General features: G+C 43.9%; 4 protein-coding genes across 4 annotated transcripts; 2 read left to right on the top strand and 2 right to left on the bottom strand.

Annotated features, from left to right (window-relative positions):
* Positions 1 to 52,071: 52,071 nt before the first annotated feature.
* On the top strand, positions 52,072 to 70,450 carry LOC131284640 (D(2) dopamine receptor). Its single transcript, XM_058313504.1, has 8 exons — positions 52,072 to 53,098; positions 60,179 to 60,403; positions 60,515 to 60,713; positions 61,371 to 61,601; positions 64,324 to 64,397; positions 64,464 to 64,684; positions 69,928 to 70,151; positions 70,264 to 70,450. The coding sequence occupies exons 1-8, from the start codon at positions 52,072 to 52,074 to the stop codon at positions 70,448 to 70,450; spliced, it is 2,388 nt and encodes a 795-aa protein (XP_058169487.1).
* A 15,812-nt stretch (positions 70,451 to 86,262) lies between these two features.
* LOC131284641 (histone acetyltransferase KAT6B-like) lies at positions 86,263 to 89,055 on the bottom strand. The gene has a single exon (XM_058313505.1). The coding sequence runs from the start codon at positions 89,053 to 89,055 to the stop codon at positions 86,263 to 86,265; it is 2,793 nt and encodes a 930-aa protein (XP_058169488.1).
* A 384-nt stretch (positions 89,056 to 89,439) lies between these two features.
* Positions 89,440 to 90,678, top strand: LOC131284643 (protein IWS1 homolog). The gene is made up of 5 exons (XM_058313506.1): positions 89,440 to 89,453; positions 89,554 to 89,914; positions 89,979 to 90,280; positions 90,368 to 90,479; positions 90,556 to 90,678. The coding sequence occupies exons 1-5, from the start codon at positions 89,440 to 89,442 to the stop codon at positions 90,676 to 90,678; spliced, it is 912 nt and encodes a 303-aa protein (XP_058169489.1).
* A 4,796-nt stretch (positions 90,679 to 95,474) lies between these two features.
* LOC131287179 (uncharacterized) lies at positions 95,475 to 114,298 on the bottom strand. The gene is made up of 5 exons (XM_058316205.1): positions 113,863 to 114,298; positions 102,948 to 103,180; positions 102,523 to 102,875; positions 102,070 to 102,240; positions 95,475 to 96,846 (listed from the first exon to the last, which is right to left on the bottom strand). Exons 1-5 carry the CDS (start codon positions 114,296 to 114,298, stop codon positions 95,475 to 95,477), a joined length of 2,565 nt encoding a protein of 854 aa, XP_058172188.1.
* Between the last annotated feature and the right edge of the window lie 7,598 nt (positions 114,299 to 121,896).

Below are 121,896 nucleotides of genomic sequence, written 5' to 3' on the forward strand. Positions count from 1 at the left end.
GTGAGTTAAAGATTTAAATCATCGTTATGTTTGGTCAGTGTGATTCAAATCTCCTAAAAGAGTAGATGTCATCACCAGATTTTTTACCGAGGCGTTGTGAAAGTTTATAAGTAAACATTAAATGGACTTAAAGCATCGTTTACTGATTGAGCACCAAATGGAATCATTTGCACGATACGGAATTCAATTCTAGTGTCGCTTTAAGTATTCATCGTAAAGTTTCTGTAAGCTTAAATCTCACGATTCAAATAAATATTGACTGGCGGAAGAAAGTTGTACGGTACAGAAAAAAAATCCTTTCATTCTGCAGTTTTCAACGAAAGGGAACTTGCATTGCAACGAATCAAACAAAAGTGAGAAAAAAGATTTTGTTTACATACAAGCGCCCGAACTAATCCACCGGGTGAAAGCTGGTGGGGAAAATTATCCCCGCCCGGGTTTGTGCAATAAAAGCGTGTATTTTAACGCTGAACTTGGGCAGAAATAAAAGAACTAATCTCACGCTTTCAAACGAGCCCGTTTGCTCGGTTTTTGATTACGTTTTAGAGTGCCTTTCGGAGCGGATTCTATTAATCTTTTACTTTTATTATTTTTACCAACCCTTGCCAACCGACGCCGGTGATGCACGGCGTGAAAGTGCATTTTCCCACCGAGTGTTGAATGCAAACACGCTGCAACGCTTTGCCTCGGCCATCGCAGCGAATGAGCGGTATTGGCATGGAGTGCAGGATTTATTGCACCCTTCGAGCGATGCGCACGCTCTTTCCGGCGCGTCGGTTGAAATTGTAATAAAACGCGCAATAAATTTGAAAGCATGACGTTTCTAGCGAATATTTCAACGCCCCGCCAGCTTTTCGCCCTGGTCGACGATCAGAACGTGTGTCGTTTAGAGGGTCGTATCGTATAGGTTACCAGGAAGCGTTTGGGTATTTAGGACCCGAAAGCAAATTGTTTTTGTTTTCACTCATTTTTCACTTCTTAATCCCAACCTACAACACCGTGCGCCACACGGAGATTGTAGCCAAGTCTTCCAAGGGTAGTTTGGGGGATTTAATTTAGTTCACGATCATCAAGGCCATTAGAGTTTATTTTATTTTCATTTAGCACGCGGAGTTAATTTTCCGCCCAAGCTTTATGAGCTTCGCGGAGGATGTGCATGGAATCAATATTTACGACGGTGGAAACTATTAGTTGCGGTGTGGTCCACCGGCCGATTGTTTACCCGTCAGTCGATTGCGGTGCCGTGAAATGATGACGACCGTTAATTGCAGTCCACGCGAAACGGGGGCGGACATTTTATGTTGATGCGCCCGCTAGCCGAACCAGACTGCCAGACGGATTCGGTCGAGTTTTATAGCTCTATTAAAGCGTCGTGTGATTCTCACGCCACTTACGGCCGGTCGAGTCAATGAAAATAGAACATTTCATGCGGATCTCTTTTCCCCCAGCTGTTGTACAGAAGTGATCCTGGGAAACGTGATCCCTCTTTGAAGACAGCGTTAAAATAGCTTGGCGCCTCCACTGTCAAAGAATAAGCAACAAATCTTAAACTAAACAAATGCTTATGTATTCATCAATTTGATAAATCACGGGATTTGTCGTAAAATAAATCACTGTAAAAGAATTGCATTCACCATTGCAACCATAATTCATAGAAGTGCGCGTCTTGCTTCAACTTCATAAACTTCAGCTGAGCTAAGTTGAGTTTTTTAGTGTTCATTTTTACTGGTACACTGGGCTTCCAATCGCAATAAGAAATTAAAAAGATGTTTGTTCTTTACATCTTTCATTTCAATCAAAATTTTCCTTTCAAAAAACAATGAAATGTTCCTAATTAGTTATTTTTAAAAATTATGATATTTTACCTATAGTTTAAACTAAACAACAACTTCACAACATAAAATACCACTACAAAATTATTCCCGAAAAAGACCAGTCGACCACTGACTGTGTCTTAAATTAAGTTAAGTTATTAAAAATAAAATTATGATCCATTGGCTTGTACGGACCATCTATACTTACGTTCGTATAGCAGTCGAGGACTTGTTAAATAACTCCATTTTGTTACCATCTTTTCATTATAATTGCTTCGCATTTTATCACAAACAATTAGTATGCGAATGAATTGTTGAGCTGATACAATTATCATACCACGATTTCATTCGTTCAAGTTTTTATGTCTATTATGTCCTTGTTGACAAAACATGCATGCACGAGTTTGTGTGTCATACGAATGCGAATAATATACCAATTTGTCACTTGATTTTATCAATTTTTTGTATCAAATTGAAAATATATTTTCTAGGTAATGTTCCTTTTTTTCAAATTAACAAAAAACCAGCAGTTAGACGTTTGTTCAAACTCGCAGCTAGAAGCATTCATACAGCATATCCCCAAGATAAATATCAAATGTCGTGTCGGTCACCATTCGTATCCATATTCTGCACCGGTCCGACCCAGACGGAGCAATATTTTGATAGGCCCCATTATTGTTTCTGCTCCCTCGAGTAAGCCGGAAAAAAACAAGGGTCGAGAGGGTTTAAAAAACAAATCACCCGGCAGAGCAGATCACACAACCCGAGCCGATGGCGGCGTATCATCATGTGCGCAACCGATGTTTCATCAAAGCGATCGCGTTCGGAATAGTACTCCCCGAAAGGCGGGAAACCGACGCCACGGTCCCGTTTGGCACACCCAGAACCGTGGCATGTTGGGGTAGGATATTTTTGAAACATTACCCTACGCCAACCGCCACCGCCAGGCCGCAACCGGTTGTTGTGGTTAAACCGCGACTTCTGCCTCCGGTTTCTTGCACCAGGGGTTCGCGAAACGCGAAAAAAAAACAAGAAACAGCGGAAGCGCCCGGGCGTAAGCGGCGGCCTTTGGCGCATTGTCGCTCACGGAACGGTGGAGGAAGCGGAGTCTGAGATGGTTGATGAAAGCAAATCGGAGACGAAAATCTCCGACGAGCGGTTCGACAACAAACAAATGACAGCGGAACCATCTCGAGAGAGTCTGTCGAGACATTCGAATGTCGTGTAGCTGTGGTTAGCTCGTTAGGACGGATGCGCGACTCGAGTTCTCCCTCCCCACCCCAAAAGTGTTGCCGAAGACGGGCCGAACCGTTTCAAGACGCGGACGCACTTAATGAACACGCTTCAACACGCCTGCATCCGGCTCCACCGCCAAGTAGTTGAGTAGTCGCCCTTGACTTCGGCTGGCTGGTCGTCTTCTCGTTTCGCTCCGGACAGGCGAAACCGGAAGCCGGAGTGAATTGGCAAAACCGAAGCCCGCTCGGAACACACTGTCAAAGGCCGGTCACATTGTTGTTGTTTGTACGATCTGCTCACTGTCTTCGCTGTGTGTGCTTACCCCAAGCCTCAACTTCCTCGTTCGCTCGTCGGCCCCCTAAACACGCGGGGAGGTTTTGCGGGTTTGCGCTTCTAATTGTTCAACCGTATAGTCGCACCGATCTCGCGCTTAAGTAGTCGAGCACTCGACACGTCGACACTTGATACCGGCCACCGTTACAACACGACCTCGCCTCGCGAAACCCCGCTTCCATGCGGTTTGGCAGCGCACGGGACAGGTTGATTGAACGAATATTTATAAAGTTTGACCACTCGCAAACGCCACGTTGGCTGCTCGTGTTGGGTGGTGGGTGAGTCTTCCGGTGGCGCGCGATCATCGGCCGTACAGTGAACGACGTGCCGCTCAATTGACGCTCGGTAAACATATGACGTCGGTGGAGTCGTTTGGGGCGAAGAAAGTTAGTGAAAAAAAAAACCACACATCCAACGGATTAAGAATAAAACGCAAAAATCTCCTCCCACCGAGGGCTAAACGAAATTGAACGATTGGCGCCCGGCGAGATCGGTCGGTTCGACATTTCACTCCCGGTCGAAGGATAAAAATAATCGATCGAGATGCACCTGCTCCCTGTTGGATTTGAACGGTATGCCACCGTTTGCGGCATTATCGATTGGTTGGAATTAAAGACGATGGCTTCATCCGGATGGTCGGATGGTTGATGTTTGAACCGTCCGATGGGCACGGCCAGGGCATCTCCGTGCCAAAAGTGCATCCATCAGCTGCTCCGACTTTTTCGTTCATAATTCATTCCGATCCCGCACTGGTGATGGGACGCCAAGAGAAACCGAACACCACGGGTAACGGACGGAAAGGGGCCGGTGAAACTGAAACCGAATAAAATATCACACCTGTACGGAATGGGCCGGCTCAGCCGACCGTTTTGGCAGCGCTCCAAGATTACATTCCGAGCCCTTGCTTAACACTTCCGCCTCGGGCGAACCGTGCGGGCGGGATTGGGCCACTCGGTGGAGGGTCGGTGGAAATGGATCTAAAACCACACCGTAAGGTACCTCTCCGATGCTGTTTCACTTGGTGATTTTTTTTTTCCTCCGTCCCGGTCACGCTTAGGAAGATGGTAATCGAGCGTTGACCATGGTGGACGTAACATTTCACCAACGGTCAAGGCGGGCAGGCGGACGGAGTGTTGTGACGGCGGCGAAAGGACAGAACCGTTGTTTTTACAGCAAATGTACCGAAAGTGAACGAGCCCAGCAGGGTGCTCGATTTTGCCGTCTAGTAATGCGAAATGTCGTCGGGAGGTCGGACACGGATCGTTTGATGTGTGTAAAGTCGGCATTTCGTGCGATAGCCGCCATGTGATTTTGATTTTCCGTACGGTATGGATTTAATTTCTCGCCTTATGCTTGGTTCACTCATTTATTTGCTGCGTCATGAAAAAATAATTGTGAAAGAGTTGCATTTAATTTTTCTGCATAATTTAATTATTCTTATGGATGTTTCATCGCAGTGCAGACGAGGACAGTAGAGCTACGATGTATATCAATATGTTTTAGTATAGTAGCTAGAGTTAAATAATAACTATGATTTCATGTATCGTCTTAATGTCAGGTGAAAAAAAGACTTGATATTCATTCAAGTTAAATGGTATCTTTTTAATGGCATCATTATTCTTATCTTCGTTCTACAAATAAGATAAACTAAAAAGAAAAGATAAAAAGAATCTGGTTGAATGCAACTTCAATTGAACTCACAGCGGAGCAAGTTACTGTAAATAAAAACTAAGTTGTAAGTCAAGAACGATGCTCGGAAGTACCGGACAACTTTTCAAAAACCAGACTAACTCCCTTTCTTATTACAGTTCTCTAACAGTAAAATACAATAAGAAACACTAAGAAGGTCAAATCTATGAGAGCATAATAAGAGGTTTAAAAATAGAAATTGGTAACAGATTCAGAAATCGTGTTATACCCACGAGGCAACGTCGTTCCGATTTTATTAAAATGGATCATAAAACAATTTACATGCTTCCCATTTCACTATCCTCTCATCTGAGACGAAACACAACAGTGTTATGTAAAGAATGCTATAAGAAACATTCTGAAAATTCAAAAAGGCAGAAAAACTTCAAACAACCCAAGCCCACTCGCCGTTTTGGCAGATATTTACTTCCTATTATTACAATCTCACAGGGAAAAGAAAGCTTGTTATGCCTTCAGCAAGAATTTATTAAATCGATGGTTTACCATCCTCCAGCTCCTGTTCTACGAAAAACCATCCCCTCTGGGGAGGGCTGAGAGGGCGTGGCAGGTTTAAACACTGGTTGCTTCATTGTGTTATATAACGTAACGGAAGTAACGTTCTCTTTCAATTAAAAGGCAAGCAAAGCACATTGTATCTTACATTGCCTTGTCAAATCACCCCTCAAACTGACACCCTCAGGCATACCCTGGGGAAAGTGAAAAACTGTTTCTGTTTCTTTCGAGCGCTACAAGCCAGTGCCGAGGGACCTTTTGCGGAGAGTTGACGGCATTTTATAAACCACGGGGGCGGAGGCAGAGCATCGGAACTAGCAATTACGCAAACTTTTCCACACACATATCAACCACACGCGGAACGCCAGCTTTTCACCGGCATCGGGTGATTTAGTGGAAGCGTTTCCAACCCCTTTCTTCAAGCGGGTCCGCGGACAAAACGGCCCTTGAAAAATGCTACCATATTACGCCGACGATGGTTTCCCGGTGGCGCTGACCTTCTTCCACCCGTTTCGGACGGCAAGGAAGCAACATCTCAACGTTTACGAGTCTATAAAATTTATCAATGCTGACTGGCAAAGTTCAAACATTGACCGACGGTGGCCCGTGACCCGTGCCCTCAAGCATCAACCCGGTTTGGTGCTGTTTGGAGTCGAGTTTTTCACGGCCCCCGCCGCGAGGGTGCCATGGCGGTGCGGAATGCACCACTGGAGCTAGAGGGGCGAATGAAGAAAAACTCCATCTCAAGCAAACCGGGCCTAAAAATAGCACCAGACATGTTTTCCCGAAAAAACCGAGATGATGCCTCACCCCACGGGGGGAGGGGTTCCGGGCAGTTTGGGGTGGGCTTTTCTGTTTATGTTGCGCGCTTTGTTTTGCTCCGTTTCGCCAGCGCCACCTTTTGGGGGCCGAAATGGGAAAGCAAACGGAGATAGGGGCATCCCGAAACTCACATGAAACCCGATCGGACGGAAGCTGTTGTAAACAAAACAAGACAACAAAAATCCAACCTCCAACCAGCATCCGACGGCTGCGGTATCTTCTTCGTTTTGCTTCTGTATCTAGGTTTGTTGCAGATTAGCGGAGCGGAATACAAACGGCAGTAATGGAGGCGGCAGACTGCAAACCCCCGGCAGTACATTATTTTCTTTTGTTTTGACAGCTTGAAAATTTATAATACTCTTCCCACTGGCGAAAAGGTGGAGGAGGAGGGGGGGAGGGAGGAAAGGGCGCTTGAAGGTGGGACGCAACAGGTGAGAAAATGGACGTCGAGGCGTGAACTGTAGCGCGTCGGGCGAATCATCTTTATTGCAACGACCAGAAAGTATAAACCAAGCGCAAGCGGGAAAGGAAAAAAACCCAAACACAACGATTTGGGTGAAGTGGTCGGGGGACGGTCGGGGGCCGCAGGGAAGCAGCATTCCTACGTGGTGATAAAAACGCCAGATCTATCCATCGCCACACGTCACTTTGGGGGTGAGCACGGTTTCACTCCCACCGATTGCTTCCTCGAGCTGTCAGAAATGATGAGCCACATCGCACAGTGGGCACTGACTGACTGACTGACTGACTGATTGCGATGGGGTTTTGGTGCGCTGAAATGCGAGACAGTTTAATGTGCCGCTCGGAATTTGTTAGCCAAACACTAGCGCTAATCTGTCAACTTTGCGGCCGAATGGAGGGTTTATAAACACTCTCTTCGCCGGGCGGGCAGGTGTTTATCTTGCGGGATTGTGCTTCTTCTCTCGCTCGCCTCTTGCCCGGTCCGTGTCCGCTTTGGGAAACGGGATCAATCCAGTCCTGGGGGCAGAACGAAACGGCGAACGTGTGTTTCACAGGTGTTGGTCGCTAAAAATAGCTCCCTCGCAAGGAAAATTCACTCCGTACAGGTGTGCACACTCGAACCTTTGGAAGTAAACACAATCCAGCAAACGACTCCGAATGGTCTGGCAGACTGGGTTCCAAACGGCTACTCGGATTGGTTCGCCCGTTCGATCGACATGCAAAACATCATTAAAACGGGCACCGATCCGACCGACCAACCGTACAACGAGACGTTGTGTACAATGTAATCGACTTACTGACAGGCACGAGGGCGTCGAGATTGAGATGAACGTCGGAAATTGCATGCCTTCCACCGTTCCACGGTTCGGAGCGCGTTCCTAGACTTAATGGATTTGTCGCGTCCAGAGATTGATGCGAGCGAAGCGTGTTTGATGGAATCGAATCACTCCGAAAACCCATCGACGACGGTGGCTCAGTTGGTTTTGGTTTTGGAACCCGCCCCCAACCCGGTTCGGAGGTGTGAAGGTGCACAACAACATCACGTCACCGCTTGAACTCGCCCTTCAAAGCGCCTGCGAGCAACAAAATCGATTTTCAATATCGGAGCGCCGCATGGTTGTTGGTTAGGTTTTGTTTGTGTTTCCTCCTCGCCACGGTGTCACTATCCCGTTCCCGTGAGTATCCATGTTCCGACATCAAAACCCGGGTGGAAGGAAAAGCGGAAAAGCAAATCAGATACGGAGCGTGCCTTTTAGGCAAACGGAATCTTCCTGCGGCGTCCTAGTACACATTTACACCCATTTCCAACATCAAACGGTTTCAGAAGTGTTTGTGCCGTATTATGAGTATTACTTTGCAGCGAACGATGGACGTAGGATTCATAAATGCCTTTTGAATTTTGAGTGAACATCTGCGATCGAGCCTAATTATTTTAATCGTATATCGAAGCCGAAACACATCGTTGTCAAATCCGTACACCTTTCTAGAGTTTCGTTCGAAGGTCGTTTGAAGATGCTGGGTTTATGGAGCATTCATAAAACTTTGTGGCAAATATTGATATCGTTATTGAGATAAACCGAAAAGACCAAAGATCTAAAGCAGGGGACGTCAAAGTCCGACAGGTAAGAAAACTTTACCGCTTCATACAAAATGTATTTAGATTGTTTTCTTGCCAAAAAAGAAGATTAAAATTGCTGAACGAAAACGAACGTTTTCTTGCCAAAAAAGAAGATTAAAATTGCTGAACGAGGTGTTCCTATTAAATGTTGAAAAAAAAAAACGAGAATAAGTATGCAAATTGTAAAAAAGTTGTACAACAAAGTTTCTAATATTTTATCTTTTGCCTCTTTTTATGTAACTACTATTTAGAAATTTGATACTCCATTCAACAGGGACCTACTTTGAAAACACTAAATCATCATTTGAGGTAAGCATCTGTCCATTTTTAGCAATTGTATGCCGGGCCCTGATATAAAGGGTAAGATAGTTCTTGCTATTATGTTTTACTGTTATGGATGTACCACCTTATCAATTTAAAAATCTCAACCACATTGAGAATACGGCAAATTGAATACCGTTAAGAAAACAACAGCAGAAGAAACATTCCAAAAAATTAATATAAACTATAAGTTGCTCAAATAAAATTTAAAACTGCTTGTGTTGTTGACGATGCATTTGTATAAATTTGAGAAAATATGCTTATGATTTCGGCATTCTTCTCTAGCTATTTAAATTATGCAATTCGGTAGATCAGAAGTATCTAGCTTGTGTGATGTTATGTGTTACTTCTGCTTTTAAATCATGTTTAAATTTTTTCGACTGCGTGCAATATCTTACGTCTCTCTGCAATACGGAGGAGTCGGTTTATGAATTATTTAACGAACCTTTTTTGAAACTAAACGGTCTTTCAATAAATTTGTAAATATATTGTCATATTATATCATTCCTGCTTTGACTTTCTGACTAATTTAGCTATCAAAGACGACGTAAACAACAACACCCATACGATCATGTATGATGATTCAATTAGTTGCTCCAAGCACTGAATATCGTTGTCAAATCTGTCGAACAAATATTTTCGCCCAAAAAAGGGAAAACATTTCCATCTGCAAACCGTCAAACACCAGGCGGCTCCATCCATCACGCGAACGCTCGATAGCGTTGCTTTATTGCGCTGCGCGGGACAAATTCGCCACCGGCGAAATGTCAACCGATGTGTCATAACGCTCATTGTCGTCATCAACAATTGCGGCCACATGTCACACGGCTACCGCACCCCGGACCACCCCGAAATGCGTCCCTTCTCCCGCGTGCTAGCCGTCTTATATCATCCCCTAATGAATATCATCATTTGCCAGTTAATTATCGTCTAGTTAAGTCATCTCGCATCTCGTCGGCGCTTTCCAGCGCTTCGCCCAGAGTGTTCAGCCACAACACACACGACCGGCCCCGGACCCAACAAGAACACGGCGCACACGACCTCAATGTGACTGAGATGCTCCCAGCGTTCGGGGAAAAATCATCGATGAAAGGCACCATAAATCATGTTCACGAAAGTCGCCAGGCGAAGAGGGGGTAAGGTGTTGAGCGAAACAAACTAAAATAAAAAAGACAGTGAGAGAGAGAACGAGAACGAAAGAAGAGGACAGAGAAAAAAAGGAACAGTTGTCGACTAGATAAATTGCCCCCGTTTCATCGGCCCACTACCATCGATCATTTTTGCATTCGTCCCGGGTACTCCGCGGCTCACCGGCACCACGGCTCCCCGTCGGGCCGGCTGATTGGCCGGGAAAATGGCCTGAGGTCGGGCATCAGTCAAGCGACAAGGCCGCACGCCATGAACTCATCGGCCAAACCGCAAGCTGGTCCACTCGCAAACGCGAACGCTGTGAATGCGAGTCCCGGGAAATGGTGGCGGCCTAAGCCGGGACAAAAGGCGAAGGAAATCGCGAAACGATTACCCACGAAATCTCAATTTCGCTTTGGCACCGAGCCGTGCCGGGGTGTGACAGCAAATAAAATTCCTCCCTCCTCCGCCCGGCGATCATCCGTTCCCGTTTCGTTTGGCCCGCGCGCTAGATAACTCTCCCCATTTAACCCCCGTCCGGAAGGGGGGTGAGGCAAAACGCGAGGCCACCGGGGTGGCCGGGTGATAGGCTGCATTTAATTATTTCCCATAACAACTCGACTCGACGCGCGCCTCTCGTGACGTTTCCGCCTGTTATCCATTCGGCCGACGTGTGGCTCTGTGTTTCGCTGTGTGCGCGAGTGTTTGTGCCCGTCCGGTATTATGCTGTCGCGTATTTCACGGCCATAAACAACGCACACACACTCTCCCAGCCCGGGCGTTTGTGTTTCTTTTTCCTTCGGCCTGGATCCCGGCCTGGATGGCACCCGGAGTACGAGCGACTCTCGGTTGGCTTCGGTACAGGAGTGGTGGGTTTGTTTAAATTGCGCGAATCAATTCAAAAATAAATACCATTTCCGTTTTCAATTTCACTCGCCGCTCGCGAAGGAAGGCGTTTTAGGTTGTTTTGGATTTTTTCCTTCATATTTCCAAATGAAGCTTAGAGTGCGGGTACGGTAGCGTTGGGACAGTGCCGAAGAAGAGTTGCCTTTCCTCAACGATCCTACGTTCCACGGGGAAAGCGAAAGGCAGAAACCGAGTGGTGAATAAGAAAGGAACACATACAAAATCGACCGTTTAAATATCGCCCGAAAGGTTGGGCGTGTTTGGGTGACCTTAAGAAACCGCAGTTTGGCCAAATGTTAACGAACGTGGCTTGGTTAGGATGACTAAATAGATGGCTGCTCGGTGAACCGCTGCTCAATTAGCCGAGAAAATAATCGGATAACTTTAGCGACCATACTGCAAGCCGATGCCGATGGCACGATGATGAGATGGAAAATGTCGAGCGGAGCAGAGTATGTTTTTTTTTATTTGTGTGGAAGTGATTTATTATTCTACGCTTAGTGAGGCTGAGAGGGGTTGCTTTGAATGGTTTTCGTTTGACGTCGCTTTGAAGGGTTTAGGAATTTAAATCGATTTTTATTCTTGGAACGATTCAGCACTTTTCCACCACTATCAACAGGTTATTAAAAACCATTCGTAATAAAATTGAAAACAAATTGTAGACGATATAATTTACGGCGAAGCAAATTGGCTGAATAAAACATATGTGTTTAGATCCAACAAAGATAGCAAAGATGTTATTTGAACGAATTTAAAACTTGATACTAGATATCTCGTTTTCACTGCTGCTATGTTTGATTAATTTGCATCACGAGACGATGATGACAAAACATATGAAATCGATTGCTAAACCACCTCATAATAAAATAAGCACAATTTTTGTTTATGTCAACGTGTTTTTCTCAGCTATGTTTTTTATGCACAATAAATGATATTAAAGCATCAGACTCATTTATGCAACATAAATGTTCAACAAACAAGAATAAAGCAGAGTTTTTCTTGAATATACATTTTCTGTTATGTAAGGAAATTAGAATTTTTCCCCTGCGTTGCGTACTTAATAAAGAATTTTGAACAATTAAACGAAAGCCAAACCAATTTTCAGCAATTAATAGTAATGTAAGAGATCATTATAAATAATAATATAATAAAGTAATATAATCACGAAATCAAAAGAAAAACTAGGAAAATAGGTATAGGCACGAGGATTTTGGATGAAAGTAACTATGAATCGTTACTTTTCGCACCGTTGTACCAAATTTTTCAAATCCTTAAACAAATCAGAATACTTCCAATAACTGTAGTACCACAAAAACTATGGTCACGTTGTGCATTTTATGGTATGATAGCTAACAAACTGTGTCATCATTTTAGCCATCTAAACATCACGTCTCATCTTGTCCCAATGCTGGATGTTTCGATGTTAAACTTCTAAGCCCTAATCGGTTCACTGAACCTAAAAGCAAAACGGTTGGCAACCGTAACTAATCCTCTCAAACAGTGGTACCCTTTCCCGTGGAACAGTTGCTAGAAATTATTCAACCGAGATAATTCCCATGCGATACACTTCATTCTGGTTGAAGCAAAGGTTGATGGTTATTTTGAATATGGTTCAATCGGTCAATGATGATGTTTCCTCGAAGAAGGGGAATCAATCGCTTCGCAATACGACACCACTTAGCACAAAGAACCGTATTTCTACATCTCGTCCTCGCACACTACAAAAACATCAAGTAACGGCGCGATATACGTTCCATCAAACTGTTGCTCGCCGATGAGCACACACTTTTGCAGCTCGAGAACTTGGATGCCGCCATGGTCCTGCATTGAAGGTTCCAGCTGGCACAAGTAGGACGATCGAAGGACGAAATCGAATCCCGGACGCATTACACGGCTCGTATGTTTGTGGCTCATTGCCCGGGCGATAAGAAACGGGATGATGGCCATCCGCTTGGCTTCGGGTTTCGCCAACCATCGCCCGGAAGGGACCGGTCTTTGTTTTGGTCACCCCGCTGTTATGTGTTTGCTCTTGGATGGGTTGTTTTCCTGTTTTCCTTCCCGCTTAAAGTGCGCCTCCGTACGATTACCTCACACATTCGCAGCAGCAGCAGCTGTTCGGCGACGTTGTCGATATTTTCCATCCCATCACACACGGGACGATCAACAACCTTTGGCGCGGGGTGGGGGGGGGGGGGAGGTTTTCTCGACCCTTCTCGGGGACCATTCGGGGCCTGGTGAACCCTTCTCGCCCTCAAAATCTTCCTCACCGTGCACCGCGTGGAGCACCGAACACAAAGTTTTCCTGGCCTTATCGAGGCGTCCGCTTTCGGTTTCCGATCGAGCGAATATGGCGTTGGCGGGACTTCTCCATGGAAATTGTGTCGCTTTAAGTGTTTTCCACCCTGCCTTCAATGCCCTTCTTTCACTTTTTGTCTTCCACACGCACACATACACACACACACACATGCACGCACAGTTACAAAACAACAAATCCTTCCCCTGAGAGAGAGAGAGAGCTTCGTCCCGCGTCCGGCATTGCTGGTGGCTTCAAACTGCAAGCAGTGTTTTCATCCTACGGACACACGGAAAAGGATATAAGGTGGCGGGACGGGCGAACGGGAGCAGATCCTTTTTCCGGGACAGATATAGCGGGTAGCAAGTGAACTCCAGAAAACTGAACCGTGATGCTGGGATAACACTTGTCCGGTGGCGCAACGTCGGCGGGGCAACCGTTTTTCCGAACTGTACAACCACTTACTACGACTACGGCTGAGGGTGGAAGGATGACGGAGTAACTAACGGAGTAAGGGTTAATGGAACGGGAACGAGAAGTTGGGGGGGATACAGGAGCTTTAGCGTTCCTATTTTGCTCGGAGATGGACAATGTTTATTTGCTGGCGAGTTGTTCGACACTAAACCTGCCGATGCGTACTTATGACATGAATGATTTGTTTCATTGAACGACGTCGACTGATTTGGAAGTTTTTCAATACCTCGTCTAATCCAGAATCTTCTTTTGATTTACGTTTTACCTTAATATTTTTATCATATATTAATTTAAATTAGATTTGTTATTCCCGCATTAAAAGGCGGTTTATTAATGTATCGTTATTAAAAATTTAACTATACGTAGAACAATTTATACGTGTGTAACTGTGTGTACACAGTTTAGTGCTTTTTTTAAACTACTGAGTGAGTAATTATTACATTTATGCTTTAAGTTCGAGTGATCCGATTGAAAATTTATAACATGCCGAATGTTTACGTGTAACCACATTTTACATTCCAAAATAAAAAAGCGGTGGTATGAAACACGCAAATTAGTTGTTAAGCTTTATTTTTGTACTAATTTTGATGCTTCCATAAGTTGAAATTAATAAATATTGATAAGGTAAAAATTATAATATTTTACTCTGCATTTATGCAAGAGCTATTTTTAAAAACCGCTTTCTCAAATTCTACCTGGTTTGGTAATTTTATTATCAGTATAACTGATTCCCAGCGCTTTATGGCTGGAATGTTTTACCAAAAATATTTAAAAGTATGCACTTACACAAGAAGATTTCCTGCAGTCAACATTGTTTAAAAGCGACGTGTTGGTACTGTTAGTGTGAAAGTTGTCTAGGGTGGGCAAGGCACACCGCACCTTCGGCATCAACCGGGCTGGTGGGAAGTGATAAACTATTACCACAGCAAAGGCAGGGAAAGGAAAGGGCACCGGGCGAGCAAAGAGAAAGAGAGAGAAAGTGTATGCACTTGTCGACCCGATTGACCCCTTTCGAGTTGGTCTGGCTTGGTTTCACCACCCCACCAGAGGTGGAAGTTGCAATGTGTGGGAAAAAATGCAATCCCGAGAGCGAGATTCGGGCGAGAAGGGATAAAGAAGAGGCAAGCGACGCGGGAACGGCTGCCCCAGCGGACCATCTTCACCCTATTCGCCATTCGTTAAGCTAAGTGAACATAATAAACGGAACGTAACATAAACATACATACATACAAAGACGCCACACACGGGCTGCTAGTGGAGGTGGAAAGCGCGCGTGTGTTTTTCCAACAGAGTTCGCGGAGGTTGGGGCCCTGGACGTTGGTGGCCAACATGTAAACCAACACCAGACCAGAAGCCGCACCAGAAACAAGGTGCGGGAAGAAACAATCACGCTTCTGCAAAGTAAAACCATAAATTACGTACTGCATTCCCCCGGAAGGGCCGGCGAAAGACATGAATCATGCCGAACCCGGAGCGCTTTCCACGGGGAAGGGCAAGGGAAGCGGGACGAGGGACGAGTCCACGAGTTTCATATGATACGGAAATCACTCGACACCGTAGCGCTCTACACACCTTGCAAACTCCAATCGGCTTCCAGTGTATATTCCTGCACGTTCGATGGACCTCGTTCCGGAAGTACGCTGTAGGAATCCCCTTTTTCGAAATGTGACGAGGATGGTGAGAAAGTTTCCCCAGGGGATGGCGGAAAAGGGTGACCCTACGGTGGCAGTCGCACGTGTGACTATTTATTTTCTTACTTCCACACTCACTGGATGCGATTTCTTTGGAGCACTACCGGACACTTAACGCGAGCTAATGAAATCGCTCGGTGGAAAACGGCTGCGTGGAAAACTATTTCAAATTTTCCTACTGCTCCCCTGACTCACTTCTTCTCATTCACCCCGATACACCCCCGGTCGGATGGAAATCTTCGACAACAACACTGTGTCTAGGGCTGGCTCACCTATACACCGACCGCCAGCAAACCACACGGACACTCGCACAAGCACACTATCCCTGGAGTGACCCGGAAGGGGAAGCAGACCCTCGGAACCAACTGTTGGCGCGGCGTGCAAATGGACAACTGCGAGGCTGCTGATAGGATAATTCAATTGAACGTCCTTTTGGCGCTCGCGCTTGCAGCCACCCAGTATCACCTTCACCTGGCCTGTCTGCTGGCCGAGGGGCTGAGAGTGGCCGGGACCGGAAACGGGATAGCCACGGACACAGCTCGGGCACAAACACCACACAGCACTCGCAGGACGGTCAAACGCTGGACAGCACCCCGGGGTCGTCCGTATCGCACGAGCTGCTCACAGGAACTGAAACTCGAATGCTGTCACACCGATCCAGCCACCGCTTACAGCAGCCACCGTGCAGGGCAGAAAGGATAATGATCCGCCGTGGCGTCCACCGAGGACTACAGCTGGTGCGTTCTCTCGCTTCAATCCCGGAAGGATGCAGGGCGCCATACGCTCTCGCAATCCCTTATCTCGAACCGGCCAGCCGAACCACTCTCGAGCTTCTTCAGCTGATAGCAGATGGCTCTTCTCTTGGTCTCTCTCTTTCTCTCTATTTCTCCAGCTGCTTGCCCAAGGAGAGGGATCTCCGCGACCGCTCTCGCACGCTCCGGACACCTTCTGGGATATCCTTGCTTTGTCCGTGCTTGACTGTTTTTAAGAGGATGAGCCGGAATGGCGACGTCACTCGCCGTCGCGGAACCGTGGGCTCAAGTCGAGCCCGCCGTTCTCGGAACCGGGCACAGATCCGCTGGTAAATCGCTGCATCCGCTCACGTTCATCTTATCAGTGGAAGCCGAAAACGCCAGACCAGCAATAAGGAAGCTAAACAACGAAAAACAGTGTTTCACGGACGCTTTCGAAAGCAGTGGTAGAAGAAATGGAGATTATCGAGATTTTAGTATTTTTCATTGACAAGTGAACATTTTATAGCGATTTTACACCCGATACAGTAGGATAATTGTTTAGCAACTATCCTTTAATTTTACTAATACTAATCCTACTAAAATTTTAAATAAAAGCACTACTAACAGCTAAAACATGAAGTATTACAACGCAATGAAGCTAAAAATAATAAATATTACCTTAGAAATAAATAGAACACATCAAACACTTTATTTAACCAATAAATAACGAGTTGAGTTCCAACAAGAGCTTTATTAGCTCAATGCGAAAGGACATCACGATCATATTTTACTGTTACTATTATCTTAGCTTGTTAGTTTAAAAAACATGCTGTTCTAAACAATGTTTTGACTGATTTCAGCCTGGCAGCGTCAACCATCAAAATACATGCTTTTGATGTCCATAAATTCACTTAGAAGTCGCAATTGTACACTGAATTTAAGTAGTTTTCATCTATTTTTTCAAGCTATTCAGAAGTTGTATGTAAAACAATGCTGTAAACAATCCAAAATAAAGAGAAGTGAAAATCTGTGAAATTATTGTATAGCCTAATGATATCTTCATCATCACCAGAAGTGTTCAACTTTTGAAATAAGTTGATCGATTAGAATATGTTAAAGCTGATAGATATTCACTGCCTTAATACTCCTGGTAAATAACAGTAAATTAAGCTCTAAATCTTTCAACTATTCTGAGGCGATGCTAAAGTTATTTTGACGATGATCCGTGGTATTGACAAAATTATTCGGTTCGAACATAAATTTCCTAATAACATAGTTTTTCGGTTGGCTTTCACTTTCAGTAATATATTCCACATTTCGGATAAAGCTGGAGGCTTATTTCCCATAATCTAATTGATCGATGCCCCATTTTATTTCATCGACTGTGTGAAAAGCTCATTCGAAAAGGGATATTAGAAAGCTTCAAAGTTTACCGTGCTATCCTGTGCTTTAAAGTTGCAAAGCACTGCAGCTGAACAAATCTTTATTCCTTAAAGCTTTCCTTCGTCTGTAAAGCTCTTTTAGAAAATAAAACCATTGGTTGAACATGTTGGCGCAAAAACAAATCAGATCTGGAAAACGAGGCATTTGTGTTGATCATTCAATCATTAAATCAAAATTTAAGTTGTTGCTTAGATTGAACAAAATTAGATTTATGCTGACAAATACGAGGGAGATATCATTACATTATCAGAAATACAAAGAGATCGATCATTGTTGTCCTCTACTTTCACCACGAGTTGGATTTGAATTCTTCGGCTCACGATGATAAAATAGAGTGAACTCCTTTTTCACCAACAATGCGTTTGAACGGGCGGTTCAAAATGGTCCATTGATTGGCCAGATGTTGCATTACGTGGAACAAGCACGATGGATTCGGCAAGTCCATTCCGAAAGCTGAATCACGTCAATACCGTCAGATTGTTTCCCCCCGCTCCCCGCCTAGCACACGATGGATCAGTAAGCGGGAAAAACCAGCCGAGAATGTTCTACATTTTCTTATCGAGATTCTTTCCGGTGTATTTTCCGGACCTTTACCGAACGGTTTGCAGGCAAACAAATGTGGAGTTTTGCTGCTCAAAAACACGTGCTTGAAAATAACATCACACAGCGTCGCACACACGCAAACGAACAGTTTTGTGGCATAAAAGCATCCCCTCTGCCTCGCGCGCCCCATCTGGCAACGATGGTAGCTGGTCGAGTAGGGAAACTTTCCTTCCTCAATGAGCCAATTTGCCGGACGATGAATGGCCGGCGTGGCCAGCAACCGTTACCGATTCGACTACTTTTTGGTACCACGCTCGACGTGACAGGGCCACGAACTGGGGCAGGCGGAAGTATGGAAATGGTAGCACTTTTTCTACCCAGTTCTTTCCCACCAGTTTCCAACCGGTGCAAAAACCGGAGGACGGACTGTGTGGTGGGAAAAAAACACGATGGTTTGTTTGGATATTTGTTTGTTTGTTTGTTTATTTGCGAGCTGGTCGGGCGGAGAGGAGAAAAAAAAATAAAAGAAAATCCATCCCAACCGAAACGTGGCGTGTGTGTGTGTGTGTGTGTGAGTGTTTGTGTTGTGGACACAAGGGAAAAAGGAAACTCCAGCTTTGCAGTGACGACCGTCGGCTCCGTCGTTCCGTTCCATTACATTCTGGCGCTCGTTTCGCTTTGAACTTCGAGGAGTTGGGGCCATGTTTGAAAATAATTGTCGGGACAATGTTAGTGTTCGCACTTCTCCTCCTTCCCTGCCTTCCGCTCGGATGGGAAAAACTCACCTACGCAACATACAACGGCAGCTGGCATCACTTTCCCTCCTCAACGCACCCACCATTCACGGATGAAAATGCCTCACTTGTGGACTTGAACTACTTTGAACGTAAACTAAATTTCTTGTGATTGCTTTCCTTTTCCGCAAGGTTCTTTTTCCCTCACACGTTTCAATCGGGGCTAATATCTCAGACCGTTGCAAGAAGGTAAAAGCTTTAATTCACTGGAAAAGTGCAAAGTGCTATGCTGCCGGTGTGCAAAATTGTTACTATTTTATGTAACACGTAACCATCGCTGCGTGGGTTGGAGTGTTGTATAACTGGTGAAAAGTGTTCATTTTGAACCAAAGGCAATGACGCTTGTGGAGTGTAGTTGCCAATTTCCTGCCCTTTACGGTTCGCTAACTTAGAAAACTCATTAGGAACCCTTGCACACTTGCAATAAAGGACGGTTAGCATCCTTGCAACGAGTCAATAGCTGAACTTGAAACATAAGTTTGTAAAGGACCCCCCTCCTAAAGTTGAAACAAAACAGAACCAAATTATTATATCGTGGTGAATTTATTTCCTCGTTTACGTAAGTGGATACATTCTTCCATTGTTAATTAACTTCCCTGCGATGGCTTTTGATCGTGTGCCAGAAAATGAATTTTTTTTTTGGTTTTCTCATCATTTCATAAGCATGAAAGGTTCAGGAAGCAAAGCAAATAAGCTCTTAAAGTTGGTAGGACTCTTTTTTTTTGCAACACCAACAGGACGTCGAGCCATGGGTTGACTCAGGTTTCGTTTACCGGGTACGTCTAAACGTGGCGCCAAATAAACTACGCCAGCCTCGTGCTGGACCGGGAAAGATTTTACAAAGTTATCACAAAGTTGAATGGAAGCCAGGTTGGGCGGGAAGAAAACTGGTAATAGATACTCTCACAGATAAGCGTGAACGCGCAGGAAAGAATGGAAAACATCAAAAACGAACAATGAAAACGAACATCCTGTAGACCAGTGCTGCTCCGAAAATCCCTGGCCTAGTGGAACTCGTAAATATGAAAAGGATTTTCCCGGTCAAGGGTTAACGCTAAGCGTAAGCCGCCCTTTTGTTAGCAGAGGACCATCGTTTTTTGCATTCTACGCGATGCTTACGTGTATTTGCAAGATTGTTTAAAAATAATAATCTTCCCAAGTAAATCCAACACTCGGGACTAGATCAGTACTTCATCCGATGCTGGTGCTTGAGTTAATTATTTTACCGTCCGAACATAATACTATCAGCTACGCTCTAGCGCAGGTTACAGATATCAGGTTTATCGTACTTCGGTCTGATCGGTTTATCGTAGTCCTGGTATAAATCTTTCCGACGCTTTTCCACTCAAATGTCGAAACGCTTTACTCCGCTCATCGCCTTTAAGCCTTTTCGTGTAGAAATAATTACCATTAATCTACTTCCGTTTGGCGTTGAAGTGTTTCCGGTGCGTTCAAGTGAGCGATTTTCATTGGGAAGAGTTTGACGGTGAAGATATCCGTTGTTTTCCCAGCTGATTTTCGTTTACAGTGTGACATATACGCCGGTAAAACATTACCCAAATCTGTGAACACCGCGACAGTTAACTTAATAAGCGAGTTGACAGGGTTTGCCCTTTGTTTATGCCCGCCTTCTCGGGCTCGGTTGAATAAGTGATTTCGGCGTGGGGTTGGGCTGACTCATCCTCATCCGCGGGAAAATTGATAAATTATTCATCGTGCCTTCGTCGCTTGTCGTGGGCCACCCGGGGTCCTGCAATGACAATGTGTTTGTGCCAATTTCGTCGTCCCATGGTGGCTGCGCTTTTTGCAGCTTCTTCGTTGGCGACCACGGAAACCGCTTAACAGCGCACACAGCCAGCCACATTATCTTCGCCACTTGACGCCACGGGGCTAAGTGTCAAACGCGTATTTAGTCAAACAGCTCTTGACAGCGCGGAATGGAAAATATTTATCCACAGCTGATACGGCGTGCCAGGTGTGTTCCAGCGCTTCGGGAAAGTGTTTGTTTACTGCTCGTGCCATCGATGCGTTAAGTTTGGTGTCACTAGGTTGAGTTTAAAGCTGAAATGTCTGCAAAGGTGACTTCATCTTCGCTTTTTCAACATACCCGTCGCTTCGTCGTTGTATATAGTAAAAATGAAACCTTTGAAAGAATTTTGTTTTCGGTTTGTAAAAAACGTATCAATGGATTCATATTTTCTATGATTGATGGTTATACAATTAAATTATTCCTCAAACGCAATTATACATCATACTTGGCACAGAATCGATCGCCAAACTGATGAAATTTGTCTCGGTGTTATTTTCACCTTAACTTAGGGCTATCTTATTTATTAACTTTGGGATGGCCCAATTAACTCTCTCTCAGTTTGTGCGTGGGGTATTATTATCATTTTTATCGTATTTTACTTATGTGGTAAATATGGGTTTTGAAAACACATTTTATATTATTATATAGTATTATTTGATATTTAAAATATGCAACAAAGATTAAAAGAAATATATGTCAAAAAACGACTGCAATATGTCAAAAAACGACGAAAGAATTTTCAAACGAATTTTTTAAAACATATTTCAGAATTCGTTGATTGTAAATGTTGCATAAATATGGATAAATTTAAAAAGTAATATGTTGTATGTTATGTGCTAAAAAGTAATATTGAAATAGTGCTTTAGCTTTTCCTACCTTTTTGGAATTTTTATAATTGTTTCAAACATTTGGCACGTAAAGTAAAGCAAAAAAGGCAACTTTAAAGGCGCCTCAACGAAATGTAGGTTCGAAACGTTGTCGGAAAACTAATGGGCTTGCAAATATCCTGACGGTTTGCTCCGGCACGGACCTATATTGATTAAGCGACCAGCACTATGCTCAGGCGCTTCCCGCACACGCTTCTCGATGCCAGTCCACTCGAGTCTCGTCGCCATCGTTACGGTCGCGTTGGTGGCACAGCAGAAAAAGAGTTGACCTTCGCCCCTTCGGCATCCTGCCGAGGCCTCATCGATCCGCACGGTAAGTCGAAAGGGAAATGGCGTAAAAAGAAGATCGATGTTGAAGCGCGCTGCGAATGTGAAAAACTGGGCACCGGGAAAGATGTTGCTGGTGCCGGTGGCGTTGTAGGTGTATCGTGTGTCGGGAAGCCGGAAGGAGCCTGGTAGTTTCCTGCAAAGCGGGACACATCCCAGATGCAACAGCAGATGCATCCGTCGATCGCATGGCAAAGAAACGAGAAGTGGAGGAGGTTGTTTGCAAGCCCAACCTCGGCTAGGTTGTGGTTAAAATAGGGTTTTAATGAGTTTCATGAATTTCTTATCTGCCCCAGTTGTGAACCAGTGCTCGTGGGTAGCCAGCCTTCGAGCGGCGTGACACTTCGAATACCATACATTGTGGGATCCTGGCATTGGGAGAAAAATAAACCAGAACCTCACCAACGGGTCGTATTGAATTCAATCATATGCCAAGAGTGTTTGGTACGGTCGCTAGTATGGAATGTTTGCTGATAAATGAATGTTCCTGGGTTCGGTTTCGGTCAGCTGAAAAGGTCAGTCGTTTTTCATGCAGCTCGCATCCAAACAAATGCGGATAGTTTTGAACCGTATGCCAAACCACGCACGTGACTAGATTTATTTTAAAATACTCGCAGCATTATGACTGCCATTGATAGTACAGAAAACTTTTCTAGCATAATGCAATTCCTTCAATGAATGCTTTTCTTTCGGAAGATGATAAAACTCAGCCGGCTCCATTTGCCTTTTGGTATGTGGCAACAAATCGCTGTGCTTAGTTTAGCACGATTTTCGTTCGAATTCTAGGCAAGCAAAACGCGTCTTCATCGATTACTATGCGATCGCACACACAACCTTTCCTCAGTAGACACTCGCTTCATCAGACGAGCACTCTTTTCGACATCGGTTTTGAGTGTCCCGAAGCGCACTGTGAGATCGCTACTGTGGCACTCACTAGCGATGAGTGCAGGGATTTATAATTCCAATTGTTTGTTCCTGACTTGCAGCATCCTGCAACTGGTGTAAATGCGAAAAAGCAACCGTTCTGGAATGTTGTAATATCGAATTGTTTGTAAAGTGTGTTCCGATACCGCTAATGCTCCATAAAGCATGCGGTAAAGCCACGGTTTCAACCGACACATGCCCGTACAAACGGGGAAAGAACAAAATGGACCATTATCGCAATCGAAACTCTGCTTGGGGTGATGAACAGCTCAAGTTTACAATTTATAATCATATCGCTTGAGCTTCTCGTAACAGAAAATGTGTGCGACAGTAGGCGCGAGTCGTCAGCTTCCACGGAATAATAAATAAAATTAAAAATTTCCGCTGATCCGCTCGACGTGGGGGAAAAGTGCGCCGTGTCATAACAAACGGTCGAAACGAGCGCGTTTGCATATCGCATGCCATCCCGTTTGGGGACCTTTTTGTAGCCACCGGAGGACGGTGCTGACTGTTATAATTATTTACGATGCACCCTCATCAATCTGTCGCCTTCCCAGCCTTACCTGCCTCCCATGCCCACACCGCTGGCAGAAGACGAAAACCCACTTCATTCGCATCATATTCCACACTTCATGAAGAGGTGCGTAAAAAAAAAACTGAAATGGCGAGACACTAGAAACGGTTCACGCTTATTACACGTTTCGATTCGATTCCGTTTCGCTGCCATTAAACGTTACGACTGTCAATATATGGGATATATAGTACGCACCGATCGAGCCACTGTATGAGGCGACATCCAAATAGGGGGGAAAGATGAACGCTCCGGAAATTGATGACACTTCAGCGGATGCGGCAATGGGGACACAAATACATGTGTGTGTGTGTGTGTGTGCGTGTGTGTCGCGTTTACGAGCGGACATTTTCGGGTGTCCGGGATCGGGAAACAGATGAGAGCAGTCAGTGAACCCGGTGCCATTTCCGTGTCCGGGTCGTTACGTTGCGAGGCGAAAAACTATTCCGATTACCATCATTAGGGTGTACGGTTTTCGGGGGCCGACGCTTTGAGTACTCCCCGGTGCCTACGGTGGATTTTCGGAAAACTCGATTGTTATATCGCTGGCAATCTTCCACACACATACACACACACACACATTCACAAACGCACAACTGTTGGAACGGGTTGGAAAAATGGGTCGATTCGAATGGAAGAACGATTCGCTTACCGTCAGTTATAACGAACTGCATTTCTACACGTGATCCTCCCACAGGTCCTTCGAAAGAGAACTTTTTGGCCTTATTCCCCCCTCCCTCGCACTCAACTTTCCCTCCCCTTGAGATGGGATCGGGGTAAGGGATCTAGCCCGACAGCGGTTGTTATGACACGTTTGCCCACACGAAATCGTACGCCGTTTAACCGGGAGATCCGATGCAATCAAGTAAAATTATTTACGAACCCGATCCCCTCCGTCGTCCTGCCCACAGTGACGGTCACAGTTAAACACTTTATCCACCGTGCAGTAACGGCCGTACGTCCTCGCCACCCGAACGAGGCAGACGACAGCCAAATGGACAGCCCAAATCTAGTCCCGACCTGCCAGATTCCGACTAATGGACTAGTTGACCGAACCCGTAACTCGATCATCGAGGCGGGAAACCACCACCCGAACGGGGGGCTGGAAGGTTAGCCGGCATCCTGCATCCCCGACGGTATCCGGATGAGCCTTACGGCATCCGGTTAAAGGAGGAGCGCCAGATGTGAAACTTTTGCACTTCCATTTAGTTGTGCGTAATGGATCGCTGCACGCCGTGCTTCCGGACCTCCGGACCGGTTGTTTTTGCCTCCCGGGATTTGCATCGTGGGGCGGGAAAAAACGGGGAAAAAATGGTCTCGACGGGATGTTTCCCAGTCCTTGGGGTGGGTCAACGGCCATCGGTTAATGGGTGCGCCGGTCCACTAAAAGCATCATTTATGTTCGGCCCCAGCATACCGACCACCGATTGCCATCGATTTATCTGATTCAATCAGCGAATCGAAAAACCAACACACACACACACAAAAAACCTAAACTTCCGATACAGCACAAACCTCGGAGCTACGTGGAGCCTGCCCCCTTCGCATTCCTCACAAGAATGGAAGTTTTTGCCGGTTTCTTTCGTTCGGCCCGCCAGCGAAACAACCGCAGCATTTATTAAAAATATACGTGCCACCAGAGGCCGCTCGGGCTCAATTTATGCCGGGAGGCAACCGTCCGACCTGTGCCTGGACGATGATCCTATCAAATTAAAGTGTCTGCATGCAGGCGTAGCATAATTTTCCATTTCTCGTGCCATTTGCGTGCTCCACTTTGCCCTCCACTTTGCTCCGGCGGCAACAACTTCTCTTCACGCTCGCTGGTTCCTTCCTTTCGCAAACCATTTCGCTGGACCGAGCCAGCGACTTGCCTTCCGGCAGCCGTTGAAAGGATGAGGCTCCAGCAAACCGGTGGACAAATGAGCGCGAAAGCGCCAAAGGCATAAAAATAGGTTCCAAAACGGAAGAGAACCGGTGCCCTGAGGGATACTAAATGAAGTTAAGGAAACGAGGCGAATATAAATGGAAAGGTAAACAAGTAGACTGAAGCAAGTGGCGCGACACCGCTGGACAAATACATCGATTATCGGCCGCACGCCCGCGGAGCGGAACGGCTGGTGGAAGGTTCGCCGCCTGGGAAGGAAAAACTGTGTAGGTGCCATTCCATCGCATCCGCTTCGACGCCTATCCGCTTTCCGGTTCCGAATATAGAAACATGCTGGTGCCCCCTTTCCAAATGCCCTCTCTCACACACACACACACATCCACGCCCACCCGGGTGTTGCGGGGGGTTTATTTTTTCCTTTCATGCCGGCAAATTTTCCCCACGCGCTGATATCCGTTGCGGATGACGAAAATTGAGTTATATCTTCATTTTCTATCTATTAGAAAACTGTGGCTCTTGCGGTTTGTTTCAACTTCCCCCGGACTGGGAGTATCGGTCGCCTGATGGGACCCCGATCGGTACGATGAGAATGATGATGGTGATGATGGTGATGATGATGATGACGGAAAGAACGTTGGAGCAAATTGAGAGCTTTACGCCTGGAAAGGCGCGCCATACAAACGCACAGCAAAATTGTTCACACTCACGAAAAAAAAAAAGTATTATTGCGCGGGAGTATTTTAGATTTGTGCCGAGTCGGTACATTTATCATATTCACTTCGACAGCCTTCAGGGTGCGAAGAAAAGCCACACAAAGAGGAAGAAAAAACACGGATCAAAACGGTCGTTAGTTTCATCACGGTTGAGGATGGAAGTACTGATTACAAAAATGAAATAACTTTTCATCCATTCGTCAGAATCCGGCTGCAGCATCCTCACGCTGGGAAGCTAAACGCGAACGGAAAAAGGAAATTCCGACTAATGTTATCGAGCGTCATAACGAGACCACCGAGCTGCTTGATTAAATTTTAACCTACCGATTTAGATTAAAAAACCAGACCAATTCCCTGATGCAGAACGAATGGTTCCGCATGCATATTATGAAACACTCTGTGGTTTGACAGAACGCAACATTATTAAGTCATTTATACTTGGTTACAGTACAACCAAACCGTGGGATACACAATGCATTGCAAGTTGATTTTACTTTTTCTAAAATTTCACGTGCAACCTAGTGGAAAACCATTTTCATCGGCATATTCAATTAGTATTTCCAGTGAACTTTATACAATTCACCGAAATTAAACCATTCTTAAATAACTTACCTTTTTGAATCACATAGAAATTTGTATACGTTGAGTGATATTAAGTTTCGCAGGAAACTTTTACAACAATCATCTTTTCATAATCTTGTCCAGTTTCACTCAGTTAAACTTTGCTTAAGGTTTAAGAAACACTTCTGGGTTTCAATTCTGGCCTTAGTGTTTTTAACAAAGTGTTCATTACAGGCTATGCAAATAGTAACACATTTCTGAAACTTCGAGCTATTTTAAACTTAACAGTTATGCCAAATTTCTGCCATTCGAAAAATGTAATGTCCTATTTAAGTTATTTCAAGTTTTGAAAATACTAGAACATTTGTTGACTTGTATTTACTTTTTGCCTTTCTGACGCAATATCAATTTGCAGGGGAATTCATTGTCCCACTCTACCAAGATAAAAATGTACGGCTGCCTGATGTAGTTTGGAACATTTCAATAGTAATCATATCTATAAAGAGGTTTTAAAATTAATCAAGCTGCTTAAGATCACATTCTGTCGCATTTTTTGCAAATTCAGCAGCATGCACACGATAAGAAATCCAAGAATTTCTCCGCTCTAAGGCGGTTGATTATTAAAATATTTGATTATTCATCTTTCGCTGGACTAAGCATAAATGTAGCTCTGGGATCACCATGTTGGACATCACATCCTTATGTTTTATGTACTTCGCCGAAAACACAAAGCAGCTATACATGTTTTGAAATAAATTTCATCCAACATAAACAGAGCAAACAACTTGGACTTCGTAAATTAAATTTTATGACATTCCTCTCACGATAACTTTACTCTTAGCAACATTTTGCTTTCATCCTATCTCTACGTGATGATGGGTAATGTTGCGGAATAGAGTACGATGGACATAACTTCCAGAGTGTTTACGATGGTTTGAATAGAAAATTGTTCTTTAAAATATGTTTGTTTGTTGGATGGTCATCATAAAACAGTTTGAAACAATCTATTGTAGAATGGTTAAAATGTCCATTGTGCTTGAAAATAAGTCAATATCAAGGTATATATATACCGAAATATTGTCGATATAAAACCACTGCTGGTTTCCGGAACGATATGAGCTCTTGAAAAGGCAATGAGATATCCCATATCGGCGAGGTTCTTTCAAAATATAGTCCTTCTGCAATTTAGTAGTTGTAGCCGATCCCACAATGCTCTCATCGGTCATCTTGGATGACGGTTAAGTGAAAACTGAAGCATATGATTTATAGGATTATGTGTCAAGCAGTCTGTTGACTCCCATCACGCATCTATTTACTCGCCTTGTGTGTCCACCAGAGGCTTCTTCCGGGACGTGCGAAAAGAAGTTGCCTGTGGAAGTGAGCCAACATAAAAATAAATAAACAACAAGAGCGAGCGATTCGAAAGTTCAGCACCCGGTTTCCCCCAAAACGTGGGCAGGATGAGCTGGACAGGACATGTCCATGAATGGAACCATGTATGGCAGTATCTAGAGCGGCTCCCGGGCCACAATCCGGAAAGCTTATTACCGTCCCATGTCCGTACTCATCTGGCCATGTTTCCGTTTCCTTCATCAATCATCCGCCTGGCGAAGTCACAAGCCGAAGCCCGAATCCATCTTTCACCGATGGCGACGAGAACTTGTCGAGCCGCTCACCGACTCCGTAGTTGTTCACCGCACACAGGCGTGCACACCACGACACAGCCGTGAATCGATCTGTTGGCTTGGTTGTGGTTATGACAGGCCCGACAGCTCCCGTGAAGGAGGTGCTTGCTTTTCATAAGCACAATCCAGACGGATTATGAGCATCATTTAATGGAACGTTATTACGACACCTCACCGTGTGGTGCCGTCCATTGGATGTAAATCCGTCCACCAAGCACACCGGAACGGAAGGATGGCAGACATAAGGCGGACCCTGCACATCCCTGTACAATCAAGTCTTCCATTTGAAAAGCTATCGTGGCCAATCCTTGCTGCCTGCTGGAAGGAAGGGACACTTTTCTCGTTGAAAGATTTAAAATTAGCTTGAGGATTTATTTTGTAGAAGCTGTAAGCAAAGCAGCAATTCCCGGAAATATTTGATTAAAAAGTAATCCGTCAAAATGAAAAATCAGCTTTTATTGCGAATCAATCAGGTAAAAAATTTATAGAACATAATCTAATTTTATTATTCTAAATAGTATGTTAGTCTTTCGCAAAATCCAAAGTTTTATGTTAAAACATATTTCTATTAATAATTATAAAAACATTGAATGAACTAGTCAGAAAACCCCATTTTAAAAGATGTTTCCTCTCTGTACAAGGTATAGGTCTCTCAACAAGGTATTTAACTATGCTCTGCTCCAAATGTTTGCGGATTCTTAAGCATCCTAAAGTGCTGATATTACACCAGCGTTCTAGCCTTCTCTGGGCTGCCCAACCGCAGCACCACCGTATTCACAATGAACGGAAAATGGATTTTCCTATTTCCGGTCTCGGTTGAAAGCGGTACGAAACAGGTCGTACCGTCTCATAAATCCTTCACCACATCCGCACCCGGGCAAGGTGTGCCCATGGGTGAGCAAAGTAGTTGGTGTCCCGGAAGCTTTGGCTTTATTTTCAACCAACCAACCTCCCTTCGGCACGCAGGATAGGCAGGATTCAATGGAGTGAAATCGAATAAGATGAGTTAAAAGTTTTGCCTCAGAGTGTTCAGTGCATCTTCTAGTGGGATTGGTTGGCCGAGAGCATATGCGGCGAAGTGTAACTACGATGCTAATAGTTTCTCGGGCCGGATGAAAGTGGTATTGACCACAACGTCTCATGTGCTTAGTATTTCCGACATTATCCATGCTACCGTACTCAATAGTTTGCTGCGATGGAAAGCTCGACACGGCTCGTTGGTCAAAACTATTTGAGAAGTGGATGGAACTGTATTCTCAAAAAATGTGAACTAATGCTAACCTATGACTGGCAGGTTGATTATTCCAGTGTTGCTTATTTAAAAATGTTATGACAAATAATAATATAGTAGTACAATATTGATATGTTCTGTATGTATGGGGAAATGGGGAAAAAAAATCACAAATTTGAAGTCCTTTTATTTTATATAATGCCATAAATCTGTTTCAAATCATCGAAAAATCTATCCCATGAATGAAGCAATCCTATGAAGCTATGAAGAAATAGGAATGGTAGAGTATATATTTATTTTGATTTTTATTCTCTTATATTTTTATTCTTATTGAAAGTACTCCCTATACCCAGTTCGACAGTGCTTGTGAAAACAGCCTCAATTTGTGGTAAAACATAGTTATCAAAAGACAAGTCGAAGCTCCCTCAACGATGTTGGCTTTTAACAAACCCGACACAATATGTATTTACTTTTTCATGTTTACGTCACTATCACAAGCGCAACATCTGTAATGATCTCTAACTTTCAAACTTACCGATTGAAGTTCCCTTGAACGTACCAAATATATGATTGCTTCTATGTTCTAACTCCAATCTTTTTACAAGTCACAATTCATCATTACATTTCGTTCTACCCAAGACGAAATAATAGTTGTGTTAATTTTATTCTGACAAGCGATCGCTGAAAGAAAGATGATTATCCTGGTTTTTTGTTTTGCTTTGCGATGTACAATATTTTTACAACTGTCGGTTGTTCGTCTCGCAACATATAAAAACTCCCAAATGCAAATTAGATTGAACGGATCGGCGAACTGGCCGCTTTGCTTGGACTTGCCCGAACACACCGAAGCACAACAATGTTCGTGATTTCGTTTTGCAGAAAAACATGGCGGTTTTTGTGAATAAAGCTTCTCCCTTGGAGCTGGACGATACCTTGCGGAGCTCGGGTCTAGTGATGTTTTGCCGCTCGGCCACAATTACCATTAGTTTGGCATTGTAATGTACTGGACATGATAACAAAAACAAAAAATTAAATGAGAAAAAAAAACCCATAATTGAACGCTACAAATTGTTTCCTAAAGAAATTCACCTTAAACGCGGCGATGGAAGTTTGTTCAAGTGGTCAGCAAAAAAAGGCGGTGGTGGGTAAATAAATAAACGATTCTCGGCCCAAGGGTCTAGTGCTGGTGGATTGCTTCTTGTTGGAACAGCTTGCGGATTCTCATCGGGCAAAACCAGCGTAGGGCCACCTGGAAATGAGCTCAACATGCTCGTCGTCTGTAATTCGCAAGCAATTCAACCTAGGTGTCACTCCGCGATATGCCAACATCTGATGTCGATCGGATGACACTCGACGGAATCGACGTACGGAGCAATTCGTCGATCAAGCACGTGGTACAGCTACTACTTCCTACTCTGCTACTACTACTACTATCACTATCGCTGCTGACCACAACCCATCACGACGCCCAGAGGGCGACTCGTTTCACTTTTCGCAACGGCGGAGCAACGCACGGAAGTCGTAGCCGCAACTCCCAAAGCGCTCGAACTGGGCCTGACGGCCGGAACGAATCTTGTAATGTGCTCCAATGACGCTCCAAACGAGTCGCCGTCCCCCTTCTCACAGGCTACGCGACGACGGAAGTGACAGCCGACGCCACATTGCTTCGATGCTGACCGAGCGCGTTCGACGTTTCGCGCTGGTCATACACGCACGTAGCGTTATGCGTTACTGATGTGTGTTCGATATAGCACTTTCGGTTGATTTTTTGTTGCCCCTCTGGGGCAACTGGACAAACTGCGCCGGCTGAAGCCACGCGCGGAAAGGGATGGGAACACGAAACTTATTTCTGGTTGGCATTTCTTCATTTTTCTCTCTCTCTCTCTCGCTTCCATGCCATTCTTTACACGCGATTTGTTTCCCTCGTCTCGGACGGTAATGTTGTTGTTTTGCCCCGTTTGTTGGTTTCGTATTGTTTTTTTTTGCCACTGTTGTTGGAAAACTTTTCAGCAAACGTTCTTCTCGGCCGCCATCAACACCGACCCCAGGGCCACCAACCCCTCCAGTGCCGTAGGATTGATTGATTTGGCAGTTGTTTTGAGCGCCGTTTTCTCGCTGTTGATTTCGCGAGCGCGCGCGCGCGTTCACCCCGCGGCCGCTTGAAGTGCTCTTCACCTTCACCTTGGGCTGGGCGGCGAACGTATAAAAAACCAGTAAAAAAACAGCTCCCCAAAATAAATGGAAGAAATCGCACCGAAAGAAGGAAAAAAAGCGGCAAAACACCCGGCTTGATGGTTTTTGTGTTTCGCCCTTCGTTTGAGATTTCCTAGCGCTGACCCCGTCCGGCCAACCACAAGGGCCAAGAGCTCGAATAGCACCGCGCCGGTTGATGCTGGGAACAGCCACGCGGGAAATCAAGCAGTCGGAAAAGCAACGTACCTTCCCCGGCCGCCGGCTGTGAACCACACACGACCAAACAAAGAGATCACTGGGAACTGGGTCGAAAAGACAAGCGCTCCGAGCAGGTTCCAGAAAAGGACGAAGGACGAAGAGGATCGCCACGACCTGGGGTGTGGAGGTGGGAAAAATCGCACTTCATCGAGCCCACACGACCGGACGAACGTACCGTTGGGCGTTTCTCGACTGAAAGGAAACATCACACGAGCGATAACCCCACGGGGCAACACTACGTCAACCAGCCGGCCAGGTTCTCTCTGGTGGGCTTATCAGGTGTCCCTGTAGGGTTGTATGTGAACGGTTGCTACTGCTACTTTCTTACGTATTTTCCCACCACACCGAGCCTGCTTCTTGGAGTGGCAGTAATCGGAACACCATTAGCAAGGCGTCGTCTAGTTTGTGGTAGCGCCGGTTTCAAAAGCGGCGGGAGCAGAAAGGTGTAAAAATTAACCTCGAGCAGTCGCAGCTCTGGCCACGTGGTGACATAATACGGCTTTCATCTCGTCTCCTTAAGAAGACACATCGCATCCTACACCTCCATTACCTTCATTTCCTGGCGAAGAGGTGCTTTTCATTTGATGTTGGTTGATTGTAACAAAAAAATAAGCCTCGCACGCCTTCGTACCAGGCAGCACTGTACGAGGTTCATGATTAAACAGCGTTCTATCTCCTAATGCAATCACCTTCAGCCGGTACTGCTGCCGTACGGCGGATCCGGCGAAAATAACACACATCTTTTGATTGCTGTTAGGTATTTTTTTTCCCCCGAAATTAATCAGATCGGCCCGAGCATGATCCAACGAGTTTGGTGCGGATGTTTTGCTGATTCTTAATTCGTTCGTTGTACATTATGCTGTGCGAGCAGAGCGTCTGTTGGAGATCTTGTGATAAATTGATTCCACCGGGGAGCCAAACCATGTGTGCAGTGTGTTAGATTTCATTAGAGCCTGCTACGAACTTCTCTCCTTACAAGCTTTATTTTGTACAATTGTTCGACTTTGATGCTTTAAAAATGTTGTCCTCGTTTATTCAAGCACGCTTACCAAACATGTTTCGAAAAAAAACATGCAATGATACGAAATAGACACCTTCAAAATCCAGGCCATCGAGGGGGGTTATTTAATGGGTTGTTTTTTTTATCTTTACCAAATCTTTATGGCGTAAGATTTGAAAACTTTTCCGGGGGTGGTAAACGCATCCATCATTTTCAAGTTTTTTCTAGCAAAATCGTGTACTTTCCGTGTTGCGTCCTCCTTCTTAGGTTTAACTGTCTATGTTAAAATACCTTAATACAATTTGATGAGATTACATTTGATTCGCATAACCACCGGTTCTCTTTCACAACAGCATACAGTCTCTCATTTTTTAGAGGTCTAGAGTAGCTTAGAAATCATAATTATCTCCAACCGAATGTATTATACCAATTTTACTCAATGCTACTAGGATTATTGCTGGACAAAATACGGTTACAGTTGGATTTTTTTTTTCGGTGGAGAGTATTGTTTCTGCTTGATTTTATTTTGCACCAATCAATGTATTATCTATTAGTTTATATTTGGTTTATCGTATGTTGGGCCTAACGAGGCACAAAAATCGAGCAAACAGTACAGAATACAATTGGCAAACCTTTCAGAAAATATATAGAATTTCAAACAAGTTCGGGGGAGTTAAACGTGAATTAAGATTTCCTAAATTCACTAACGCAGAGCCAATTCTGTTTATCAACGTAAAATATGCGGTAAGTTGGCTGTCGTTGTTAAATTTGCTAGTTGTAATTTTGTTTTTTAAATCTTTCTTTTAGTTTTCATTACATTTTCATTTATTAGTAACAAAACACCTCCAGAACATAACCGTTGTTGTAAACCCGTTTTGATTATTGATAAATATATTTCACGCAAGCCGTATGACGATTCTACGCCTACGGTGTGCGTCTTTAAATTCTTACCTTTTCCTCATCGATTACTCATAAACGAGATCGGATGGAAGCAACTTAGGGAAGCAAACACCACCAAGTGAACAGCGAAGCTTTTATTGGAATAGATAACGTTTTCAGCCAGCCACACAAAAGCCGGCGCAGCTGGAGAGAAGCAGCTTTGAGGAACGAAACGAGGAGGAGTAGTACTTTTAAAGTAATCACGTTCCGAGAGTTCTTCGAGAGGCCCGATATATTGATGGCTTGGCATGCAAAGAATCACGCTTCATTCAGCCACGAGGCCGTGTCGCGTGAATCCGGATCGGGACTGGTTCGAGCAGCCCGGATCGACCTGCAAGTAGGGCAGAACTTTGTCCGCTATCGAACTTTTATCCATACTTCCCCTCACCCCCAAGCCCGTGCCCTGATGCTTGTGTTGCTCTGCATCACGGTTGGTGTATTATTTGCAAACGAGTAGAAGATGGAAGGGAGGGCAAGGGGGAACGGCCGACCTTGCCCTGGCCCTGGCAGAGCGATCCGGAAGATATCCCTCTGATCCTTCACCGGATCCTTTTGCATTCCGCCTGGCTTACGCTGGTATTTCTATCGGCACCGACAAAAGGCACGTTTCAAAGATTTGCGCTTTCGGAGGACACATAAATCAAACGCCAACAATGCGCCCGCAATGGCAGCGGCGGCCGGGAGGATGACCATTTGTGGGTTTTGTGTGCGAACGGTGGTGCGAATGTGTGCCTCGGGCTTGGGCTCTGTTCGATTCCGTTCGGTCTCCGCTGCGCCCGCCACCATTAAGAAGCGGAGCGGTTTAATTGAATTTCCTGCGGACCACATTATCCATCGTATTCTAACCGTGAATCGTCAATCCATCGCCAGGCATTCTGGCGGAACGGGAAAACAACCGCAAATAACGATGAAAAGCTGCCAGAACCAAACGGCTACCAGTTTGCGCAAACTGGAAAACTCATCTCGATTTGATGGTTAATACATTCTGACAAATTTCTTCCCCGTCCTCGGTTGCTCAAATAAATGGCCCCGGCCAGGCAAACGCTGCAGGGATGCTCTAACTTATTCCGTCGATCAGGACCTTCGACAGGACGGGCGGAAAAGTGCGGCCATCAGCAGACCATTGTGCCATTAGCGAAGGCGCGTCGTATTTGTAGTAATGATTTGCTCGTTTGATCACCCGTTCGACCCGGTTCGGGCCCTTTACGCGACTATCGCTTCCGGCTGGATTATGGAGTGAAAAGAAGCACAAATTACGGTTGGATTTATAATTTTAACGAACCAGTATCGATTGCGGCCGAGTGTAACGAGCGAAGGAAATTGAACCGTTGCGAGCAATCCGAAACAAGGTAATTTGCTGCTAGGGTTACAGTTAGGGCGTTGTGCAATAGTAGCAACATGGCTAACGAGCAAGAAGTGCACTCTAATCCAATTTGGTAATCTAATTTGCAAGACCGGAAGCATAAATCTGCTAGCAATTTGAACAAAATGCATATTTTGTGGATTTAACGAGATGCAATTAAATACCACAGGTTTTTTTCGATTTGAGCATCGATAATTGATATGCTTTTGAACCAGCAACATAATTGCCACAACCTTTATTATACAGTTTCATTATCAAATCTCATTGATTACGATCGATCATCATTATTTAAACAAATCAGCCACCAAATAATTCCTTTACAACTCTAATATTGTTAATATCTCCAGTTTGGAAAACCAAAAATGAACCTAAAATTGAGCAAAAATTTCTGCTATCAATAACCATCGATTTCAAGAAAGAAAATCTTACAAAATAGAATTAAGATTGATCATATGAATCAATGTAATGGATTATCTCTGGCATTTGTACGAACCAAAAAAATAATCAAATTCCTGTACTTCCACCAGCACTTACAATATTGCCGTTGGCGGAGAAATACTTTGTGTTAAACGATCCGCATCCGAACCGCGCAACATGCTTTACTAAAGTGGCAATTAATCAATCCTCGGCCCAGAGCCTGTGCGCGATTATCTGCACATCCAGTGGGTGTATGCCGTTTCCGCAAAATCCATTCTCTCCACCCGTACCAGGAACGCTGCTAAGAACGAGGCGGTCGAATGCAATCCAGGGCGGGATGAGTGATCACACATGCCACTGCAACATGCCAAGAATGCACAACGGAGCGCTTTCTTACGAACTGGCGGATAAAATTAATGTTTTGTATCGAGTGTAAATTGGATCGTGCGACGATATACTTCATCTCAGTGTTGATGTAAATATAAATACGATAACGTGTAATTTCAAATCATTTGAAAAACAATGGATAAACTCACGAAGAGCCATGACCTCAACTTTTGAAGGTAAGTACTGTAAAATTTCATGATTTTAAATGTTTATGCTCGCCCGGGGATTAATAATCAAATATAAAGTATTCTTTTAAGTATCAAAATTCTGTTTTAAACTACAAACCAAACAAAAATTATAAATACAATTTAAACGACAAGTATTTATTTCTTTACAATAAAGCAACAATTGCTTTTTTATCAAATCAACAATTGATAATTTGACCGGATAATTTGTCTTACTCTTACTGTCTAGTTTTACTCGTAATTCACCCGTTAGATTACTAATAACTAATCTTAATTCAGAAACATGCGAATTATGCAGTCGTTCAAGTAATTTCAATTTCAGATGCTTTAAAATTGTTTCATTTATGTTTTATTTGTATAGTTTTTTATTTGTATACACATATTATGATGTTTTTATCTAGTTGTTTTGTGATTATTTATTCTTGTCCACCACTCTGGGCATCACAAGATGAAAAATAAGTACGTTTATTACAAACAATGCTTACATTCTAACAGTTAGGGTTCCAAAAGTTTTTAGTAAAGCTACATAAAAACATAAGTGAATCAGTGTGCCTCATATGGTACATCAATTTTACATTTTAGTAACCTAACAATATACATCACTTTAGCCTTCTCTTGACGATTTTCGTTTATAAGGTTTCGAAACCTAATAACAGGCATTTCGTCCGTCTTAAGACTTTCTCAATATGTTTGATCAAATGACCCAAATTTGAACTAAACTGATTGAATATAAGATTTCTACTAACTTTTACTCATACTATCTGAAATGTCGTAAACTTTCAGCAATCAAAAATTGGCAAAAATTTTCCTCTCTTTATTGCCATAGTGGTTTCTCACTAACATCACATTAATGTGCATGCTCGTGAATAGCGAAAAACGGCGAACCGCTTGCACCGACGTTGCATTCGCGACCGGGTTTTACCACTTCCACTTCCTACTAGCGCTGAAACCATCATCATCCCATCCAGGGGCGTTTTTCTTGAAAGTAAAGGAATCACATTACTCGTCGGTTCACTCGCTCGGTTAATGTAGATATTCTACAGCTTTAATCGATAGCCGGTGGAGGTGGAAAAGTTGGGCCGTTTTTTTCCCCCTGCCATTTACCAAAACCGAACTAAAAATCCATTCACTCGAAAAGCCTTCGAAATTCTCGAAAGCCTTCGATTTGCGAGACAGGCAGCAATGGAGAAAAACCTATATCTAGCAGATGCTGGCACGGAACGTTTCGTGCCGGGCACCCATCGAACGGTGGTCGTCGCCTTCGTTCGGGTTTTTGGAACAGATTGGAAAAGTCGCTAGGATAAAATGAAATAGAATGAAACCAAACGAACGAACGGGGTACGAGGGGGGAAAAAATTGAATCGAAGGAAGAAAAAATACACATTTTACTCAAAAAGCCTCCAGAAGCATTTATCTCTGTCAGCTCGCTGTGGGGCTTTTCTTTTGCTCCACCTACCCCTCCCTTCCTACCCCCGTTCCATCACCGGTTCGGAGCGCATTTTTGACGGAGGTGGTCTCACACGAACGTAAAGCAGCGGCAAACGGGTATCATCATCGCCGTAAAGCCAGGCTAGTTACGCTAGATGGAAAACCCATCCTTTGACCATCCAGCTATAGAAAAGGCTACAAATCACCGCAACGGCCAGAATTGTTCCTTTCCCTTTTGTGTGGTGGTCTGGGGGGCCACGTGGAAATCGATACATAGCGAAACAAACGGACTCCTCCACACATGCCCAAAAACACAGACACACGCTCTCGCCCGGTCGATTGGGGTCGTTCGAGTGGCAATAAGCAGCCAAAATTGATCCAGATTTAAACACCACCACGTTTCCTCTGCGAGTTGCCCATCAGTGCGGTGTCTTATTTTCCACTTGCATCCTCCTCCCCCCTCACCGCGGTTTATGAGCAACCTGGGCCACCGCAAAACCACGCCGGCTTCTTCTACGGCGGCACGCACACTCATGCACGGGCACGCCGAGGGAGGAAAAAGGATAACACGCCGATCGCCCACATCTGCGGAACAATAAATCGCAGTTTAAACTTTTATTGCCCCGCATTTGGCACCGTGAACATCTGTTGTTCCGGTAGATTTACGCCCTTGCCCGACGATATCGGATTTCGCTCGTGCATTTCGACCGGCAGGGATGCTCGCCATGCAGCAACATCTAACGTTCCGGCCTCCTCCCGGGACCGGTGCACATCGATTGTTCGAAAAAACGCTTGAATGTACTACCGTACGGAAAAAAGAACAGAAATAAATGTAAAAGAATGGCAGCTCTTCGAACTGCCTCAACGGCAAGGATTGGTGTGGTTCGGCGATATGGGGAGGGGGGATAATAATATGATTTTTCAATTCCTCTACCGCACACGCGAGTAGATAATCCACTTGGGAATTCAATTGCTAGCAAAGTGGTAGATCACCGTTCGCGAAATGTGGCAAACGGGTTGTTGATGTTGGTGGACCACATTTGTGTACAACCCGCCCGGTTAATCCTACCGAATCTGCCTCCCCACCCGTTTAGGTTCATTGCACGCTGGGGAAGCCGGAGACTGTTTTACCTGCCTACCAGTGGAATGTTGTACTCACGAGTATAAAACTAAAGGCTAAAAGAAAAACAAATAATTATTGGCATAGATAATAAACAAAGATAATAAATAATAACAAAAATAAACAAAACATTGCTCTCAAAATAATACTAGCTGTTACTACAATACTCTGCTGAAACTATTTTTTCATTGAAATTGAAATAAACGCAAAATGTCTTAAATTCGTAAAGCCTTCTCGAAACTGAACTTCGTAGTTTAAATCGAGCGAAGAAAAATTTACTTGAAAGCAAATAAAAATTCTTCGCGTGTAGCAGAACATACGACAACACTTTTGTTGGTATTTTGGCATGGGCTTGTTGGTTCTGCCCTTTATCTAACAAATATACCGTCGAAACGAGAAAGTATTGAAAACTATCAATTATAACAACCGATAGTTATTTTTTCAAAAATATGTACGCACAAATGATGTTCTCAATCCCAAATGTCGAGTTTTATTAAAATTATGGATTTTTTTCTAATAATTGAATTTCATCAACAAGATATCTAGAACATCTTTAACGATAAACGTGTGTGGCTGTGTGACTAAACAGATTTTTTTGTTAATTTGAATTATGTGTTGCTTCCTTGCAATTATAACCTAATTTAAAGTGATATTAAATTTGACCCGCCTTTAGTAACATAAACATTCACCTTAATTTGATTTGTCTTCCTCTTTACTTTTCGAAGACCGACATTCGCGTACAGTAGCTTTTGCTCTGAATTATTTTGAATGAGTATTGGTTTCTTAGAGTACCAAAAATTATCACAAATAATATGAGTTTTTGGATATAGAACGGCGAACTAAAAACCAATATGATGGAGGCTTCTGCCAACGATTAAACCCAGAGTAGATTAATGTGTGAAAATTTCATTGGGGAAATGTAACATACCCAGTTCTTCGACCAGATATAAATCGACCAAGCTAACAATTTATTTACCAAATTAATGTCGTTTTATGTGTTTGTCAGTTTATTAATGTTTAATTCGTTTCTCTAAGCCCCTCTATTTTATTTTATTTTTTACATTTACAATTACATTATTTTATTTACATATTTCAACGCACCCAACTCGTACTGTGCGTCCAGTTCAAAGCTCGTTACTCTGGACCGTTGGTGAAAGAAGTGCTTTCTACTCACTCGACCGTCTCGCTGCTAAGTAGCCGAAGGCCTTTTTTGTGTGTACTTTCTAGTACGATGAGACTAATTATGGACCACCCTGGCTAAGACGAGCGAAGACGCCTGGGACAGCGATGGGCTGGCCAGGTCCGAGCAACGAGCACGAGCACGAACTGAACGAACCCCAAACCGGCAATCAGTTCAAGCATGTTTGCAATGCTGTTGACAACCCACACCGCATCGTTATGGCTGGTTGCGTGGTGCTTGCGTATCGTTGCGACCGTGTGTTTGGCCGCGGACGGACGACGACTCCGGCGGACAAGCAGCGCGCCATGTGAGAAGTCATTAGAAGGCATTAATGGGTGAAGAAGCATCCGGCCGCGGATAGAAGGGATGGATTTCGGTTGTTTTTTTTGTACACGCTCATCGGCTGCCCCCTCCCCGGTCCCGCAGCAGCGAGGCCTGGTGACGAGTTGATTGCGCCGTTAAGATGTGCCGGTGACTCGTCGAAAGCAGCTTGAGGCGTCTCGGCGGGCTCCGGCAGAATGACTTTGGAGTCTAATGTGCTCCATCTCGATGGGATTTATTTTTTGCTACCTTGTTACATTCGATTAGGCGTGCTCTCGTGCCACCTTGCACGGGCGCTGGTGTTTACCTCATATGTTGAACGGTGGGCACACACCGCGGTGCTACACACAGTGAAACATCGATTCGATTCGCCCGGTACACTTGTTCCGACGCCCCGGAGACGACGGGTGGTATTTCCCAAAAGTGGCAAAAAAAAGTGAATAAACCACCGAGAACAAGACTAATACACAAAAAAGAAAAGCTCCCCGGTTCTCCACACAAACACACTTCGTTCCCTTCTGGTTCAAGTGCGCACACACAACGCCAAGATGCTCCGGGCAGTGACAGAACTCTTTTCCACAGCCGGAGCTGTCCGTAGTTGGTTGCGTGGGCACGCTGGGGGAATTGGGCGGATTTGTTCTTCTATTGCCGAGTGAAATTTGGGACGAAATTGGTCATCGTTTTCTCCCGAAACCCCCGAGGTGGGGAGGTGGAAAATTCGGTTGCCCCGGCCACAGTGGGAGGGTATTTAGCAACCGAAAACGACACCTCCGGAAGGGCGAACCCGACGGGGGCAAGTGATACCCTCACGTTGGACATGCTTGAACATAATTTCGCTGTGCTCCCAACCGGTCACTTAATTTATGGGCAGAAGATGGTAGCAAAGTTTCGCAACCAACGGCGAACAAGACGTCTAACGTTGCTTTGCCCGATGGTGGCCATAATTGAAATGTTATGATCAAAAGTTCTAATAAAGTTCAGATAGTAGGAGTTTGATAAATCGTAGCTATTTATATTATTTTCTTAAGAATATTTAAATTCTCTTCTTTTCATTTCGCTATCGATAAGACAGACCTTTGCTTTTGTACTTAACCGTAGGACTCCTTTGAAATCACCAATAATTATTGGAAGGTTTGTTCGAACTTTTAAAGACGATTTAATCGATTATTTGTTGAAAAACAATCTGACGGCTTCGACTTTCTTTGAACTATACCCTTTGTACCCATTCCTAGCACTGTTATTATTAATATTGTGGGTCTTAAAAAAATCTACACAAACACATTTTTTTTGAGTCTCTTTACTTTTCTTCCATGCACTTTTGATCAAGATCCCTTTTACTGGAACAATCAGAATAATTTGGTTTCTACCTAATGCTTCAAATTTCTTTATGCCTTCAGGTAGTAGACAAAGTTCGATAACAGGTTCAGCAATCAGCAATTTTATGAGACGATGTTTATTTCATTTTTCATACCCACATAAGTTAGTCAAAACGTAAACCTAAGAACAAACGAACCATACCTTCTCGGAACGTTTCCTTCTTTCCGAAAAGCGCCACAACGCGCCCGACCGATCTCGTGCGTTTCCACGAACATCGGAGATCTCGCGGCGTGGAACTCTTCGTCGAGTGCGCTCGCCGCCCGAGATTGCGAGTGGCCGGTGTGAGTGGTCGGCTATACGATTTTGCAGCAGCCGCCCGTCGGACCGTGCGGTGAGTGTTCTTAGTGCAATTTTTCCCGCCGAACGGTGTGGACGTGCGTTTCGTGGCGTGTGGCCGGAAGTGGTTTAGAACGTTACCATTAGCTTACCAGCGCGCGTTAGTCGTCGCGAACTGTCCCCGTCGAACCTAACCGAGTGACCAAGTGTGTTCGAAGTGCGGGGTACCCTTGGTGCAGCGGGAAAAGTGCATCGATCCATCACCAGCCTGGCACGGATACAGCCGCTTGGCCGTGCGCTTGGCCGAACCCAAGAGGTGAAGGTAGAGATTCGCGCGGTGCTGGTGCAGTGCCTGTATTGCGGTGCATGGCGATTCCCAATTTGTCAGTGTAGGTCGTTAGTGCAGCTCGGATTCTCCGTGCGCTTGACGAATTCCCCTCGAAAAAGCGCTTCTTAGGCGAATCACGTTGACAGCGCAGCGGTGCATTCGCTGCTGCCGAAAAACCTTTCGCCTAGTGTCCTCCTTCCCAGGCCGTGGAGTCGGGAGATTATGGGGAAAAGTTAGACCGAACGTAGCGTGTGCCAATGCGAAGGCCCGGCGGCGATCCCCCGGTGAATGTTGCTCACCGCTCCTTTGCGGAAGTGGTAGATGACAACCAAGGGTGATAGGCAGGCCGTGGTCCCCAGAGCGGGGTAGTGGGTGGTGAATTGCAACATCGTTTCCTTCATCAATCTTCAGCATCTTGCGAGCTTCTAGGATGGCGAAAATATGGTGACATGTCGTGAATGCTCCGTAGAGCACAAGTGATCCTCGACGTTCTACCGGATGCTGCGCTGCTTCCAGTTCACCCTGTGTGTATGTGTGTGAGTGTGTTGGTTTGTGCCCACGTGTAGATATGTGCAGTAGTTCACCAAAGCCGGTGGAGCCCGCCGGGCGTGTATAGATTCTCGTCCGCCCTGTCAAGCTTGCGATGATTTCCCACCTGAGTCACGCCGAGTCGAGCGCTCGAGTCGGCCCCTATGAGTTTTCCCCGTTCATACATTGGAAGTTGCCTAGCGGCGTCTGTATTCAAGGGTGTCCATGTGTGTGATGTGTGGTCGTCTCCGTGAGTGTGGAGGATAGTGCAATAAACATCCTGTCATCGAATGCAACCGGATTAATGGGGAAAGTAACCACCGACTGAAAGTGCGTCCCAGTGAAAGCCCATCAAAGTAACGACAGATCGTTCGATTGCATCGAACACATCTCTGTGAAGTGAAAGAAGCGACAGTCTCCATGTAACTGTCCGTAAGGTGTAAATTAATTCGACCAACGTAGTGTTCATTCCAGTGAAAACCAAGAAAAAATTGTCCATCAAATCATTTACAACGTATTACTGACCAACGGGGCTCGCCGTATCGCGACGATAGAAACAAAAGTAGAGAAAAGTTGAATAAAACATAAACACAATTCGCATCGACCACCGTCACCTGCGTTTCGAGTCCAAGTGTAAGTGTATCCGCTCGCCTCAAGTGGCGGCTCGAGTGGCCGGGTTCTGTTTCGACCCAACTCTACAGCAGGAAACGATATTTCACCAGCCCCCCCGCCAACTGCACCGCACAACTGTAGCGGAAAACTGCACCCACAACAATGCACCGACCCTTCGCAACTTCTTTGCGCCGCGGTTGGCGTTCTTATCGTTGCCGATCGCATCAATACCTGTTTGTGGATATGGTTTGTTTGTGTGGACAGGTGCTTGAGCCCACGCTCGGCCACCGATTATTATGAGATGTTGATGAGCTTGCAACGGTGGCGAATGCCGTTGGCGGCACGTTGTCACTATTGAGTGTCGGTGAACAGCTGCCAACCTAGTGCGAGTCAAGCTGGGTCGGGTTTCTGTTACCGATGTTAACAACAAACCTCCCAATCGAAGTTGCTGCTTGTAAAATGAAAATCTCAACAAATTAATATTGTTTTCCCCCTGATCTGCACCGATCAATTTTGTTTGTTTGATACTTGAAGTGGTGTCAAGTGTAAAAGGCAGAACATAAGTCAAACAAGTACAGTGTTGAGTACACGGGTACAGTTTGTTTCGTCTAGATTTGCCGCTTCCCTGAATTATACATTGTTTATTGTATTTTAAAGTTTGATTTTTTTTATGAACACAAGTACCTTAAAGCTGCTTTATCCGCTGTACTATCGCTTTCAAATAATCCACACATGTTGTATTGAAGGAGTAGAGAAGAAGTTGATCGATTGTTTGGAAAATCATCAATATTTTATTTTTAAAGCAATCCTAATTGCACACCATACAAGCAAAAACTACTACCAAATTCTGGTCTAACATGGAATCGAGGATATTGGGTTTTAGCATATTTTTTGCCATAAATTAAAAATTTCAATTTTCGTTGTCGCGCACTGAGTTGGAATGGAAAAATTTATCTTTTTCTGTTGTATTAGCTTAGAAGAATACAAACTTAACGACAATTTAGCAACTGTGGCGTAAAAATTTATCTCCAAACATTGTTTTCATAATCATTCACAGTAGATGTATTATCTGACGATGATTCAATCCGAGGCTGGCAGTCGATCAAACCAAACCGCGCTGTAAAGCAAAGCATCGGCGCTTCGCATGTTTTTGCTCACAAATAAACGATGAAAGCACACTTGTCGATCGAATTAATTAAAACCAACGACACTCAATGCTTGTCGACAAGCGTTTTCAATCGATACCATTAAGTCTTCCGTTACGCATACCAATGGCTCGTACGACATGGCGGGAGGATGAAACGGGGTACGATTTTAAAACAAATAACAGTTTCCCTTTTGAACGAAAATTGAACAACAAAAACGAAAAGAACTGCTATGGGCCTTATAATAAATTTGGTGTCGAGATAGTTTGCGCAGAAAAGCGTTCGATTTGGAGAGCGCGGATTTGTACCCCATTTAAATCAGCGCTTGCCGATCGCCCAAACGGACATCGGACGTACGATAATGCACTTCTTTGATTGGGGTTCATTTTATTTTCCCTTCGCTCCACCGCTTGCACCGATCAGGTCGGCACTCGAAAACTGTTTCGACCGGCTTCCGGTAATCCGTTCGCGTTATCCCTTTTTTATTCGCTTCCCTGCTTTTGGCAGCTGCGAAACCCTATTTTCTGCGCAATTAACTCTGATTATTGCCTCCGATAATAGCCGACAATGATTTCGGTGTCTGCACGAGGTTGTTCGATTTTTTCACAATTTGGTGTGTCGGATTTTCCCGTCCCGGAAGGATGCATGCTGTGAATAGGGAGGGAGTTTTCCCTCGAATTATTGCCACGTGTTTCCCGTGGTAGTGGGATGCTAAATTTACGGCGCCAAAGAGTGAGAGCACCAAGGGCAGTACCGGAATACCTTTTACGCTGCCGTACGACCCAACCAAACGCTACAACGCTCCAGTATCCTTCTCGAACAACCCTTCAGTCTGATCAATAAGACGTTCTTAATACTACCTATTTTGCCGAACCCAAAACCTTCGTCGTCTAACAGGAATTGGCAGGTTTTTAATGAAAACTCCACGGTATTTTCCACTCTCTACCGCTTCAACCAAAGTACGCCGATCAACCGTGTTAGCTTTCTCGCTACAACGAGGATATTGTACTTTGACCCCAACGGGTTAAGCGAGCACCCGATGCTAAGAAAAGCAACCTACTAGCGGGGCCGATAAGAAGTTTCCACGGCACAAACCATCCCGCATCCCGCGGGCTGCCGCGAGCCGTAGGATTACGTCGGATTATGTCGGCGGAGAAGCGATACTCTAAAAGCTGCCCCTTAGGTTGACTTTTGAGGCGCCATGTTCGATGAGATTTTAATCAACGGACAAGGGTGCTATCCGAAGGTCGAACGGCCGTCAAAATGAACCGGGATCGTACTGGAGAAAACGTGGTTTCCACCCAAGATGGGGGGTTGACCCCAAAAAGGGGGTGGTTGAAGGAAAGCACATCTGCCGGACAACTGATTGGTTCGGGAACCTATCGAAAGCAATCAAACTTTCAGTTGTAAATCTCACTTATCCGAAGTGTTTCCAGTGGATAGATGAGGCCAAAAACTGTCCATCATTGCTAGGGTTTGTTTGGAAGTTGCAATTGAATGGTACTACGTAACAGAATATACTACAACCTGAATAATAAAAATGTTTGAGAAAGGATGAATGCCTCAAAATTGCTTATTGCCTATCGCCTGACACATGAACTAAAGGTAAAAGCTTAAACAAAATCTAGGTAATCATTTTAAATATGCCTTTGGTAGATAGAAACGAGTATGTTGTGGCATCAGCTAAGCTTTTCATGCAATTTTAGACTTGTAGCCCATAATAATCTTCACGAATTCAGTAGACCAGTTCTCCAGTAACTAAAATTTTGTCTTTGTAATAACTGTAACTGTAACTGAATTGAAATTATCTTTCAGCAAAATCCACAACCACTATGGGGATCTGCAAATATTGAACGCAGGATAGTTTCTAGAAGCACTCAGATCATTTGATTCTAGAAGGGTTCTAGGTTTCTAGTTTCTAGAGGGTTTTCCATTGAGCCTCAATTGGTGATCTGCAAATATTTTACGCAGGATAGGTTCTAGAAGCACTTAGATCTTTTGGTTCTAGAAAGTTTTCGGTTTTCCATTGAGCTCGATTCGAAAGACAACAATACCATCTAGATTCGGCAAACATCAAACAGACAAATACGATAGTGAAGTGGCACCTTGCTCCACCTGTGAATAGTACGTGGAATCGAGATAAACAAAAGCAACACAACGAGCATCAGTTGCAATAAACCGGCCTTTCGCTACCCGATTGATTGGGCAGGTAACCACACACCACTCGTTACAAACTAAAGAGACAAATCTCGGATAAGGTTCATTGCTCAACATTTCGGTGGATGAGAGCCTAGACCTGTACCCCGTGCCGTTTGCCAGAAAACATTCGCCTTTATTCGGCGGCATGCATGTGCACTATTCGGATAGTAAGTTGATTGCAAACTGTTGTACCAGCAAGCTTCAGCAGCTGACGAAGGATCTGGAGACTTTTTCACAAAACAAACTCAATCGTGCACGTTGGTTAGAGACGGAGTCATTCGTGTTTGTTGGCTGAAACCGGAAGAACAAACTGTTCGAAAAACATACTTCAGTTGAATATTTCATTGCCATTGGCAGTTGGCTCTGCAAAGTGAAACACTGATAAGTTTGTTTTAGCTCGATTGCTGGAACTTGTCGCTACCGAATTAGTCTGCTTGCGTACGGAAACTGTTACGTGTTGGCGCTTCCTATGCCATAGTCTTACAAAAACGAACGAGTACCTTCGGAGGGGGATACAACCAGGACAGCTCTCAGCAAAACGACGGAAAAAGTTTCCGAAATGTAAGCGTGTCAGGTAGAGTTGTTTTGATATGACGATATGAAATATGTATTATGAAATTTTAAATTGGTTGCACGGTTGGAACTTTGATCAAATCAATCTTTATGTACTTTAAATTCATATCGAAAATGATAATTGTGATAGAAATGTCATTAAAAACTGTAGTTAGATAACATCTAAATTAACCAACCAAAAATGACACTGGTGAAAGACTTGTAAAATGTGCTAGTAAACCTTTTCCCTGAGGGTTTGTTTCCTTATCGAATTCACATTCAAAATTAAACGAAACCGCACGCTCCAGATACTTCGAGTACGATCGTCGGTGGTACGACTATTAATAGAGTTGCTTCAAATATTGAACATTAACGCTGCGTGCGGACGTTTTTACATCTTTGTTTTTGTCTCGCTGAAACAGATAGCGGTGTAGCTCGTCGAAACTTTATTTCGGCTGCTTGCACGCCGATAGGCTTGCTCGTTTTTCTTGCTCGTATCAGTTCACTTTCCCGTGGATGGTGTTTCTTGGACAAACAAACCAATATTGATTTTGCTAAATTTTCTTGTTGCTAATAGTGTTCATTAGGCCAGGGCATGGGAAGCGAAATTTCACCTTGAAGGGTAATATTATTAGGAGATTATGACACGTAACCCCATGGCAGGGGAGTATTAAAGAAGGAGAGCTAGTAATCCAGCAAATGTAAAAATATATCCGATACGTGTATTAGAATGAAATAATTTTTATACTGTATATATACGTTTTAAGGTTGGAAGAGCTCATCATACAATCGCAGAGCTTTAAATTTTATGTACCGATTTCATAAAACAATTTACAACTTTTAAGACGATCTCACACTTGTGAAACTTTTCTTTTCTTTTAACAGGTTGACACCATGAGTATTCATTGCACTGTTTTAGTACAATATTGTTTGATAAAATTTGTTTTTAAAATTCATGATGATGATGACATTTATCAAACCAATGGATTTCGAATACCATGCCAAGATCTAAATAATGAGTTTTTAACCATAGTTTTTATGTAACATTTTCAATTACTTACGGAACACGGAACAAGTACTTTTTAGAATTAACAACAGATGACTAGCAAAAATGAAAGTCATGACAATCAATTTGTTAAAGCAGTTTTCTTGAGTTCTGAGCATCTGTTTCAAAATGTTTAAACATTTCTATTGTGGTGACATCTTTTTTTAGGCGCTTATCTTAATGTATTTATAACATTTTTGCACCATATGTTGGAAGTAAAAATAAATATCATATTAATGATTAATCAAGTATGGGTAGGTTTAAAAATACTAGCAACCACACTATCAAAACATTTTTAAGCTATTTCATCAAGTGTCATGTTGAATAAACATGTTGTGTACGTTTAATAATGTATCAAAAGGGAGTTCAGAACACTTACGATTACAGGTACAAAATACAATATTAGACCTTTTATGAAGCATATGGTGAAAAAGCATGTTTGGAAAACAAGTATACGTTATTTTCTACTTCCAAAGCAATAGAATAGCGTTTCACCTCTAATCACATGGATCACACTGGTTAAAAAAAGAGATTAAATCCCAATACAGCGTCGATACATTCAATGATGTAATTACGAAAATGTCACAAACGATAACCATTCTATAGCAAGCTTCGTTAAAAAGTGATTGCAATAAATGGATTCGATAAACAATTATCTCCAACTGGTATGTCCGTTAACACCGAGGGAAACAAATAATAAATCAATTAAAATTTATGGAAAAAGTGTCGAACCAATTCACCGAATAAATTGGAGCTATTAAAATTGTATCGCACTCCACCACAAACGTACGAATCAGGGATTTGCAATCGCCCATTGAAAAGGATGCCTTCCAACGCCGTTCGTTTGTGGGTTCTGTGGCATAAAAGTGTCGCCTAGATAGGGGAAGCTGTGTCGTAGTGGGTGGCACTGTTCGCAAGGGGTTCTACATTCGGTTAATCAATACGGTAGCGACCACACACCGTACGGAAAATCGGACCAACAAAGCGCACCCGATGCATTGTGGTGGGCGACGCTGACCAGAGCGCTGACCGTTCAATGACCAACGGAACAAGGTACGGCGGGACGGCGTTGCATGGCTCTCGACAGTGCACCGGTCATATCGTTCCAGGCCCCCGCAATGATTACCTTGCGCTGAATAAAGTCGCCCGTGGAAGAGTAGGCCTGAAACCTAAACGGTATATTATACAACCTCGAGGTGCGGAAAGCGCCACGTGGGGCGGGGTGGCCGATGGCGGCAGCTCCAGTTTCCGAGCCGGAGGCCAAGCACGTTTAGATATGGTGATAGTCCACAGCCGCCGTCGCCAGTACGAACGCCTCCGCCACCAACCGATGCCGGCTGTGTAGATAATCTGCGGTTATGTTTCCACTTTGTACCTCGTTGATAGGCTGCAGATTAGAGATGGTTCCGGGGGTATGCACATACCAACACATACTCACACACACACAGACATGAACCACAGCTCCCAATGTCGTTGGCAGTTTTGGCTTACACTAGCCGCTTGGAACGAGCCTAGAGGGGTGGGGGGTTCTCACGCCTCGACAAGGGAAATGCAAACTCGCGGTTTTGACTGCAAGACGGTTCCGGACCGGGCTAATGTTACACGCCTGTAAAGGGCCAAAAAGAGTGGTGGGGAGGGGGGGTGGGGGGGGGGTATCATGGCAACCACCAAGATCTCGTGTGCCTCGTGTGGAGTTATGATGCACAGCGCGAAAGGCATTTGCAGCCGGATTTTGCGGACAAAAAGATACACGTGTGAAGGAGGACCGAGGTGGTGTAGATCGATTTGTACTCGGCCTGGTGTATGTGCACCGGATAATGGTTTGCGGTTGCTTGGCATCATGCACGGGCTGGCGACCGGCGTAGGCTTTGCAGCTCGTTTACAACATGTTGACGCTGGCGGTTTCCGCCCGACGAATGCTGGCGCTGCACCTCGCTGGGAGTGTACGGTTCTCTCACCCAACGGCAGAGCAATCTAGACTTCGTCTCCTCTTTCATGTTTGTGTGCGCGGCGTGCTTTTAGCATCACAATAAAATAAAGGAAGAGCCTTTTGAAATAAACAACCAACTCTACGAATAATGAAAATGTAGGAGTAATCAACACATAATTGACTGGGAAAAGTGTCTGACAGCAATGAAACTAATTTGCATTTGTTTTCTTTCCATTTATTACAATAGTAGTGTGGTTGATAAAAGGATTTTTTCAGAACAATATGTCACATGGAGGTTTCTTTTTTGCAGAAACGATCTGAAGGAGTGATCGAAACTTGTATTGTTTTAGTTTTTTCAAGTTGTGTGAACACAACTGAAAAATGATATAAGCCATTGCATATAGTTACATAAGTTTTACTGACGATGGAGGATATCAATAGATAAATTGAAATCATTAGAATTCAATAGCTACTTACTTCAATTTTCAATTGAAAAATGTGCTTTGAACATTGCTATGAACACTTCTTATGAAGCTTTCTCTTTCCAACAGTCTTGTTGTTTGCAGGGTAATATGGGCAACAGTTGGAAAATTTATTATCCTTAACCCGAGACAGTAGTATGATAAGAGTACCTTTCAAAATACCCAACTCTGTAGGTTCGTAAATCTGTCTAATACTCTTTTCTACCCTATTTGAACCCTCTTTCCATTCGTTTCTGTACTAGTTCGAAAGAGTTTAGTTTTACCGTTTACATCTGCAAATACAGTTAGTAGAGTGTTCGTAGAGACAATGTTAAAACAGGATAAGCCATTATTATTTCGTGCTGTATCCGTTACCGAGTCTTCCAGAGAAGATCGATGCTTTCAGGCAGATGATTTGAAAAGGTGAACCAATTAGTCGTAGTTAAAACGAGTGCTTGCGAGTCGTAGTTAAAACGAGATTTAAATAAACTTTTAATGATGTTACGGTAAAGACACATTGTATAAATGCCGAATAAGCATTATTTTAAAATTGCACTCCCCCTCCACTAACAACACATAACTGTGTTTGAAACATATTTTTACTTTGTTTTCAATAGTTAACACTCTTCAATGGGATGAAAGAAGACATAAACTCTTGACGAACTACATATTCACATAATGGCAACATGGCTTAGTTCAAAACCCCCATTCTTGTTAGTTTTGAGTTTAAGCGCCGTGACTAGGAAAACTCAATCACGTCGAGCAGCGTGAAAATAATGGTCGAAATTATAATTTTCTGCAAATTGCCACCCCGTGGCGACAGCCTGTGAACAGTTGTAAGGGATGGGTCGTGAGGTGTTGTGTTTCATAAATTCCATTTATTACCGTTGACGAGTTTATCAAACGTGAGTTGGTCAAATCTCCGTCGTCTACACACAGACTCCCATCGCTCGCTGTGGCTCTCTCTCACTCTTTCCCGCTCCGTTACGATCCGGACCACTTTCACACGCTGGTCCATGCGTTATGCAGAAGGCTGCAGAGGGCGTTTGTTGGTGCATGTGGTTAGCGCAGGGTAATGAATATGGTTGCACGGCCGACGTGTCGGGTCGTCGAGTCGCACTCGATGGCGGTGAAAAAGCAGTTGGTGCAATGGTGCTTGGTGACGGGGCATGGTTGTCGACTACAGGTGCGATTTCAATTTAAATACTTATTAGGCCCACTTTGCCTGCCGTTCGCAGAACTCGGTCGGTGCGCACGCTGCCGGCCTGGCTGGCTGAAGGATAGGGTTAGGATGGATCTGCGTCGTCATCGTGTGCGCGTCAGTGCAGGTAGAAGCAGCAGAGTCCAGAGCGGCCACTCCTCACCGAACCTCGACTAGGGCTCGGAAGCGTGCGTGCGTGCGTACGTGCGTGGCGGACGATGGTCGAGGGCGGGACGACGGGGCCGGGGTGCGACCATTGGCGCACGTTCCGCTACCTCGTGTCCTGCGCCAGCTACAGCAACACCTCCAGCTCGCTGCTCTGGGGTCCGGACGTTCACTGCCGGTTCGGTGACGGCCACGTGCGCTCGGACCCGCTCTCGAGCGAGCTCCGCACCGTGGGACCGCTCGCGGCCGGTGCGGGCCCCACTCCACCCCCGGCGCGCCTCTACCGGGCCGTCACCGAGTGCTACCAGACGTTCAAGTGCGGCCTACGCTCGCTCGGGGCGACCTCCTCCGAGGTGCGATGGAACGACGCCCTGTACGAGTGTGGTCCGGAACCGAGCGCCCTCTTCGACGGCTGGCAGGGGGCGGCGGCGGCCAGTAACGCCTGTAACGCCACGGCCACGCACAACGTCACGCTGGTCGGGCGCCACGTGCTCCAGCCGGTGTCGGAGCTTCTGGTGTCGCTGCCCAAGCTGCTACTGCTGCATGCCGGGGGCGAAAGCGACCGGCACCACCCAGGGGACGTGCTGCGGTTGTCCTGGAACGGTAGTGAACAGCCGCAGTATCGGCTCGTGTGCGGGAACGCGTCCTCCGCCGATGGTTCGTTTTTCGAGAACGACGCGTTCGAGCTGGTGAACGCGTCCCTGCTCGAGCCGATCCAGTGCTGGATGGACGTGCAGCTCCAGACGGCACTCGTGGGCCAGTGGCAGAGCGGGGTGGAGCAGGCGGTGGCCGCGCTGGCCGGCTGGAACCAGACGCTGCTCGCCGACGAGCTGCAGGAGATGGGCGCGGCGGTGGCGACGGCCGTCGATGGGGACGCGGCCGGCCGCTACGACTGGAGCTTCCTGTTTGTCATCCTGTTCATCTTCGCCGGCGGGCTGGGCAACATTCTCGTCTGCCTGGCGGTGGCACTCGACCGGAAGCTGCAGAACGTCACCAACTACTTCCTGCTGTCGCTCGCCATCGCCGATCTGCTCGTCAGCCTGTTCGTGATGCCACTCGGCGCCATCCCAGGGTTTCTCGGTAAGTGGGGCAGTGAAGTGCTGTCAAAAATATTCGATACAAACCTCTTCCTCCTTCGTCCAAACGTGGCAGCGTGCCAATACTGCTCACAAATTAAACATTTCATTTAAAAGTAAAAGAGAGAAAGCGCATCGGAGAAAAGTTAAAGCAAACAATACAAATAAATCACTAATAACATAACTTTTTATGTAGTGTAGCATTCAATTGCACTTCTATGTAGAAGTTTCTGTTCTGTTTAAGACTTTGTTTTTTTATCGTGAGAGGTGTAATTACAACAGTAAATCAGCATCTTGTTTTGCTAACCTACTCAACGGCACTCTACTGATTTTGATAGCTATGTTTCGTAGGAAAACATAAAATGTTCTTATTAAACAATTGTTAAGATAATGTCCATCAACAATAGCTGTTTTATTAGAAACTAGAAACAAATATTAAAAACGCGAATTTTTATTTTAATCACCTGTCATGACTTCGCGTTTTACAACACGCGCTCTTTATTACCGTTGTAAAACAGGAGCGCTGTATTCTACGCCAATTGTTTACCAATTGTTTACTATTTCGTTACTACGTGATACGGTATACAGTGTGCTTCGCAAAAGGATCGTTGAATAAAAGAACAACCCTTACCACTAAAATGATAAAGAAGATGAATATGTTTTATGAAATTGAGTATTCAACATAACTGAAGCTACGATATCATTCCAAGTCAAGTGTTACAGCTAAAGCTTTAACAATCAGCGGGAAAGGAATGTCAAAGTCGTTTTTCTTTCTAATAGCTAACTTTATCGGAAATCATCATACGTTTGGGCTATTTTGGACCAACCTGGCAACAGTATCAAGCCTAAAGATCGCTGGCAGTGTTGAACCAATTAAATACCATCAATATACCCAACACCAATAACCCTCCGATCGTCTTTAAATTATTCATAATAAAAAAAACCATTGAAAAATCTTACCCTCAGGGTATATTTCAATAATTTTAAAGCCCATACGAAGCAGCAGGTGGTCGTGAATGTTACAGAACAGCTGAAACACATGCCAACAAGCATAGTTTGGTCAGCGACGGCAAACATCCCATAAGGCCATCTGACTGGCTATCGGTATAGTGTTTTGAAGTGTTAGACTTGTAAAGGTTTACAAGAAAATTTACTTCATTCGATTATCTTGCGTACTGTTTGCCAAAGCCAACGATATTTGGTCCATTTTTTGTTTAATGTATACGTTGTGAATTACTAGTTTTTTGCTTTTTGATTATTTTTAAAATCCTAGAACCGCAGGTTTTTTCAATCTAAGTCCAAATGAAGATTCTTTGCGATGATAGATGATCGAATTCAATGACATTTGTTATCCCTTTGATCATACAAGATATTGAAACTGATATAAACAACCCAAATACGCTTCAAAGGAACTGTTGCATGTTAAACTTCATGAGCTTTACATAGATAAGTAACTTGAATGCAGAAAGTTTGCATAGTTGCAATACAATTCACATTCCACCAAACATTAATTTATGGAGGGTTTGCTCGTGAATAAATCGTAAAGATTTATTCCATGGCTCGTTTCCGGTTCTTCCAAAGGGCGGACACATGCGCGTGGGAAGAGGAAATGGTTTTCCGAACATTGCCTGCGATATCCGAAAATAGCAAACACAACTTAAAAGAATGGCTTTCATTGAACATATCAACGCCCCGTCAGATAAATACAAATCATCATTAGTGTTGACAGTTTAATGCGCGGGTCATACACTTGGGAACACTCACGAACTTTCGCTAGCGACGGTAAATCATTCTTTCTATCCCAGCTCCGTTTTGGGTTTGATTTCTCTAAAAGTTGTTCCGCTGTTGGCCATCGTTAGTCTTCGACGTTAAGCAATTGCGATATTGCTGGGTTGTTCACGTTGACGATCAAAATGAGGTAGTTGAATAGTGCATACAATTAGCATTGGGAGACGTTGGTGTAGTTTGAAGGGAGCATTCGTAGAGGGTTTTCAATTTGCTCACAAATATGCTCCAATTTATGCAGCATGTAAAATGAAAATCAATGATTTTCATCCACTGTGACCACTGTGTGAAAGATATTTTGTTTTGTTTTTATTCCCAGCTGGATTTATACGGGTCTTTTTTTTGTGTTTCGTAGTGTGCATTTTATGTTTTCTTCCATAGTTTTACCTTTTGTGCTACAAATTTCCCCAAGCAACACAAAAAAAGCATTTGCATCACATATTTGTATTCCTTCCACGGTTCCCTTTAATGCTAAAAATTTCAGTTGTATTGTACGTGTTTCAAAACAACAAACAAACGGATAACCGAACAGAAAAAGCTAAACCGAACCGAAACGAATGCTCCACTTCCATTCTGTTTTCAATAAAAACCCATTCTGTCGGCGATATGTGCCAGGAAAAACAGATTGACTCGACAAGCGATGGGGAAGTGGAGGTACAAAAACCTATGCCCCGCATTCCACAGTTCAGTGCGCACCCAAGGATACGAACAAAAACGAAAAAAAATTGTCGCCATGCCGTGGCGGAAATGTGTACCTTTCATCTACGCGCTGGTCGACGATGGAGGCTTCCGTGTGCGAAACGTAATCACATGGCGTAACCATATCGTGGACGTGAGCAAAACTTACACACACAAAAAAACAGCCTCGTGAAAACAAAGTGACGAACCTTTCCACTCCCATTCGGGAGTGATGGGAGAAGAAATGAGAATTGAATTGTAAATCCTGCCACTCGGGCATGGATGGAGGCGCCTGGTGCCGCACGCACGCTGCCATTCCGTTTGAAGCCACTGTCAGCATATGATGATGGCGCGTAAATCGGCGTTAGTTCGGCGCGCTTCATACAGCGCCTCGATGCGGCCGGGTTTGGCTTTGCCAGCGAAAGATTTATTGCGTCATGTGCCGTTCTTTCCCCCCATGTGCCATTATTTATATCACGTTTGTGGTGAACGTGAAATCTGCCCACCATGCCAGGCGCCGGTTGAGCCACTGGCTCACAACACTGCTGGCCGCCACAATCACCGCCACAGCTTTGAGCACTTCGTTACGGAAACGTTAGCTACGTGCGTCTAATGCCATCGGTTGCGAGGTGGTTACGAGGTGGTTTCGTCGAAAGTTACATTTTTTTTGACTCGTCTTCCCTTCGCAGGAAGCGCGTCGAGAGTGTCGAAAAAATCTGGCACCGGTCCGTGGACTGAGATTTATACACCCAGGGGTGGAGGCAATCCGGGGAAACCCGTACAGCCCTCGAAACTGTCTGTTGCTGAGAACTGTTACTTTTTCTTTGTCATGCAAAATTTCGCGATCAACCGTCAGTTGATCCCTGAGCAAGCCGAACGACTCAGCAAAAATGTATCCCAGCTTGCATCGGGTGTAAGCTTACTCTCCAACTTTCGAGGTGAACGAAGCATCGGGTATCGGTTCGCACAACCCCCCCTAACAACGGCTCCCGGGAGAACACTTTGCTATTCAAAAGTTTTCCGAACCAACCTTTCCAAGCGCAACCCTCGGTCGAAAACAATTTGACAAATCTTTGCCCTGCCTTGCTTGCCTGCATGTGCCGATGTGAGGATAGCAGTAGGTGTTTGTTTTCTGCTCCCGTGAAGGACGGCATAAATCATGACGTATGCAGCCGCCCTCGGTGCGAGTCCTGCGACGGTGTGATTTGGTGCCGGCATGAGATGTGGGTTTTTGTGTGGAGAAAAGTTGTCCCACTCGGTCGGATTATGAGATCCATTAATCAAGCCGCCCAGGGTTTGGCGTGGTGTGCTGAGTGGTGCTAATACGTTTTGCTACGTGTTGCCATACCGTTCGCATCTCGGTGTCTCGGGATGCCTGGTGCGTACCTGTGCGCGCACCAACGATCCCACCGGAAGTGCCAACTATGTCTTCCAGCGAAGCATCTCTCACCCTCCTCCTGGCTTGGAAGGGAAAAATATTATTTGGGTCAGTGCAAACACATTACACCACATCGGTCACGTGCCGGCTTTGATTTTATTCATAAATTTCATTGATTCCGTGCCGAAGTTGGAAGCGCCTTTTGTTCTGCTAAACGAGCTCATCTATTCATAATCAATTTATTTCCACCATTTCGCTTGGTCGTTGACAAATCGGAAGGAATCTGCCGTGTTTGAGCAGCGCATTTGCGTTTTGCTTTGATCGTCCCGTTTGTCACACAACCGGGACACCGCAAGCACAATGGTGCGAATGGTGCAAAGGTGTAACATTTTAAATGTTCCTGAAAACGTACCCGCTTTATGGGAAATTCCCGTTTTACATTTCCCCTAAGCCACGTTTGACGGAAAAATGAATTCATTTCCGTTACTCCGTAAACTCGCCGGCGTGATGACGCTTTTATTCATATTTTAAACCTTCACCGACAGGACTGGTACCTTCCGGGCCATCAACGCCCAAAGATTGGCAGTAGGGGAAGAAGAAGTAATATACACTCCTCGATTGATTTGTTGCATTTCTTTCAGGACATTTTATTTTTCCATCTCTTGTTCCTGACCATCTATAAAAGAGTTTAACATATAACAAAATTCTGGATTTATTAATGTTAACCAAAACACAGTTATAACACAAAAACAATTATACGAATTTTAGTAAGTGAAGAATGTGTTCAAACCAAATACATACTCTTTTTACTACAACGAAGATTTCAGAACATGTTTTGACACGAGAACACGAAATATGATAAGATTGATAACTAACTAATAGTAGGTCCGGTAGTCACAACTGCAATATGATGTGCTATTTTTTAAAAATGTAAATGCTTCATTATTACCTGTTCTATTATAACACTTCTATTCTAATTAAGTACAGGAAAAATATTGAGAGTTTTCAAACCAAAACCCACGATTTCATCGCATAAAAATGCTGAATTTAAATGTAAAATCACAAAATTAGTTTATTGAAACCATACATTTTTCACTATCGTTATGTATTTCCCTACATTCTCCTACATCGTTCCATTGCAAAGGGGCGAACGTGAAACACGTTTTCTGCAGAACTTTTCACCCCCGCCGAAGCCGAACGCGGCAGCGCCGTTGTGACAGGGCAAATGTTTGATTTTCCTCTCGGCGGCGACCGCTTAGCATGCATCGCGGGGCCGTTTTCTTTTCGCAAGTTCATTTTCGCCCCACGCGTAAGCCACCGGTTGGAGGAAATAAATTAAATTAGCTTCCTTCCAGCTCGTAGCGTTTATTTGATTTTTGCGCAACGAACGCCACAAAATCGCACCGAACACAAAGTGGAGCGTTCCATGAATGAGAAAGGCGCTTTGTCCAAACGGTAGCAACAACATTACAAAGTTTATTCTCACGCATCGGCGTTACGAAACAAACCTAAAGTAGTAGTAATAAAAGCTTGGCAACATTCAGTCTCGTAAGCCCTGTGCGAGATCCATACCAACATTCTTTCTGAACTCAATTTTCATTGAAGGATGGACAAGAACATGTTGCTTCTTAAGATGTATTTGACTGTAGCTATGATAATGTCGAAATTTCAAAAATTGCTAAAGTCAGCCTGATTTGCGTCTTATATCAGAATACAAAGTTTGATTTTATAAATATGATTAAAATGTGGCCAGGTTTTATAATCGTGGACTTTAAATAAGTAATAAGAACTAATAATCTATCAATCAGAAATTAATTATTGTTCTTGATGTTCGTTAAATAAGGAAAAAACTCACTAAATATTTTTTTAAATCTAAAAAAATGTGTGCATATTCATAGACTTTAATAATTATATAATTTTTTTTCAAACATTTTGCACCAAATCGTAAGATAACTATTTAGGATCAGTTGTGATCAAAATGTTCTAAAACACAGGTATTCTGTGGAACCACGTTTGTGCGCACTGCATCATAAAACACTTCCTTTGTTTGATTGTTCCATGTTACAAAAAGCCGTACGATAGCAAACATGAAACTAACAAACTAGGAATCCAGGGGTGTATTGCACGGTGTACGAATTGCACGGTATAATTCTTTTATCAGCAGCAGAACTTTAATTTATTTAGACCAACCTGGAAACTGGTTCCTATGCGAGTGAACAGGACCAGACGGATGACATATTCGTTTCTTCGTACTCTGCAACCCAAATTCTACTACACTCGTTACGATTTACACTGACTTCTCCTGGTTACTGAAAAACGTATCCAAGGGAAATTTAGCAATATACATATGGAATACGTTTCCAAATTGTTGAAGGAATGATTATTAGTTTTCCACAAAAATCCGAAAGCAGTTTTATGTTTTTGCGAACCATCTAAATTTTGCTTTAGAATACCTAAATCCATTAAATAAAACTCTTTACATAACCAAATTGAAATTGCCGGGAAAATGTTTTGCCGATTTATAACAAACTTGGCTGCAAGGTAGCACATTTTCCAGGGAAAAGTTATTTGAACTTCAATTGAGCGTTCTTAAGATAAACCTTCCCACTTCGTAGTAGAGTCGCTTCAAAATATATATTTTCTGAACAGGTTATACTGGTATGCTGGATTCCTAAAAAAAATAAATTGGATGCCATAATTTCCTTAATGCTATATCTCACTGTAAAATGCATTGGTCTAAGTCTTAGACTCTAAGACAATAGACCCATAGAGCAACGATGTTTGAGTAATTTTGCCGTTCTGTATCAAAATATGTTTCAAATATAAATCACAGGTAAAATACCACAATTATAAACACAACCGACTGAGATGCACTAAACGATTTTTTTTGAGTATTTTTCATGGTGTACAGTGACAATAGATGCTTTTTAGAAGAATTAAGGTGTTTCGATCATAATTTGTATAAATATGTCCAAATACCATTTCTTTTTCGTTTTCTTGACCATTATACTTTACATCATATTGTTACTTAAATGACTAAATGCGACACCACTACCCAAGAACGGTATAAATGGTGCGAATAAAAAAGTATGTAATTAAACTATGCTCTTACTATAACATTCAAATCAGGCCCGGAAAGCTGACATGGCTTTCAATATGTTCAATTGTAGCAGCATGAAAAATTCCAATGTTTAGCTTTTTCTCTGATATATTTCCCTTTTTCTTTGTTTCAACACCAATCAGGCTACTGGCCGTTCGGAGTCACGTGGTGCAATATTTACGTTACATGCGACGTGCTGGCCTGCTCCGCGAGTATCCTGCACATGTGCTTCATCAGTCTCGGGCGCTACCTCGGCATCCGGAACCCGCTCGGCAGCCGGCATCACTCAACCAAGCGGCTGACGGGAATCAAGATTGCGCTGGTCTGGCTGCTGGCGATGCTCGTTTCGAGCTCCATCACGGTCCTCGGTAAGTTGGCGATCGGTTTGGGAAGGGGGAAGGACCAGCCCGGCGGCAACCGGTGATGCGTCGTTAATCAATCCTAATCGGCACCGTTTCGCCTCCGTCCCGCCCGCACAGGTATGATCAACCGGAACAACATTATGCCCGGCCCGAACGAGTGCGTCATCAACAATCGGGCGTTCTTTGTGTTCGGTTCGCTGGTGGCGTTCTACATCCCCATGGTGATGATGGTGGTAACGTACGCCCTGACCGTGCAGCTCCTGCGGAAGAAGGCTCGCTTCCTCGAGCAGCATCCGGAGGGCGAATTGTTCCGAAGGTAAGGTGGAACGGTGGCGAAAATCACCGCCAAGTCATTCCAAGCGTGTCTATCAGCGGGAAGTATGCATGGAAGTGACTCGTTCTATTGGCTCCGGATTGCAGACAATCAAACAGCTCGCAAACATTAGCCCACTCCAGAGAAATGTAATCAAGTCGTTAGCAGCTTTGCTTCATGTTCTGAAATAAATTAAAAACAGCGCGAACTAACGATGCATTACGAATCAGCGTTGCACGTACAAATTTAGCGATAATCATTTTCATTACACAAAAGACCTTTTGATTTATTTTAAACAGTTTCTTTAAGATAGTATTGTTAGTGGTTAACAGAAGTGTGCTAGTAATTCCTTTTCTCCTTTTGAAGAAAATGTTCTTGCCTTCAAAGTAAGTGGAAATGAAACAAAAATGAAAAATTATCACAGATAAAAAATCCACATCCGCATAGAGAAACGAAATATCACCTAAATGGGTTATTTTCTACCATGACGGCACTCAACGGCAGTTTATAGAATGTTCGTTTTAATTTAAATCTACCTAAAAGGGTGTACGGGTAAAACAAACTGAATGCTACGGCACAATCAATGGAGTGCCTATCGTACACACTCTCCTAAATGGACACTTAAGCAGGCACCTTGTTTCGCTCTTCATTCCGCCACAGACTGGGAGGACGGTTAGCGTCCTCGAAACACTCCAACAACTCTCAAAGCGACGGCTCGTCGACGTCCAACAAGGCGGTCGAGATGAAGAAATTTACCGTCAACAACAACAAGCAGCAGCCGTACGGCCAGCAACACGACTCGTCGCCTCCGCCATCGATGTCCTCCGGACCGGCAAGGCACAGCGCCATCCCGTGGCGGTGGCACGGTACTACCAGCAGCAAAATGGACAGGTTGGTATAGCCGTACACGAATCGGATTGCAGCAAATAGGGGCATCGGAAGAAAACATACGCTCCCACGAAGTGTAAAGTAATGAACAAGCAAATGTTGTAGCGATGCAAACTGTCACAAGTCTATGTTAGAGCAACACCCATTTATACGTGAACTGCAAGCATGGAATCGCGTCATGCGACCTTATTGCATCTCAAGTAATTATATTGACAATCTTTTGCTCGAATGTCGAACAATAAAACTTTGCATTTATTAAAAAACAGATCAAATTTAATTTGTTTGTCTCGTTTTAAGCTATAGAGAAGAAAAGACAGCGCCTCGAGTTTAGTTTTGAGTTAGTTTTCCTTTATTTTTACCAATCGTCTGTATTTATTCTCAACATGTCCCGGTTTGAATTATGTCAGAGCCAGAGAACCAGCGCTAGCTCTGGGAACGCTTATTGGATTTTTTTCTCTGTTGGAAGAAAAGAGGTTCATACGGGAAGATGGAATCAAATATTACAATGGCATCTTCGACTATCCAGAATTGATTACTTCATCCCAAGGGCACTACTCGAATTGCCTCAAATGGTCCTTTTGTCGTTTGGTGCAGAAATAAAATCATGCTCTCCTGAATGAAGTTGTGGTTTTAGAGTGGTTTTTTTCCTTTCTTGACGTAGAATGAAATAAATGTAAAGAAAAAAAAAAACATCTTGAATCCCTACGTTCCGCCAGGGTGCGTTTCCGTTCGGTGTTGGATAGTGAAGGAACTTGCCGGATTCTTGCCATCCGTCGGCACGGACGAAGTGCATGGAAATTCGATTTGTGAAAGGAGTTTTTATCATCCCACGCGGCAAAGCTGCATCCCGCCGCCATGCTTCTATCCATTTTTCCGCGACTGCGGGCATTCTTTTCTCGTCATCCTTTGACTGGCCGGTGGCGAAAGTGGAGCGACGGCTTGCCCTCTGCGCTCGCCATCCTCTTCCCAGTTACGCAGTTCATCCGAATACAATGTCAGGGTGGGATGGTCGGTTTTGAATCAGTTCACTCCGCCAACCCCTCCAAGATAAGGGCCGGTGGGAAAGGTCGCACATGGCGCAGACCAAAACCGCAGCCTGGCGCCAGCTCAAGGACCACCGCAGGTCCGGTGCCACTTCGAACCGTTCGCATGAACACGCAGGCCGGATAGTGCGATGTCAAGGCATCCTCCCGATTGCCGTCCGTTCTTTTGGATGACAATTTCACCGCTGGCTGGGAAACGGAGCTCTCAACAAATCGCTCAACTATTTGGTCCAACTTTCAACGGATCGGTTGAATGAATCGCTTGTCTGTGCATCCTTAGGCGAATGCAATAAAAAAACACTCAAATGGCACACGTACAAACACATACACGCAATCCCACTAGCTTGTCAGATGGTGCAAGGAAGGATTATTTTATACTCCCATCATCCGTGGTTTCACGTTCGTTACTTTGCTGGTGAAAGCAATTTGACCACCCAACTCAACGAACATTTCAACCAGCAAACACGCGGTCTCGTAATTTCTTTTCATCCTGGCATTGGTCAGAGGCATCAATCGAGCGCTGCATTCTCTAGGCAGAATTCTGGACTTAAAACTCGGGATGAAAACTATAGAAAATGCATCACAGAAAATGGTTCAGATTGGTTGGTTTTCATAATATCCTTTCCATATGATTCAGCAATGTTGATAACATTTCATAGCACAATTGTACGAGATATCGTCTTTCAAAGTTTCTAAAAGATAGAAAAAGAAGTTGTTCGTATATTTGTTTCTTTTTAAACAGCCAATTTAAAGTTATTTATTACCTAGTTTCCCATACATTTTATACGTCGTTGCAAAGGAAATTTGGTTGGCTCTATGTTAGTGATGAGAATAACGGTTCGGTAAGGTGAGTCAATTTAGAGTGAGGGAATTTTTGATTTACTCAGCATGATTTGACTCACTCTAAATGAGCCAATTATTTCTGGCGTTGCTTTCTAAATAAGTTTGCACATCACTAGCATAAATATAAATTTTTAAGAAGGTACGCTGAATAAATTGGCTGAAAAATCAACTACCATGGACAGTTATCATGGAGTTTGATTGAGAGTAGCTGCTGGCTTCGTACTCGCAGAAAGTAGGAGCTAGTAGCAAAATAGAAGAAAGATTGTAAACATCAACGACAAGTATAAGGAAAAGTTAAAAATGTTAATAAACTAAACTTTGGACTAATATCGATGTCTGTTCGTTAAACAACCAACCATTTTTTTTAAATAAAAAACGACTGAAAACTGTGTGAAAAATCCAGGAGACCGGACCGCCCCTCTGGCTCAGCCACTGCGACTCAATCGCTGGAAGCTTGAGTCGTGTCGAGGCGAGAATAAGTCCCGATTGAAAATCTTTTCTATTCCACTCAAAACTATAAAGGACCCATTTTGATTTCGTCACCAGAAACTGCGAGCCACGAAGCAAAAAAGGAAAAGCGACAATTTTAATGTGGAAATGGAACGACCCGACGGCACTCCACCAACCACCATGCGCCTCCATCAAACCACCCAGCTTTCGGGTCGCATCCGTTGGGTGTCAAAAAAGAGCGCGCTCCGTACTAATTTATGACTTCCTTCTATTTGCTGCCCTTTTGTGTGCGCTAATTACGTTTACATTCTCCAAGTCATAAGCATTCCTTTCTCTTTCGATCTTCCCATTGCACATCCCGCCTGGCGCGCCCCGCCCCCATCCGGTAGAATGAGCTCCATCAAGGGCAGCATGTCACATCCGCACCTCGGCTACACCAACGGTGGTGGTGCCCGCACCATCGGTGGAGGAGAAGGAAGAGGTGGAGTAGGTGGAGGAGGAGGAGGAGGAGGAGGAGGAGGAGGAGGAGGAGGTGGAGGAAAACGGTCGCGAACCATCGTCTGCGACCAGGGCACCCAGACGCCGGACAGCATCGAGCGGGAAACGCGACGCCAGAAGTTCTGCTCCTTCCGGATACACCTCAACAGCGTGCCGACGCCAGCGATAAATTTTAATTTGAAATTTCTCGGCAGCAAAAAGCGCACCAACCTATCGGCGAACGCGGTCGCAACCGAGCAGAAGGCCACGAAGGTAGGTTGAAGCGGGCCGGGCCAACTGGGTCGACGGGGAAAACTACGTCCAAAATCAATTAACACTACCGACTATAATTGATTTATCCTTTCACCCCTTTCGCCTATGTAAAAATCGAACCAATCGTTTGATCTTGCGTTTTAAAACATGAAGTGCTATTAAAATATTACATTACAGCGATAAATTAATTTCATTAACATCTTTAATAGATGGCGTTAATATATTCGTAGTAGTAGTAGTAGTATAGTTTATTGGGTAGGACATAAAAATACAATAAAATGTGAATAATAATTACATAGTTACTGGGTTCGAAATAAACATCTTTCCTCATTGTTAATGAAGTTTCATAGCTTTGCTAACTTTAAATTGAATTCCTTCTTAGGAGTCTAGAGATTGGAGTGGGAAAAAATTTTTTATACCTAAAACCCACCACAGGACAAAGGGAAAAAAAAAAATATATTTGAATAATATGAGTTTACTCCTAACTAACTTAATCTAACTAATTGATAATCATCTTTTGAACTTAAGATAGACTGTTTTTGGATGTTTATCCTTAGCTATGTTCGCAATAGACCAGTGACTAAGGAATATGGATGGTAATGGATTGTGACTGTGGATGTAACCAGATTTAGGGAGGGTGGAGGGAATTTGTTAGTAGGGAGTTAGGATGTGAGGATGTTTTTTCCATGTACTTAGAGTTCAGTTTATTAAGGAATGTATCGATCTTATCTATGTTGCATATTGTGTGTAAGGTAGATGTTCGATACCACGGGACTACGTTTAGGCAAGCTTTTAGAAATTTGTTCTGGGTTTTTTTGTTAATATATTCAATTACTCGATTCATGGATTAAATGAAAATCAAAACCAGGTTTAATTAGATTTGGCGATAAACGAATATTTATAAAGCGAGATCTACTCGAAGCGCATGTTTTGTTCATCGACCACTCCCTTATCATTGAAACTTTATATAGCTATAGCTATAATATAGCTTTAATTAAAAGGTTTTTGAGATAGGTTTCGCCAATGTGATTTTCACACGACAAATAACCCAAAACGAAAAATCAAATATTTGAAACCTTTAAACGTTACTTAACGCTTCAGGATAGTAAACTTTTGCCACGCCTACCTCAAATAATTGGTACATTTTGCGTTCAATCTTAGTACTATTTCAATTACATATATATAATATACTATTATATAGTATATAGTATATAGTATATATAGTATAAAGTAGTATATCGTATATAATATTTTGTGTGAAATTGTTAAAAAGTGCTGGAACCAAGTTCAGTGCAGTTCTGTATATTTATTCCAACGGTTCTAAAAATATTTTTACATTTTTAAATAGACATAATTCAACTTAAACTTAAAATGAAGAAGAAAGTTTTTATTGTAAACAAGATAATTCTTAACCAGTTCATTCAAGTGCGTTAAACAATCTCAACAAACTATTATATCCTTTTACTTTTGACTGTTACTTGTTTGATGTCCATAAATCAATCGATTGTTGAAGAAGCATGCATTTCGGTTTCAGTTAATTAAATAGAAAACATAAAAAGGTCTACAAAAATAAATGAACCTCATCTGTAGCCATATCCAAACGTACTGGTTACTGATGGTCGTCGATTTTTCAAATATTTTCAATTGCCGTCAGAGAGTAACAAAAACTATATTTTTATGCGAGTCACTCGGTGGCCAACTTACCTCCATCACATCAAGTGTCGCTTTGTCTAATGAAAACGCGAATGAAAACTATTCCAGGAAATGCTTTTCCTCTATGGGTGCTGTTGCAAAAGCAACCGCTTCGTCCCTGTGGTGTAAGTGGTGGTAAATAAAACTTATGATTTTTAGTTAGTGTTATTGTTAGTGAAAACAATTTCTCCTTTGTTCCATTTTCTACCGAGCGTGGGAAAACTAAAAGTTTGTATTAAAAGTGCTGATCCAAAAGCAAAATCCTCCTGGGCCTGAATGATCATTGGTTCACCAGCAGCGCCACAACTTTTCAGCATCCCTTCGTATCCTTTTTCGATTGGTCATCCTTTTGGCTGGCAATTATTTTAAAAACTTCCTCATCCACTCGTAACATCCCAGTCCTACTGGTTGATGGACGTGAGCACGAAACAAAACGAAAACCTTTCATAATTAATGGAATGTTTATGCGAGCTCCTTTTTCGCCGCTTCAACACCAACTAACCGAACACCATCATCCCAGGCGGCCAGTCCAGGCGACAACTGTTGCCGCGAAGGTGTTCAACAGGAAGAAGCAAAATAACAAACCGGGCGACAGGCACTGTGCAGTCCCGACAGTCTATCTTCCGGTATTGTTTGAATTCATAAATTGACTCCGTCCCGAGATGGGTGCAAAAGACGAGGGAAAACCAAAACGAGACAGTAGACAGTCGAGCATCGAGACTGTCAAAAAGAAAACCGGATTACACTGGGAAAATGAAAAATTATTTTCTCTTTCGAATTCACCCATTTTCCAGCCAAAGTGCTACTTCGGGTTGGAATGCAATGGTGCGATGGGGATTTAACTTTAAAGGCTTGGTGAAAATGCTCGACATGAGAGAAAATTGTACAATAATTGTTACTGATCGATCAGTTTAAACATTTTCCACACTGCCGAACCAGGAGCTTTTAAATTGCCCTAGGCATCATTGAAATATTATAATTCATGCATGTTTTAATGTCACTACATACACATTTACAACAACTAAACTGACGTATGCTCATTTGATCTTATTTTTAACTTCATTCAAACAGATTGGGGTGATATGAAAACTCTGATTTTGATAGTTTTTCAGACACTAGGCACCCTTAGATGTCAAAGTTTTGCATTGATTATATTAATCAAATACATCATTTTATGGTCCTGTAAATATCTTAAGCTTTCTTTGAAAACATAATTTAATATTTTGCAATTGCAAAAGACGGATGGATATCTCTAAACTGCACTTTATTACTTTTATTAACATAGACTTAAAGGATTCCAGTTCCAGGAGTCTCGATTGATGGGGTATTGATCAATTTTCGTTAACATTTTGATGAAAATTAAGCCCGATACAATTTCCGCTGTTTTGTGTCAAGATTCCAGCTAGCAACTCCCAAGCGCCAGATTTTTGCTTGTAGTTCGCACACTATAATGGCAACAACGCTACACCCATACCATGAGAACATTAACGTTCTAAAAAGTCACATTCAATATGTTGTTCAACCATGTGGATAGCAAGTACCATGGCTTCCCGATTTTTGCGCTCGAATCAATAGCGAAGTTCGAGGCAACGGCTCTGGTGATCAGATTATTTCACGACGATTCGAGTTTCGAAATTTTACGATGAAGTATTAGCTCTGTAACATGATTGGTGTGGATGAAGTCGGTCATTTTCTCTTGGTAGTAAACATTCAAAACTAAGAAAAATACTAACTGTTACAAATTAACAGTTGCCAAACATACCCTCCAGAAAAGTTTCATTAGATTTCCCCATTGTTTAGAATGGAGAAGCAAGTTCTAACTGGCACCAGCTTTTCCGAGCCCGGCACTCTCACAGGCGTGACCTTTGAGGGACTCCCACAACCTTTGATGTCAAATCGCTGCAGGATACTCCGTGAGACAAACAAAGAATGTTTCCGACCCATTTATCACCTGTGGCCTCGCGAGCAAAGAACGAGCCCTTCGCCAGCGCACTCGAAAACTTGTCTGCAAAACTCAAGCACACAACAACACACGGCAAATCACGCCCGTAAGCCATCTTCCACTTCCACTTTCCACTAGGTTGCATGTTGACGGTCACACCAACAACTCGGGCGTGTGTGTGTGTGTGTTTACGTGTGCACGGGTGGTGCCGAAAATGAAATTAGAAAGTAATTTAAAAGTTTTACGCCACACCGTTCATCGCTCCGGCAACGAGTCGCTGAATATCTCAGCCGAACTCAATGTTTTGGGTGACCTGCGGCCCGAAGGTGCGTGGCGAAGGAAGTTTAGCAAAGAACAATAATATACGCGTTACGAGTTACACGCTTCAAAGTTCCTTGATAAAGACTTTCGCGCCCACCTACTCCCGGGGAGGGTTGAACATTAATTTAGCTCGGCATGATATCCTATTTAACATTTGGGAGGGTGTCGGTAGCAGGTCAGATTGGTGCAATAAAGTCGTCTCCGTGGTGTATCATAGCTCTTTCAAATAAACAAGCACCGGTTAGGAGGGATATACAAATACACGAATACTCAAATATTTGGTATAACACATTTGGTTTTTTGAGAGCTAGTCTGACACTTTAGTAGTTGCTTAAGTTACACTTTTGGGAGAGGAAAATTACTCAGAACAATCTTTCGACTTGGTGAGTTTGCTTGATTATTCATGCATTCTACATTCACTTTGATCCGAACATCACTCATTGAACTTTATTAATTCATCACATTTAACACAAACATAACATTAAATTATTTTATGTATAATTTATAGATTATATTGCACTTGTGTTATTTTATCTTAATACACTCAGTGCTTATGCTACGTCTTCCATCTATATGTTTTTTAGTCGTCTTCTTGATCCTGCTATCTAATATTTTAGTTTGTTTTATGCCACCATGCCATTGAAATTTTTTGTAAATTTAAGTTTTTCATTTAAGAAAGATATATTTCATTGTCACAAACATAAACAGTGTTCTATTAACGATAAACTTTTTTCAAAAAATACCAAATAGTGTATGCTGTGGTTCATGGAAATTTAAAAAATACTTTGGTGAACAATTCGCAAAGACGTGGTTGATGTTTGGCACACTTTTCTAAACTATGTGAACTGATCACATCTTAAATCCTTGCCAATATATAATATTTATATTAATTTAGTAAAAAACGAATATTCGAAACAAACATCTCTTTGAATTCTACCTTTTTCTGCCTTTGTAACACTCAATTTTTAACTTATGCTTATACGTCAGGGTGATAAGTTCTGTATAATATCATTTTTCGAGAAAAAAAAGTGTACCTAAAAACAGTAAAAGCATCATTGGTCAACGCTAAAAGATCCATAAGTCTTAAAGCTTGTATAAGTCTAGATATATTTCATGTCTGAGAAATCCACCTTCATTCCAACCATAATCGAGAATATAGTTCAATATCGCGGAGGAAAGCGGACAGTATGTCAATTCTCTTGGCAACCTCTAAAGTAGACGAAAATAAACACATTCATCGTTGGAGCATTCTCTACCACTACTAACCTGACGTCCCTCTCATCCCCAGGTACTCGGGCTGGTGTTTTTCACGTTCGTCTTCTGCTGGGCGCCCTTCTTCATACTGAACATCATCTTTGCCGCGTGGCCCGAGGCGAAAGTACCTGAGCGCATCGTCAGCATCTGTCTCTGGCTGGGCTACGTTTCGTCGACGATAAATCCCATCATCTACACGATCTTCAACAAAACGTTCCGGGCGGCCTTCATCCGGTTGCTGCGCTGCCGATGCGAACGGTAAGCTTGCGTTTTTCGTCGCATTTTCTGCAGATCGTCATCGCTTGCGACGTTGCGTTGGAACAGAGACTAAATCACTTTTTATTTTCAATCTTCCTTCCACCTACTGCAGCTCCGGACGACCGCCACGATATCGTTCGGTCACCGACAGCCGAGGTGCCATCAGTCTCTGCACACCGTCTGCCCTACCGTTGGCCATCTCGCTGCAGGGTTCGTCGCTGCTGACCCCTTCCACGACGCAGGCGACACCGCTCAGCGACTTCCGAGGAAGTTACGAAATTACGGACGACGACTGCTGAACCGCTCGGGGATGGCACTTCATCCGATAGCTGCGCCATCCGGTTCCCCAGGTCGGGGTCGTGATCCGGACAGGCGCACCGTCTCCTATCTTAGTACTTAGTGGTATCGACGCTCGTATTAGCGTCCGGCACGCAATCTCGTACAAATGTGCACTCATCCCCGCACTGCAACCTCCCCACCCGTCCCTTGGCGATGGCCGGAGCGCCGTCCTTCCTACCGATAGCAGCTGTACTTACCGATGGACGGCAATTACAATCAACTAGGATACCGTAAACTGTAGCCCGCTAAAACGGACACCCGGATTAATCGATAGCGAAGTGAAAATGACAGTATTTTGTAAGGCAATGAGAGCGATTAGCGATGTTGAAAACTGTGCACAAAACCTAAATGTGATTTTATATATATTGAGAAAAAAAAACTTACAATTTTTGCTGGCACATTCTTTCTCACTCCATCCGAAAACTATCACGAAAGGTTTAACAGATTTAGACGCGCTGCGGAATCGTTGCAGCGAAATTAAGGAAGACTAATTTTAGGGTTCCGCCCTCAAGTTTTACGATATTTTCATTCCTGACAACAACGATCAAAACTGTTGAAAAGGATAGAAAAATTATGATCTATCCATATCTACTTCGTTCATTTAAATTTAAAACTAAACATCAACATAGTTTCAACAGTTCCATTACCTTCTTTTTCTTGACGTAACGACCATCTTCGGTCATGCCAACCGAAAGTTGGGTTGTAAGCCTTGCGCGCTTTTGTCCGTGGTTACTTCAGACTTCACGAACGAGGGAGGAACCGATAACGGTTGGGATTCGAACGCCGTCGACGGAGGGCCGATTGGTCGGTTTTCTAACTAGTTAGAGGATAGTCAAAGGTTTAACATTGGTTAAGCTTAATAACGAAGCGATAGATTTTAATTATTCTCTTTTCCAGCACGTATTCGATCAGAGTTACAGCGCTTTGGTATTGGATCAATGCGATAAATCGAATTGAGTGATACCAAAATTTCGAACATAAAACTCCATCTTAGCTTGAAGTACATATTTTACAATGTATGTGAATGTTTTATTTTAATGTTACTACATCTATTCTACAAACCCTATACAAAATCCTTAGCTCAAAACTCAACACGCATGGGACACGGGTTCGTGTCCTGGGAAAAATCCTGAAAAACTAATAAAAGCACACCCTGAAAGCTTCATTACAATTGCAAAAGCTTTTGCGGGCTCATCGCTTTTGAACGGTGAGATGATTTAGAACGAAACAAATGTGTGCCGTCTCACCATGGAAAAACATCAACATTAGGTTTTCCACATTACGGCCAGAATATTTCTCCGTAATCAAGCTGCTAAATTTTACTCGTCGTTACTTTTTTAATTATTGAATTCCAGCATAAAAATGTTTTTTAAATATCTTTGTATTTGTATGTAACTCTCATCTCTGGACGAACACTAAACGAAATACAAATAAACATACTTGCTGAATATGATGAAGATACTCAACAACACATAGACGTCGGTACCAAGGAAATGAAGTACCAGGCGGCTCCATTAGATTATTTTCCGTACACTGCACACTCTCCCGTGTTCGTACAGTTCGGTCCGAATTTCCCCTGAAAATGAACCGAAAGCCGTGAGCCTGAGCGTGGAGGTGGAAATCACGAACACCCGGACGGATGCGCCCGATTTGCGCTGATCGGGATGAATACTCGCGCCTCTCCAGTCCGAACACCGAAGCTTTGAAGCCGAACGTAACATACCGGCCGAACAGCCCGTCGTTCGGTGCTCCAGTTTCAACCCAGTGCGTTTTGGGTAGCCGCTCCAAGCGGTGGAAATGTCACTCGACTTGTCCGGCTTGTGGTGATGTGGGAAATGATGGTTTTTGTTAAACCTTCCGCCGCTACGGAACCTCTCCTTCCATCAGGATAAACTGCGGGATAATGCTTCGGCTCGTTCGTCCTGACCCATTACCCTTCCGCTACCGCTTTTCCGAAGGGCAACGCGTTGGGACGCTGACATCCATCACACTCAAGCAGTTCCCCTGCTGGTGCGAGGGCTTAGCAGCGGCTACTAAGAGCACTCACTAATGCTACTATAAATAAAATAAAAAAGGGTACCCAAGCTATTTGGTTTAAATTGAACCATTTTTTTTGTCTTTGTTTTGGGTTGTCTACATTGCACGTTTTTTCCTTCCCACGATGGTATACGTTCGTTCGCAATGTTTTGTATTTTTTCCCCGAACTTGAACGCACTCTATCGGAATACGGAAATGGCACCTATAATGATCGTGGAGCAACGGCCCGCACCTGTCAGCGTAATCCTTGCATCTACGGTGCCCCCACCGACCATCCACCCACGCACCGATGACGCGATTTTCCAATGGGGCCAGCAATGGGGCCGTTTTGTTGTTTGCCAAAACACAGATGCTTCGAGTAACGAGCGATCTACGGGCTAGCCGTGTTCGGAAACAGATTCAAACGCTACCTGATAAGAATATTAATTAAGACGGGTTCAACCCACACCGTCCTCGTACGCGGTGTGGACCCCCCCCCCCCCCCCCCCCTTCCACCACCCTCCACAATGGTGAGTGTATTTCTTTTCCTTTTTTTTTGTCGTTTGCTTCCTTTTTATCGTTTTGGTTTTTCGTTAGCATTTCCTTTCACGCAGGCTCGTTAAAAGTTCCTCGAAGCCGACCAAACTCTCTTCTTCCGGAGACCTGTTGGATGTGCTCGAATGGCCCAACTTCGTTGCGCCCTCCATCGAGGGTGGTTCGCAAACAAGCCCTCGCCTTCCGGCCCTTCCCCCTCCCCCCCCCCCCCTCGCCACGGGATGGTGGGTCTCGTTTTTGGGGCCGGTCGTCGAAATTGCGGTCTCCACTCCGTCCGTAGGTAGGGAAATATATTATCAAACTTGTTGGACCGTTCCAGACAACAAACATGCGTGCCCGTGTGCGTGTGCGTATTTGTGTGCGGATCCACCCAATGCCCTTTGCTCACTTTTCCCTATTGCTGGTGGCGTATGTCCTCGCGGTTCATTCAGGCGCTTGCATCCGTTCCCAGCCACCGGAAGACGACAGCGAACACTTTCACTAGCGCACGGCGAGTGTTCCGTTTTTCCCAGCGATCCGGTCTTGTAGCCCGCAGCCACGAAACCGCAACGTCGGAAGTGGACGACTCTGTTCTCGTGCCGGCATCGAGACGAAGGCGACACCGTGACGGGGGAAACCGTGGCGGTTCAACGCTGGGAATCCTTGCTACCTTCGCCGTTACGCAAAACTATACGACAGGCGGGGCTGGGAAAACCCAACGCTTCCCGGAACCATCGGGCAAACCGAGCGAAACCTTTGCCCCGGTGCCTCAATCAGTCTCCCGGGAAAGGCGCTAGCGTGGCGTGGCCAAGAAGCGTTGGCGCAGGGAAAAGTTTTTCGTCCTAAATGGATTTCCCTTTTTATTGGCACCCATACTACTTCCTATCTGTGGAGAGGGCTGGGATGGGTGGGAAGAAGCCGGGGTAGGGGGTTTCCCGATCGATTCTTCCGCGAGCGGCATCGCAGATCAGTCATCAATTTTCCATTTCAAGTGGAACATCGCCGTGAGGCAGTGGATGGATATTGAATATCGAATGCGTCAAAATGACGTACTTGATACTACTTCCCTTTCGTTCCTAGCGCTCGCATAGGTTTGTGTGTGTTTGTGTGTGTGGCTGGAGAAAGGAAGGCGTGCGATTGGCCTTCTCGTTTCAAGCATCCTTCGGCTCACGAGGCCCGCTTTCACACTAACACACCGGGCCGGTGGGACCGGGCACGGGTTTGTTTGCATCGAACGAGCATGTTTTGTGCCGTCGTTTATGTTGGGACACATCCTGCCAAACGCTGCCCTTACTCGCCCTTCGCCCCAAACGATAATAAACCAGGCATAAAAATCATTGACCAGGGCTCACCAACAGGCACGTTTCGTGCAGCCGTTCCGTTCGATCGTTCGGAATGGTTTGGATAGGTTTTGGAAGGATTTTCGTACATCTCACGCCTCATACCGACCGCCTCACAAAACCCCACCGGCCGGATCGAATACCACCCTAATATGATGGGCCGAGCCGGAAGTCAACCGAGCACCCGGGTAGCTTTCCGGTCGCATTAATTATTGAAACCGGTTCGCTTTCGGAGTCCTGTGGTCGGGACGCTAACGGTGACGCTGGTTCGAGCAGCACGATATTCGCCTAAATATTTGAGACAATTACTGTTAATTACAACACTAAACCCGGTCGGTTTTGGGCCGCCCTCGGTACCCGGCAGGCTGGGGTTTTCCGCTTTGCTGGTGCCACCTCGATTTTTTTTTTTCTGCTACCAAAGGCTACATTTAGCCTTTACGGCTAACTAGCCCGCTTTGCTAATGCAAAATGAGTGCATAATCGATCGGTCCGGCACGATAATTACGATGCAACGTTCATGCTAATTTGTATCGAAAATGTTGATCTTTCTCGGTTTGTGCTGATGACTTCTACTTGCGGTTCAACCGTCTGTAACCAAAGTGTTTATTTAGGGTAAATGGCAAACAAACATGTTTAATATGCAATGTTTTTACTGAAGATCCACATAGTGGTTTTGCCATTTTAAAATTGATATTGCAGATGGTCTGAAAGTGGTTAAACTTTTAGCATTTTTTACTTTTAACTTGAAAGAAAGAAATCGGAATAGAACGCCAGGAAACACGGATGAAAACATGTAACGATGAAGGAAACAAGTACCTCGGAAACAAGATAAATTTCGAAAGGTTTAAATTTAAAAACATAATCTAGGCATACAGCAGTTCCAGTTAAATAAAACTAAGTTGAAATAACAAATTTATGAAACATAAAAAGACGCTAAATTATGCAATCCAAATAGACACTTTTTTCACCCAAGTTTTTATGGTTGCAGACCACTTTGTGATGAAATGTTGGCTTGTGGCGATCATCAGTTAATGCCTTACTTGCTCAACAATAACGGCGTGGTTAAAGAAAACTAACATTACCTTTTTGTTCAACTGAGTGAGTGTGAGAGATGTTCGAAAAATCTAAACCAGCGCAAAGTTTATCAATATCTCAATATTGATCAAATCAAACCTACTAAAATCAATAAGTATCCTAAATAATTAAAAATATTATAGCATTTCTGGCAAACTTTCCGATGATTGTGGAACTACATTTTTATGTTGTAAAAGATAGCTTCATTGAAGATAAAGGTTGATTTCGACATAAGCTGATGACGAACATGTTTTGAAAATCCGGTTTTATTAAATAAATTAACTAATACTAACATGATAACTGATTATTCTTGTGAATAACCGATTTGATACGGTTTATATATTTTCATTTCCTTTTTCTTTTCTATTCCATATGTTATAAAAATAGCCGACTATGGCTGTTGACATCTTATTTTAAATAAAAAGGATGTTTTCTTCGTCACGGTTGGAGTCGCTTAACGACTAATGGAGCAGCTTTAAGCACCACAGTGAATCAATATAAAATATTATTACTATCCAGCAGAACAACAAGCTACCTCGGTGTATGGCAAAAACAGGTTTCCAAGTCGACGCATGTTGCACACGGATATTTATGGCAAAACTGCTACCCTACCACTCGCGGGTGTTATGTAAGACTGCTGTAAAGCAACATAAATCAGCATCACAGCTGCTGCGGTAGCAATAATTTCAATTTCATCCACCAATTACGGTTGTTTTTAAAACCCATTATTACCGGTGATCCATCAGAAAATGTTCAGCGCAGCGCACGGCAGCCAGCCAGTTTCCGCCTTCGGCAAGGCAGCGCCAGAAACGGCTGATTCACGACCTCACCACCAGAAACCACCACGAGAACAAATGGCTTCGCGCAATTCTTCACCCACCAAAAAAATATTTTAAAAAAATACCCCGATCCTCGGGATTTCCCGCGTGTAACAATATGCCGGCAGCAACGTCGCACCCGCCGCGGGTGAACAAACCATCCTCCCAGTCCTCGGGTTGGACGTGGAAAATTGACCATCTCGGAAGCGATTCGTTTCTCAGCGAAGTCTGATACCTCATTGTTTCGTTACCTCATTGGTAACCAGCAGCGCGCCATTCCCAGCACCATTTTCACGTAGATCAAGATAGGAAATAATGGCCCAACGCAGTGGTTGGCAAACATCGGAAAAATGTTCCTGTCGCAAGAAACAGCACAGAAACATAAAGCAGAAACCCCGTGTTGGTTTTGTCAATAAGATCTCCGGATTTCACTGCATGTCTTTATTTTTAATTTAAGAAACAAATAAATTATAATTTTAATACTCAATTTCTGAATTTTGACGTGTATAACGAACCTCTTTTAAGTCAAAAATGGTCAATGTCCAAGAAAGAGGAACGTTATACACGGGTAGCAACTTCACTATTTGTACAGATTGTGATGAAAAAGCTGATAACATTGACGATTGCCTCATTGATAATGTGTTTGAAAACACCGGTGAGAAAGAAATGAGATAATACTATGAATTATAATGTTACTTATAAATTGAAACAATAAAATTGTTATAGTTTAATTTGTTACAATACGTCAATCTATTGCTAAAAAATCAAATGGAAAGATTTAGTGCGAGAAAGGTCTGTGCACCAACACTGTTCGAAAAATATAAAGAAATACAAACATTCAACAGTAAAACTAAAAAAAAACAGTAGGAATAAGTAGGATCACAAAACCTACTTTCAAATTTTGAAAGACAATTTTAAAAAATATGCCTAGAAATGTCTAGGAATTTCTACAAGAAAGATACATATTCCAACAGGATAACGAACCTAACCACACAGCCTTATATACCAAGCTGTGGCTTTTTTATAATGTCCACGGAGTCCAGATATGGACGCAATAAAACATCTATAGAAGATCTTAGATGATACTATTCGTAAACGAGCAATCATCACGGCAAATTTGGTCAATTCCACGTGTCATTAAATCAAAGGGATACCCTACAAAATATTGAATCTTACCACTTTAATCTGGTTGTTACACAAATAGGACAACAATCCGCAATAGACATAATTCATAATAAATGCATTTTTTTGTAATATTTTTCCTCTTTTTATCTATGTTTTTTTTTATTTTTCTAGCAAATTTTAATGGTATATAACAATTGAGCAATTCTTTCCCGAATATGACAGTTTGAATTAATTTCTTGAGCCTAAAACACTCCAAAATATAGGTTTCCCAAGAAATTTTCGTCAAAACGAATACTTTTTTACTCACTGTAGATTGTAAAAAGTTTTATAAGCTCTAAAATACGGTATCATTTAATATCAAACCCGAAACGAGATATCTCTCAAACATTTTACCAACACAAACAAGAAAACAAGGTTAGAAGAAAACATAAACAAATGCCAACCATACTATCGCACTGGAATAATTGTATTTTAATAAACCTAAATTAATCGGCAACTCAGCTATATCTTAGATGAAGGAAGGTACACTTTCGACAGAAATGGTGGTGCCGTCTGAAATTTTCTGTTCCAAAACGTGTTTGCCAACCCCTGGCGTAGAGAGTCGAAGCTCGTCAATCACAATCTCTTTTGCGACTTAATTGAATCGGACCGCTGTGGAAAGAATAACCCTCGTGAAAATGGCGACCAGAGCACGCTCTCGCTTCTTCGTTGTAAAAGAAGCAACCGAAGTAGAACGACGAAAAGAAACCTGGATCCGTCCGTCGGTATCTGCCGCCGAGGATCAAATGTAAATGCCACACGCAATAGAACGCATCAAAACGCATACGACCAATGCCATACGATTCAGTCAATCATCGTCATCCAAGACCCTTGCCGATGGAGCACCCAAGTACTTATGATACCAAACCCAGTGGACGAGGGGCCCCTCATATCCGCATCCGGCATGACCGTAACGTCTCGTTCGGGCTTTCATTGGGCCGAAAGTAACGCTCTATTTAGCAAATTGCCAACTTACGTGTGATTCAATTGAAAGGGAAAAAACGTCGGAGCTCGACGAATCGATACACCATTCAAGCGAGTACTCAGGGTATCGCTCATATGAGGTTTGTGTTGCGAAATACTTAAAAAAAAACCCCCAGCCCCGCAAGCGATTGTAAATGAAGCTAAACGAACTAGAAACGAAGCAAAAAGGAAAGCACGGCCACTTCCTAGAGCACTGGATTTAGCTGTTTTACTTTTAGTGAATTCATCGTAAAGATACGAGATGGGGAGATGGGCGATAGAAAGTGTTTTCTTGCGGATTTAGTTTTTCCACCGGAAAAATTAATGAAACAACTTCGTTACGGGTGGAACGAGCTTCCTGCACATGCTTCAGTAATCATGGCACAAGAGACCACACTCGAGCAACAATGGAGTAGCGCATGTCGCAAGGTAGCAAAAACAAATTACATACCAACCCTCGGCGCTTGGCACTCGCTCTTCGCTTTCGAAGCAAACCGAGCCGGTATAACCGAGGCACGAAGGCAGAATAATAAACCTCACAAATCCGAACGCGGTACACTAGACAAGACGGGTGACAGGAAACACCAGGGAGGGCCTCAGTTTCGTTCCGCGTCTATGATTCACCAGTCCAGCCGGGCCCCCGAAGGACGGTCTTCGGTCCGTGGGAGTGAAAAAGGAATCCGTTCGGCAGCGAAAGTCGAGCGGCCCGCCATCCGATACGACGTCCCACAGTCCCATCACAAGCTGAGCAGTTTTCCAACCGTCCGAAGGACAAGATTCCGCCCAGCAACGTCCAAATCCATCATGTGCGCCCTAAAAGCGCCTCATAGAGGGTGCGAGTGAATGGAGGGATTTGTTCGGCGATGCTCGAGAAGCATCGAGGCAGGCGGACGTGCAGGCTGGCTAGCGCTGGCTCCGAATTAGTAGAATGTAATAAAAATGAAAGGAACGCCCGGCGGAATGTTGAATCAAACAAAGTGGAAGCTCAAGCTTTTCCCTTTCCCTCCCACACCCACAATCCGTGCCGAAGCTTGCCGCCTGCGTTGCCTTGGTTACAAGCATCGGCACCGGCACCGCGGTTTGGAATCAAGCGAAAGCAAAAGAGAAACCATCGGAACCACATGGCAAACTTAACTCCGACTGTACACTTGTACAATGTTTTCCGACGTCAAGGCAGAGATGAGAGCCGTCACTGAGGCCTTGTTGCGTTAGGCATCTCGTTGCACCAGCGTTTTGGTTGGCACGGTTGCACCAATGCAACGATGCATTAATTAAAACCCAGTAATTCGTTCTCGCTTGACTTTTAACAGTACTTACAAACTAGAGAAGCTTGTGCTTGAAGGACATTCCTACGTGTTTACTCTAAACGTCCATTGACGAGTTTCCCGCACTGAAACTACAATACTGCCAAATGATTTCCATCCGCGTTTATCATTTAGCTATGGGACTAGTTTTCACTATGTTTTGAAATTGGAAATTGAAATGTTTTTCAAGGCACTTCGCTTATTCGTGTGTTTTACCTAGAAAAATTAAATACGTAACGCAAACATTTCATTGTAACAATCTCCTCTCTATCCCCCCTATTGTGACAAACCTAAACCAACTATCCACGGTTAAGAGCATTACTTTGGGTCCAGAAGTTCCTAGGACTTGGTTCCCGAAGTTCCTTCAAATCTTGGGACACGCTGTCTCCAGAGCGACACTACCGTTTTCATATATATCTACGAACTGTCTTGGGTCAACATATTCACAGTACGAGAACAATCAATTCGATTTGTACTACCGTGGTTTTCCATTGCAATAATGTTGAGCTTACTCTTAGTTCGATCTTGTTGTAAAGTTGTAGCGTTGTTCTAAACGCGGGACTCGGACAACGAACTTAAATGATTTCATAACCATTCTGACGAGAATGATGGTTTTGGTTGAGCAAGCCCAGTATGGTTTGATACAATTTAAACCAACCGGTGGTCTACCGTGGCCTTCCATACCAAGTAAAAAATGGCATGTTTTCATTTGGTTCTTGGCAACCATTCTCAAGGCTGCAGCAGGTTGAATTGATAATTGGTTGGTTTTTCTTTTCCAGTGGTTTCTTCCGATATGATTACACTCTCTTTCCTGCGAATAGCCGTTATACAAACCGTTGCTGTAGTAACTAGCGCTGGATTTTCTCGAATTAGTTAGAGTTTAGTCACAGTTCTTGAAATATGCGAAATGTTCGCAATGTTGAGGTTGCAACTGATTCTGAGGTAAGACAATTTGCCATAATGGTGTCTTGGTAACCACCGTTTGCTTTCTTTGCGATTTGCACTCGCTAATTTCAGCTTGCTAAAGCCCTGAAGTAATTTAAATTGATAATAGCCCTGTTCCATTTCTATAGAATTAATTGAAACCATTTTAAATTGGTCAAATTTCAATCCTTTTCAATTTTTGAGAATTAAAAAAAATTGCTACTTTTTCGTAATAATCAGAACTAAATTTAGACCGTACGCAAGTATAAGAAAGAAGTTGGTATAATAAAATAACAGTAAATCGAATTTGCATAATACTATCCTTTTTATTTAAACCAGTTATCTTAGAAGAAAAGGGCGATTATATACATACACACACACACAAATGTGGTCATTCGATTCGTAATTCGCATCTTTTGATACGGGATGGTTACGAGTAGGTTAAAAGAAGTCTTTAATTTAAACATCCTTTGATAACTTAATAGTGTGAGTGTGATGCACTTTGCCATTTGCTACACCCGCCGGTGAATTACATGGCTTTTGAGCCCATTATGGAAAATTTGCATAAAGCTCCGGTGCGAGATCAAAGAGACCACGCTTTTCCACTGCTTCTGCACATAGCGCACCAAAAGCGCTTTTCAAATTTGCATAGGAAGCTCCGCAACTCCCACCGACATATGAAACTCCCTTCTACCTTTAAATGTTTGGCGGAAGGAAAAACTTTAAATTAACTTCCGAATCGTTTTACAAGCTTTTGCTTTTGCTCTCGATCCAACCACCAACAACGGGACGAAAAAGCCTTTTGACTGCACCGTACGTACAGCCTTCCCCTCTTCTCTAGTATGCTTTCTTGTACATTGTGTCACGAAATAAAACAATGTTGGTAAGAACAACAGCTATATTTGTGATGAAAACATTCTACGGTTCTGTTACATTCTCCATCACGGGTTGCCTTATGCATCAGGGTCTCCGGCCGTGACGCTTGGTTGGTCCGTACCCAAACGGACTGCTGGGCAGGAAACGAAAGCAGCTGGTTCCTCCTGGAACACCTCCACCACGCTGCTGTCGCTGTGTGTGTATGTGTGCGCGGTAAGTGCATGCAAATAGCAGGAAACCGCTTGCGAGAAGTGTAACGTTGAGTTATGACAGTACCATGTAGAAATAAATTATTAAAACTGACAGCGCCCGCAGAATGAGACCTCGCCCGGTTCGCCCGGTCGAGGTTCCGGGCCCACGTTCTCAGCACCCACGTTGGGAAGGACCGAAGAAATTTACGGGAACCGGAAGTGTGACGAGCTTGAGGCGGTGCTTTCTGGCGGGTAAGCGTTTGCTTTTTCCTTTTCCCTTTTTTTGGGTTTGCTTTCCTTCATGCAAGAACATCTAGCAAAGAATCAGGGAGGAAAACACCGTTAATGTTGTCCCATCAGTTACCATCAGGGACTCGGGGTGCAAAGGGAAGGGTGTGCGAACGATGGACATACCTACCGTCTTCTGAGCATTCACTGAAATGCTCCCCCACACCGGGTCGCTCTTTGCAAGACTTCACGAATCCGGAGTCCCTTGCCTTCGCCCAGTACGCGGGTTGGTTTTCTGGTTGGGCGGATTTAGGTGTTTCCTCATTCTTTTTTTCTACTTTGTTGTATTACGAAAATCACAAATCCATGACGCGATGGTGGCACTCTACATGACAAGCGAATCGACCAGATACAACTCCCCGGGTCGAACTCCCGCCGGTGATGGTGAGCTTGTACGGAAAGGTTCTAAAATCGGCCTCATTTCGGTTCTGGACACTCAGATGGGGCAGGGCGGTGAAGCGGTGCTGAAAGAAAGTGTGCAGAAAGTCGCTTCAAGCGAATGATAAATCAATTAAACCGTTTTTGATTACCTTTGTTCTGACTTTTCCAAGACAATTAGCCTCGGACGTCGAGTTCGTTGTCACCGGGGCGGAGCGGGCAGGACCGCAAGCGGAAAAACGTCCCGGCTGGGAAGGAAACTGAGGTCGGATCGCTCAGGACCGGGACGACCGGCGTTAGGATTGTTTTTCGTGATTGTTTTCTCTTCTTCCTTTAACTGTAGCACTCCCATCGGTGCCTTCGCCCGACATCGTTACGCAATTAGTACGACGAAGGCGTAAACGCCGCCAGTGGGAAATTGTGATTTCATGAGTTTCCGAAATGGAACTCCCTGCCTTCGGATGGCAAAGCAGTTTCGCTCCCGACCGATGCTCCAATCGGATATTTTAAGTTCACTTCCTTCCTTTCTTGCTTCAATTCTTTCTTCTTTCAGACCAAGCTTCTTTCCTTCCTGCCTGTCTTCCTTCCTGCCTGCCTTCCTTCCGTCGTTTCGGCTCATTTTCCCATTTACCGTTCTGCCGGCGCCATTTCTTTGCACGAGTCTCGTCGAATGAAACCCCCCAGGTCGTGATCGGCGTTTGTACTTTACCGTCAGCCCCGTGCGGTCATTTTAAGTGTTTGGGAAATCAAACTTTTCATCCCGATGCCGGCGGCGAGGATAGCTAAAAAGCCATTATGCCAAATGAAATCCAATTCTATGCAACACACAGTTCGATGTTTATTCGGAGGAGCGCACAGTTCGATGCTCACCATCGCTATATTTCTAAAATGGCATACGAGTAAAGGTATCAGTGATTGGGACTTGTAGAACCATTAGCTCTTTTGTAGTAGAAATGCATTTATAATAATATAATAACAGTCATAGCATATCATCCAAACGCAAATATTTATGTAAAGTCATACTGTGCTAGTGTCCAGTGGCCATTGCGTTGCCCATTCTGTAAATAGTCAAATATACCTTATATTACCATGTTTTTAAATGAAAAAACTCGTTTTATTTATCGTGGTTCGGTGGGAAAATATCGATTCAAATTTATATTTACAGAAACAACAAAGTGTAGAAACCAGAGTGGTTCCATTGAAAAAGGAAATATTTTCTATCTATTCTGACAGAAAAGGAGAGGAAAAATGCATACTGCTGCTAGTTGTATGTTCATCAAACTTCGACCTCTCAACTATGTTATTTAAAAACCCTCTCAGTTCCATTTAGCTTTTGAAGATAAAATAAAGTGTTCGAAAATAATGATGCGGATAAATAATAGCAACTGACTCATTTAGCGAAAATATAAGGATACTTAGATTACCAAAATCCTGCTGAACATTGTTTTTTGAAAAAAAAAATCAAATATTGGCCCGATATCAAGCTCGGGCATTATGAAACACAACGAAACGGCAAGCCCTGCAGTAAAGTAAAAACAACGCGAAACATCTAAGGTTCTTCGTAAAGTTCAATACAAAACCAATAGCAAAACTCATAGCACAAAAAACCCTATACATAAAATAAAAATAGATTATTGAACTTAATCTTTAGAGCATAGTTTGCTAGATTGATTTACAATCGCACAGTTTCCACAACAATGGTTAAAAAAATGACAATTTCTTCCCAATTGAACTTGCAAACAAGGTTGTTTCAATTTTATATTTGACTGAAACTTCATATTTCACATCCTAGATAAATTTTACCTTAAAAAATGCATTCAAGGAAAATAAGAATATATATCATGTTTCATGTGTTTGCATAACTGGTTAGGTGGATCAGTTTTATCACATTCTAGAATTGTTCTTAAATAAATTTTACTTCGATAATAGAAAGAAAGCGAACAAACCTATCTGGTTTTGGTGAAAAATTAATAATCATCATACTATTCTATTTTTAAATTTAGTGCAGAAAGTATTACTAATGTGCTACGGAAATCCTAAAACCTGTACACCATTACAGCAGAAAAAGCATTACCCTGTTGGCTTGTCGAATGCACAATACCTTTCGGCACGATTGGATGTTCCGTGAATTGAAGAGTTTTACTGAAAAATGAATCTACGTATGTTGCTGCCCTTCTTCCGCGACGTTGCGAAAGTAAAAAATCCACCAGGTCATTCTATTGTCGTTAGCGTTAATCGATACGGCGCGATCCTGTCGGCGGTGCTTTTCTTTCGTTTTTCATTAATTACACCTGAACTACGAGTGGCCCAAAGCGTTGCCCGTCGAAGGTGAAAGGAGAAAAATATGCCCATGCAGCCCGCCCACCCCCAGAGCCGTGGCAAAAGAAACGACCCAGCCGGCATATGATTAATTGAAAGCTTTTCCCCGCAACAGGCCCCAACGCCCTTCGCTCGTGAACGGGATTCACCGATGGTAAATGCGATCCCACACCCGAACCCCAAAAATTGCGCGAGCGCTCCGTTTCGAACGGCGGTGGAAAAAAACACCAGCGGCGCAAGGGAAAAATAAACATTGTAAAGCGAAAACGGACCAAACTGGTTTCGCACCGATCACATTTTCCGCCCGCGGGATAAAGGAAAGTAAAATCGATATCCGCCGCTTGCCACGGTTCCGTTTTCATGCTTTCTTCCCTAGCGTTTGAGCGCACGTTTGATGATGGCAGAAACAACTTTGTCCCGCAAAGCTGGTTCCACTCCATCCGCAAAGCCTGTATGGTTAGGTGACTAACGCCTTTCTATCTCGCCGTTCGCTTTTCTTCGCGATTACGCACACAACCTTCCCTGACGGCAACGATTTCCTTCACCGGGACACAACCCTTTTCAACCGGAAGCATCCTTATCTCCGGCATTTCCCCAGCTATTTCAAAGCAGTTAACGAAGGAAAGAGGAAAAAAAACACCAACAAAATTCACGAGATGGCATCTTAATGCAATTAGGCGGTCATTCCATTCCGGGATGGAGGCTGACAACGAGCCTCTGCCGGGACGGCGGTTTGTTCAGAGTTTATTGAATTGCAGCGGCAACTACAATCAATCTCACTTAGTTCCGGTTAGCGTTCAAACATTTTAATTGCACACGAACATCCCTTGGGTCAGCGGTGCGGAGAGCCACGAGAAGAGAGCAATATGTTGCCCAAAGGACAGATTTTGGGTGCTTGCACGTGCGCGGTTTGTTTTCACCCATTCAACCAAAAAAGAAACCAAATCTACAAAAACATTCTCCTGAAGGTCAGCTTTTCAATTGGTTCGACTAGATATATGGACATAGCCACGGAGCCCGCGGTGCAACCAAACACAACCACTCTGGCATCTCTGGTAGCCCCGAAACAGCTGGGCAGCAATGCACGGGTCGTCCATTGCGGGAAACACGTCATACCTTTGAACCAGGTCGGGGCACGAGGCGCCATCGTGACGGTTGCGATGTCTGCAGTCCAGGAAATGAATGGTTTTCAGCTTGCCAAGAAACTACACGGTGGATAGAAATGAAGGGATGGGGGAGGGAAAAGGGGGGGGGGGGGGGGGGAGGTTGGTAGGGAATCAACCGTACGGACAACTCGTAACAAAATCGACGTAGCACAGGCTGCCAATTCCAATGGCAGCCAAGTTCGTGGCCTTAACCCTTTGCGGTTTAGAGAACTTTTATCTACCTACCAAACAACGTTACCGAGTAGGAAAAATAAAATCAAAAACAACTATTCTCTGGTGCAGGAAATTCCGAGCATAAATTCGTTTATTGAAAGCTAAATTCTAAAACGGCCATGGCTAACATTGAGTATAATGGCTCCGAAACCAAACCATTACAAGATATGTATCACTTTCTTTTGTTTACTTGCCTACACCCCCTTACACTGTCCTCGGGAACATCCTTACGTTCGAACTACTAAGCTCAATCGTGTTACCCTCGCTTGGCCTACCCCTAACACCAGGCCGAGTGGGTCGACAATGGGTATATAAAGTTACCTGATGGCTCGACGTAACGTTGCCATCTCTACTAATGCCGTGTTCTGCGCTGCCTCTACCCTCATCCGCAGTCCAGTCCAATCGCTGCCGTTTGCAGCTGATTACCTCCTGCAGGCAGACGATGGTTCGTTTCCGACATCTGCTGGCACTGCTCCGCTTAGCACTGGACAACTTCGGGGTGGACATGTGTGGCTCGAAGTGGTGAGACAATGCAGCACCCAGCGACGGCGATCCTCGGTGTTCAACGTTCACAACGAACTGCTGTTTAAAAGGTGCGATCGGTGTGAATCCATGTACCGTATTGCTAGGGGACGGCTTCTGTAACTCGCTTTTCGGTGTACCCATGAACGCTTCCACGCTGTCCAGCGAAACCTCCTCGTCCGTACCGCATCTGTCCGATGGCCGCGATAGTACGAAATCGTTTGCGGAAAGCGGTTCCATCAGCACAACTGGAAATTTACCCTCGCACCAAGATGTATTCGAATCCTTCGATTCCTCTGAGGCGGGTTTCAGCGATCGGTTTGATTTGGGCGTTCCTGTCGTTAGCGATAGTGACAGGTCGAATAAATCTTTACTGTATTTTTTCGGCCGTGATCGCTTTCGACCAGAGCTCGTTCTTGCGATGCCATCTTCTTCCAGTGAATTGTCCGTGTCGTTGCCACTGTGCTCCGATGGACTTTGCGCAATGAGTGAATGTTTCGTTGGACTTTTCCCAGTGGAGCTAGAGTTGAGTAAAATGTTCGCATCGTTGCCATTTCCTTTCTCAGCTTTGCTAGGAGAACATTTGTTTCTAACCTCATCCACGTTTGGTGTATTTTGCGAGCTCGGTGAGCTAGATGAATCGTTCTGGAAGCTTACATTTTCTACCACAGCAGACTGCTTGACAATTGAACTAACGCGCATATTTGGTATCCACCGAAGACCCATTTCCTTGACTCTGGCAGATTCGGGCGATCGGTTTATACGCACTTGATGTGCCTCCACAGCCCGCCAGTCGATGCAGATTATCGGCCGATTGGTGCGACAGCAACCCTTCTTTTGACCCCTATACTTGATGAAGTGCAGCTTCCTTAGAGCCGTGACAATGTCGCTCACGAACATGCCGGTATCCCGGGATATTGTTTTCAGCGTTAGGGGTGCGTCACGATTGAGGTACAGGTACGAAAGTATAACCGAACACCAGTACTTATGGTAAGATACGCGTCCCATATCGGAAAATGGGCGCTCGGGTGTGCCAGGCTTCCGCTCCACACGACTTAGTAGGTAGCTGAAATCAATCAGAAACCGCCCATAACCTTGCCGTTGGCACTGAGGCATCGTCAGGATGCAGGACACGTTGTAGCTCCGCTGGTTCATCTTTTCCTTCGAAAAGTATCCGACGATATGCTGCCCGAGCCTATCGCGTTTGGTCAGGATGTAGAACATGAACGGTTCGACGTCGAAGTATAGCGTTTTGTGATCGAGAAATAGTTTTGCCAACAAGCATAAGCTCTGGCAGTACAGCTTCTGCTCATTTCCGTCCACCTCAAAAACGGATAAATCATCGTCGCGATAAATTTCACCCCCTGGAGGATGTCGTAAGATACACTTGCCCTGGTGACGGCGCAGCTCATTGTCCGTCTTCATGTACTTCAGGCAGAATTCACACATGTAGAGCACTTTCAGTTTGGCATATTCCTGAGGGAAGGGGCTTGAGTACCACGATTCGATTTCGTACTTGCCGAACCGAATTGCTTCCGGTGTACGAGCGAGATTATCCGTTTGCAGATGGCATGTCTGCAATAGTACCATCCGGAAGATATCAAAATCGTCGGTAGACACCTGTCCAGCTAACTTTATCTTCATCGCCTCAATACGTCCATCAATCAGGTCAGCTTCCTTGGGTTGCGATCGGGAACACTGTGTACCGTGCTCACTGGACTTATTTAAACCAACACTTTTCTTCAAGTTCTCTGCACCGATGCGCGAACAATTTGACCGATGATCAGTTCTTGATTTTTTCGCATCGCATTGCTTATCATTTTGTGAACAATCGTCGCACTGCCAGGGCGTTCTACTTTTCCACTCGCTGGTCAATGGTGGTACCATGCACTGAAAGTGGAACTTTCTTGCACAATCGGCACATTCCAGCAGGCAGCATCGAGCTTGGCTCAAACTTGTGATCCTGGTGTTACAAGCATCACACGGTTGGCAACAGTCATCGCAGAACCAATTATTTCCCACCGATACCAGCTGGGACAGTGGGACGGAAGTTTCCAGGCCATTGAGTTTGTTGGAGCAACTATCGTGTAGCGATATCCCGCACCGTTCACACGAGCTCATCGGTTCCGGCTGATCATTGGGGCCTTTGATGCTAGTTCTGAGACATTCGATGCAGATCGCGTTAGGAAACGAACAGCATTTCCGGGAAAGATGCTCCCTTCGGCGCCTTGCTTTGCCTTGAACCAATCGATATATGGGAGCATCGCGCACAAAACTCGCCTCGATCAGGCCACTTGATTCAGCTTCCTGTAGTCTCGCAGCGATCGTTTTTTCTTCGAATATGTGGCGCTTGCGTATTGCATGGCATATGCTGGCCATCGTAGGACGCTGTCTACTAACTTGAATCTTCTCGATGGCGTCCATTATCCACTCGTACCACGTTTCCTTACTGACTTGCTTCTTTCTAGCAGGCATTATAATTGCGACGCGGATGAAAACTTGTTTTCTATCGAGAACCACTCCGAATCGATGTTTAAACGCCACTAAATAGTTGCATTCAATTGTTTCCATAAATATGCACCTGCGTGTCAGCAACGCAGGTTTTGTTTACCTTCCGATCTACTGTGGTAAAAATTCCCAACACTAGTTACCTCTCTGTCTATATAATACTAGTTATCTCTCTTTCGTTTAGTATGAAATTATTTTATTCGGCATTCTGTACCTTACGATTTCATAAAAAAGGTAATTTTAGCGTAATTGTTTAGCGTAATTCGTCAAAAACTGAACAGCATATCTCACCTAGCGATTTCGCTAAAACTAAAACCTACAGAAATACTTCCTACTTGGGGGGCGTGCTAGATGTGTGTAAAATTGTGACATGATCGCAGTTATACGTTTTTACATCTTTTTGCATCAGTCGCAATCATAGTTGACATCGCGTGATTACATTTGTTTTCTTCAAATATTCCACAGCGGCCAATTCATGTCTGACTTCGACAACATGTTGGCGCGCAAGAAGGAGGAAAAGTCCCGTCTTCGGAAGCGGAACGAAATCGATTTGGTCAATGAAAACGACGATCTAATTGCGCAGCTGCTGCAGAAGATGCAGCACGCAGCAGAGGAAGACCGGCGGCTGAACACTGAGGGTAAACCGGCCACGAAAAAGATTGCCATCTTAAAGCATGTGATGTCCCAGCTGATCAAGAAGGACTTGCAGCTGGCTTTCCTGGAGCACAGCGTTCTAAACGTACTGACCGATTGGTTGGCCCCACTACCCAATAAGGCTCTCCCGTGCCTGCAGATCCGGGAAAATATTCTAAAGCTGTTGGCTGATGTAAGCTACTCGAAGTATCGCATTTGCGTGCGAATCTTTACTAAATTTGGCTTTCGCTTCCCAGCTTCCGGCGATTGATAAGACATACCTGAAACGGTCGGGTATCGGTAAAGCCGTAATGTACTTGCACAAACATCCGGATGAAACGAAAGCGAATCGCGATCGGGCTGGTCGGCTGATCTCTGATTGGGCTCGCCCGATTTTTAATCTCAGCGCCGACATCACGGCAATGACGCGCGAAGAGCGGCTGGAACGTGACTTGCTGCGGATGTCTCAAAAGCGCAAGCAATCCCCTGAGCCATCCATTCCTGCGCACGTCAACGACAAGGGATTACCGTTTGACGACGTTGAAAGGTACGTGAACATGTTCTACTTCAAAACGTCGTCTTCGTTTTGGCAGTAGCTTTGTTTGAGATTTTTCTAATTCAAATTAATTTCAACGTTCCCTTTCAGGGGTGCAATTCGTCCAGGTGATATTGGTTGGATCCATCGAGCCCGTGTACCTATGCCTTCCGATAAAGAGTACATAATTCGGCCGAAATCAAACATAGATACGGATATGAGTGTAAGTACATGCGCTCCCCTCTAATGTGGTACAAGTTTCTATCATTGCGTGTTTTCCCTGGTTGAACATTTCTCAGGTAACAAAGAAAAAGTTGAACCGGTATGAAATATCCCTGAAGAAATTTCTCTACAAGAAAAAACAGAACTCTAGCTGTCGCGCTGCGAATTTTTCGATCAATGAGAGCAAATTAGGACTCTAACCGCTTCACTCCTTTTTACTACGGCTCATCAATCAAATGCTTTGCTGTACGTTAATTGTTTTTTTTTCCCCGAAGCATCCAGCATTTTTAGTGTAGAACCCAAGCACTCTAAAGATCTGCTAAAGTGCCGTGCAGCGTCACCGCTCTTGACCTTATGTTTTGGGATGTAAGATATGGAAGGCCGTAGCTGTATGTGGGAGGTAGGCATTAATAGTAAGTGTGCCGTAGTTCTTTGACATCAGTAAAACTCCAGCAGCAATTTTATGCAGAAACAAAAATTTTGACGCTTGCGATTTCATAATCATCAACTTACGAGGCGCTCTGGTTTGCTGGCCATAAACAGTGCCAAACTCGTGGATACCGCTAATGGGAAAACCCACGGTTGATCTGGCAGAAGTAAGTGAACTCTACCGTTGTGGTGGTAACGCCATCAGGACGCCATCCAATCGGAACGGATTTGAATATTGAATGAGAAAATAATTACTTTGGCCTGCTGAACGTTTTCGTTCATTCATAACGTTGTCCGAAAAGATGAAAGTCCGGCTGTCATGCTCACAGCACGCAGGCCTTTGCTGCCCTGTCCTTCGAACTGTCGCTTGCAAGACCAGCCCCGTTTCCGTTCGGGCCCGCTCTTGCCATGCGGTTGCCACTAGCGCACTCTAGCACTGAGCTGCATGAAAAAACCGGCAGCATGAACGGAAAGCGAGCGAGAAACAATAATCCCTGTCAGAACAGCAGCTCCACCGTTGCGATAGTCGGAGATGATTCCATTGTAATTTTACTTAGTTGAACTCATCCGTAGGAATTGGTAGCAGACATTACTCTCTACCTCCAATGCTGGATTTCAACCGTCCACTGCTGCTTCCCTTTTATTTTTGTCGCATCTTCCGCCACGAACAGCACTTAAATTGGTTCCCGGATTTTAACCTTCAACGTCCTTCATGGCTTCCTTGCCTCGGTGAATTGTTTCCATATTTTGCAGGCGCTTTAATTTAGCCCAAAAGCCGATTCTAAGTTTTCACTCTCCTGTTTTACTTCATACCAGCGCAGCAGGAAAAGTCAAACAATGTTCTTGAAAAGTGGGATCCCCGTGCGATTCAAGGATCCTTTCCCTTTTTTTTCGCGTATCAACCCTTAACAAGTAATTGATTCCCACCGGACGGTTCGGCAAAAATTCCTTTGTAAAATAATCCCTGAATACATTCCCTCGCAGTGGGGGGAAAAATGAACAAAAACGGGCAACGGAAGAGAAAGAGCCATCGGTTTTCTTTAGGAGATCCAAATTACGTGCCAATGAAGATTGGTCGGTCATGTTGGTTGCTGTGGCGGTGCCCGGGGTACGGTTTCCTTTTCCATCCCGGTGCTTACTCATTGATTGGAGCAATCGATCCGGCAAGCTTCCCGGCGGTCGGGTTATATCTGGCGTTCCGTGAATAGAATAGAAGGCTACGGAGGCCAAGCGCGGGTCGAATGAATCTGTAATAATCATCAGCGGAAGTAGATTGAGTTTTAATTATGTCTCGTTTGTGATGCTGTTTTTAGTGTCTTACGTACAAACGCGATAATGATTGGCCAGAAATGGAATACAGTATTGACGCTAGAAGCCTATAAGGACAAGCGCCATTTCAAAATTCAGAATTTAATTTCCTTTGCAATAACTGTTCTATCTAAAATATATTCAAATTATCTTCCTTAATACATTGATATTCCAATTTAGTTGATTATGCTTTAAAATGTCCTCAACAATTTAGCCATGCAAACTAAGCTGTACTCTTAACGGTAAACAAATAGGTTTGCTGCATTAATAAGTGCCAGATTTACGCTACAATTCGTTTGCTACTGCTAATTTGTAGCATACTTATGTTACATTTTCCCAAAAATCTTGAAAATGCATGAATTAACGAGTGGTACGCCTATATATGAATAGCGTATTGATCAACTTGCTAGTTAGCTGGAAAGCTGCGAATAGGTATGGAAAAACTCGAACTGCCGAACTGCTTGTAAAACAAGCTCTGTCTCTTTATTCCACTTGTGGTTATTGAGTGATAGCTTATGTGGTAGCCCAATGAAAATGTTTCAGTAGTCATGTCCGTTTGTCGGGTTCAATCTTCACGAAAGGGACGTCATATATGGGGCATATAGCTTCCGAATAATTGCATCTTCTCCGACAGTGACATGTTCTCGTGGCAGTTTCTATCCATGTCACATGCTGCCATCCTATGGGCACATAGGATGGTGACGTTGATAGTGATGATGAAGACGACTAGCCTGCTAAGTTTTGGTACGGTTCTGGTATCTACCTCCGTTTTCCATGGGATGCGTACCTGATATGAACAGTTTAAATTCCATAATTAAATTTGCTGCCAAGCCTAACTGAATTGCCGTCACGTTTCATTGTGGAAGTGTTAACCGTAGAGCAGATCGGCTGCGCACAAACTCGTTGAAAAGCTATGCACCTTACTGCCAATCGTGAGCCTCGCTGCTCGGGCAACGGCTATGCTTAAGGAGAAAGCACATTGGACTTGGGTTGGCGGTGCGAGGAACGGTGCAGTGGGAACTACTTCATCTTAATCAAATTCAACCCGTCGCACCAGGACCTGTAACGTTATTTACCGAGCAATAACCGGTAGACGACGGTGGCATAGCGACGCGTACACTACTGCAATGTACGGGCATTCTATTTCGACGCAGAAGTTGGAAACTTTGTGGCCAGGTTACCAGGAACAACTAAAAATTTGACTTCCGTGCAATTTCTATCAGAAACTTGCATAATATTTTCATTAGATGTGTACCGGTTGGCCACGAACAATTAACATTATGCACCATATTAAATATTGTGTACGTCTGCCCCACAAAGAATGTATGCGTACTATTTTAATGTGATGTAAACGACTAGTAAATTACGTGTTGCAAATTTTTGTTGTGCGCATTCAGCTAACATACTTGCTAGTTAATTACAATTCAACAGGCAACAGTTTACGGATGTTGTTCGTAACTGCAATGTGCGGTTTTATACTTACACTCTGCAAATAACATAATGACCTCGCTTTCATTCTTCAGCAAACGGTATAAAAAAAACAATTAGCAATAGACTTTCAAACGAAAATTGAAACGTTGCCGCATGGTCATAAGTTTAGAAAGTATAACTCTTTGAGAGCATATGGTCGAATGAAATCACATTTAACGCTCAAAAAAGTGCACACACATGAGCATAAAGCAGACATACTCGGCGCACGAAAACCGACTATTGGTAGCACAGATGGTGAGCAAATCTTTTTGCTAAAGGAGATGAAAATCGACGAGCAACCTTTTGGGCGGCCAACTGGACGGACAATATCAATTTTTCAACGAAACATCAATGGCGAGTTGTAAAAGGAAACCATCGTTTCCGTTTTCTCGCCTTCGTCCGGGGTTGCGAAGCAAGAGGCCCTTCAGTGTCAAACATGCTTTTCGACCTGATGTCCGTCTATTTGTCCTCGGAACGATTTCATCCGACGTTTCCTGCTGCCCAAGATTCGACTCATCGAACATAAAACGAACGTGTCCACGAACCAGTGGCCTGCACGAGCACGAAAAGACAACGGGATGCCAGCATCAAATTACCGGTCGTTGATTGATCCAGTTTTTGCCCACCCTTTCAAACGGAAAGCACAATCGGTGCGTCGTAGCTATTTCAAGTGGAAGGCTAGTGGAAGCTGATTCGGTTGTTGGAAGGAAGAAAAACTACACATCCCAATCATTCCCTGTTAACAAGCGACGGAACATGTGTCGGGAGGATTATTCCGACAACGTTTCTGTGGCAGAATGTGGTGCTTCCGGAGAAATCGGTACATTTTAAAACAGTAGTTACTGTAAGCTTGTCTCGTGGAAGCAAGGACACATTATTAATTACTACCAGCCCGTTCAGTTGTCTTTTCAGCTGACTCTTGTGTAATCCGCGCAGTTAACTGTTTAGTTATTCACGTACATAGTCTGATACCAAATCAAAGCAAACACTGGTTGACATACGTTGGGGCAGGTTTGTAGTCACCGTGGATTTTAATTTCTATACAGATAGTACGAATTAAGTTATTTGTCCTTTCGAACGAAACAGCATCACAATAAGAAGCACGATCGAAACTTGCTGGAGATAACATTTTTGGGGAAACCGGAGAGCATATTCTGCAGAACAGAAGCTACGAACTATAGAAAACGTTTGTGTTGCCAGTACACGTAGCCTCGCAGGGAGTTTGGGATCGCAAGTTATACGAATCAGGTATGGGAGTATCAACTACATTTTGCTGGGTTGCGCTGGAAAAGTTAAAATTATCAATATTAACAGAAACCCGTTTACTTACTAATTGACCTTCAATTCAATGAAATCAATTCAATAATATTAACTGAAAGTATACACACCAGTTGACCATTCGATATGTTTGTTTTCAGAGACACTTTGCAACTCCCTATGATCAGAGTCATAGAACGCATTGTAAATCACCACGATCATAGGAAAACAAGAAGCGGAACCGATTGGACGTGGAAGGAATAGGAAAACCAAAACGTAAGTTTGCTGCCAAGAGAATATAAAACATTTATTACTAAGTAATACTACATACACCGTACACGCTACGAGTTTGGGACAAGGTAGGCCAGTTTCGCCAGGGTGTCGCATACCCACCGGCCGCTAGGTATCAAAAACTATGTGCGTTCGCGATCACGATTTCTCACCGAAACCTTCCGCTGGCGAGTGCGCGGTAGAGTACGTTGCTAGGAAACTAAAGCGGCTCGCTGTTGACGAGCCGCGAGACCACCGCGTACTAGCTGGTCGGCTGCCAGTGGCGCGCCTTGAGGCCGTAGCGGCAGAGCAGCACCTTCCGGAACGCGTCCCGGAACGCCTTGTTGAAGATGGTGTAGAAGATAGGGTTGACCAGGCTGCTGGCGTAGCCGAGCCAGGTGACGAACTCAAACACCCACTGATCGATATTGTCCTCGCACCGCTGGCACACGCTCGGGAGCAGGTTGAGCACGAAGAACGGTGCCCACAGGATGACGAAGGTGAAGAACACCACGCCCAGCACCTTGGTGGCCTTCTGCTCGAGCCGTATGATGCGTCCGTGGCGCGACGAGTTGCGCGAGATCATGCTCGAGTTGCGTGAGTGATGCGACCGGACGGCGCTGCCCGTCGTCGTCGTCGTCGTGGTTGCCGCCGCCGTTCCCGCCGGCGAGCCAGCCGCGCCCACACCGCCCGTCTGGTGCTGGATCAGGCACGGCGAGGAACTGTTCTTCTTGGGACTTCGTCCGCTGCGGAACACTCCAGCCTCGGCGCCGTGGCCGGACGAGCCACCCTCCAGGGTGGACTGACGCAGGTTGATCGAACGCCGCAAGGACACACTCGACGGGCTCGCTTTGGTGGGGGTGAGCAGCAGCGAGGTACGCGCCCCGCCGAAGCTGGAACCGCGCCGCTGATGGCGGCGTTGGTCCCAGGTCACAACCGAGATGCCCTTCGGGGCGCTGCCCTTCCGGCACGGGGAGGCCAGCGCTGAGGCGGGCAGCGTCGACAGACTGCTCGAGATGGAGCGCGTCTGCTGCGAGGTGACGTTCGAGCTGGACGAGATGGAGATCGTGCTGTAAACCAGGCTGTCACCGGGAGCCATGGCGCTGAAGTCGGAACTCGTCTTAACGATTTTGATTTCCGCCGGGCGCAGAAACTGTTGCCGGCTGGCTGCACCTTCGCCGAAGAACGGGCACTTGCACGGTGGGGGCAGCTTAAGCGTTTGGCCGTGACCGCCCGAGCCGGCGGGCACATGTGGGCCCGTCCCCACCGCTCCCTCGCTGCAAGATTCACTATTGCTGCGACTGCTGCTATCGTCATTTTCCGTGCGGTTTGTCTGCTGCTCGAAGTCGACGGTGGTTGGCTCAGGAGGACGCCGGTGGCCAGGCTCTCGTTCCCGCATGCCCGATAGTACATGCTCGATGAACTGCTCGTCCACCTCGATCTCATCCGCCTCCGAGGGTGGGATGGCGTGCGGCAGGCTCTTGAAGCGCTTCCGGACCAGTCGAACCGGCGGTGGCGTGCCCGAGTTTCGACGGTTGATCCAGGTGGAGGTGGAGCTGCGACGCTTCTTCACCAGCACCGGGGACCGCAGGGTCGCCATCGTCCCCACGGCACCCTTGTGGCCGGTTTTCTTTCTGGCGGAAAAGCGAGCATGCGGTAAGAGAAAGAAGAGAAAACAAATGACACATCATCTAACAGGAACTCCTCCATTGTGCGTCATCATATACATTAACGAGCAAACCCGTGAAGGTGCGTCCAGGCACGTTAAACATTACTTTTCCACCAAACCATTCCTCCCCACCGGCTGCTATCCACCCAATCCAGGGACGGAAACGGCGAGTTTATTACCGTCGGTGGTAGAAAAGTATCGCATCAATGGTCATTTATCGAATCATAAGAGACATATTAGTTCTCACGCGATGCAAGCCATTTACAAGAAATGTACATTTTCGCCTTGTGGTAAAGTAATCATCAGATTTTCCACATTTTCCCTGTGTCCAAGTGTTACATATTGGGCACTTATACGATAAGGTTTGTTTACTGCCGGTTTACGTAGCATTTCGAGAGTGTGTGGATGGGAACTCGTGTATCTGAAGCAGTAAACACTTCCCCAAACTGTGGTCCCGATGAAATCCTGATATGTTAAGTTTTGTTTGTTTGTTTGTTCCGTTTCAGAATTAAAGCAAACAAATATAGCATGCAGAACTTAAACATTGTATAAGTTCCATTTAAGTACGAAGCAGAAATCTGCATCGATTGTTTCATAATGTATTTGAGAGATGTTATAGATAAGGCTGGTGTATTTGACAATAATAATTGTTACCGGCAATAATAATTGTTCCGGCACACGAACTCCTAAAAGCTACAGATTTAAAAGGAAGTCCAAGAGTTTTTGACACACAAAAGCAACAAAATAATTATTTTTTATTGTGTTATTTGACGATTTGCTTTCGCTTCGAATATACATTTCCTGCTCTTTCCAATGGTTTCAGTAAAGTATTTGATTTCCCTTTAGCTATTGAGCATGTCAAACACAAATCATGTTGAATGAATCATAACAAAATTGTCATTGTAATGTATCTCCTGAAAATGCACGCTAGGCAGCTACACTCAATGGGAATCAAAAACTTACAATTGGTTTTCCCGGTGTGTAACAAACGCAAACAAAGCATTGAGTTGATTAAAAAGGCTCGCAATTGTCCTTCGAGATATTTGAACAATGTGTACTTTGTATACAGCAACGCTGATTACATTTTCGAAAGCACTTGCAGTGAAATTAACCTGTTTCATGAGATGGCTAATTAAAGTAACAGCCTCTCGAAGTACTGAAAGATGGCGTACACTGACGCCGAGTGGATCACCAGCTTTAAATTAGTACCAGTTTGAGTGTGGAGTCGCTCAAGTTGATTCGTCGAAGGCAATTCCATCCCATGATCGCAGTGCCGAACATGGTAGATTTGCTTTTCAGGCACACAAAATAGTGACACACAAAATACATCCCTCGAGAGCAGGCCATCAATATCCCCGTTCTATATTCTCCGCACCTCTGGTGTCTCGTCTTTCACCGAGAAAATGTCACCGATTCAATTTCAATGAGCTCGTTTTATCCCATCGCAGCGCAGGGGAAAGCGGTAGGAGGCGCTCGAAGCTCGAAACACAGGAAACACGAGGCAGCATTTCAGTAAGAAATGCGAATCAAATTGTCGGAATACGATAACCATCGTGTAGCTTTCGCGCGTCGTACTCACTTCCCGGCCTCGGCCGTCATTTCCGCTACCGCTGACGCTGACGAACGTCGGTGGACGATGACGAATCGGTAAGTGAAATAGCGAATTTGTCACGTTAGGGACGATATAATGAGGTTATTCGTTCTTGGGCGAAGCTTCACGAGCGCCCGCACGGCAAGCGAGAGACATTTCGATGGATCATGATCCGCCGTTTTTTTTCCCGGCGACAAGGAGAAAACAGTCCCCAAAGCGAACTCCCAGCGGGGTAGAACACGCAACAGCCCCCCTAAAGAAGTGAATCCCGGTATCTCGATGGGAAGATAAATGAAAAATGTTTCCATCGTATGTCAACGTATCCATCAAACTGGATATTTCTTCGGAATCAACGGCACAAACAGAGGAAAAAAATCCCAAATGGCTCGTCCCATACCGTTTGGCACGGTGAACATCGGGAAGCGTTTTCCCGGAACGTTTTCACCAGCGACGGGGCCAATCGAACGCATCGAAGTCAACCCTTTCGGTTGCCATACCCGCGTCCCGCACGCAGGATGTAATTTTTTATGACGGTATTAGAGCGGGCTTAGATGGCACGATGAATCGCACATCGTTTCCCATGGTAGCCGGGCGGGTCGGCGCATTTTCACGTCCATTCCGCTCCGGTGGCCAATCGACTCGCACACCATTGCCCACCAACAGCGTCCACATCCGGACGAAGCCGATGTCCTACCATGTAGGGATAAGTGATGACATACCTAAAAGATTGCTGAAATTTTGCTTCCCTCAGCATTAATCTTGTGTCATCAGTCAACCATCGGCGAGCGCACGATAAGACGCTTTGGCTCCGTTGGCCGCGGTGTGCCGGATTTTCTCGGTGCTTTTTTGTTCAAACGGAGCGTTATTCACTCGAGTGAACCAACGGGGGTGGAATGAAAAGGGCGTTGTTTGCAAAACGAACGAGAAGATGAAATAAAACAGAGATAAATCCTTCGTCTCCCATGGCTTCTCCTGCTGTCGGTGTTGTTGCCGCTGCTGCACACAACAGCATCTGTGTACAAAATCGGCACACAAAACCGTTGGTGGCAGCATTTATGTAATGTACCAACGGGGGCGAAAAAAAACATGGTATTTCACTCAACAACTTTTATGCTTTTTGTCCCATTGCTCCAAAAGTGTCATTTCGGAAGCTTTAAGCGTTTTAAAAAACGTACCCTCTCTTCAACGCAGGATAAATGTGCATGAAACAAAAAATAACAAACAAGGATATGACGTAAAAATAAGTCCAACTCAAACTGCACTACTGCTTACATTCGGAGTGGCTTGTTTGTCTCGTGATTCTTTCTCGATTCTCATGGACTAAAGTCGATGTTACACCATGCAGCGGCTGGCTCGTATTGTCACGTTCAGGTTCGAGCAAGGGCAAATGTAAGCAACCCGGAAAATGTCCCGTGGTGTCGTGTGGGTAATGTGAGCAAGATGTGCAACAGTGTTGCAGGGACGGTTTGTGCAATTGTGTTTTCTACCACCCGGGCTCGTTCAACGAGGTTCAACATACGGTTGGGAAAATATGTGATAACTTTCCCCCCCGCGTAGCATTCACTTGCAGAATCATAGATTTTGTCATATGCCACAGAAGAACGGGATGTCATCCCGTTTTGCCTGTCCATTGCCCGCAACTATATGTGTTGTTTGTGAAAGCAAATTTACGGTTTATTTAGTACCGCAGTGCCGTCATTCCTGTGTCGGTGGGCGCACGCTTTTAAACAGCACCTGGAGTAAATGAAACCTTTTCCATCTTTGCTTATCATTTGTGGTTTGCGAAAAAAAAACGGACATGGTATTTCCAACGAAGCGTTACTCTGCAACCCCTTTTTTGGCCACCGGCTGGCGGAGCTGGTGAAGTCAATTTTACAGCAGAACAATTTTGATGCGTCCCACTCGCAAAACCATCCGTCCGTGTAACGACGGTGTGAATCATATTAAAAGCTCGTTTGTGGCGTTGGGGTGCCAATCGGCGTGCGTATTCTGCTGGAAATGTGTGTTTCGAAGGTTTTCCAAACCCAACCCAATGTGTAGTGCCAAGCAGCAGAGCTGTTTGCCCGAATGCTTAAACTGAATCGCGCCAATCTCGTACCTGAATTTAATGCTTGTGCTGTTCTGTAAACCGGCTTCGAAAATTATGTTTCTCGAAATAATCCTAGCCCTCGCGGACGTGCATGATATGGAACGTGATTTTCTCAACAATCAGCCCTAGCGCACACGCTTGGCTACATTAGCGTACTGTTGTCTCCAATTTCAGCTACTGACGAATATGTTTTGAGCATTCATCCCACGTTTGGCGGTCGCCACAGAATGGCGTTTTGCGGGAAGCGCGGAAAACTATCTTCACGCTTACGGTCTGGTAAACTCTGGTGAAACAGGCCCCGCGTGTGTTTACATAATTTTTCAACCCCACATTCTACGAAATTTCTGGACAATTATGCAACAAGATGAAATGTGTAGCATCATAGTTTTCAAAAACAATTTGAAAACTGCATCATAGTTTTCAAAAACAATTTGAAAACTGCTGTGTGAATTAGTAAAGTTTCAAGTGCAAGGAAGGATTCTAGGAATATACCACGCCACATGTTAATGTGAATAGTTGTCTGCTACATATTTAAGCTTTTTTTTATGTATGGAGTTCTGTGCACACTTAAAACTCGACCAATATTGTACCGTGGCTTCTGAAACTTTTCACACATTATTTTTAAGTACTGCAGATGTTGTTGAAGGTTTGTTTGATCACTATTTTTTTTGATAAAATCATCTGAATTTTACAATTTAAACTCAGTTTTACTGACACAAACAAAACAAGCATGTAAACAAATGTCGGGGTCCGCGACAGCCGAGCGGTAGCGCCGGTTAGAAAATCGGCCCATGAGTGCCGGGGCTCACCACCTCGACGGCGTGGGTTCGAATCCCAACCGAGACCGGACCCTCCCCTGTACGAGAGGACTGACTATCCACGTACAACAGGGAAACAAGTCTCGTAAGCCCTTAACGGGCAGGCATGACCAAGAGGTCGTTACGCCAAGAAGAAGAAGAAACAAATGTCAAGGTGTATCCACCATAGTTACACTAAGGTTTATACATCACGGGAAAATTGATGAAATATCATGTTAAATATGTCGTTATTCTAACTATTAAATTCAAATGTATCTCTCAAGTATTATAGTTAAAACCATAATAATTTTCTCAATCCCTTCTTCACCGAGCATCGCCGGGTCGTCAAACTAGTTGAACATATTTGTGTTTATGTGGCACGACATCCCCCTAGTAGGAGTAATAGGGGGGGCTCTCTCCAAAGAGAGTTGCGGTGACCGAAAAACGATATATTATATCGATCGATGGACAGCCGTTCGTAATACTGGAGAGGGTGTCAACACTCGAGATTCGATCCCACACCTGCGGCGTGGTGTTTCCTCGCGCTACCGATGCGCCATGGGCACCTCCAAAGTCATTGAACATATACCACAACCATATTGAACATATACCAGATGTGATTAGTTGTTACACATATATCAACAGATAAACATCGGACAGTTGATGGTAACAATTAGGATAGTAGAGTGTGTAAATGCGCGTTTGACATACCTAAACGGTTCCTGTTCGTTCGCCGATGCGTCGGGTGCAGGCGGTGCTCCATTTGTCACCCGGTTGCGGTCACTATGCTGCGCCACTGATTCCAGACCCTGGGAAAGTTTCAGCATTTCTTCGCCAAACTTTTGCATGGCAGTCATCGTTATCGAGCTAGGTTCCGGAATGCTGGAAGGTGTCACCAGATACGTTAATAAGGCGAAACCACAGTGCAGCCAGGATAACAGTTTGAGTAACTGTTCCACTAAATACCAGAGGAACAAAAGAGAGAAAGGATCCTATTTTCCAAATGATGGTTCAATCGCTGTTGCATGATCGATTAATTAAGTTAGAACGAAATATGACATATTGAAGAACAAAACCTGCCCGCTGGATAGAATACCACACAATTTATAATACTGATTGAAACACATAGTAGAATGACACCACAAAGCTACCGCGAACACCTACCTGGACTCTAACAGCCACAGATCGTGATTGTCTAAGGTGGACAACTCCGTGTCGGTGGACGCCGCCGAATGCGCATGTTGGTTCTGGCCGGTCGGCAGGCTGAGCTTGATGATGCGTTTCCAGGTGTTCCGCCGGTCGAAGGCCGGTGCCTGGCCGAGCCAGCCGCTGGACCAGCCGCCACCGCTGCCCACGCCGCCCAGGTTCTCGCTCTGCTGCGCCAGCAGACGCACCGTTAGCGTGTAGGTGATCAGCATCACGCAGAGTGGTATGTAGAAGCAGACGATCGAGCCGACCAGCTTGTACACCGGATCCGGTATCTGGCAGGTTCCGTTCACCAGGACCGAGGCGTGGTTCTGCAAGCAAGCGAATTGCGTTACGCTCCCGTGGCCGTTCAGCCCCTCTGTAGCCCCGACCCCTTCGCTTACCTTCGAGTACATCAGGCTCAGCGGGAGACTCATCGCGATCGATAGCAGCCACACGAAGCTGATCTTCAGCACCACGCGCCGACGCGTCTTATTACGCCCGAACTTCATCGGGTAGCGGAGCGAAAGATACCGATCGACCGAGATGGTGCAGAGATGCATAATGCTCGCGGTACAAAACAGCACGTCCAGGCAGATCCACACGAGGCAGTACTCGGAGTCCAACGGAAAGCGTCCTTACCAAAGGAAGAAAACGAATGCAAAAGTTAAGCAATAAATGTTTTGAAAAAAATATCTGGATATATTATAAATAGCGGGTCATGAATCGTGTATCGTATTTGGCTAATCAATGTATCCAACCGAACCATTCTCTTATAACATTTTTTTTTTCTCAGCATCTTGAAGATTGGGTAGGCAAAAACACTGTAGAAAAGGTGAAAACAGTATTCAAAGTGTTTGACCACGAGTCACGAGTGCTGTTGATGGTATATTTGAAAACTTATGTTTTCAATTGAGTACTATCGTGTGTCTTTTGGAGCCGGAAACAAGATTTGTGGCATTTGTTGACGCCGTCTGTGAAATATGGCTTGAATGTTGTTAAGCTATTTTAGGTAAAGTTCAATAAGGCTGACGAACAAGGTTGTTCAAATGGCATTACTTTACTCGTAGTTTTATTATGAAATATAAAGCTTACTATTGAAATAGTAATGTGTGCCGTGAATCGTGCGACTCATTGATATGAATTTTGAATCCGAAATTTTATGTACAACCACGTAATAAAAACTGCCTAGTTTGCGTAGTAAAAACTTTCGTTCAACTGGTAAAAATGGAACAAGTTCTAGCGTTATTCATAACTCTTTGAGGAACCACAATTCTGGCGAAAATCGTGAATACCTTTATAAAGATCCAGATTCAATAATTCTATCGAAAGACAACAGTTACCCTACTTCCAACAGTCATTGATTTGCTGTTGATCAAAAATTTAAAATCAAATGAGAATAAGAAAAATAGTCAAAAAAAAATCAACTTTAAAATTCCTATACATTCCTATATATTCCAGTTTTAGCAAATGAAACAGGATCATTACTCAATCTCGTCTCTGTCGAATTGCGAGAAATTTCGGAATTCATTTTGGGCGAGGAGTAAAACTTGGATGGAAAACGAAAACATTGACTAAAGCGATCCCCGTGACGAATAAACATAATTGCACCTCATTTTGTCTCCCTAGAACACCATCATCTACCGGAAAGTGGTAATTTGCTCGTTAAATTATACGGAACCGCTTAACAAGAAAAGTTGTCCTTGGTAGCACCGATTGACCTGGCCCGGAAACATAGCATTCAGTATGTCTGAAATGTTTTCAAATCATGGTTTTCCATATTTTTCCAAAGTTCCAACCTCACCCGTGACCTCGGCCCGTTTAATGCAACGGCGAAGCGAAGGTGGGGCATTCCCAATGTTTGTCTAACTTTTAAGTAACTTTGCAGTAGTGGAACTGCAATCTGATCAGTAAGGGGAACATGTGGTTGCAGTTATTTTGCAACGTGCTGGTTTCGAGCACCCACTGAGCCTGTAGACCCCAGGACTATACAAATTACCCATTTTCCATCGCGACCCTGCCTCTCCGAACGCCAAAGAACCAAATTAGCAAACAATCGGTACGGTCGGTTTGTCAGAAGGATCACAATTTCCGCACAACGATCTTTGAAAATATAACGCTTGAGTTCGAAGGAAATTAATTAATTAGTTCCAGTTTCATTGTTTGGTCGGGCATTTCCCCATTTTTCCGTTGCCCCTTTTGGGCTCCGGTAGGGCATTGTTCAAACGCTGGAGATTGAAATGTGCTCTGCGGTGGGGCTCAATTTCCTGTTAACAAAATGAGCTCGTTGGCGATTTGCTGCTACAACTATTGAAAACGAGTTTACTAAGTGTCGATAATGAATGGTGCGCGTTGCAAACATTCGTAGGTGGAAATGAAACTCAAAGATATTTTTCATCCCATTGAGAAAAAATCGGGGAAAAGTTCGCCATTCGTACGCCATTTTAAAGAAGGGTAAGCGGTTATAAACTAACAGCTGCGTAAGTAATACGCAAATAGAAATGGATTCTGTTTTGATTTGGTATAAATATGGTATCTTTACGGAAATAATTTATAACTTAATATTATTTAATTTTAGCGGCAGAGGCTTTTCGTTCGGATTCTGTTAGATGAAATGAATAGAGCATGCAAAACTCAGCTCCAACAATACGGCAGATTTTTCCACAAAAAGCCGCAAGATGATTAATACCCTTTCAATATTTGTTATGTTACAATCGCTTTTTATTAAGTATTTTATGATGATTAATATGCAACAGATATGTAATGACGTATTTATAACCATTGAGCAACATCGGTGTTTGAGTCATTTGAAAAGTATTTGACTGCGTCCTGGTATAGCGCCACTTTCCCCTATATGGTTTTACACCAGCAACGAGATTAATATCAAGGCATTACACTGCCGCTATCGGGTTGCTCGGCTAGATTGAATGAAACCATAGCGGTGTTTTCAACGAGCAACGAGTTGAACCGAATACCCAACCAATCGACCAACCCACAATTTTATTCCCAGTACGGCAAATATAAAAATAAAAACTACCAACGTGGCATGTAAAAAAGGTGCAACACCTACGAAAATATATGTTCCTCCTTCCGGCAAACGTTACCGTTATCGACGGACGTAACGAAGGTGGGTGCACTCAATCATGGTTAGCACATTTATAATCCATCCAATGGCAAAAACCCTGGGAACCTCTGAACGTCGTACATTATGCGACTCGAGCACGTAGCCAAACGTAACCTTTGCACCCCGGGAGGGTTTTTTTTATACTGGCGTGTAGTCGAAAGGTAAATAAATCATGTTTATCTAAACATAACCATTCGACAATACAATCGTGCATTATTACCAACTTTTATGGCCCATTTCTCTTCTGGTAAACGTTTATGTAACACTTGTCGCTCTCAAATGAGTAGCATCAGTTGTAGTAGTCATTATATTCTCGTACAAATTAAAACATCAATCATTTCATAACACTAAGTTGGCCTATGTTTTAATTGAAAGTTAGTATTTTTATAGATTTATTAGAGCACATGTGTTTGGAATCACACCGCCACCTAACCGTAACATGCGACACAGTAATACGCTGGCACATTTACCAGGTTGACAAATCAATATAGTATATATTGCCAATAATTATTGACTAAAATCCAGTAAAATTTGCCCTTCATCGATTATGTATCAAATAGGCTGCGTTTGATTTTTTTCTTATCACAAGACTCTTAAATTGCATCGGAAAAGACAAACGCTTTGCGAGCGTGTGTCAAAAGTAGGAGAGTTTATTTTTTGATGATTACTCAATCAATTATTGTAAAACTGAGTCAAATTCAACATTTTTTGTCAGCTTAACCTAGTTCAACTATATTATTTTCATCGAGTTAGTACCCTGACGGCCTTAATCCCTCCTCGAGGACTAACTTATCGACCAAAGCTGTTTCTGCTTCGGTCATCAAACCATTAAATCCAACTATACCGTCAAGTGGCTCGATATAAATATTACGTTATATTTCCAGATTCTTAAAATGCTTCAACATACTGAATGGCTGCTTTCCTATCAAGTTTTGTTTTTTAATCTCAACCCGGCACTTTTTCATTTTTTATCATGGATGAACAGTGAATGATAAAAATTAAACATAAGTTTCAATGATATGTGTTAAGGCAAGTAAAAGTTTAGAAAAATATGTAAACATATACGAATTGTATTGGCTCTACTACGGCTCGATGAAAATAGTGTACGGTACTATATTAGACACCGTGTATGTCATTTGGGAGGACACTTTTTGAGGTAGACATTTCCCGGAACTAGAGGTTGACTTTTCCTGTAAGCTTTGACGCAATTGGGGGTCCTTCTCTCGGAATTTTCATGATGCTTTAATGATTTGCAAGCGAAATCTTCGATTATGAAGCAATGGAAGGAACGCTGTTTTTAAGCAGGTTGATTAGTTTATTCTTATACACATTTAAAAGCTGTTTCTTTCATCTCCAATAGTTCCCGACGCAAAATAGTTGTCACCCCAATCGCTTTAAATGCTTATTAATTATCCACAAACTTACATACCCATTCCATCCATGTCGTCAGGATCAAATCGTGTACGGGCCATTAAACCATTATTTGTCCACACCATTATCTCTATTCTTCTCCTCATTCATAACATAATTGATTGATTGGAACCCTGGGGCGAGGAAGCTTTAATGATTCATTTTTCCACCAGCACCGACATATTATCCTTTCCAACGATCACATGAAGTTGTATAATTTATGCACTATCCCTCCCACTGGCCCGATAATGCAATCTCATTTGGGATCGTGAAAATATAATTCAATCGGCGCTATCAAATTGTTTCATCAAGTGCTAGCGTGTTGCTCGCGCTAGTAGATGAAACTCCCGGCCAAGTGCCCGGATGCTAAACGTTCACCTTTCGCTATAAGAACCGATAAGAAGGAGAGATCGACCGGAATTGGATCCGCACCTCGACGGGGTGGGTGGGTGGGTCGCGGAAGCGCGCGTTTCCCCGGTAATGAAGTTATCACTTCGTGATTGAAAATCCTTCACGCCTGCTCGCCCGGAAGAAAAGAACGCCCCTAAGCATGGGATAGGGGCCGGGTGGGCGACTAATGGTGGACAGGGGACTGGCAGGCGTGTGATGTTGCTATTATTTTCTCAGCACGGCACGGCACCATCATTAATTAAACTGGAGCGATGCGAAAACAATTGCTCGTGTAAATGGTTCGCAGCTTTCGAAAGCAGCCCGCAGGAAAACTATCAATGAACATCGTAACTGGAGGCCCGGCGTTGTGGCCTGGCTTTCTTTTTTCGCGGGAAATTCGAACAGCCAGGCGCGAACTAGACACTGGGTGTGTGTGTGTGTGTTTATGTTCGAAAGTTGTGTCTGTGTGTATGTTTGATTAAAGGTTCGCTTCCGGGCACGAGTTTCCGGGCCGCTTGGCTGCTGTTGGAGCGAAATGTAAAGTGAAATCATTTTTCATTCACTCGCTCTTCACAAACTTCCTTCCGGGGGTGAGCTTTCTGAGGTAGGTCAAAGCAGTAGTCAAGCGAGGTTATGGAGAGGGGGGAATCGGGCGAAACGAGAGTGGTGCAAAAATAACACCCGACGGCCGGATGATTCGCCGGAATGTTGGACGGTGCGGTGCGATAAACAACGCCAACACAACCGACAGCAAGCGCAAGATTTGTGTGCTTCGTGTCAGTCAGCGTTTGACAGATTTTTGCCTGCCAGCGATCCGGCGCTGCTGCGGTCTCGGGCCTCGCTGGCTGGGTGTTGTTTGGCCGTGATTCCACCGCGTAGGTAGTCACTTCGTTTGATGCCAATGCTCTGTGCGATTGTTTCTGTCGGCACTTCCTTCCTGCGGCTTATGCGACACGCGCTCGCCTCTCAGTGCGGGCCTCTTGGTTGAGGTTCCGATTTGACTCAGCCTCGTGGAGGCACACATGCCGGGACACTCACGGGGGAAGCGAGGAAACGCTCACCGATCCGCAGGACGAGCTTCGAGAGCCTTCAGGCCGCCAGGCGACAGGCTGGAACCGATGTATAAATATTTCATGATTCGAATTTACATAATATTATTCGTAATGCTTCGCCCTCACACGATGACCTCGTGTCCTTCGCAATCCCGTAACGAGAGGACGGGATGTCTGACAAAGCAGGCAGGCAGGCAAGCAGCCGAAAGGACTTCACTTCGTCCGCACCGCCCGGGCGACAAAGTGTGTATAGATTTTAAACAACATACTGAAAATTGCTTAAAACCATTCGACGGCATGTGACATTCAGTTCTTCCCATGCGTTCCATGCCAAACGGTGGCCAAACCATCGTCTGCTAAAATGGTTTACGTATCGGGGTTTCTTCAATCGCATCATTTGCCCCCACAAGACTTCCATTATCAACCTTTCACATCAGGCTAAAGTTGTCTTGCAATGATTGACACTGTTTGTCGATTGTTTAGCTTTTGTTTTTAAATCCTCATTCATTCCCTTTACCGTTGCACTTCCGAATGCAATCCAATTCACTGAAGGCCAAAGTTTGCCTCTAAATGGAAATTCTTTTCATGCCCGCGAATGTTAGCCTTGGGTGGGGCCATTTTCTCCAATTTCTCCGGTTGGCTGTAGAGCTTTTCAATTAACTTAGTTTTATTCATACCTTAAGGCGCCTGGTCGGGAAAGCAAAAACCTGTGTAATACCGACGTGGCTTGTTGGCCATGATTTCCTTTGGGGTAACAGGACAATTTTGAAAGTGCGGATATTTTTGTTCCTATTACTTTTGACAAGCTCTTGATTCCGGAGTGCTTTATTTGCTCCTTGATTGTAATTTTCCTCTAAATCCTCCTCTTATAGAGATGTTCTAGATTTTTCTATAAATTATTCAAGAGTTGATTGTAATTTTTTACTAAGTTTTCAAAAGGTACTCAAATATTGAAGGGTAGAATCAATAAGAGAAAACCGAATTTTTGGGCTGTTTCGTCTTTGTTTATATCACTGTATATATGTTTAAGAGAAGATGCAAAAACGGGTTTTCTGAAGGTTTTCCATGAACCATACCATCAATCATTACTATACAACTAACAGAAACTGAAATGTAAAATCTTACGGAATTCAACGTGTTTGGAAGAAAACAAATTTTATTGAAAACACGATCACAACCGATAAAGGATGTTAAGTGGATCTTTTTTGGTTAGCCAGTTATAAAAACTAAACTATACTTAAATCTGGAATCTGGCGGAAATCAATAAGGAAGAAAATGCATCATTTGAAGGAATTTTTGCACAATGCCACTTGAACAATAGTACATTTTTAATTGCTTTGCCGACAAAAAGAAACATCAAATAATTTCTTAAAATTGTGTTGTTGCTTTACACGTATTCTCTATGCGAATGTAGAAAGGTACAAATTACCTCATTTAAAGAGCGTAAACCATCAGGTAAAAATATTACACAACAATAGACATCCGGTTCAGCTGATGATATATTATTATTTTTAAGTTTATTATGCTAGCTTTATTTTTAACAAAAGTACTTGAGTATAAGCGTATCGTTGCCACAATACGACATCAAAAAGGTTTCTCTGCAATATTTGGTTCAAAAACAACACATAAAGAATGCTTCCATTTTTATTGTATATCCTATTGCTTTTCACATCAGTACATCTTTTCAACTGGACGGTAAATGCTTTTCCTGGTCAAGCGCGAGGATTTTTTTTATTCCGAACCCAGACTACGAATTGACAAAACATTCAAACCATAATGTAAAACTATCTGAATGAAACTCTTATTACAATGATGTCCGTATATGTTCAGCGTTTAAAGTATTGTTTATCATGTCTTTAAATTTTCCAAACTATCAAGATTATTGTAATGTCGACGGTGCGAAAACCAAACCAGCTATTGCCAGAATGAGCGTTGGCCAAAAGGAGCTCTTTGCGGTGATGAAAATCGTTCCATGAGCATCACACGCCAACGCACGCCGCTGTTGACCTTTGCGTCCTATGAAAACATATTACAGAATCCTCTGCCAGTTTCTTTCGCCGGCAAACAGCGGCACCAGCGCCCGGAGAAAAAGGTCACCGTTAATAAGACCAGCCCCTCGGGAGCGTTTCCCTCGTTTCGGCCGGGGGAATGATTGAAAATGTGTGTTTTAATCGCCACTTCACAGTTACATCGTTGCTGAGCGATCTTTGCATGTGGGAAAGGTTTTTCTCGCGCCGTTACCTTTTTTATTCCGATTTGGAAAATGGGCGCGAATACATTAGCGTGGGCCAGGGCCGGCTGGTGTGACGGAGGAAAAGTTACATTTTCCCATTAGCGCGTGTGTTGGACGTGTCGTACGGAGGAAGTGCTTGGCGATTTTTGTCGGCCAGCGTTTTGCCTTCTTTCCCACCACTTCTCACCCACATAGGGGAGGGTCTGGGAGGGATCTCAGACTGACCGGGAAAATTGCTGCCATATCACATCAACCGGCGACTGCATTCCCGCGGGGCATTCGCCATGGGAACCGTGCAGAAATCAACCCGATGGGAAAGTTTCGTATTCCGCTCCAGTGCCGGCACCGGCCCCCGGAGCACCGGAAAAAACTTCTGCCGGCCCACTTGTGACTAGCAATTCGCACAAGTTGACCGCCGGTCGCGTATGGCGACGCAGCGGGCCGGGTGAACCTAAAATAAAGCAAACAGAACCGAAAGACCCACTTCACCGACGAACGACAACCCAATTAGGGGCCAGCTTGTCGGGTCGGGGGAAGCGTTGCCGGGGAACGGGGGAGTAAACTGATGATGCCCAAAAAGTATCGGAGAAACATTTCCCTCCGGCTGCCGGTGTCCTGCCGTCAGCCAAATTCTACTCCCTTCGGGGCCGCTCGTTCCACACATCTAACGTTTCTCGTGCATTCGATTACGTTCGATTGATTGAGCGATCGATTTTCTGTAGTTTATTCAGTTGTTTTCCAACGGCTCCTCAATGGTATTGTCCTTGCTCGTCTCTGTTTTCCATGCATGCTTACAAATCGTCGACATGCTCGAGTGGACGTCACATTTTCCGGTCACAACATGAGCCCCGGCCGCTCGACGGAGCCGACCGATGGAGTGAAATAACATGATTATTTTACTCCAATCAGCGCACCGGTGACCGCAACAAGCTTCGTTCGGTGTTCGATGCTCGACACGGTCGGGCGGACGAACGGAAATGCGACGGAACGTTCAGCGTTGGCTTTGAAGCATGCCGGGAAAATGGCACACCACCGGCCACCGGGCCCGGCAGGCGTAGGGAAAGCCCCAGGCCGACGTTGTGATGGTTACTCTATCCGTTGCTCTTCCAACTGCTCCAGTTGAGCCAATTATAGCACACAAACATATACACAGCCACACATACGCATAAACACTAGCAAAATGGCTCCGGACGCTAGGCGAAATGCATCTTACGAACGATAAACACAACACAACACATTCGACATGATGAAAGAGCATAAATCAATGGTCTATCACCCAACTTGTGGAAAAGCCCAATGCAACACTATGTGCCAGCGCTGCTTGTGGAACAAATGGAGCGACAAAAGCAATTTCTAATGTACTGCACCGGTGAAAGGTAAAATATTGAAAAAACGAACGCATTGGGAGTTGAAAACAAAAATAAATCTAACAAAGTGTTACTTACGCCTAAGATGGTAGAAGAATTTTCATGATCGACTTTTACGTACATCCTTATTTACCAACGGGATCGGGATGGGATTTATTCGGGATCTAGATTGAAAACCTTTCCATGTGTTTATCTTAGTTTTTGCTTCGAAAAGCATTGAAACGCATTGTTATTGTGTTAATTGACATGCTCTTAATTTAACCTTGATAAAATTCAATCTTGAAATTTAGATTGTATCGTGCGACATAAAATTTACCTTTCACAAATAATCATTGTTTGATTATCCAATTCAATATTCAATAAAATAGTTCATACCAGTTATTCAATACTCATCATCTCAATCATGAATTGATCAACAAAATGCATTTGAAAGATAAATTTAATTTATTTCATTTCATGGAAATCTGGAAAACAGTAATTTTATTCAAGTTAGACTATTCTATATACTCCATTCTAACGTATGCATTAAAAAATAGACAAATTTTAATGACTTGACATGCAAAAACGGAAAACGCTAGCAACTTTCTGTTAACAGCAAAATAGAGGGTAGCATTTCTTTTAAATTTAGAACAAGTTTGACAACTGTACCATTTGAATTGAATCCGTCGTGGTCAAAACATTAAACTAACTACGTTTTATCATGTGTTAAAACATCCAGCTTTATCGCGGACCACGTGACCAAAGATTATTTAAAGCCACATGGCAACAAGTGATAAAAATCCTCGTACTTTATATTGCTTTTGAAGTTTGTTACAGTATATTTAAAATGTGTTTGGGTCCCTTAACTCCCATAGAACGCCATATCGTTCGGCAAAGAGCATCGGAGGAGTTGAACGGGTCAAATATAATTGAAATACCCCACACTGATAACCCTTCTTAAGACTATCAACAACAACCAATCGAAAAAACATTTACTTATTATTATTAAGGTAGGACTTATTCCAACATTTTAAAGTCTAAGCATTAAATGGAGTAGCATTTGGTCGTTAATGCGACACTAAAACTTAGAAGCATCCTTAATTGACCGGTTTTGTCGACAAAGGCTAAAGTTTTGGCCAAGAACCATAAGACCGGCTTACTGGCCATCGGAATATTTTTGAAAGTATTAAAAAGTATTTAACTGTACAATAAAATTTATTTCATTCAATTTGGTTTTGGTTAACTTTTTTCTTATCATCGATGAAAATTTGTCTATTTTTTAAATGCAAACGTGAGTATTTGTCGATAAGTAAAAGCTCATGGGATTATGTAGAATTGGCGATACAGTGTCGACGTCATTTGCATTAATATTTTATCGCTTAAAACATGCTTTAACATTTCATGTGCAATAACATTTTATCTACGTCATTTGCATCCAAAGTTTTCCCCTTCAAACAGTTTTGCTGGGCTCAAAAGTGAGGTTTTCTGCATAATATTATTTTGCCACTTTTCACTAAAATCACCCTGCTTCTTGAATAATGCAACTTACGGTGCACAAAATTGTTGGAATATTTGAAATTGTACGTTCCACAGTGATAAGATTGTTGTAGAATCTGGCACGCTCCCCATAGTGCGGGCTCCACCAACCGAGAGGGTTTCTCGGAAGCGCAAGCGAGGCTACTTGGCGGAAAGCTGGCGGATAGTGAAATGCTGGTCACCGGACAAACAGCCAAGAAACGGATCCTTTGGACGATATTGGCTTACCTTTGACTAGCGTCAGAATGCCGAGTGGCATCACGGACAGGGCGACCATCAGGTCAGTGATGGCGAGCGACATCAGGAAGTAATTGGTGACGTTCTGCAGCCGGCGTTCCCAGACGATGGCCAGGCAGACGAGGATGTTGCCGGCGGCCGTCCCAAACACGAGTATGATCGCCAGCAGGGCCCAGTAATTGTGCAGGACAAGCCGCGCGTCCCCATCCACGTCGCTGTTCGTCGGGTCCTCGCGCCGGTCCTCCTCGCTCGGGTCGACGCTGACGGAGAAGTTGAGCCGCTGCATGTACCCCACGTAAGCGCCGGTCGTTACCGAACCGGCCGGCTCCGGGAACGGTGCCGGCGGCAGCCGGGCGAAGTGCACCGCAGGCCGAATCGTTGGCCACAGCCACACCTCGACCGGATCATCGTAGAGCGCGCGGCCCATGGCCGTCCGGAGGCGACGTTCGATGGATCGAAAATCGGTACCACTACCACCACCAGCTAGCTTCCCCGGTGGTATGAGGACGTTTGTCGATGCACCTCCCCGTTGGCACTGATTTTTATTCTGTTACTGCCGCTGCGTTAGCTCGAGCCACACTAACGAAGATACCAACTGTTGATTGATGCACTTCTAGGAACGGGTCGTTCCGCACGAGTCGGTGCGGCTCGAGGCTTGGCGTGCCATCCTGCAAGCAAACAGCAGAAAGAAAACACACATTTTGATCATACCCACAATGGTTATGTAGTTCACTGTCGCACGTTGAGGGCACGGCGTATCCAGCCTGTTGCTCGAAACGATGCAGTGCCTATGGAAACGGTGTCACTACTCGCAACTGTCGACAATATATCTACGGGGCTTCGGGTTGGATCCCCACGGCATGTACGAATGCATCAATGCGTAGGACCATGGTTCCCCGTGCACGCCGGATATCCGTATTTCAATGCAGGGTATGGCAAGAGTCCTTCGTAATTGAAAGCCTAATGGCACCTACCTTTTTGCTTTTCCGCAGGCATTTGCAACACCGTTGCAAGTTTATTATTCGAAGTGTATCAATAAGGAAGTGTCTCCGGTTGTGGGCTAGACTTGTTATGGGTAACCCTTAATTACATTTGAACTTTAAACCTTCGTATCTTTTGTAGAGTTGTATAATTCAGCTTCAGATTCATAAATCTGAATGATTCTTTGCGTTTTAGAGATTCATGAATCTTTTAATGAGGGATTCATGAATCCCAAAGATTCATCAGCTGATGAAAAGTGATGCGCAAAAAATGGGCGGAGGGATTTCCTTTTTTTCTGTCGCATGATCCAGGGCAATGAAAGAATCGTGGAGATTCGTTAAAGATTCATGAAAGATTCATGATGATTCAATAAGGTTTCGAAAGATTCATAAATCCATCTGAATGAATGTTAGGTGAAAGATTCATGTGAATGAATCAGGCACAACAGCTTCAGATTCATAAATCTGAATGATTCTTTGCGTTTTAGAGATTAATGAATCTTTTAATGAGAGATTCATGAATCCCAAAGATTCATCAGCTGATGAAAAGTGATGCGCAAAAAATTAGCGGAGGGATTTCCTTTCTTTTTTGTCGCATGATCCAGTCCAATGAATGAATCGTGGAGACTCGTTAAAGATTCATGAAAGATTCATGATGATTAAATAAGGTTTCGAAAGATTCATAAATCCATCTGAATGAATGTTAGGTGAAAGATTCATGTGAATGAATCAGGCACAACACTAATCTTTTGAACGTAATCAGCCGCAATACCTAGCGTTAACTACCATTTCTTCGAGCATAAAAAACAAAAATAGTTAAGAAAGGTTCCTGTTTCTAAATTTGATTGATCTCTTAAAGGCGACAATTTAAAACTGCAAATAAGTGTCATACATTACAATTTAGTACGTCAAATACTTGACTTGTATCGTGATGTCAAATTTAAATCAAATGTGTGTGTCATGAAGCTTGGTTGAACAATATGGCTACCATTCCCAGTAATGGGCCATCACTGAGTGTTCTTGGAATCATGCACCTGTGTTTTTGTGTTCTCAGGATGTGTTTGCAATAAAATTATTCTGTTTTTCATCAATTGTTTGACATTTTATTGCATATTTTAGAGTTTCTGTCTTTTTTTAAGATGGATTTTTTTTGTGGTCAAAAACAGCTCTTTATATAAATATCAGCAACAGTTTACTGTTAGTAGTTCTGTATAGTTACATCGGAGAAAAGTTAGCTTTGGTCTCTAGCATTCCATTGCTGTTCATATCATTCCTTAATTAAGTACAAAAAATAAACTAGGATGTTTTTTGAATCTAGAAAACTCAGAGAGAATGTACGAAAGATCAAAGAAATCGACATAATAGGAAATATTCTATGTAGATCAGTACCGACAAGAACTACAACGGTCGGTCTAACGAAAATACACTGCGTCCCAAAATGATAGCCTCACCTAGTTTTTTCTGTGCAGGGCGAATACCGAGCATATAAATTTTTCCAAAAAATTCACAAATATTTGTAAGTATAAAACGACTACTTTGCATAAATATTGTTGAAGAAAACGAGAGAACAATCCCTTTAGTACCAAGAAACTAAAATCAGTGGTGTCCCAAAATGATAGCCTCACTTAGGATTTTGATTAAATTATAAACAAAAATAGCATAAATGGATTCAAATATCATGATTTAATAATCAGTGGGCCCCCCATTACGATTTATTGCTTGGAAAATTCGTGATGGCATGCTCTCCGATAATTTTTCTAACGTATTTACTGACAAGGAACGCCAAGCATTTCGGATAGCAAGTTTAAGGTCCTTTAGGGCCTCGCAATGTCTCCCATCTTCATAAATCTCTTGAACGAGCCTTCCACAAACATTCTCTATTGGATAAAGGTCTGGGGAAACGGCTGGCTAAGACATTGTTTCGATACTAGATCGTGCATGGTGAGTTCTTGTTGTCTTGCTTGCGTGCACGGCAGCATTGTCTTGCTGAAAAATGAGCTGTTGAGTGTTGTGATTTTCCAGATAAGGCTTTAAATGATTGTCCAGGATGTCGATAAACATATCGCTGTTCATACGTGCTGGTATAATGGCCAATTCACTTCTACTAAGACCGCTGAACGCAGCCCAAATCATGACTGATTCACCTTCAAAATTGCGACGGTAGAAAAATCGTGCTTTCGTCTCAAATCTCGCCGGTAATGGATGTAAACATCCGATCCATCAATATTGAACATTTCTTCATCATTATAATCCACCTAACATGACTTATTAATTTAAAATTCGAACAATACTGCAAACGGACAACTTACGTTTCTCCACTGATTCTTCCATGTCATATGTTCTGTAGCAAACTTCAACCTAGCGACTTTTTGGTGAAGTTTGAGGGCAGAAACTTTCTTCATGGACTCTCTTACAATATCAGAACATTAATTCAAAGCTCGCAACACAGCATTTTTGTGCACATTCAACCAGAAATCGTTTTTTGTCCTACGGCAACCTTTGGCTGCATTGAAAGCAACTTAAAAAATCCTCCGATTATCACGCGAGGAAAGATTTTGAAGACGACCAGGAGACTTCTGAAGCCTATATTAACTGGAATCTTTTACATAATCGTTAATTACGTTTGTGAATCTATTTATTTGCACACCAATCTCATGATTTGACTTGCCATTAAAGCGATAAGCATCAATTTGACTTTTTTCTCGTTCCTAGAGTTGTTTTCTGCTTCCAATGTTCAAATTAAATTACAAATTAAAGTAAGAGAACTTAAAAATTACTTTTGGCAACTGATAACGTAGCTAGGAACTGGGTTGCTTTGTTAATTTGAATGATTTTTGAAGTGAGGCTATCATTATGGGACACTCCATTTTTTAAATTTTTGACCAAAATGTTATAATTTTTTTTTTTCTGATAAATTAGAAGTGAAACACATTTCTTTTAGATTAAGGAATATGTTTCTGTCGTTTATTTTACCTTGCGATCATTTAAAATAGCATATGAGCGAAAAAACTGGGTGAGGCTATCATTTTGGGACGCAGTGTACTAGAAAAACGTTCAAAATCATCCTTTTGCATGCAACGTTTGGTGTGCGTTGTTCGAAACGCTAGTCCCCGAAAACATGAAAAAGGTCATTTCAAACAATAAGAACGCGAAAATGTGAAGTTTTGCTCCTCCTCGAAAACTTGAGAAAATGGGTGTTAAACTGGTTTGCAACCCCTATTATTCCCGTATTAAACAGCAAAACTATTAACGGCCTGCCAGGAAAATCGAAAATCGTGGTACAACATAATGGAAAATAATTGACAGAATAAATAAACCTCCTACCTTGAAACGTGGGAAAACATAAAAACTCCACTTTTAACCTTAAGCATACAGCTTAGTGATACGCTTTCATAAATCGAAATTTTTGCAAAAAAATGGGTGGAATGAAAAAAAAACCAATTGTATCTTCGCATAATATTTCCAAAATCAACATGATTGAAAATTGCTGCAAAACAAAGCAACTAAAAGCCCGCCTATATACCAGTTGAACTACAATCGTTGTAAATGAAAATGTAATTTACTCCGATTGCTTGTAAAAGTAACTATCACAAAATAGCCCAATTCCTAGCAATCGACAATGGTGTCTGCCATGGTAAAAGCTCACTTCCGATTCGATGGTTACTCTCTTCCATTTGCGAAATGCGTTGAATGTTGTGCGCTACGCTTCATCTCGAACGGGAAAGTTTAGCCTGTAATCCCGCTTACACGGCGTAATCCGAGCGTCGCGCCGAAAGGTGCAATTAATTTGCAAAGATCACTCGACCACACCGGGCGATGTAAATTCCACTTAATACCAGCTGATGATCAATATCCCGCACCTGGCTCTGGGACGGCCTCTCCACCTTCCTCTCGGTTGGTGCCGGAAGGGCGAAAAGGGGAAACGCTATTAGCGATTAATTTTGTGCTACGTTTCCCCATCCGGGCTGCTTTTCAACACCCCCAGCGTGAGGAGACAACTTTCCCCGATGCGGCAGGCATGAAATATGACACCCGATGGGTACCGGGCGGCGGAAAACCGCGGGACAAAAAGGTCGCTCTGAAGATTATTAGATGGCCCAGTTTTATGGCCTCCGGCCTCCGCCCCGGTGGACGCTTCACGTCTATTAAGGCGGTAAACCGAACCATTAGCCAGCGGCACGTCGTGGGGCGGTCGGCGAGGGTTGGCACGGCCGAAATGCATCATTACAAGCGGATGATCACGTTTAGGCACGTCCTCGTCCACGGGCCATGGTGCCCTAGGGCACCCGGAATGCCTGAAAACGTATCCATCGGGGCGGGTAAGTCGTGTTAGCGGCGGTTCCGTTCTAACTGGAGGCAGCCTATTTTCGATATCTCGTTCGCTGCGTGCGGTTCCCAGCAGATGAGGCACGGACAACACATCTTTCCGGGCGAAGGACAACTTTGTCGGCGAAAGTGAGTGAAAAATACGATTGGGTGCACCTGGTGGATATTGAAACCAACTTTGGACATGAACGAGCATGTTGCACGATGGAGGCGCGTAGTTTTGTTACATGAAATGTGTCGCAGTTAGAAAACTTTTTCCAAACCCTTTAAGGCTTAAATAATAAATTTAATAGCAAACACAGATAAGATTAGTTTCATCAACAATATCGCATGGCCGTTTACGTCTCACTATAAAAACATAACATCCCTATGTATCAAAATTAATGCGCGAACACAAGTAATAGCTACTTAAAAAAAAAAATAAATGAATAAATAAATAAATAAATAAATAAATAAATAAATAAATAAATAAATAAATAAATAAATAAATTAATTAATTAATTAATTAATAAATCAACAAATAAATAACCAAATAAATAATGAATGCGATAAAATGCAAAATTATTTTATATTTGTTTATCTCTGGATTTTATTTGTATATGGTTTTTTAACGATTACACACAAAATATTGAACTTAAATTCTTCCTTTACAGGATAATCCGCGCATGTGTATCATTTCTTGATCGACGTAATATAAATTGTTCATACAATTTCAAACATATATCTTCTCCTTCTTTTTCTTCTTCTTCTTCTTCTTGGCGTAACGACCCGCCATGCCTGCCCGTTTAAGGCTTACGAGACTTGTTTTCCTATTGTACGTTAATAGTCAGTCCTCTCGTACAGGGGAGGGTCCGGTCTCGGTTGGGATTCTAACCCACGCCGTCGAGTTGGTGAGCCCCGGCGCTCATGGACCGATTTTCTAACCGGCTCTACCGCTCGGCTGTCGCGGACAATCTTAACAAGATTGCTGATTTTTTGAACATTTTCAGTTGGGGGGCGCCCAAAACGAGGTTGGCCTCAGTTTCACTAGGCCATCTTACATTATCGCCGATAAATAGAAAATCGTTTTACTGGAAAAATTCTCAAAGGCGAGCGGATGGACTCACAGCAACTAAACTTTGCATACTGATCAACGAAATGCTAAGCTTTTCAAAAAATAATATTGAACCCGATCCCCTTTCCCGCCTCCCTTCCCTACTAAAAAATTCCCGTTACTTCTGGGCCCCCCCTCGTATATACACAATCGTTAAAGGGACAATCCTTTCACATCAGTCAAATTTGCACTTAGTAGAAGAATGTTTAATTTCAAATAGTTTATTGCTTAGTTTTGAGGTCAAATATCGTTGTGACGTTAATAAGTTTCCGGGTCCCAACGTAAGCTCAGTCCACGCAGCCTGGTAAACCCAGTGCCGTAGCATTGCCCTGAAAGACATCCCCATAACCCTCTGTGTGCAGTGCATGACACACACTAACGAGTTGTACGCCGCGACACTTACCATAGCTTAGTTCTTTCACCGAGGGGCAGCATTTCATTTTTCCGTATTCTACAAATTTCAGCACTCTAAAGTGCACTTTGAATTCAACACGTTTCACTGGGATCAAAGCTCTTTGGTCGCACTCCCTAAGTGCGATTACATTTTTATTGACCGATGATGGTTGTTTTATAAGTATCGCTTTACACTTGGTTGGCGTTAACACTTACTGTGTTAATGTAAGTTGGCGTTAACACTTGCTGTGTTTAATGGTATATCGTACCATTCATTAATAACAATGAGAACACACGTAACACCATGTAATGCAATTATTTATTGCACTTCCACTTTTGCTGCACCTTCCTTTTGGTAAATGGATGCAAAAATGAGGATTACTACCCACAAATGCTGGCCACAAACATATCACGTTTCATTTATTCGTTTCCATGGTTTCATTTTTTTGTAATTTAATATCGAGAATATTCTCGATTTTGCTGCCACCCCGCGCTGGTGACGCCATTGAAATTTATTCAGTTTAATCATTCATTATTTAAAACACCTTAAGCTGAAAATAGCACACTCGAGCGTCCTTTCGCCCCACGCAACCTGTGTTCCTCCCCAACCGGTCGGATCTCACCACTACACGCTCATTGGCAGGCAGCTTTTTACTATCACGCCGTGGCCACCAACCCGACAATGCCCCCCAACGCGCCAGGATACACTACTCGAAGCCGGGACGCTCTTCAGTGCCATCCGCACTTTCCCATGTGTGCGTTCGAATGTGGGTGGCCGTGTTGGTTGGCGCGAGAGTGCATACGCGAATGCATCAGCCAAGTGCACTATAAAGACTCTCCCGAGGCTCACGAGCGCACACTGTGCATGTACGATGCACGGAAGCGGAGCTTCAGCGGAACCGGAACCGTATCGGATGCTCTCTTGCTCTCTTCTTTACGTTTACATTCTGCTCCAGAGATTCACAAAGTATGTTGCACTAAATGTATTTCTGTGTTGTATCTTTGTATCTGTATCTTTTTATCTGTGTTGTATGTTGTGTTGTATGTTGAAAAGTTGTATCGAAAAAAAGGTAGTACATCACGTTGGAGTTATTTGTGAATGAATTCAAATGCATTGTTCAATTTGAGCACATTCTTTTCAATCTAGAAATCAATCTTTCGTACGAATACCGTGCCAATCCAAGCGGCATTGATGGATGAGATAAGAATTCGTTAGTGTAAACCGGTGATGTA

This window comes from Anopheles ziemanni, chromosome 3, assembly GCF_943734765.1.
Source record: "Anopheles ziemanni chromosome 3, idAnoZiCoDA_A2_x.2, whole genome shotgun sequence".
Lineage (NCBI taxonomy): Eukaryota > Metazoa > Arthropoda > Insecta > Diptera > Culicidae > Anopheles > Anopheles ziemanni.

Excerpts from the sequence above, each read along its gene's own strand:
- LOC131287179 (XM_058316205.1), bottom strand. The coding sequence starts at position 114,298 with ATGGGCCGCGCGCTCTACGATGATCCGGTCGAGGTGTGGCTGTGGCCA. Across the intron at positions 102,876-102,947 it reads TGAGCCTGATGTACTCGAAG|AACCACGCCTCGGTCCTGGT; the intron begins GTAAGCGAAGGG and ends GCTTGCTTGCAG. Across the intron at positions 96,847-102,069 it reads AACGAACAGGAACCGTTTAG|AAAGAAAACCGGCCACAAGG; the intron begins GTATGTCAAACG and ends CTTTTCCGCCAG.
- LOC131284641 (XM_058313505.1), bottom strand. The coding sequence starts at position 89,055 with ATGCCTGCTAGAAAGAAGCAAGTCAGTAAGGAAACGTGGTACGAGTGG.
- LOC131284640 (XM_058313504.1), top strand. The coding sequence starts at position 52,072 with ATGGTCGAGGGCGGGACGACGGGGCCGGGGTGCGACCATTGGCGCACG. Across the intron at positions 60,404-60,514 it reads GAGCTCCATCACGGTCCTCG|GTATGATCAACCGGAACAAC; the intron begins GTAAGTTGGCGA and ends CCGCCCGCACAG. Across the intron at positions 64,685-69,927 it reads CCGAGCAGAAGGCCACGAAG|GTACTCGGGCTGGTGTTTTT; the intron begins GTAGGTTGAAGC and ends TCTCATCCCCAG.
- LOC131284643 (XM_058313506.1), top strand. Across the intron at positions 90,281-90,367 it reads GTTGAAAGGTACGTGAACAT|GGGTGCAATTCGTCCAGGTG; the intron begins GTTCTACTTCAA and ends GTTCCCTTTCAG. Across the intron at positions 90,480-90,555 it reads ACATAGATACGGATATGAGT|GTAACAAAGAAAAAGTTGAA; the intron begins GTAAGTACATGC and ends AACATTTCTCAG.